Source organism: Lactuca virosa, chromosome 4, assembly GCF_052849685.1.
Source record: "Lactuca virosa cultivar CGN04683 chromosome 4, Lactuca_virosa_CGN04683_v6, whole genome shotgun sequence".
Lineage (NCBI taxonomy): Eukaryota > Viridiplantae > Streptophyta > Magnoliopsida > Asterales > Asteraceae > Lactuca > Lactuca virosa.
In genome coordinates this window covers 449,789,719-449,933,897 of record NC_136429.1, presented here as the reverse complement: position 1 = coordinate 449,933,897, position 144,179 = coordinate 449,789,719, and the positions used below count along the sequence as shown (strand labels likewise).

The 144,179-nt window shown below is 35.4% G+C and overlaps 2 protein-coding genes and 1 pseudogene across 4 annotated transcripts; 1 reads left to right on the top strand and 2 right to left on the bottom strand.

The window, feature by feature from the left end:
* Nucleotides 1–55,971: 55,971 nt before the first annotated feature.
* On the top strand, nucleotides 55,972–57,918 carry LOC145109104 (galactomannan galactosyltransferase 1 pseudogene; annotated as a pseudogene).
* Nucleotides 57,919–60,059: 2,141 nt separating this feature from the next.
* LOC145169243 (uncharacterized) lies at nucleotides 60,060–62,716 on the bottom strand. 2 transcript variants are annotated; one of them, XM_079087809.1, is made up of 8 exons: nucleotides 62,334–62,716; nucleotides 62,139–62,245; nucleotides 61,941–61,980; nucleotides 61,657–61,712; nucleotides 61,442–61,478; nucleotides 60,751–61,067; nucleotides 60,452–60,574; nucleotides 60,060–60,360 (listed from the first exon to the last, which is right to left on the bottom strand). In XM_079087809.1, exons 1-6 carry the CDS (start codon nucleotides 62,338–62,340, stop codon nucleotides 61,006–61,008), a joined length of 309 nt encoding a protein of 102 aa, XP_078943935.1. In that variant the 5' UTR covers nucleotides 62,341–62,716; the 3' UTR covers nucleotides 60,060–60,360; nucleotides 60,452–60,574; nucleotides 60,751–61,005. The 2 variants fall into 2 exon arrangements, with proteins under 2 accessions (XP_078943935.1, XP_078943936.1); XM_079087810.1 differs by lacking the exon at nucleotides 61,941–61,980 and having other exon boundaries at nucleotides 60,062–60,360; nucleotides 62,177–62,245.
* An 18,681-nt stretch (nucleotides 62,717–81,397) lies between these two features.
* On the bottom strand, nucleotides 81,398–83,345 carry LOC145109101 (putative glycosyltransferase 7). Of its 2 annotated transcripts, none has more exons than XM_079046216.1 (2): nucleotides 81,691–83,345; nucleotides 81,398–81,597 (listed from the first exon to the last, which is right to left on the bottom strand). In XM_079046216.1, the coding sequence occupies exon 1, from the start codon at nucleotides 83,100–83,102 to the stop codon at nucleotides 81,726–81,728; it is 1,377 nt and encodes a 458-aa protein (XP_078902342.1). In that variant the 5' UTR covers nucleotides 83,103–83,345; the 3' UTR covers nucleotides 81,398–81,597; nucleotides 81,691–81,725. The 2 variants fall into 2 exon arrangements, with proteins under 2 accessions (XP_078902342.1, XP_078902341.1); XM_079046215.1 differs by having other exon boundaries at nucleotides 81,705–83,344.
* Nucleotides 83,346–144,179: the final 60,834 nt, after the last annotated feature.

Sequence of the window (144,179 nt, the reverse complement as noted above, 5' to 3'; positions counted from 1 at the left end):
GGTTGTCGTTTGGTAGGCCCTTGAGTCGAATTTCCCCCTTTCTCATTCCCAAGCCTTCGTTTCATGTTTTTGGTTTGGGGTTTGGGGTGTCCTTGTAGGTAGACACTCGTTGGTTTACTTGGTTGTTACTATGGTTTGAATTGTCAACATTGTTTCCGTTTTCTTTTGGGTTGTTAGCATTGAGATGTGTCATGACGGCTGTCACGACAGCTGTGACCGCAACTTAAAAGGTAGCAGAGTCTATCTGCAAAATTAGGGTTTCACCGGTTGATCGGTTATTTCCATGTGAAGACATGATTCTGTTGCATGATGTGAAACGATTTTGTAAGTAATTATCGTCGACCTACATCCCTATGATGTATTCATGGTAGTGAGTAGAAATAGATATTGTACAAAGGTTAAGTTCACTCATCCTAGTACTACTCTCGTCCAAGCATGCTTAACTGTGGAGTTTTGATGTGATCCGGTACATTAGTGCTGGTGTGATCGCACCCTATAAGTCTACGGGAAGGCATCTTTCTGCCATAAGGTTTAAAAGAATGAAACGGTAGTAAGTCTTTAGTAGTGGCTATAACTCGTGTGTCGCTTGAACTATGTTATCTTGGTTCTGTACGTATCATGTTCTGACTTTTATAGAGTTTTGTAAACAATTCATAATAGAAGTCTATATAGGATAAACTTATGAATTTTTAATAGTTATCGCCCTTAAACGAAATTCTATGACTTATTGTACTAGTATTTGTTGTTACGAAAGAAGTGATAAACCTAACACATAGTGTGAGTAGTGTAATCACTAACTCACTAAATTATATCATTTTATAAATTACTAGTGTGACGTATAGAGTGCTTTCTAGTTTTCTCTTGATAGGGTAAGGTCCGTTAATGATCTCTCTAGTGCCTTTCCCTTCATTCGACCCTTGCTCGGAATTCTCCTCATGAACCCTCTTTTGGTTCTTCCTTAACTCCTCTATTGGCTATTGTAGTGCAGTGGTTACATCTACCTATGTTGTTTGTGCGAGAATGGGAGTGTCTAAAGGATCTACGAGATTAATAAAACATTTTTATTTTTATGGGGTGATCCTTACCGGGTCCTCCTATAATCACGTAGTGTATACAGATTATATATAACCAAGATCAAATAGACCTTCGAATAAGTGATCCTACTCTAAGACCACAACCAAACATGGAACAGGAAGTAGAGAGAAAATCACAAATTCTATGTCTATAAAATTTCAATTATATATAACTTAACGTATACACACTCAGTAATTATAGACCTACCAGTAAGGGTCCTTTAGTTTTCACATAAGTTAGTTATAGTGTCTAAAATAATCCTATAGTATTTTAATTATATGTTTGATTCTAGAGCTTCTTGGTATACGAAGTTGATAAGTTTTTAGACATGTTGTTATTGTATAGTATCATAAAATACTCTTATAGCATTTTAAACTTTATGTTTGGTTCTAGTATTCCTTTGTATATAGAGTTGGTAAGTTTTAGACTTGTTGCAACACCACTATCACTCCCAAACACATGTTGGTCGTATCTCAAATAAATATAGTTGATCAGGCTATATTTATCCCATATATGATTACATAATTGTCTAGATTTGACTATAGTGTCCAACATCTAAATACTTTTATTTTGTTCTTCTTGTGATACTTGTTCTAGTATGTATATATGCATGTATGTATACTTCCATGAAAATATTAATATATTTTAAAAGTACAATTCTTGGTCAGAGTATTTATATCCCATTGTATTTATAGGTGTATATCTTTTATAGGTTGATATACTTAGTGCACTATAAACCATGCTCTGATACCAATCTGTCACACCCCCAAAACGGAACTACGAAAACATTCGGGGGCGGAGGATGTCATGTACAATATCACCACAATTGAATAGTAGTAATCAAAGCAACAACAACCATTGTATTAATAACATAGTATTTACATTGTGTTCAAAACATTACTTGTTTAACATTAAAACTATTGCAAAAGATAAGACGTAATGCTACTATGCTCCGTCTTCGTAACGCCTGAGAGAGTACCTGTCTACTGACTTTCCTTAGAATACAAGTGGTTTGAAAAAGTTTCAACATTTAAGTTGGTGAGTTAATAAGTATTTTGTTGGAAAATATATATTCTTTGTTATTAAAAATGTCAATGCGTTCATCCAGAAAATCCAATATTTTCTTAGTCAATAAATCGTAGTCTTAGTACTTTGAGAACAAAAAGTATATAAGTTCTTTATGTTTATAATCTGTGATTCAAGGTTCTGATTCGTGTAACTGGTATGACCCGTACTGTTACCTCCTATGATTACTTAGTGTATACAATTATATATAAATAAAATCGAACGGGAAGTCGATTGGGTGATTCTGCCCAAAGTCCACAACCAAACAAGGAAGAGGAAGAAAGGCGGAAATCACACATTCCACTGCATATCGGATCTTTATTATATATAATCCCAACGTATACATTAAGTAATCATAGACTTTAATAAAAAGAATATTCGATATATGTTTTTCTGAAATTCTATCTGTACAATATAATGTTTTGCTTCTCGTAGAACTGTGTATAAATCTAGAACTTTAGTATGGGCAAATAATGTAATATAGTTTTATTATTTAAATAAAACCCTTGAAAGTATATTTGCCCTGAAATCTGAATGTAAGGTTAATTATAAAATAAAGTTATTTGAATATATATTATTTGTAAATATGTTGTTATTTTCTCCTTGTGAGTTCTTATAACCATACTAACCCAGTCGGCCTGATCGCGACGTTTTTCAGGCGTCGGAATGTTAACGATATTTGCCACCCCAGGCCTTCCGGCCTGACTGTAGCTAACAGTCGGGATGTGGGATTATCAGTACCAAATAGATCTATACACAAATATCTCGCTCTCCCTACAAGAGATTCTGGTTATAAGCAGGACTTTTACCCGTACTTAGATAAGTACACGAAAACGTCTCACAAATTGCTTCAACGTTTTTACGAGTAATAACTGAAAACCCTTTTTGTTTATATGTTAACATGTACTTTGTAAAATAGTTCATTTGTTCCATAAACTATACCTATTATATTTTATAAGTTTGTTTTCCGTGTTGTAACCTGAACTTTGTAAAATAGTATCTTTGTTTCATAAACTATACCTATTATATTTTATAAGTTTGTTTCCGTTTTAGTGTGAAAACCGTTGCGTCTTAACATGTTTTATAAATCATTTGTAAATTCAATAGTAATGATATTTTGCGTATTTAGTAAATTTCACGTTTAATTTCTTATTAACGGTAAGAAAACATAATAAGAAATTGATATTTTTAAACACAAGATTTCTTGTGTTTTACTTGTATTCTCCCCCCCCCCCCTATAACAATTTAAAATTTGTGAAAACGTAGGGGTATGAACTCACCGTATGTGTGATAAAGTTTTTTATAACGAAACATATATGGTGAACTTCGATTTAGAACACGTGCCGATAGTCATATCCTAATGATTTTAAACACATAATCATGTGTGATTAAAATGATATAAGTAATATATGTGTTGTATAATACAAGTTTTATGAATAAAACTTACCAAAACTTAGGAGTGGTATGAAGATGTTTGTGAAGAACTTGAAGTGAAAGCAAAAGAAGGTTGATAATTTGAGAGAAAAAAAAGGATGATTTCGGATGAGTTTTTTTTTTGGGAGCAATTGTGATGTTTTCGATGTGATTATGAAAGAATAAGGTTGAGTTTTCGGTCTTAGGTATTTATAGTAGGATGAATTGAGGTGACACATTCATTGGAAAATGTATCTTATCCTCTAAAAATGTGAGCCAAAGGATAGAACCGAGAGATTTCGGTCTATGGTCCACCGAGAACGAGGTGCGAGTTTGCGGTCCGAAGATGATTGTGGTGTGAAGACGTTTGCGGTGGGGATGATTTCGGCCTGGGTAAGTGGCGTATGCAAAGGTTTGCTGCTTTGACCGAAATCTCGTTTTCGGTCCGAAGCTAGTGGCCAATCCGAGGGTTTTCAGTCCTCGCTATTTACTCACATTTTTGCAACGCTTATTTAATAAAGGTTCTATACATATTAAAGTATTAATTTAACTTTAATGAACTAACAATTCAACAACTTAGACTTTTATTTAGCAAGTTTGACTTTTGTTTACCTTGGTTGACTTTTGTTGACTTTTACAGACTTGAAATTAACAGGTTGTCACAAAAGGCATTTGCGAAAAAGATGGCCCAGAAACGCAAAGAATTTATTCAACAAAAAGATAATGTTGTTGAAATTCATTATTGTGATGATAAAATGGAAGTCTTTAAAATAATAAAAGAGGGGAATTTTGTTTTGATAAAAAATATCCTTTTGGGTTGATAAGACTAAGATTTTTCCTGTTCTCAAGAAATCCTCACAAGCATCCAAGATGGTTTGGGTTCCTAAATCTCTCTAAATTTTGTAGGTAATGTGTGATGAATAGTACGATTCAGAATGGTATATCGACAGGGCTGGTCACGTCACATGACTAGAAGGAAGGAAGAACTAAGGGAATTCAGATCGTTAAAGGATGGTGGACGAGTAAAGTTTGGAAACAATGCTACCGGAGAAATAAAAGGCTATGGAATGATCACAAATGGAGAATTCTTCATTTGGAAGGTAGCTTATGTAGAAGGCATGCAACATAATATAATAAGTGTTTCACAATTAGTTGTAGGTACTGGCCTAAAGGTCTCGTTTGATGATGAGGGTTCTGAGATTATAGAGAAGAAATCTAAAGCAGTGCTTCTGAAGTCTAAAAGAAAGGGAGGAATTTATCCTCTAAATTTGAAACCTATCAAAGGGAAGCCATCCATTTGCCTTCTCACGAAAGCATCTTCGGATGATAGTTGGCTATGGCACCGAAGGCTCTCCCATCTGAATTTCATGGATGTCAACAAACTCGTACTGGGTGATCTTGTACGTGGTCTACCTCTTCTGAAGTTCGACGAGGAACATATGTGTGCTGCTTATGAGCTTGGAAAGCAAAGTAGGAAGAGTCACTCAACCATCATCAATACCAAAATAATCGAGCCACTGGAATTAATGCATATTGATTTATGTGGTCCGTCTGCCATCGAAAGTATAGGTGGTAATAAATATATCTTGGTTGTTGTTGATGATTTTTCTGGATTTACCTGGGTGTTCTTTCTTAGATAGAAATCAGATGCCACTCCGAAGCTGAAATATTTTTTCAAGCAGATAGAGCTTCAATTACGAAAGCCTGTTCGGAAACTTCGCAATGACAACGATTCAGAATTCAAAAACCAAGCGTTTGAAGAATTCTTAACTGACAAATGGATAGCTCACAACTTCCCTACTCCTTATACTCCATATCAGAATGGTGTCGTTGAAAGGCGAAACCGCTCTCTTTGCGAAGCTGCAAGGATAATGTTATCATTTGTGAATCTTCCTCTCTACTTCTGGGCTGATGCTATTGCAACTGCTTGTTTCACGTAGAACCGTTAATTCATCAACAAATGATTCTTAATTACACCTTATGAGATTCTGAACAAAAGAAAACCTAACGTTAAATTCTTTCACGTTTTTGGTTCCAGGTGTTTTATATTCAATTCTAAAGAACAAAGGAGCAAATTCGATGCGAAAGCTGATGAGGGCATTTTCTGGGTTATTCGTTAACTTTGAAAGAATATAGGGTTCTAAACAAGAAGTCAAGAAGGATTGTAGAAACCTATTATGTCACCTTTGATGATAGCTATTTAAAGAAGTATCAGAAAGCAGATTGTCAATCAGAGGAAATCTTTCCGTCAAGAATCTGATAACTATTCCTCTCTCGAATCTATATGAAGAATTTCTGAATTTGTTCGACGAACCTAATAAAGCCATCAATTCTGAATCTAAGGCAAAAGACAATCAAGAGGATGAACTGAAGAAGATAGTTGATGAAGCTGCAGAAAATATCGAAACCTCCCATGAGTCACCAATTCTGAATGCTTCGGTATTCCCTAATCCACCACAACCTTCTGATACTCCATTCCATGGGGAGAGCTCATCTTCGAGTCCTAATACCGATACTCATTTCCAGGGGGAGAATCCGATTCTGAATGAAGGGTCATATGCAAACTTCCAGGGGAGAATGAAAATAATGACTCTGACGTACAATCAGAATTTGAGGAAGTAAATGTTGAATCGGATCCCTCCTATGATCCGAACTACCGTCTAATGACAAAATGGACTAAAGATCATCCAATATCTCAAGTAATTGGAGACTCACCTTTAGGCGTTCTGAAAAGGGCACAACAAAAAGCGAAATAAACTGCATTATTTTCAAAAATGGAATTTTGCATGTTTAATTCGTTCATCTCTAAAATTTAGCCTAAAACTGTAAATATTGCTCTTGATCATGCAGATTGGGTTAAAGCTATGCAGGAAGAACTCAATGAATTTGAGAGAAACAATGTTTGGAGACTAGTTCCCACTCTGAAGGATGCGTCAGTTGTCGGAATGAAATGCATGTTTCGAAATAAATTGGATAAGGAAGGAAATATGATTCGCAACAAGGCACGACTGGTTGTGAAAGGATACTGCCAAGAGGAATGTATAGACTACAAAGAGACATTCACAGCGGTTGAAAGACTTGAATCTATTTGGATCTTTCTTGCATATGCCGCTCACAGAAATTTTGAAGTCTTTCAAATGGATGTGAAGTGTGTATTTCTGAACGGTGAACTCGAGGAAACAGTCTATGTTGAACAACCACCAGGTTTCGTTAATGAAAAATATCCAAATCATTGTTATATATTGGATAAGGTTGTGTATGGTCTGAAGCAAGCACCTAGGGCATGGTATGAAACCCTTACTCATTTTCTGAAACAATCAAAAGTTAAACAAGGTTCTGTTGACCCAACCTTCTTTCAAAAAGAAAGATGGTGACCATTTAATGATCGTTCAGATTTATGTTGATGACATCATTTTAGGATCCACTAATCCTATATTAAATGTTGAATCCCGAAAACTGATGGAAACTAAATTTGAAATGAGTTTAATGGGTCCGATTAACTTTTTCCTTGGTTTAAACATTAAACAAAGTTCAGATGGTATATTTATCAACCAAGAAGCCTACACGAAGACCTTGCTAGCGAAATTTGGTATGGTGGGTGATTCAAAGGTCGAGGTTCCAATGGCCTTCGGAACGAAGCTTACTTCTTCCTTCGACAAGCCGACAGCAGATATCACTCTATATCGACAGATCATTCGGTCTTTAATGTATCTAAGATCGAGTCGTCCAGATATTATGTTTGTTGTTTGTTATTGTGCCAAGTTTCAGGTGAATCCCTGTGAACCACATATGATTGCTGTGAAGAACATATTCTGATACCTCAAAAGAACTACCTCTCTCGAAATTTGGTATCCTTCTAACTTCGGTTTCTTTGTGAAAGCATATTCCGATGTTGATCTTGGTGGATGTGGACTTGATCGTAAAAACACTTCTGGGGATGTCAGTTTCTGGATGACAAAGAGAAGCAAACGTGTGTCTCTTTATCCACAACAGAAGTTGCATAAATTGCAGTTGCATCATGCACTTCCCAAGTTGGGCACTCGTCTCCATTTCAACACAACATTCCATTCGCAGACCGGTGGTCAGAGTGAGCGGACTATTCAGACCCTATAGGATATGTTGCGGGCGTGTGTTCTGGATTTTGGTGGGAGTTGGGATATGTATCTTCCGTTAGCAGAATTTTCGTATAACAACAGTTATCATCCCAGCATTGATCGACCTCCTTTTGAGATGCTCTACGGGAGGAAGTGTAGGACCCCGTTTTTTTGGGGTGAGGTTGGTCAACGGGTTATGGGGAGTACTGAAGTTGTCTCAGGACCACTGAGCTGATTCAGCAGGTTCGGAGTAGGCTCCAGATAGCTCAGAGTTGGCAGAAGAGTTATGCCGACAGGCGTTGGACAGATTTGGAGTTCCAGGTTGGAGATATGGTTCTCCTTAAGGTGTCGCCTTGTAAAGGTGTCATCCGGTTTCAGAAGTTGGGCCCCAGGTATATTGGTCCTTTCAGGGTTTTGGCTCAGGTGGTTCGGTTTGCTTATCGCTTGGATCTTTAAGATAAGCTCAGTCATATTCATAACACGTTCCACATCTCTCAGCTGCGGAAGTGCTTAGTGGATGATTCCGCAGTGGTACCATTGGAGGATATTCAGGTGGATGACCGCCTGAGTTATATTGAGAGACCGATGGCGATTATGGATCGGAAGAAGAAATCTTAAGGAACAAGGTTGTCGAGTTAGTGAAGGTGCAATGACAACACCACAAGGGGTCGGAGTGGACTTGGGAGCCCGAAGAGGAGATGAGAGAGAGTTTTTCGAGGCAGCGGACTTCGAGGGCGAACTCTGATTCAAGTGGAGGTGAAATGTAACACTTGGATTTGGGGTATGTTCCTTTTAGCTCTTTTATATTGAATTATTTCGTGTTGGTCCCTGGAGTAGTACGCAGAGCGTACCACATGGTACGCTTAGCGTACTAGCTGAGAAGCCAATACGCGGGGCGTACCACATGGTACGCTTAGCGTACTAAGGTGGAGATAGATCACGGATGTTAGGCCTCGTATGTTGGGCGTGCAAGGGTTACGCTTGGTGTACTTGGAGGTTAATGAAACCCTAAATTATGGGTGTTGCACCCTATATAAAGACCTTAAGTCCCTAGGGCTGGCCTCTTTACCAGCCTCCATTGCCCTAAAACCCTAAAATCAACCTTAAGCCTCAATTATTGTGGTTTTGAGCTCTTGAGAAGAAGTTGGTGTTCGTTTTGCTCATTTTTAAGAGATTAAAGAAGGTGGAAGGTTCATAGCTTGGTGGGAAACTTAGAGATCCGGAATCATCACTCATTTTGCAAGTCTTTTGAGGTATCAAGTTCATACATTGGCTTTTGAATACTTAGATCTCTTTATGTCTTGATTTTATGCTTTTGGTCCCTTTTGGGTTGGTTGATGAGTTAAGACGTTTGTGGGGATTATCCTTTTTTATTTGAGCATGTTATGAGGTTCTTAAGCATAAAAGTGCAAACTTTATGTGGTTTATGGTCATATGCATGCATTAAGTCACCTATTAAGTCCTTCTTAGCTTTAAGAGATTCATTAAGCCACGCATGCACGTAAAGTTAGCAACTTTACGTGATAAATCAGCTCAAGGAATTCAGATCTAGTTTTTGGAGTAAAGTCTTTATGGATTAAGAGCTGGAAATGAGATTTGGCTGAATAGGGGAGTACGTTGGGCGTACAAGCAGGTACGCTTAGCGTACAAAAAACGAGTACGTTGCGCATATGTGCTGAGTACACCTCGTGTACTCAGTCAGTTGGGCTTTGCAAATGGAATCTTTGGTTTAGGCCATTCTTTTGGGCTTAGATGCTCAGGGCTTGTTGGGCCATCTGAGTTCTTATGTTTTGTGGGTTGGGAATATGTTGGGCCTTGTATGATTATATTGGTTGTTGCACCATGTTTGGGCCTTTTGGATTCTGAGTTTGGGCCTTCGTCTTGGACAAAACTAGGTACGGGCTAAAATGGTCTTTTTACCCCAGTTATGGACTGATAGTTATATATTGGAGTCCAATTATTAATTGGATGTTATTTGGTATGATAGCTCAGGGATCTGTCGAACTTGTAGCCAGAGATCTTTTAGTGTGATTTAGCAGTTCGAGGTGAGTTTCCTCACCATGTTTAGCGAGTCGAAGGCACCAATGCCGACCCTTGATCTGTTATGTTAGAATACTCATTGTCTGTGCGACACTTGTATATGTATGTGGTTTTATGCTTACTGGGCGGGGCCCGATGGTTATTCTGTATGCTATTAAATGTTATGCTCATATGAATTATATGTGGGTGGGGCCCATTATGCGAGTTAGGGCGGGGCTCGTTATACTTATTCGGCGGGGCCCGTTATACGAGTTAGGGGGTCCGTTATACTCATTGGGTGGGACTCGTTATGCGAGTTAGGGCGGGGCCTATTATACTCATTTGGGCGGGGTCCGATATGTGTTATGTATGTATGGTATGTGGTATGTCGAGGAACTCACTAAACATTGTGCTTACAGTTTCCAGTTTATGTTTCAGGTACTTCCAGTTCTAATGGGAAGAGCTCAGGACGATTGCAGGGCACACACCACCTCATTCCGCATTTTCTTGATTTACTCTGATATGTTATATTGATCAATACATTTGTTTATCTGGATTTTTATGATGATGTATTTGGGATATCAGTTTTATAAAATTAAAAACAAAATTTTTGGGTCTTATTTTTGGGATGTTACATGTTCCTTGCTTGGTTGTGGCTCTATAGTAGGATCATCTTTTCGGGTGGCTATCTCACCTCTGGTTTCTGGTAAACTCGCTAAGCTTTATGCTTACCAGTTGTTTATATTTTCATATTCTATTGGTGATTGTGTGAAGTTGAAGGCGTGATTGTACGCACTCATTAGCAGAATTGAAGATTTCGCATTTATTATATTACTCTGATTTTTGACAAATGTAATTTGGAATAAATGGTTTTCTTAATATGGATTTATAATTGTGAAGTTTTACCTTAATAAAAATGAAAATTTTTGGTTATGTAATGGAACGTTTCAATAGAGTTGGCGAAATTGATACCCATGGTGTTATCATGGTCATTCCACCATGTCAGGGTTGCGTCATCAGTACAAAAGCTTATCTAGAACACTAACTCTATTTTCTCAATCCAACGAGTCAGTCTGACTACCCTTTTGTTTCCGTAAAATAACTTCGACTTGCAATTCATGAAGTCTTTGTAAATATAGGCTCTAGGGCCTCCTCCGTTGTTGACATTTGAGCTACTTACGCCTCCATTTGCGTTTCCATTTTCTGCAGCACTTACGGCTCCATTGTTCTTGTTGGCTTCGTAGTTAGGGAGAGCGTCAGTGACATGTTGAGCGACCATCGCTTCAATAGTCGTTATGTCCATTACTGGTGTAAGATCCAGGTTAGTTCTTCGTGTTTGTGTTTGTCACACCCCCATACCTAAGATGGCGGAAACATTCGGGGGTAGGATGACTTCATGTATAGTATCATAACAACGAGTATAATAGTGACAAAAGTAAACACAACCATCATAAACATAATCGAAAAAGTTACATGATTTCATGAGTTACATGTTTCAAAATCAATTACAATATAGTGATAAAATGAATTGTTTGACGCCCTAGCGTCCCATCCTCAAAAGCTTGGTAGTAACATGTTCTAATGATTACCTGAGAATACAAGTAATTTTGAAAGAGTATCAACAATTAAGTTGGTGAGTTCATAAACTTTTGTATGTAGAGTTGAAATCCTTTCTTTGTAAAAGTAGTGTTTGTTCCAGAAAAATCCAATATGCTCCTTGTTAAATGAGTTGCAGTCTTAAAAACCAAATGTGACAACCCGATATTTCGAGTCAATGTAAGGTTCAAAAAGTCAAATATTATAAACTATTTTTGAATCGATAAAAATAGCGTAAAAAATAAAGTGTTCTAAAGTCTCAATTGGGTTGCATAAAATGTTAGATATATTGTCAAGGTTTTCAAAAATATAAAGAACACTCAAATCCGAGTTATAACGAAGAAGTTATGACTAATCGAAGATTCACGACAAAACCGGTAAAACACTGCCAAGTGTAAAAAGTGAAATTTCAATAAAATACTTTTTAGCCTTAAGTATCTAAACGAAAGTCGTAGATTATGTAAAACCGTGAGCATGTATAAAAAGAACACCCAAATCTGACATCGTATGAGGAAGTTATGATTTTTCTAAGTTTCAGAACGGCAGTATACAGCTAAAAACTCGAAATAAAGATCGAGCGATTTTTAGCCAACGCAACCTAAACGAGAATTGAAGGTCTCGACAATAGTAGTACAACGGTAAAAAGACAGACGAAAATTGACATCGGATGAAGAAGTTATGGATTTGTGACGGAATTATCCCGTCCCGGCCTATTAAAAAATAATATTAAAAATTAAAGTCAAAATTAGCCGACGGAGTCTAACTGAAAGTTGTAGAGTATATTCTCACCTACGCGTGTATATAAAGAACGTCAAAAACGGAGCTCGTATGCGAAAGTTACGCATTTTTGAAGTTTTGGGCACACACTTCGAGGCTTATCCGTAGGGTTACGCCCAGCGTACTTCGGAGTACGCCCAGCGTACCCAATGCACGGCCTCGGATCGGCCACGTCGCCCCTACACCCTCTACTACCGTCCCATCCGAAGACCAGAGACCGGAGACGTCATCGCTGACGTACGCCCCGCGTACGAGGGTACGCCCCGCGTACTTCGGAGTACGCCCAGCGTACGAAGCCTGGCAGCCCCCCTATAAATAGCATGTGAGGGTTCCGGTTTCATTTGCCATTTCACACCTTTTCTCCCATATTCTCTCCCTCTCGAGCCTCCTGGAACTATCTCGACGCCCCAGTTACGTACCCGAGTCCCGACGAAGATCCGAAGCTCCGAGATTCACGAAATATTCACCACTTTTCGGTCGAGGTGCCGCCCGAGAAAATCTCGTTTTCTTCAAATCACCACACTTTCCAGGTGAGTGCATACCCCTTATTTTCACGTCTTTTTCATGTTTTAGGAGGGGGGAATACAAGTGAAACACGAGATAAACTCACATCTAAACTACGCATCGTTAGATACGTTTTCAAATACTTTATCTATATTTTGTTTATAAATGACAAACAATATTTCTACCAATGTTACTCTTTATATGCAAAGTTGGTATTACACTGAGCTCTTATCATCAAATGAAACACACTTCCGGAAAACTATAATGGGTATAGTTTACGAGTTATTCATAACATCTTTACATAAACACGGAAAAAGGAACTATTTTCATAAAGACTTTTCATTCCGTAAATCTTTTGATACTATGTTTTGTGAGACATTCATCTTCAACGTACTCTCGAGTATGCGTTTCAAGTCCTGTATTATAAACCATAATCTCTTGTAGGGAGAGCGTGATACTTGTGTATAGATCTATACGGGATTGACAATCCCGCACCCAAATTGTTAGCTACAGTTAGACCGGCAGGTCTGGGGTGACAAATGTCATAACACTGCAACGCCTGAAGAACGTTGTTACAGGCAGTTTGGGTCAATAGCATGGTTATAAAACTCACATGGCGTATCAAAATGTACTTGATTTACGAGACCCTTAAATGTATTCAGTAATTACATCATATATGCAAATTATCCACTGTCACCATTTTAGCATGAAAGATACTATTGCATTCCAGTTTATGGGAACTTTTTCAAACTACCACACATACATGGAAAATATTGGATTTTCTGGAAACACGTTCAGCTATTTTTACCAAAAGACATACAACTTTCAAAAATAAAACGCTTATGAACTCACCAACTTAATTGTTGACACTTTTTCAAACTACTTGTATTTCTCAGGGAATCAGTAATACAGGTAACCATCAGCTTTTGGAGAAGAGACGCTAAGGCGTCTGTTATCAAAACATTTTAAATCATCATATTTGTAATAATCTTTTGAAACATGTATTATATGCAACAATGTAACTTTTTATTATATTTATGATGGTTGTGTTTACTTTCTTTACGAATATTCAACTGTTATGATACTACGTGAAGTCATCCGCCCCCGAATGTTTCCGTCATTTTGGTTTGGGGGTGTGACAGATTGGTATCAGAGCATTGTTTATAGTGAACTAAGTATATCGAACCACATAAGATATACAAACTATAAATGCAAAAGGGACTAAAATCCTCTGATAAAACGTTTTCACAAAATATACTTTTAAGAAAATAAAATGTTAGTTTTACAAAAGTATAAATACATGCATGCATCGGTCTAGTATCATAAGCCAAAATTTTGCAAAAGTATTAAGACAAGTTGTGACGCTACGATTAGGCCTTGAGATATGTAATCAAATCAAGGATAAATATAGTCTGATCAACTATATTTATCTGAGATATGACCAACATATGTCAGGGAATGATCGTAGTGAACGACAAGTCAAAAACTTACCAAATAAAATACTAGAATCAAACTTACAAATTCTATTTTGAAAGACTATCAGAACTGTAAAAATCTTGCGAACCTCGATATTTAGTTAGGAATCGTCAAATAAATAAAAATTATCCTTATCAAAAATATACCCTACTTACTCCAAGTTTTATATATAATTCTCTTACATCTATTCTCGACCAGACGAAATGGCAGGATTTCACATCCTCGGCGATCCCTACTACCCTAACTAGGGTAATGGAGGCTGGATTGAGGAGGACCCAGAGGAAGATCCCGAAGAGATTCCCGAGGAAGAGCCAGGAGAGAATTCCGAAGAGGAACCCGAGGAAGAACCAGAAGAGGATTCCGAAGAGGATCCCAAGGAAGACCCAGACGAAGGTTCAGAAGAGGAAGGAGATGGTGAAAGCACTGACTTAGAACCAGAGATCTATAATCCTCCCCGAGGAGCAGCAAATCCCCAACAAAACTTTCAGGGCCCGGCGCCCCGCTGGGCTGTGGATCTGAAGCGATGGATCAGGGAACAAGGACAACGCCCACCCTACGGCATGGCACGAGGCTTTTATAACCTCAGCAACGGAGGTTCGGCTGACAGGGCACTCCCTGTCATGGTTCGTCGCATCGCCAACCAAGGCGAGCAAGCAAGAGTGAATGCCATCCAACTCTTGGACATTAGGGCCACCACTGCTGTCACTGCGGTACGTCTTCGTCGTCTGGACGAAGAACATGAACGAACAATCGAGCACACCTTTTCCCTTCAGAAGGACATTACTGCTGCTAGAGCCGAAGTAAGGGAGTTCCGTAAGAGTCAAGCCGCAATGGAGAGGCGCATCATCGAGGCTGAACGTCGAGTAGCCCGAGCTCAGACTTCCACCACCACATACCATGGTCCGCAACGTGCTACCCACTCGGAGTAGAGCGCGTACTTCTGGCGCTATGTATATATACTTATCGACTAAGTGTTGGCGTTACTCTTTCTTTTTAAATGTAAACCCTTTTGGATAAGGTGTCTAAGTCTATAACTATTTCTGGTATGTACTTGACCCGACCCGGCATGGTCCATTTGGGTTGCATGGCACCATGCAATTGGATAAACTAAAATGAGAGAAATAACACTTATGGTTTATTAATATATTATAAGTTCTAATATATTAATAATATTATTTAATTAGTTTGATCAAGAATTAATTTAGAATTAATTAAGTGATCAAAAGATAACTAATTAAATATATGGGTAGATTATGTAAATCTTCCATATCTTATATAGTGGGCTAAGAGGCTCCATGGATTATCAAGTTGGGTTCCACCCATAGGATGCTCCATGGAGTTAACCCATGGATCATGAAATGAAGAGTCATGTTACATTAGGGTTTACCTAATGCAACACACTATATAAACAAAGGTGTTCTCCCCAAAATCGGTGACACTAAGAAACAAGAGGGCTAGAGCCGATTTTGCAAGTGTAAGATTCTCTCAAAGTTTACTCCTTTGCATTTGGTGTTGTGTGAAGCATTTGAGGCATCACACTTGGGGTGCTAGGCTCACAAGGTTTCAAGGATCATAATCAACAACAAGGTAAGTAATTCTATCTTTCATTCAAGTTAAAAATGTTCCCCATGTATGCTAGATAGGAATATAACCTTGGAATTCAACTTTGCATGATAATTAGACAAACATAGATCCAAGGTTATTAGGGTTGCATGTACACTTAGGAAGTGTTAGAATGCTCAAAACCCATCAAACCCGACGGATTGTGAGTGCCCAATTCGGGGCCCGAATGCTGTCAAATTTTCCCTTTATCATTGATGTACCCTAGACCCATGTAAGGTCAAATTTTCCTGATCGTTGTATCAAATATTAATATCAATGAGAATGACACGCATTTATTATTTCCTTGAGTATTCCATTAAGTTCTTAAAATACTAAGGAAATCATACACCTATTTTTGTGAGTTTCCATTAACTTACAAATTTCAGTAATGTTCAGAACACCAAACATATGATACTAAGACTTTCCATAATCATTTCTGAACACTTATCAAGAATTCATCTCTTAACTTATGGCAGAATCATGCCGCCAAGAAGGAATCCCCGACGCTTCAATACTACAAGAACACCAACACCACCTCCACCACCACCTCCAACGATGGATGCTGCTACTTTCCAGGCTGCTGTAACAGCTGCCGTAACCGCAGCAATGGCACAAATGAGTAACAACGGATCAGGAGGAGGGATAAATAGCTCTACTAATGGCCAAAACCAGGGACGTTCCGGGGAATGTACTTACAAGGACTTCACCAACAGCAAACCCATCCCCTTTAATGGAACCGGGGGAGTAATGGCTCTATCCTAATGGATAGAGAAAACAGAAGCCGTATTCGAGATTTGCTCATGCCCCGAAGAGAGCAAAGTAAAGTTTGTTGCATGTACTTTCTCCGAACGAGCCCTAACGTGGTGGAATGGCCACGTCAAATCACTAACTCTGGTGGTGGCAAACTCCATGGGTTGGGAGAACCTAAAGCAAATGCTACTACGAGAGTACTGCCCAAGAGGCGAAATGCAGAAGCTGGAGCAGGAGCTTTGGGGCCTTACTATGGTGGGCTCGGACATCACAACCTATACGAATAGGTTCAGTGACTTGACGATACTTTGCCCAGGAATGATGGACCTAGAAAGTAAGAAGGTGGAAAGGTACATCTGGGGACTGTCGCCCCAGCTTCGAGGAAGTGTGCTAGCTTCCAAACCTACGACGTTCGACAGTGCCAAAGATCTGGCACAATCCCTCGTTGATCATGGAGTCTGCCAAGATGTCATGACCGTCGTCACAGAACCAACCAGAGGAAGCAACAACAATAACAACAATTCCAACAACAACAACAGGAAGAAGTTTGGGAACAAGAGGAAAGGTCAAACTTCGCAAGAACCTTCAAAGAAACAACAAATGGTGGCGGTCAATGCCGCTACTGCCCCCGCTGCCGTCCCTGTTACCCCTACGCCGGCAAAACAATATGCTGGGAACCTCCCAAAGTGCGAAAAATGCAATTACCATCACCGCGGGAATTGCCAGGTTATGCACTGTAAAAACTGCGACAGGAAAGGGCACACTGCCCGTTTCTGTAGGGCACCGGCGTGGCCAATCACCCAAGTTCCTGGTGCTGGAGTGAGCCAGGCATGTTATGGGTGTGGGGAAACTGGGCACTACAAGAGGGATTGCCCTAAGGCAAAGAGTGCTAGCGGCGTAGGAAGAGTGCTGGCAATAGGGCAGAACAAGGCAATAGCCGATCCCACAGTGGTCACGAGTACGTTTCTCCTCAACAACATTTATGCATGCATACTCTTTAACTGTGGTGCGGAGAGGAGTTTCGTGAGCCATAAGTTCAAACACTTACTTAATCAAAAACCCCAATCACTCAATAAGATATTTATAGTAGAAATGGCAAACGGTAAAAAAGAAAGCACAAACGACTTGTATGTAGGCTGCACACTAGCTCTAAATGAACACTTTTTCCAAATAGATTTAATGTCGATCAGCATAAGAAGCTTTGATGTCATCATCGGTATGGATTGGTTGAGCCTTCACCATACCGATATACTGTGTCACGAAAGGGCCGTTCGCCTTAATCTGCCAAGTGGCAAAACTCTTGTCATCTATGCTGACAAACCCGGTACCAATTTACAAATCATCTCCTGCGTCAAAGCCCAAAAATATATGCGCAAGGAATATCATGCCTTCCTAGCTCACGTGGTAGATAAGAAACGAGAAGCGAAAGACATTAAAGACATTCTGGAGGTCTGCAACTTCCCCGACATCTTCCCTGAGGATCTTCCAGGAGTCCCACCAGAACGTCAAGTCGAGTTCAGGATCGACTTGATTCCCGGAACTACCCCAGTAGCAAAATCGTCGTACCGTCTAGCTCCGGCAGAAATGCAAGAATTGTCCAGCCAACTGAACGAACTTCTCAGCAAATGATTTATCAGCCCGAGCTTCTCACCTTGGGGAGCACCGATTCTGTTCGTAAAGAAGAAGGACGGATGTTTTCGCATGTGCATCGATTACCGGGAACTGAACAAACTCACAATCAAGAACCGATATCCCTTACCGCGCATAGACGATCTGTTCGACCAACTACAAGGAGTGAGCTACTTCTCAAAGATCGATCTAAGATCTGGGTATCACCAACTGCGAGTCCTGGAAGGAGACATTCCCAAGACGGCATTCCAAACTCGCTATGGTCACTACGAGTTTGTAGTGATGCCCTTTGGATTGACAAATGCATCGGCGGTGTTCATGGACTTGATGAACCGAGTATGTCGTCCTTTACTGGACAAATTTGTGATCGTGTTCATAGATTATATACTCATCTATTCAAGGAGTAAGGAGGAACATAGCCAACACCTCCGACAGGTCTTGGAAACATTAAGGACTGAGAAGCTATACGCAAAATTCTCAAAGTGCAAATTTTGGATTGGGAAAGTAGATTTCCTAGGTCACGTGGTCAGCAAGGAAGGGATACGCGTGGACCCTTCCAAAATCAAGGCAATCGAGAACTGGACAACTCCAAGGACTCCAACGGAAATCCGGCAATTCTTGGGCCTTGTCGGGTATTACCGAAGGTTCATACAAACTTTTCGAAGATTACTAAATCACTTACCACCTTGACTCAGAAGGGTGTAGCCTTCAATTGGGGAGAAAAACAAGACACTACGTTCCAAACACTGAAGCGAGCTCTATGCAGCGCACCTATATTATCCTTGCCAGAGGGAACAGAAGACTTTGTGGTCTATTGTGATGCGTCAAACCAGGGACTTGGATGTGTCCTAATGCAGCGAGGGAAGGTCATCGCCTACGCCTCAAGATAACTGAAGGCGCACGAGGTAAACTACACGACGCACGACCTCGAATTGGGAGCAGTAGTGTTCGCCCTAAAAATCTGAAGGCATTACCTTTACGGTACCAAGTGCACCATCTTCACCGATCACAAAAGCCTCCAGCATATCCTCAATCAGAAATAACTCAACATGAGACAAAGACGGTGGGTGGAATTACTAAATGATTACGAATGTGAAATTCGTTATCACCCTGGAAAAGCCAACGTGGTTGCAGACGCATTGAGCAGAAAGGACTACTCGGGCCGCCGAGTAAAAGCATTAAACATGACCATCCACTCACACCTGTCCGCACAAATCAGAGAAGCACAGGAAGAAGCCTTGAGGCCAGAGAACGTGGCAGGTGAAGCATTAAGAGGAATGGACAAAAATCTTGGAGTCAGGGATGACGGAGTTCGTTGTCTCATGAACCGGATCTGGACACCAAAATTTGGTGGATTCAGGGACGTTGTCATGAACGAAGCTCATAAAACTCGCTACTCCGTACATCCTGGCTCAGACAAGATGTACTTAGACCTCAAGAGGTTGTATTGGTGGCCGAACATGAAAGCCGAAATAGCCACCTTTGTGGGCAAGTGCCTGACTTGCGCCAAGGTTAAGGTAGAATATCAAAAGCCCTCGGGACTACTTCAACAGCCAGAGATACCCGAGTGGAAGTGGGAGCGGATAACCATGGATTTCATAACCAAGTTTCCTAAGACTACGGGTGGACTCGACACCATTTGGGTTATCGTTGACAGATTAACCAAATCCGTACACTTCCTACCAATAAAAGAGACAGACAAACTGGAGAAGCTGACAAGGATTTACATTAAAGAGATAGTGTGCCTTCACGGAGTACCGATATCTATTATCTCTGATAGAGATAGCCGATTCACATCACGATTCTGGAAGTCGCTGCATAAAGCTATGGGAACTAAGCTGGACATGAGTACAGCCTACCACCCACAGACAGACGGGCAGAGTGAAAGGACCATTCAAACGTTAGAGGACATGCTAAGAGCTTGTGTGATAGACTTTGGTAAGGCTTGGGATACCCATTTACCATTGATCGAGTTCTCGTACAACAATAACTATCACACTAGCATCAAAGTTGCTCCATTCGAAACCCTCTACGGCCGTAAGTGCAGATCACCTCTATGCTGGGCTGAAGTGGGCGACACGCAACTAGCAAGAGGTCAAGTACCAGACAGCACTCTCACTGGCCCGGAAATCATAAGGGAAACTACAGAGAAGATTGTCCAAATCCGAGAACGACTAAAAGCTTCCAGAGACAGACAAAAGAGTTATGCGGACAAAAGACGGAAACCCTTGGAATTCCAGGTTGGGGGCCGAGTATTATTGAAAGTCTCACCCTGGAAGGGATTAATACGTTTTGGAAAACGTGGGAAACTCAACCATAGGTATATCGGACCATTCGAGATCCATGCCAGGATCGGCCCGGTGGCATACAAACTTCGATTACCGCAGGAACTCAATAACGTACACCCTACCTTTCACGTGTCGAACCTAAAGAAGTGCTTGTCCAATGAGACCCTCGTCATCCCTCTGGACGAAATTGAAATCAACGAGAGTCTCCACTTCGTGGAAGAGCCTGTAGAAATCATGGATCGGGAAGTTAAAAGAACTAAACAAAGTCGCATACCCATTGTGAAGGTCCGTCGGAATGCCAAGCGAGTACCTGAATACACCTAGGAGCGCGAGGATCAGGTGAAACAAAAGTACCCACATCTTTTTCCTAGTCCATAAACTCTGTCTTAGATTAAATTACGGGACGAAATTCCCTCTAACGGAGGGATGATGTGACAACCCGATATTTCGAGTCAATGTAAGGTTCAAAAAGTCAAATATTATAAACTATTTTTGAATCGATAAAAATAGCGTCAAAAATAAAGTGTTCTAAAGTCTCAATTGGGTTGCATAAAATGTTAGATATATTGTCAAGGTTTTCAAAAATATAAAGAACACTCAAATCTGAGTTATAACGAAGAAGTTATGACTAATCGAAGATTCACGACAAAACCGGTAAAACACTGCCAAGTGTAAAAAGTGAAATTTCAATAAAATACTTTTTAGCCTCAAGTATCTAAATGAAAGTCATAGATTATGTAAAACTGTGAGCATGTATGAAAAGAACGCCTAAATCTGACTTCGTATGAGGAAGTTATGATTTTTCTAAGTTTCAGAACAGCAGTAGACAGCTAAAAACTCGAAATAAAGATCGAGCGATTTTTAGCCGACGCAACCTAAACGAGAATTAAAGGTCTCGAAAATAGTAGTACAACGGTAAAAAGACAGACGAAAACGGACATCGGATGAAGAAGTTATGGATTTGTGACGGAATTATCCCGTCCCCGCCTATTAAAAAAATAATATTAAAAGTTAAATTCACAATTAGACGATGGAGTCTAAATAAAAGTTGTAGAGTATATTCTCACCTACGCGTGGATATAAATAACGTTAAAAACGGAGCTCGTATGCGAAAGTTACGCATTTTTGAAGTTTTGGGCACACACTTCGAGGCTTATCCGAAGGGTTACGCCCAGCGTACTTCGGAGTACGCCCAGCGTACCCAATGCACGGCCTCGGATCGGCCACGTCGCCCCTACACCCTCTACTACCGTCCCATCCGAAGACCAGAGACCAGAGACATCATCGCTGACGTACGCCCCGCGTACGAGGGTACGCCCAGCGTACGAGGTATGCCCCACGTACTTCGGGGTACGCCCAGCGTACGAAGCCTGGCAGCCCCCCTATAAATAGCATGCGAGGGTTCCGATTTCATTTGCCATTTCACACCTTTTCTCCCATATTCTCTCCCTCTCGAGCCTCCCGAAACTAAATCGACGCCCCAGTTACATACCCGAGTCCCGACGAAGGTCCGAAGCTCCGAGATTCACGAAAAATTCACCACTTTCCGGTCGAGGTGCCGCTCGAGAAAATCTCATTTTCTTCAAATCACCACACTTTCCAGGTGAGTTCATACCCCTTATTTTCACGTCTTTTCATGTTTTAGGGGGGGGGATATAAGTGAAACACGAGATAAACTCACATCTAAACTACGCATCGTTAGATACGTTTTCAAATACTTTATCTACATTTTGTTTATAAATGATAAACAATATTTCTACCAACGTTACTCTTTACATGCAAAGTTGGTATTACACCGAGCTCTTATCATCAAATGAAACACACTTCCGGAAAACTATAATGGGTATACTTTACGAGTTATTCATAACATCTTTACATAAACACGGAAAAAGGAACTATTTTCATAAAGACTTTTCATTCCGTAAATCTTTTGATACTATGTTTTGTGAGACATTCATCTTCAACGTACTCTCGAGTATGCATTTCAAGTCCTGTATTATAAACCATAATCTCTTGTAGGGAGACTGTGATACTTGTGTATAGATCTATACGGGATTGACAATCCCGCACCCAAATTGTTAGCTACAGTTAGACCGGCAAGTCTGGGGTGACAAATGTCATAACACTGCAACGCCTGAAGAACGTTGTTACAGGCAGTTTGGGTCAATAGCATGGTTATAAAACTCACATGGCGTATCAAAATGTACTTGATTTACGAGACCCTTAAATGTATTCAGTAATTACATCATATATGCAAATTATCCACTGTCACCATTTTAGCATGAAAGATACTATTGCATTCCAGTTTATGGGAACTTTTTCAAACTACCACACATACATGGAAAATATTGGATTTTCTGGAAACACGTTCAGCTATTTTTACCAAAAGACATACAACTTTCAAAAATAAAACGCTTATGAACTCACCAACTTAATTGTTGACACTTTTTCAAACTACTTGTATTTCTCGGGGAATCAGTAATACAGGTAACCATCAGTTTTTGGAGAAGAGACGCTAAGGCGTCTGTTATCAAAACATTTTAAATTATCATATTTGTAATAATCTTTTGAAACATGTATTATATGCAACAATGTAACTTTTTATTATATTTATGATGGTTGTGTTTACTTTCTTTACGAATATTCAACTGTTATGATACTACGTGAAGTCATCCGCCCCCGAATGTTTCCGCCATTCTGGTTTGGGGGTGTGACACCAAAGACCGAATGTACAATTATTTTTTCATACTTATGATAGTATATGTAGTTTTAAAGTGAATAAAACCGTTTGAGTGTAGTAATTCCCCATAAACTATATGTATCGTTCTTTCCCTATGTGAGTTATTATAACCGTGCTAATGGCATAGATGGCCTGTTACGACGTTCTTCAGGCATTGGTAATGTTATGACATTTGTCACCCCAGACCTGCCGGTCTAGCTGTTGCATGCAGCTTAGGTGCGGGATTGTCGATCCCAATATAGATCTATACACAAGTATCACGCTCTCCCTACAAGAGACTCTGGTTATAATACAGGACTTGGTAGGTACACTAATGTGTACGTGAAGACTTAGCTCACAAATTTGATTTAACGAGTTTACGTGTAGTGTGAATGAAAAACCCTTTTTGTAGTGGAAAAGAAACATTCCTTAGTAAGTTTGTAATGTAAGTGAACCATAAACAATACCTATTATAGTTTATGACAAATGTTTTGTAGTGATGAAAATCCGTATGTGTGTGATTATTCCCTTTTCATGGAAGTAAAATAGCATGAAATATAATCAACATGTATTTATATATTGTTACACACATTGCTCAACATGTTAAAAACTGTGAGTAATCTATGGATAATTTTTCCAGTTTTACTTTTCAGTTAGCGTTAATAGAAAAATTATAGAAAAATCATCGTGAGTCGAAAACTGAGTCCATAAACTCTGAGAGTTTAGAAAATGAGTCTATTTTGTTCATAATTTTTATTATGATTTTTAGTGGTCTCAAACCAATGTGAAAATGTTCATCTTCACAGACTGGTCCGAAATCATTTCTGAAATGATAGGCAATTTTGTAAAAATCGCCATAAATTGAAGCAAAATCGTATGAATGTGTGTGAGTAGTCGTTAGAAAGGTATAAACCTGAGCTAGTTGCACCGTGTACATTTTTGAAAAATATTTAGCTTAAGATGGTCAAAACAGTCCGTGAACAGGACACAAGTTTTCTGTTGAAAGCTGTTTAAGTTTAGATTATGTTTTGGAGTTGTAACTTGTATTCCCCCCCCCCCCTTAAAACTGGAAGAAAGCATGAAAATGTAGGGTTATGAACTCACCTTTTCTGATTTCTGGTGGTGGAAGGTTGAAGATGAGGAGTTTCAAGTCAAGAACACTTGAAAGATGCTTAAAGATTTGAAGATCCTAAGAACAAATATGTAGATATTTGTGTAAATGATTTACGATTTGTATGAAGATGTGAAGATTGTGTAGAAGTTGAAAGGAGATACTTACCAAAAATGGAGGAAAACTCAAGAACACTTCTTGGGAAAAAGTATTGTTGCTTAGAGAGAGAGAGAGAGAGAAAAAAAAGTTTGTTTTTGGTGAGTAATGAAATCTTGGGTGAGAAGGAAGAAATATCATGAGATTGATTATATAGATTTGATTAAAGTAATTTGGATGGGTTGTTGGGAGAAGTTATGAGAAGGATAATGATTTAACTAGCTAGAGTGTGAATAGTGACCTAAAGTAGATATAAAGGTGGTTTGTGCCATAACTTTATGGAAAAAGTCAAAAGTGTCTTTATGTCCTTTTGATATTATCCTAAACAAAAAATATAATTTATAATTAATAAATCTTCATGATGTGGATAATATATGAGTTTCAAGGGTCTAACATGTCAAAAATATGAATTGGGTGAAAATCCCACGTCAAAAATAACAAAAACGGACTCAAAATGCGAAACTTGTCAAAAATCGGACTTGAGAAGCTAAACTGCGAAGGTGAGAGGGTTCGACGCGAAAAGGAGGTTCGCTGCAAGAGCCTGTTGAGTGCGAAAGTAGAGTGTGGGAGCGAGAGGCTCGCATGCGAGAGCTCTCGGTGCGAGATCGAGGGGCTACAAGGCGCAGAGTAAGATGTGAAGTCGGTATACGCTGCGAATGTTGCTGGTTAGAAGCAAAGGTCTTCTGTTCGCAGGCAGTGGTCTCGGTCCGAAGGTGAGATGCGAATCTTCTCGGCTAGGTAAGAATGTGTCCGATCAGAAGCGAAATTGAGGTTTCGCATCGAGAGGTTTCGCATCCGAGAGGTTTCGCTTCCCGAGAGGGTTTCGCTTCCTAAGAGGTTTTCGCTTCTTGAGAGGGTTTCGCTTCCAAAGTGTTGTTTTTCATAAAAACTTCCCGTTTCAAGTGGTTTTCGACCAATTCCAGGGTTGGGACGGTAAGGGTGTTTATAAATAGTTGAAATAGAATTTGAGAGATAGAGAGAGAGAGAGAGAGAGAGAGAGAGAGGGAGAGAGAGAGAGAGAGAGAGAGAGAGAGAGAGAGAGATAGTGAGAGAGATATAGAGAGACTTTGTTTGTGGCCTTTGTTAGTGTTTTGCCCTGTAGTGCTTGGATTGTAAACTCCACTACGCCTTGTTATGAGTGTTATACACCCCCGAAAGGTACGTAATAGTGTTTTATCGAGTCGTTACAGCACTCACCTTGTTTAGGGTTTAGATTTTCTGAACATTTGAAACTTCCGAGTGATACTTTGTATTAAGATAGAGAGTTGTACATCAGTAAACATAGAGTAATCCCTAACATACAAGCACTAGTTGAGTTGACCGGTTTGACTCGTTGACTTTGTTTGCCTTTGATGTGACCAGAAATTGACGGTTGTCACATCATCCCCCCGTTAGAAGGAATTTCGTCCCGAAATTAGCATTTTTAGTGGGACTTCATGGGTTGGGGAAAATATGTGGGTATTGTTGTTTCATCTGATCTTCACGTTTCCAGGTGAACTCGAGTCCTCGTTTAGCGTTCCATCAGACCATCACAATGGGTATGTGACTTTGTGCACTTGTATGAAAGACCATATCACAATTGATCCTCTAAGGACACCTTTGTGCACTTGTATGGCTAAGAAGAGGAATCGTGAATTGTTGAAATGGTTAAATCAAAAGGTGAATCATACTTCATTCCAAGAACAAGTCTTAGAGTCATACTCCAAGATTGTAACTTGAGTGACATAATCTTAATAAAGGTTTATAACACTTGTCAAATGTAGAGTAAAATGTTTTCTACTCTTGTACATTTGAAATTGGTAAGTTGTGATGTTTTGGATAAAACAAAGACCAACTAAGACCAATGGTGTGAAGTGTTTGTCTTGATAAGAAACCGCACTAACTCTTGAATATTTGTTTTTCAAGTGATGTCTCTTGACAAAGAGAAACTTATATGTCAAGAGATCAGTGGGAGTCTTAAAGATCTTGAAAATTTTCAAGAACTAATCAAGAGTAAACCTATTGTTAATCACTAGCACACGACTTGAGGTTTGTGACCTGTCGTGTTGACATATTCTTGTTTATGTGGCCATTCCAGTTAAAGTTGACTATGCATGTGAGTTTTATGAGTTCTCAATTGTTTGCATAACAACCTGGAAGCAATGGCAGGCCCTTGTGCTGTCAGGTGGCAAGAAATTATGATTGAACAAGTTCAGTCCATATAAGTTTGGATTTGTCACTAACCTTGTCTTGTGATTATGGTTATGACAAATTCATATGGATATGAACACATACACCATAAAATCTAAGTGTCATAAGGTTTCTCTCCAATTCATTAAAATGATTGTGAGGAAATGCTTTCACTAAGTAGATTTTAAATAGTTAGCAATTGTGATATTTACATTCTCAAATTCGATTATGATTACGGCATCCCTCTTCATAGTTCGAATTATGAGAAATGGCAAAAGGTCTAAATATTTGAGACTTATTGCTGTAATTTCTAAAATTGTTTAGACACACATGTGAGCTAACTAAGGAAAGGTGTATGATTTTGAGAAGCCTAGATAAAGTCTTATCGAAGCATCTTGTATCAGAAATCTGAACTTTGGTAATGAAAGTCAATAAGTATTGATTTCTAGAAGTCCAGCTGAATTCTGGGTACATGTCAAAGCTAGTGGGAGCATAAGTGTTATGCTAGTAAGATAATAATTATTGTGCTAGTGGGAGCATAATTATTACGGTAAGTGTTGCAAGTTAGCAATGTTAATTATAGAAAACAAAAAGTTTCAAATCACAAAGTTGTAGGGTTTGAAAAGTTGTTTTGCTATAATTAAGGGAGAGGAATTCATACTTCATTTCAATTCTAAAAGCTTAGATTGAGATTTTAATCAATTTTAGTCAAAAATATATATGGATGTTATGTTGAAAAGATTCGACATAAGGAAATTCTATATATGGAAATATTATAGCAAGAGACTGGTAAAAGTATCACGTCTTTATGTGAGACATTATGGATCGTATCCCATATGCTTTGGGTATAGGGTCGATTGCATATGCTATAATATTTATGTGTTCTGAATTTTCCAAATGCCTTTGGCATTAAGAGGGAAAATGGACCAGAACTGGATATGACTAAAATGGTTAAGCAATTGTCAAGGACAATCTGAGGTTTACCAAAGATTGGTTGCTTATGGACAGTTGGAAGTATAGTGTAAATTTTGGAAGGACCATGTTGGCATACTCTGAGAAGAGGTAACTCTTGTTCAGAAGTGATAGTCAAAATGGGAATATGGAAATGTTTCCATAAGTGGAAGTTATTCTTTAAATCGGTGTAAGATTAGAAAACTTAATGCAAGAAGGATGTTCAAAGGAATTTACTTTGAATATGAGACTTCGTTTCCATGGAACTACTCTCAATTGGAATACTTTGTAATGTATGTTGCCAAGTCTCAATGACTTTTGTGCATAGTCATTACTGTTGGATAAGGTGTCTAAGTCCATAACTATTTCTGGTATGTACTTGACACGGTTTGGCATGGTCCATTTGGGTTGCATGGCATCATGATAATTGGATAGACAAAATGAGAAAAAGGACACTTATGATTTCTTAATATATTATAAGTTATAATATATTAATATGAAATCATATTATTTAATTAGTATTGATTAAGAATTAATTTGGAATTAATTTTGTGATAAAAAAGGAGACTAATTAAATATATGGGGATTGATTGTGTAAATCATCCATTCTTATATCGTCAGCTTATGATCCATGGTTTACTAGAATGGGCTAAAACCCATAGGGTGCTCCATGGATGCTCCATGGAGGTTAAAACCCATGGATCATGGAGGAAATGAAAATCCATGTCAATTAGGGTTTACATGGTGTAACCCTACTTATGACACACTATATAAAGACCCCATAGGCTAGCAAAATCGGACTAATACAAGAACAAGGAAGGCTAGCTGATTTTGAGTGATAGTGTGCTTCTCTCAAGTTATTCCAAGATTTGTGGTGTTGTGTGAAACATTTGAGGCATCACATTTGGGGTGCTAGGCTCACAAAGCTCTTAAGGTCGGAATTCAAGCAACAAGAAAGGTATGTTATTCTACTAGCTTTTATATTACAAGTACCCCATGTCATGCTAGTTAGGATAAGAACCTTGGAAAAATCAAATTTGCATGTATCTTAGTAAAACATAGTTCCAAGGTTTCTAGGGTTGCATGTACACCATAGGAGTGTTAGAATGCTCAAAACCCATCAGTGGTATCAAAGCCTAGGCTTGTTTTCTTGATATTTGATGCAAACTGCTTGATAAAAATCGATTTTTTTGTTCACTGTGTAGTGGACTCGCCGAGTCCATGGGGGGACTCGACGAGTCCAAGTGAAAATGCATCCTACTCGTCGAGTAGGTTCTTGCACTCTGCGAGTAGGAGCCCATGTGTGCAGAATTTCGAGTTTTGTTGCTGGAAACGGACTAGAATCATTACCCTAAACTGTTTTGGACTTATAAAACCTGTTTTGATGGTGTAATGATTATGCTAATCCATTTACAATGGTTATTATCAAAATTTTAAGTTTTATATGTGTTTATATGATTCTTGAAATTGTTGATATGAATGTTCATACACTTATGAGTTTGGTAGATCATAGGAATTATTTGAAAATTGTATGTTAGTTTAATTCTTGATCTAAATGTTTTTTAATGGAATCCATAATTTGTCCTCAAGTTATGGATTACCAAAAGTCTTTTCTTTTAAAGTCCATTAAAGAACTCATAGGTTACATAAAATGAAGAGTCTTAATTTTAATAAACCATTAATTCATAAGTTATGAAGTTGAAAAGTTTTGAATAGTTACAAAACTTGCCCTCAAGTTTTGGAACATGTAAAGTCACTTTAGAAAACTTTAGTTCCAACACCTAGAATTTTTAAAAGTTAAAATTCAACCCTTATACTTTATAGTATTATAAGTTAACAATATATATATATATATATATATATAAGATCAAGTCGTTTTACCGTTAGTAGGCCTCATTCACGAAGCCGATCTATAAGGGGGGTATAAGGTTGTTGCCTATAAAATGGCAGCTTAATGGGTTTCCACTCTCACCCACCGCTTCCTTGACTGGTGGAGGGTCGTTAGCCGAACGGGTAGGACAATGACTTTAGTTCTCATTAAAAGTATAATGATAAAGTAACTAAATGTTTTATAAATTCCCAATCTTAGTTACTTTAGGAAAATGTGAATTTGGTGCTAACCCATGAAATTACACTTTGCACCTTGCTTAAGTCGTTAGTGGAGCATGTGTGGTTAACCGGCACACTAACTTGGATTTAACAAGGTTGGAAAAGGGTAGCTTAAGGTTTATCATAAATCAGTGGATCGTGTGTGGTTAACCGGCTCATCGATTAGGTAATAAAATTAAGAGTACCAAGTCAATTCGCATGGTTATTCACACCTTGTTTTGTGATCCTCGACATCCCAGTCACAAAACTTGAAGGGCACAATCGAGTTTGAAACATGCCATTGAAAAGTTCAATGAATGTCAAAAGAATCTAGGAGTTTCAAAACCAATTAAGACCTAATAATACATTTCGTTTTCATGGTGGAAATTGGTGAATCGTCATTCACCTACCTTCAAATATTTTATAGCTTGGATTACGGCATCCCTCTTCTAAGTTATAAAATATTGTGTTGGGTCCTAGCCTTAATATTACATTTGGGTGTCTTATTAAGGATTCCATATTTAATCTAAACTTGTCTTTCTTCTTTTTCAGATGTCTTCCAACAATGCTGCTTCTGGCTCAAACCCTATCGGCTCCTTCTCTCTCATGAACCTTTGCGAGAGAGTCATCTTTGATGGGACTAATTTCAATTATTGGATTAGGAACATAAGGATGGTCACTCGCTATGAGGACAAGGAATATGTCCTCGACAAGGAGCTGAAGGAACTTGATGGGTCTTCTGCTACTCCAGAGGAGATCGCTGACTTCAGGACTCATGAGAGAGATGCCACTAAAGTGGAATGTATCATGCTGGCCACGATGACAGCCGAGCTCCAAAAGTCCTATGAGGACTTTTATCCTTTTGAGATGCACCAGGATTTGATGGAAAGATACCATCAGAGTGCTCGTCAAGAGCGATATGAAATAATCTCCTCCATGATAACAATCCGAATGAAGGACGGTGAACCCATCACGGGCCACATGCAGAAAATGCAAAGGTTTGTGGACCGTCTGATGAAGTTGAATGTGAACTTCCCCGAGGAGTTGGATATTGACATCATATTGCACTCCTTACCTACTTGTTATGATCAGTTCTGAATGACCTATCATATGAAGAAGGAGGAGGTCACACTCAGCAAACTTCAAGGACTTTTGAAGATCGCCAAAAGTGGTCTTAAAGGTAAATCAGTTGTTACCACTCCTACTCCTACCACCGCCCCTGTTCTGGCCATCGGGAAAGGTAAAGGGAAGAAGAGGAAGACCCCTTCGAAGGGTACCAAGGGAAAGTCTCTTGATGGCTCCTCTTCAAGTAGAACCAAAGGTGGTTTTGTCACTCCTTCTGCCAACCCTAAAGAGGCTGAATGCTTCTATTGCCATGAAAAGCCGCATTGGAAGCGAAACTGCCCAAAGTACTTGCAAGATGTTAATGATGGGAAAGTGAAACCCAACCATGCAGGTATTTACACTATATTGTCTAATAACTCACCATATTCTAATTCTTGGGTCCTTGATATAGGTTAGGGTATTCACATATGTTCTGATTTGCAGGGATTAAGAAGAAGTAAGAATGTGGAACACGGGAAGATAAACTTGATCATGGGGAATAGGAAAGCTTCGCCTGTCACCAAGATTGGAGTTTATTCTTTGTTGGTAAGTAGTGGGTTAAGATTAGATTTGAATAAATATTGTTACTCATCTGAAATGGCGAGAAATATTATTTCTTTTCACGGTTTGTACAAACAAGGATTTACTTTTTCATTTGATAATGAATGTGGTGGTATTAATGCTTTTTATAATGATGTTCTTTATTTTAAAGCATTACCTTGTGATGGTGTATATGAAACTGTGTCGGTTGTAGATAACCTAGGAAATAATGTGTTGTATATTGATTCTTCCACTAGCTTGGATAAAGCATCATTATGGCATTGTCGTCTTGGACATGTTAGCAAGAAACGCATAGGCCAACTCCAAAAGGATGGAGTCTTGGAGTCATTTGACCTAAAGTCGGAGGATAGTTGTTAATCTTGTTTACTTGGAAAAATGACAAAGTCACCTTTCACTGGTACTTGTGCTAGAGGTGAAGGTTTGTTGGATCTCATACACAGATGTGTATGGACCCTTCAGAATTGCCACAAGGGATGCTAACCGCTTCTATGTGACTTTCACTGATGATTATAGTAGATATGGCTATGTCTACTTAATCAAGCATAAGTCAGAAACCTTTGAAAAGTTCAAAGAGTTTAAACAAGAAGTGGAGAATCAGCTGGGCAGGAACATTAGGATGCTTCGATCCGATCGAGGTGGTGAGTATCTTAGTTCATAGTTCCTTGACTATCTTAAGGAATGTGGGATTGTCTCACAATTGACACCTCCTAGAACACCACAACTTAATGGTGTGGCTGAGAGGCATAATTGAACCTTGTTGGACATGGTTCGTTCCATGATGAGTCGAGCTTCACTACCAATCTCATTTTGGGGGTATGCCTTAGAGACTGCCACCCATATCCTTAATCTAGTCCCTACCAAAAAGGTTGCCAAAACACCTCACGAGATGTGGACTGTGAAAGTTCCCAATTTGGACCACATCAAGGTTTGGGGTTGCGAGGCTTTCGTGAGGCGCGATACTCACGATAAGCTCGAACCTCGAAGTGAGCGGTGTATTTTCATTGGCTACCCACAGAAATCCTTTGGTTACCTCTTCTATAGACCCAGTGAGAATGTGGTCTTTGTGGCAAGGAGAGGAGTCGTTCGCGAGAGAGAGAGTTTATAAGCCAAGGAAACAGTGGGAGGCAAATTGACCTTGAAGAAATTCAAGAGTCAAGTGGTGAAGGAACCTCAAAGCCTAGAAATCAACCTGAGGAGGAAACTCATGTTGATCCCACTGACGATTCTATACCTCTGAGGCGTTCCACTTGAGTTAGGAATGCACCTGAGCATTACTATGGTTTCCATATTACTGCGGAAGGTGATACACTTATCATTGATAGTACACTAGTAAGTTTGGATGAACCTAACAGCTACACGGAAGCCATGGCCGGCCCCGAGTCTGCTAAATGGAAAGAGGCTATGGACAGTGAGATACAGTCCATGTATGACAATCAAGTTTGGAACTTGGTTAACAATGTACCAGGTCGTAAGACAGTCGGGTGCAAATGGATCTTCAAGAAGAAGACCGGCATGGATGGGAATATACACACTTATAAGGCGCGACTGGTTGCAAAGGGCTTCTCTCAAACTCTGGGAGTTGACTATGATGAGACCTTTTCACCAGTAGCGAAGATTAAGTCTATTAGGGTTATGCTAGCCATTGCTGCATTTCATGATTATGAAATATGGCAAATGGATGTCAAAACTTCTTTCCTTAATGGAAAGTTGGCTGAGGATGTTTACATGAGTCAGCCAGAGGGTTTTGTCACTACAGAGTACCCTAATAGAGTGTGTAAGCTTGAGAAATCCATCTATGGATTGAACAAGCACCTCGCAGATGGAATCTTTGTTTCGATGAGAAATTCAAAGAGTTTGGTTTTTCGAGGAGCGAAGATGAGTCCTGTGTATATGTCAAGGCTAGTGGGAGTATAGTTAGTTTTTGGTATTGTATGTGGATGACATACTACTCATAGGAAATGACATCCCAACTTTGCAGGAGGTGAAGTCCTGGCTTGGGAAGTGTTTCGCTATGAAGGACCTTGGAGAAGCTGCCTATATCCTAGGGATAAGGATTTTGAGAGATAGGAGTAAGAGACTAATTGGACTTAGTCAAAGTACCTACTTGGATAAGGTGCTGAATAGGTTCGGCATGCAGGATTCTAAGAAAGGGGAGTTACCGATCCAGAGTAACGCCAGACTGAGTAAGACTCAGAGCCCGAGTACCGAGGCTGAGATAGCTGAGATGAGTCGAGCATCGTATGCTTCCGCTGTAGGCTCGATCATGTATGCTATGACTTGTACTCGCCCTGATGTGGCCTTTGCTTTGAGCATGGTCAACAGATATCAGGGGAACACTGGCAAGGCTCATTGGACTGCGGTAAAGAACATTCTCAAGTACATGCGGAGGACTAAGGACTGGGTCCTTACCCTTGGTGGGAGTGATGACTTGAGAGTAGTAGGGTATAGTGATGCTAGCTTCCAGACTGATAGGGATAATTTCCGCTCTCAGTCAGGTTGGGTCTTTATCCTAAATGGAGGAGCAATTACTTGGAAAAGTTCCAAGCAAGAGACGGTAGCTGATTTAACTTGTGAATCAGAGTATATAGCAGCAAGCGAGGCAGCAAAGGAGGCGATATGGCCTAAGAACTTCATTGGAGACCTTGGAGTAGTACCAGCTATAAAGGAGCCCATGGAGATTTTCTGTGATAGTGAAAGTGCAGTTGCCTTAGCCAAGGAACCAAGGGATCACAGGAGATCCAGACACATCGACAGAAAATTCCATTTTATTAGACATCGAACAGAAGAAGGACTCCTCGTGGCAAAGAGAGTATCATCGGATAAGAACCCAGCAGATCCCCTCACGAAGGGACTGAGTAGGTTTAAGCATCTTCAGCATGTGAGGCGCATTGGGCTAAAGGGTGATATTAGTTTTTTAAATTAGATAGCTTTTGAAATTTGTAAAGTCTAATTGACATTTTATGATTAAATAAAAGTTGTTATTTATTTATAAGTAAAGTGTTACTATCTTCTGTCAATCATTTACTATCATTTCAATTTTGCATGTTTTGACTTCCACAATAATAATGTTATGGTATATCATATTATTCAAACCCTCCACAGTCAATCATACTTTGGAAGTAGGTAATGAGGCAAGACTGCCATGAATGGGTCTGCAGTTTGTTTGGGACAAAGGGGCTACAGTGTTCATGAGTACTCCTAGAATAGTGATTCGAGTATTGGATTCAACCCACGCTCACTTGTATCACTTCATGGAATTTATCTCGAGTGATCGTGAGACGGTAATATCATATAAGTCTTCAAACCTAGAGATATGAGTTGTTGGCTATGAGTTAGTTACACATTGATTGTACGAAAACGCATTGGTAACTCGATGTTATAAAACGTGCTTTTGTGTATGAGTCAACAAGTAGTTTAGTACAAGCATATGAGTCAAATTTTATCTGTTCCTTCTAGTCCTTTGAGGATTAGAAGCGATATCTGGGCCCCTCGATGATTTTGTTTTGACCTATGTACCAGGCCCGGTCAGAACTAAATTGATGTGTTCGATTAAGTTCTATGTCAAACAAATCAGAAATCGGGAAACAAACTGATGGCCAATAAGTACGACATTGTTCCATGTATTTGTATGGATGATATATGAGAGCAGAGGATTATATGATCACTTATCTTAAATGGCAGGTCATCTTAGTTCCGCGATACTTTGAAATAGCTACGATTGCTGATCGGTTCCTGAAGTCATACTTGCAGTTATAGTTATTAGACTTATCCAAGTGGGAGACTGTTGGATAAGGTGTCTAAGTCCATAACTATTTATGGTATGTACTTGACCCGGTTTGGCATGGTCCATTTGGGTTGCATGGCATCATGATAATTGGATAGACAAAATGAGAAAAAGGACACTTATGATTTCTTAATATATTATAAGTTATAATATATTAATATGAAATCATATTATTTAATTAGTATTGATCAATAATTCATTTGGAATTAATTTTGTGATAAAAAAGGAGACTAATTAAATATATGGAGATTGATTGTGTAAATCATCCATTCTTATATAGTGGTCTTATGATCCATGGTTTATTGGAATGAGCTAAAACCCATAGGGTGCTCCATGGATGCTCCATGGAGGTTAAAACCCATGGATCATGGAGGAAATGAAAAGCCATGTCAATTAGGGTTTACATGGTGTAACCCTACTTGTGACACACTATATAAAGACCCCATTGGCTAGAAAACTCGGACTAATACAAGAACAAGGAAGGCTAGCCGATTTTGAGTGATAGTGTGCTTCTCTCAAGTTATTCCAAGATTTGTGGTGTTGTGTGAAACATTTGAGGCATCACATTTGGGGTGCTAGGCTCACAAAGCTCTTAAGGAATTCAAGCAACAAGAAAAGTATGTTATTCTACTAGCTTTTATATTACAAGTACCCCATGCCATGCTAGTTAGGATAAGAACCTTGGAAAAATCAAATTTGCATGTATCTTAGTAAAACATAGTTCCAAGGTTTCTAGGGTTGCATGTACACCATAGGAGTGTTAGAATGATCAAAACCCATCAATTACAAGAGGATCATTGCATATAAGTTTAGAATCTAACAGATTACAATAAATGGCAAGATTTTGGTATTCTTACATTTACGATAAGGATTTGGAATTATGAAATGAGTTTCATTGAAGATGTGTTCAATTGATCTATTTCACAAAGAAAGGACCATAGGCAAACATAGTGTGCATGCTTGGAGAATGGGATAACTATTGTTTTAATTCAAGTATTAAGTTGATTAATCGAAACATTATACAATGAATAATGTGTAATCAATATGGTGATTAAATAAAAAGTGTTTTATTTATATTCATCAGTTCTGAGACCATATTGGATTCGATTATTCTTGTGTTTCACTTTTCATGTTTTGAATTCCCGAATAACTAGGTTATTGAAACTATCCACAGTCGATCATACTTTGGAAGTAGGTATTGAGGCAAGACTGTCATGAATCTGACTGTAGATTGTCTAGGTGTTTTAGGCATAGCACAAGTTTGTTGCAGTGTTCATGAGTACTCCTGGAATAAGATTAGAGTATTGGATTAAACCCGTGCTCATCTGAATCACTTCATGGATTTTATCACGAGTGATTAGTGAGACGATAATATCTTATATTCTTGAAACCAAGACATGTGAGTTGTAATTTCCAAGTCGGTTGCACATTGACATATGTAAACGCAGAAGTAACTTGGTGTTATAAAACATATTGTTGTGTGTTATATGATAAGTAAGTACAAGCAAGCATTTGAGTCGAATTTTATCCATTCCTTTTACCCTTAGAGGGATAAAAGCGATATTTGTGGGCCCCTCGATGATTTAGTGATGACAACCCTAAGTGCTTGGCCAAGCCTGAACTGATTTGATTTGTTCAATTAGTCGGTCGTCATAAATCGGAAATCGGGAAACAACAAATGGATATAGAGAATGATTATAATACATGTCTCATGTCCATACGATATCTAGAATGGAGGAATGTATGATCCCTTATCTAATGGATGCATCATTGACTAGGTCAGAGTTCGACAGCGGCTTTTAAGAGCTACAATTGCTAGTCGGGTTGTGGAGTCGTACTTGAAATAATAATTATTAGACTTATCCAAGTGGGAGACTATTGGATTAGGTGTCTAAGCCCATAACTATAATTGGTATGTATTGTTGGATTAGGTGTCTAAGTTCATAACTATTTCTGGAATGTACTTGACCTGGTTGGCATGGTCCATTAGGGTTGCATGGCATTGCACACTTGGATAGACTAAATGAGAGCAAGGACACTTATGGTTTATTAATATATTATAAGTTCTAATATATTAATAATATTATTTAATTAGTATTGATCAAGAATTAATTTAGAATTAATTTGGTGATCAAAAGGAGACTAATTAAATATATGGGGTTGATTGTGTAAATCATTCATTCTTATATACTGGGCTAATGATCTATGGTTTATTGAGTTGGGCTAAAACCCATAAGGTGCTCCATGGATAGTCCATGGAGGTTATGAACCCATGGATCATGGAATATGAAAAGCCATGCACATTAGGGTTTACATGGAGTAACCCTACATGTGGCACACTATATAAGAAGCTCCATGGCTAGCAAAATCGGTCACTAAGAAAGAACAAGAGGGCTAGCCGATTTTGAGTGTGTGTGGACTTCTCTCAAAGTTATTCTAAGAGTTGTGGTGTTGTGTGAAACATTTGAGGCATCACACTTGAGGTGCTAGGCTCACAAGGTTCTCAAGGAATCCAAGCAACAAGAAAGGTATGTTCTCCTACTAGCTTTTATGTTTCAAAGTTCCCCATGCCATGCTAGTTAGGTTAAGAACCTTGGAAAATCAAATTTGTATGTATCTTAGTAAAACATAGATCCAAGGTTTCTAGGGTTGCATGTACACCTTAGGCGTGTTAGAATGCTCGAAACCCTTCATGTACTTGACCCGAGAGTAGCATGGTCCATTTGGGTTGCATATCACCACGACAATTTGATAGGATGGACTTTTGAGAAGAGGTTAGTTATGATTTATTAATATATTATAAGTTCTAATATATTAATATGAAATCATATGATTTAATTAATATTGATCAAGAATTAATTTAGTGATCAAAAGAGACTAACTAAATTAATAGGGACTAAATATGTAGATTAGTTATATATATATATATATATATATATATATATATATATATATATATATATATATGGTTTGGGCTTATGATACATGATGGACTAAGTTTATAGATGAATCCATAAAGAGTTAGCCCACTTGAATCATGGATCATGGATAATAAGCCCAAGTGTATGGATTAGGGTTTACCCATGACTCTTGGATTCCTACACTATATATATGACACCCTATAACCTAAAATTGGTTGCACAAGTTTTGTTAGAGTGTTCTTGGAGAGCCATAACAGATTTTAGTGTGCATAAACTCTCTCAAAAGTCATCATTTGTCCAAGGTGTGTTGTGAACCATTTGAGGTGCAACATTTGGGGCACAAAGTTCTTAAAGGCCAAATACAACAAGTTCTACAAGCTACATAAAGAGGTAAACTTCTAACTAGTATTTTATGTTGTTTATGTCAATTGCATGCTAGTTGTAGGCTTAATGCTTTGGAAACAATATTGCATGTATAATTAGAGAAACACATAGATCCAAAGCATTTAGGGTTGTATGTGCACCATAGGATGTTGTAGTATACATAACCCAACAACTTGTTCTAATGATTACCTGAGAATACAAGTAATTTTGAAAGAGTGTCAACAATTAAGTTGGTGAGTTCATAAACTTTTGTATGTAGAGTTGAAATCCTTTCTTTGTAAAAGTAGTGTTTGTTCCAGAAAAATCCAATATTTTCCTTTTTAAATGAGTTGTAGTCTTAAAAACCAAAGACCGAATGTACAAGTATTTTTCCGTACTTATGATAGTATATGTACTTTTAAAGTGAACAAAATCGTTTGAGTGTAGTAATTCCCCGTAAACTATATGTATCTTTGTTTCCCTATGTGAGTTATTATAACCGTGCTAATGACATAGATGGCATGTTACGACGTTCTTCAGGCGTCGGTAACGTTATGACATTTGTCACCCCAGACCTTCCGGTCTAGTTGTTTCATGCAGCTTAGGTGCGGGATTGTCAGTCCCAATATAGATCTATACACAAGTATCACGCTCTCCCTACAAGAGAATCTCATTATAATACAGGACTTGGTAGGTACACAAATGTGTATGTGAAGACTTAGCTTACAAATTTGATTTAACGAGTTTACGTGTAGTGTGAATGAAAAACCCTTTTTGTAGTGGAAAAGTAACCTTCCTTCGTAAGTTTGTAATGTAAGTGAACCATAAACTATACATATTATAGTTTATCACAAATGTTTTGTAGTGATGAAAATCCTTATGTGTGTGATTATTCCATTTTCATGGAAGTAAAATAGCATGAAATATAATCAACATGTCTCTTTGTATTGTTACACACTTTGCTCAACATGTTACAAAGTATGAGTAAATCTATGGATAATTTTTCAAGTTTTACTTTTGTGTCAGCGTTAATAGAAAACTTATAGAAAAATCATCTTGAGTCGAAAACTGAGTCCGTAAACTCTGAGAGTTTAGAAAATGAGTCTACTTTGTTCATAATTTTTATTATGATTTTTAGTGGTCTTAAACCAATGTGAAAATGTTCATCTTCACAGACTGGTCTGAAATCATTTCTGAATTGATAGGCAGTTTTGTAAATATCATCATAAATTGTAGAAAAATCCTATGAACGCGTGCGAGTAGTCCTTAGAAAGGTATAACCCTGAACTATTTTCACCTTGTACAGTTTTGAAAAATATTAAGTTTAAGATGGTCAAAACAGTCCGTGAACAGGACACAAGTTTTCTGTTGAAAGCTGATGTTTAAGTTTAGATTATGTTTTGGTGTTGTAACTTGTATCCCCCCCCCCCCTAAAAGTTGAAGAAAACATGAAAATGTAGGGGTATGAACTCACCTTTTGTGATTTCTGGTGGTGGATGGTTGAAGATGAGGAGTTTCAAGTCAAGAACACTTGAAAGATGTTTGAAGATTTGAAGATCCTAAGAACAAATATGTAGATATTTGTCTAAATGATTTACGATTTGTATGAAGATGTGAAGATTGTGTAGAAGTTGAAAGGAGATACTTACCAAAAATGGAGGAAAAATCAAGAACACTTCTTGGGAAAAAGTATCGTGGCTTATAGAGAGAGAGAGAGAGAGAGAGAGAGAGAGAAGTTTGTTTGTGGTGAGGAGTGAAATCTTGGGTGAAAAGGAAGAAATCTCCTAAGATTGATTATATAGATTTGAATAAAGTAATTTGGATGGGTTGTTGGGAGAAGTTATGAGAATGATAATGATTTAACTAGCTAGAGTGTGAATAGTGACATAAAGTAGATATAAAATTAGCTTGTGTCATAACTTTATGGGAAAGTCAAAAGTGCCTTTATGTCCTTTTGATATCACCCTAAACAAAAATATGATTTATAATTAATAAATCTTTATGATGAGGATAATATATGAGTTTTGAGGGTCTAATATGTCAAAAATATAAATTGGGTGAAAATCCCACGTCAAAACATCAAAAACGGACTCAAAATGCGAAACTGGTCAAAAACCGGACTTGAGAAGCGAAACTGCAAAGGTGAGAGGGTTGGACGCGAAGAGGAGGTTCGCTGCGAGAGCCTGCTGAGTGCGAAAGTAGAGTGTGGGAGCGAGAGGCTCGCATGCGATAGCTCTCGGTGCGAGAGCTAGGGTCTGCGAGGCGCGGAGTAAGATATGAATTCAGTATACGTTGTGAATGTTGTCGGTTAGAAGCGAAGGTCTTCTGTTCGCAGGCAGTGGTCTCGGTCCGAAGGAATCTTCTCGGCTAGGTGCGAATGTGTCCGATCCGAATCGAAAGTGAGGTTTCGCATCGAGAGGTTTCACATCTGAGATGTTTCGCTTCCTGAGAGGGTTTCGCTTCCAAAGTGTTGTTTTTCATAAAAACTTCCCGTTTCAAGTGGTTTTCGACCAATTGCAGGGTTGGGACGGTACGGGTGTTTATAAAAAGTTGAAAGAGAATTTGAGAGATATTTTGGGAGACATTTGGGAGAGAGAGAGAGAGAGAGAGAGAGATGTAGTGAGAGAGATATATGGAGACTTTGCTTGTGGCCTTTGTTAGTGTTTTGCCCCGTAATGTTAGGATTGTAAACTCCACTATGCCTTTTTATGAGTGTTATACACCCCCGAAGGGTACACAATAGTGTTTTATCGAGTCGTTACATCACTCACCCTGTTTAGGGTTTAGATTTTCTTAACATTTGAAACTTCCGAGTTATACTTTGTATTAAGATAGAGAGTTGTACATTAGTAAACATAGAGTAAGCCCTAACATACAAGCACTAGTTGAGTTGACCGGTTTGACTCGTTGACTTTGTTTGACTTTGACTTGACCAGAAATTGACGGCTTTCAAAGTGTTCCAGGATTGCGTCTGGCAACTCGTCTTGAAGGCATGTTTCAATCCTATAATTGTTTGGGTAAAGAAAGTGTTAGTCGTTTGAAGCTCTTTGTTACTCATACAAAAATGAGTTATAATGACTAATTTACTTGTAAGAGTTAGTGTAAATTTTTCATCGATCCTCTAAGGATTTATAAGTTTTAATAATCATTACGGAAAACTTACATTACTCTAATTGTTTGTTGTTCACAAATTATTCTAGGTTGTAAAGGAATAAGTCTGTTTGATCATATCACTACCAGAATAAAGGCCTTTAATGACACACAAATAATGACATGTAGTGTATATATGACTCGCATTTTTTTGCGTTTACAAAAAAAAGTCATCCCTTATTAAATTTAAAAGATTCGGGACACATATTTTTGTGTGTCCTAAAAAATGTCGTCCTTTTATATTTTATTTAGGCATGTCTTCAATTTTTTTCACTCCGCCATTAATTAGTTAAGAAGGAAAATGAAATCCTCCAAAATTTTGAACACCCACCTTCCTCTCCCTACCCTCTTGTCTCTCGTTTTGTTAATTCTCTCATCCCACTTTAAACGAATCCTCCCCAAAATCTAGGGTTTTTTTGCTCTAAAAATCTCTGAAGCGAACCAACAAGAAACCCTCCTTACAGCTACTCTTATTCCTATCTCAAAATCGATCAATCACACTCACTTAGTTCCCCGAACTAATTTAACCTGAGATAATGTTCTCTTATATATATATATATATATATATATATATATATATATATATATATATATATATATATATATATATATATATATATATATATATATATATATATATATATATATATATATATATATATATATATATTCTAAATTTAACAAATTAAATTCACCTTCTTACCAAACCAACAAAAATAGCCCTTAAGTTTTTACTTATTATGTGATATACTAGTTTAAAACCCGTGGGAACCATGGTTACAAAATTAATTCAATTATCATAGCAAAAATTCATAATTACTAATGAAATATTTTAAATAAATTATTAATTAAGAGATATACCAAAATTTAAAGTTAGTTATAACTTCAAATTTAACATATAATTAAAAGAGTAATTGTTTCTATAAAAAGTTTAAAATCTATTATCTAAAATTTTAACGTCATTAATTGTGATAGTGATTTGCCTAATATATCTCATTGACACATAACACATTACAAAAAACAAAAAAAAAAAAAAAAAAAAAAAAAAAAAAAAAAAAAACTACATTATTTAATTCGATTTTTTAGGCAAATCAAGGTTTTGAACCTCACTTCAACTAAATCCCCCTTTTTCAATTTGTTTGCAAATTATCTTGTCACACGTGGACAAACTAGACAAGTGGTGCCAACGTGTCAACCATACAATCAAACACATACAATCCGTACTTCGTACGACCATGACAAAGAAGAACCTGCTACAAGCTTTCTACATCCACAACCAGAAAACATTCGATGCACCGACGCCATTAAAATCATCCTCAATTCCTCACTGTATCCAGTCAACCCTCAGCGTAATCAATCCCTAATTTAGAAAACCCATGAAACAGCTTTTGGAATTATCCCCAATTTCCAACCTTTTCTTCCAATTTTTCTTCAAAGCTGATGTAATATTCCCTTTTTGTAGTGGAAAAGAAACCTTCCTTAGTATGTTTGTAACGTAAGTGAACCATAAACTATACATATTATAGTTTATCACAAATGTTTTGTAGTGATGAAAATCCTTATGTGTGTATTATTCCATTTTCATGGAAGTAAAATAGCATGAAATATAATCAACATGTACCTTTGTATTGTTACACAGTTTTCTCAACATGTTACAAAGTGTGAGTGAATCTATGGATAATTTTTCTACTTTTACTTTTGTATCAGCGTTAATAGAAAACTTATAGAAAAATCATCTTGAGTCGAAAACTGAGTCTGTAAACTCTGAGAGTTTAGAAAATGAGTCTACTTTGTTCATAATTTTTATTATGATTTTTAGTGGTCTCAAACCAATATGAAAATGTTCATCTTCACAGACTGGTCTGAAATCATTTCTGAATTGATAGGCAGTTTTGTAAATATCGTCATAAATTGTAGAAAAATCCTATGAACGCGTGCGAGTAGTCCTTAGAAAGGTATAAACCTGAACTATTTTCACCTTGTACAGTTTTGAAAAATATTAAGTTTAAGATGGTCAAAACAGTCCGTGAACAGGACACAAGTTTTCTGTTGAAAGCTGATGTTTAAGTTTAGATTATGTTTTGGTGTTGTAACTTGTATCCCCCCCCCCCCCCCCCTAAAATTTGAAGAAAACATGAAAATGTAGGGGTATGAACTCACCTTTTGTGATTTCTGGTGGTGGATGGTTGAAGATGAGGAGTTTCAAGTCAAGAACACTTGAAAGATGTTTGAAGATTTGAAGATCCTAAGAACAAATATGTAGATATTTGTCTAAATGATTTACGATTTGTATGAAGATGTGAAGATTGTGTAGAAGTTGAAAGGAGATACTTACCAAAAATGGAGGAAAAATCAAGAACACTTCTTGGGAAAAAGTATCGTGGCTTATAGAGAGAGAGAGAGAGAGAGAGAGAGAGAGAGAAGTTTGTTTGTGGTGAGGAGTGAAATCTTGGGTGAAAAGGAAGAAATCTCCTAAGATTGATTATATAGATTTGAATAAAGTAATTTGGATGGGTTGTTGGGAGAAGTTATGAGAATGATAATGATTTAACTAGCTAGAGTGTGAATAATGACATAAAGTAGATATAAAAGTAGCTTGTGTCATAACTTTATGGGAAAGTCAAAAGTGCCTTTATGTCCTTTTGATATCACCCTAAACAAAAATATGATTTATAATTAATAAATCTTTATGATGAGGATAATATATGAGTTTTGAGGGTCTAATATGTCAAAAATATAAATTGGGTGAAAATCCCACGTCAAAACATCAAAAACGGACTCAAAATGCGAAACTGGTCAAAAACCGGACTTGAGAAGCGAAACTGCGAAGGTGAGAGGGTTGGACGCGAAGAGGAGGTTCGCTGCGAGATCTTGCTGAGTGCGAAAGTAGAGTGTGGGAGCGAGAGGCTCGCATGTGAGAGCTCTCGGTGCGAGAGCTAGGGGCTGCGAGGCGTGGAGTAAGATATGAATTCGGTATACGCTGCGAATGTTGTCGGTTAGAAGCGAAGGTCTTCTGTTCGCAGGCAGTGGTCTCGGTCCGAAGGAATCTTCTCGGCTAGGTGCGAATGTGTCCGATCCGAATCGAAAGTGAGGTTTCGCATCGAGAGGTTTCACATCTGATATGTTTCGCTTCCTGAGAGGGTTTCGCTTCCAAAGTGTTGTTTTTCATAAAAACTTCCCGTTTCAAGTGGTTTTCGACCAATTGCAGGGTTGGGACGGTACGGGTGTTTATAAAAAGTTGAAAGAGAATTTGAGAGATATTTTGGGAGACATTTGGGAGAGAGAGAGAGAGAGAGAGAGAGAGAGAGATGTAGTGAGAGAGATATATGGAGACTTTGCTTGTGGCCTTTGTTAGTGTTTTGCCCCGTAATGTTAGGATTGTAAACTCCACTATGCCTTTTTATGAGTGTTATACACCCCCGAAGGGTACACAATAGTGTTTTATCGAGTCGTTACATCACTCACCCTGTTTAGGGTTTAGATTTTCTTAACATTTGAAACTTCCGAGTTATACTTTGTATTAAGATAGAGAGTTGTACATTAGTAAACATAGAGTAAGCCCTAACATACAAGCACTAGTTGAGTTGACCGGTTTGACTCGTTGACTTTGTTTGACTTTGACTTGACCAGAAATTGACGGCTTTCAAAGTGTTCCAGGATTGCGTCTGGCAACTCGTCTTGAAGGCATGTTTCAATCCTATAATTGTTTGGGTAAAGAAAGTGTTAGTCGTTTGAAGCTCTTTGTTACTCATACAAAAATGAGTTATAATGACTAATTTACTTGTAAGAGTTAGTGTAAATTTTTCATCGATCCTCTAAGGATTTATAAGTTTTAATAATCATTACAGAAAACTTACATTACTCTAATTGTTTGTTGTTCACAAATTATTCTAGGTTGTAAAGGAATAAGTCTGTTTGATCATATCACTACCAGAATAAAGGCCTTTAATGACACACAAATAATGACATGTAGTGTATATATGACTCGCATTTTTTTGCGTTTACAAAAAAAAAGTCATCCCTTATTAAATTTAAAAGATTCGGGACACATATTTTTGTGTGTCCTAAAAAATGTCGTCCTTTTATATTTTATTTAGGCATGTCTTCAATTTTTTTCACTCCGCCATTAATTAGTTAAGAAGGAAAATGAAATCCTCCAAAATTTTGAACACCCACCTTCCTCTCCCTACCCTCTTGTCTCTCGTTTTGTTAATTCTCTCATCCCACTTTAAACGAATCCTCCCCAAAATCTAGGGTTTTTTTGCTCTAAAAATCTCTGAAGCGAACCAACAAGAAACCCTCCTTACAGCTACTCTTATTCCTATCTCAAAATCGATCAATCACACTCACTTAGTTCCCCGAACTAATTTAACCTGAGATAATGTTCTCTTTTATATATATATATATATATATATATATATATATATATATATATATATATATATATATATATATATATATATATATATATATTCTAAATTTAACAAATTAAATTCACCTTCTTACCAAACCAACAAAAATAGCCCTTAAGTTTTTACTTATTATGTGATATACTAGTTTAAAACCCGTGGGAACCATGGTTACAAAATTAATTCAATTATCATAGCAAAAATTCATAATTACTAATGAAATATTTTAAATAAATTATTAATTAAGAGATATACCAAAATTTAAAGTTAGTTATAACTTCAAATTTAACATATAATTAAAAGAGTAATTGTTTCTATAAAAAGTTTAAAATCTATTATCTAAAATTTTAACGTCATTAATTGTGATAGTGATTTGCCTAATATATCTCATTGACACATAACACATTACAAAAAACAAAAAAAAAAAACAAAAAAAAAAAAAAAAACTACATTATTTAATTCGATTTTTTAGGCAAATCAAGGTTTTGAACCTCACTTCAACTAAATCCCCCTTTTTCAATTTGTTTGCAAATTATCTTGTCACACGTGGACAAACTAGACAAGTGGTGCCAACGTGTCAACCATACAATCAAACACATACAATCCGTACTTCGTACGACCATGACAAAGAAGAACCTGCTACAAGCTTTCTACATCCACAACCAGAAAACATTCGATGCACCGACGCCATTAAAATCATCCTCAATTCCTCACTGTATCCAGTCAACCCTCAGCGTAATCAATCCCTAATTTAGAAAACCCATGAAACAGCTTTTGGAATTATCCCCAATTTCCAACCTTTTCTTCCAATTTTTCTTCAAAGCTGATGTAATATTCCCTTTTTGTAGTGGAAAAGAAACCTTCCTTAGTATGTTTGTAACGTAAGTGAACCATAAACTATACATATTATAGTTTATCACAAATGTTTTGTAGTGATGAAAATCCTTATGTGTGTATTATTCCATTTTCATGGAAGTAAAATAGCATGAAATATAATCAACATGTACCTTTGTATTGTTACACAGTTTTCTCAACATGTTACAAAGTGTGAGTGAATCTATGGATAATTTTTCTACTTTTACTTTTGTATCAGCGTTAATAGAAAACTTATAGAAAAATCATATTGAGTCGAAAACTGAGTCCGTAAACTCTGAGAGTTTAGAAAATGAGTCTACTTTGTTCATAATTTTTATTATGATTTTTAGTGGTCTCAAACCAATATGAAAATGTTCATCTTCACAGACTGGTCTGAAATCATTTCTGAATTGATAGGCAGTTTTGTAAATATCGTCATAAATTGTAGAAAAATCCTATGAACGCGTGCGAGTAGTCCTTAGAAAGGTATAAACCTGAACTATTTTCACCTTGTACAGTTTTGAAAAATATTAAGTTTAAGATGGTCAAAACAGTCCGTGAACAGGACACAAGTTTTCTGTTGAAAGCTGATGTTTAAGTTTAGATTATGTTTTGGTGTTGTAACTTGTATCCCCCCCCCCACCCCCTAAAATTTGAAGAAAACATGAAAATGTAGGGGTATGAACTCACCTTTTGTGATTTCTGGTGGTGGATGGTTGAAGATGAGGAGTTTCAAGTCAAGAACACTTGAAAGATGTTTGAAGATTTGAAGATCCTAAGAACAAATATGTAGATATTTGTCTAAATGATTTACGATTTGTATGAAGATGTGAAGATTGTGTAGAAGTTGAAAGGAGATACTTACCAAAAATGGAGGAAAAATCAAGAACACTTCTTGGGAAAAAGTATCGTGGCTTATAGAGAGAGAGAGAGAGAGAGAGAGAGAGAGAAGTTTGTTTGTGGTGAGGAGTGAAATCTTGGGTGAAAAGGAAGAAATCTCCTAAGATTGATTATATAGATTTGAATAAAGTAATTTGGATGGGTTGTTGGGAGAAGTTATGAGAATGATAATGATTTAACTAGCTAGAGTGTGAATAATGACATAAAGTAGATATAAAAGTAGCTTGTGTCATAACTTTATGGGAAAGTCAAAAGTGCCTTTATGTCCTTTTGATATCACCCTAAACAAAAATATGATTTATAATTAATAAATCTTTATGATGAGGATAATATATGAGTTTTGAGGGTCTAATATGTCAAAAATATAAATTGGGTGAAAATCCCACGTCAAAACATCAAAAACGGACTCAAAATGCGAAACTGGTCAAAAACCGGACTTGAGAAGCGAAACTGCGAAGGTGAGAGGGTTGGACGCGAAGAGGAGGTTCGCTGCGAGATCTTGCCGAGTGCGAAAGTAGAGTGTGGGAGCGAGAGGCTCGCATGTGAGAGCTCTCGGTGCGAGAGCTAGGGGCTGCGAGGCGTGGAGTAAGATATGAATTCGGTATACGCTGCGAATGTTGTCGGTTAGAAGCGAAGGTCTTCTGTTCGCAGGCAGTGGTCTCGGTCCGAAGGAATCTTCTCGGCTAGGTGCGAATGTGTCCGATCCGAATCGAAAGTGAGGTTTCGCATCGAGAGGTTTCACATCTGATATGTTTCGCTTCCTGAGAGGGTTTCGCTTCCAAAGTGTTGTTTTTCATAAAAACTTCCCGTTTCAAGTGGTTTTCGACCAATTGCAGGGTTGGGACGGTACGGGTGTTTATAAAAAGTTGAAAGAGAATTTGAGAGATATTTTGGGAGACATTTGGGAGAGAGATAGAGAGAGAGAGAGAGAGAGAGAGAGAGATGTAGTGAGAGAGATATATGGAGACTTTGCTTGTGGCCTTTGTTAGTGTTTTGCCCCGTAATGCTAGGATTGTAAACTCCACTATGCCTTTTTATGAGTGTTATACACCCCCGAAGGGTACACAATAGTGTTTTATCGAGTCGTTACATCACTCACCCTGTTTAGGGTTTAGATTTTCTTAACATTTGAAACTTCCGAGTTATACTTTGTATTAAGATAGAGAGTTGTACATTAGTAAACATAGAGTAAGCCCTAACATACAAGCACTAGTTGAGTTGACCGGTTTGACTCGTTGACTTTGTTTGACTTTGACTTGACCAGAAATTGACGGCTTTCAAAGTGTTCCAGGATTGCGTCTGGCAACTCGTCTTGAAGGCATGTTTCAATCCTATAATTGTTTGGGTAAAGAAAGTGTTAGTCGTTTGAAGCTCTTTGTTACTCATACAAAAATGAGTTATAATGACTAATTTACTTGTAAGAGTTAGTGTAAATTTTTCATCGATCCTCTAAGGATTTATAAGTTTTAATAATCATTACGGAAAACTTACATTACTCTAATTGTTTGTTGTTCACAAATTATTCTAGGTTGTAAAGGAATAAGTCTGTTTGATCATATCACTACCAGAATAAAGGCCTTTAATGACACACAAATAATGACATGTAGTGTATATATGACACGCATTTTTTTGCGTTTACAAAAAAAAGTCATCCCTTATTAAATTTAAAAGATTCGGGACACATATTTTTGTGTGTCCTAAAAAATGTCGTCCTTTTATATTTTATTTAGGCATGTCTTCAATTTTTTTCACTCCGCCATTAATTAGCTAAGAAGGAAAATGAAATCCTCCAAAATTTTGAACACCCACCTTCCTCTCCCTACCCTCTTGTCTCTCGTTTTGTTAATTCTCTCATCCCACTTTAAACGAATCCTCCCCAAAATCTAGGGTTTTTTTGCTCTAAAAATCTCTGAAGCGAACCAACAAGAAACCCTCCTTACAGCTACTCTTATTCCTATCTCAAAATCGATCAATCACACTCACTTAGTTCCCCGAACTAATTTAACCTGAGATAATGTTCTCTTATATATATATATATATATATATATATATATATATATATATATATATATATATATATATATATATATATATATATATATTCTAAATTTAACAAATTAAATTCACCTTCTTACCAAACCAACAAAAATAGCCCTTAAGTTTTTACTTATTATGTGATATACTAGTTTATAACCCGTGAGAACCATGGTTACAAAATTAATTCAATTATCATAGCAAAAATTCATAATTACTAATGAAATATTTTAAATAAATTATTAATTAAGAGATATACCAAAATTTAAAGTTAGTTATAACTTCAAATTTAACATATAATTAAAAGAGTAATTGTTTCTATAAAAAGTTTAAAATCCATTATTTAAAATTTTAACGTCATTAATTGTGATAGTGATTTGCCTAATATATCTCATTGACACATAACATAATATTAATGTGGATTTGTATTATAGTGACACCTTACCAAAAAAAAAACAAAAAAAAAAGGTTTTGAACCTCACTTCAACTAAATCCCCCTTTTTCAATTTGTTTGCAAATTATCTTGTCACACGTGGACAAACTAGACAAGTGGTGCCAACGTGTCAACCATACAATCAAACACATACAATCCGTACTTCGTACGACCATGACAAAGAAGAACCTGCTACAAGCTTTCTACATCCACAACCAGAAAACATTCGATGCACCGACGCCATTAAAATCATCCTCAGTTCCTCACTGTATCCAGTCAACCCTCAGCGTAATCAATCCCTAATTTAGAAAACCCATGAAACAGCTTTTGGAATTATCCCCAATTTCCAACCTTTTCTTCCAATTTTTCTTCAAAGCTGATGTAATATTCCCTTTTTGTAGTGGAAAAGAAACCTTCCTTAGTATGTTTGTAACGTAAGCGAACCATAAACTATACATATTATAGTTTATCACAAATGTTTTGTAGTGATGAAAATCCTTATGTGTGTATTATTCCATTTTCATGGAAGTAAAATAGCATGAAATATAATCAACATGTACCTTTGTATTGTTACACAGTTTTCTCAACATGTTACAAAGTGTGAGTGAATCTATGGATAATTTTTCTACTTTTACTTTTGTATCAGCGTTAATAGAAAACTTATAGAAAAATCATCTTGAGTCGAAAACTGAGTCCGTAAACTCTGAGAGTTTAGAAAATGAGTCTACTTTGTTCATAATTTTTATTATGATTTTTAGTGGTCTCAAACCAATGTGAAAATGTTCATCTTCACAGACTGGTCTGAAATCATTTCTGAATTGATAGGCCGTTTTGTAAAAATCGTCATAAATTGTAGAAAAATCCTATGAATGCGTGCGAGTAGTCCTTAGAAAGGTATAAACCTGAAATATTTTCACCTTGTACAATTTTGAAAAATATTAAGCTTAAGATGGTCAAAACAGTCCGTGAACAGGACACAAGTTTTCTGTTGAAAGCTGATGTTTAAGTTTAGATTATGTTTTGGCGTTGTAACTTGTATCCCCCCCCCCCCTAAAACTTGAAGTAAACATGAAAATGTAGGGGTATGAACTCACCTTTTGTGATTTCTGGTGGTGGAAGGTTGAAGATGAGGAGTTTCAAGTCAAGAAAACGTGAAAGATGTTTGAAGATTTGAAGATCCTAAGAACAAATATGTAGATATTTGTCTAAATGATTTACGATTTGTATGAAGATGTGAAGATTGTGTAGAAGTTGAAAGGAGATACTTACCAAAAATGGAGGAAAACTCAAGAATACTTCTTGGGAAAAAGTATTGTGGCTTAGAGAGAGAGAGAGAGAGAGAAGTTTGTTTTTGGTGAGGAGTGAAATATTGGGTGAGAAGGAAGAAATCTCCTAAGATTGATTATATAAATTTGAATAAATTAATTTGGATGGGTTGTTGGGAGAAGTTATGAGAAGGATAATGATTTAACTAGCTAGAGTGTGAATAATGACATAAAGTAGATATAAAAGTGGCTTGTGTCATAACTTTATGGGAAAAGTCAAGTGCCTTTATGTCCTTTTGATATCATCCTAAACAAAAATATGATTTATAATTAATAAATCTTTATGATGAGGATAATATATGAGTTTTGAGGGTCTAATATGTCAAAAATATAAATTGGGTGAAAATCCCACGTCAAAACATCAAAAACAGACTCAAAATGCGTAACTGGTCAAAAACCGGACTTGAGAAGCGAAACTGCGAAGGTGAGAGGGTTGGACGCGAAGAGGAGGTTCGCTGCGAGATCTTGCTGAGTGCGAAAATAGAGTGTGGGAGCGAGAGGCTCGCATGTGAGAGCTCTCGGTGCGAGAGCTAGGGGCTGCGAGGCGTGGAGTAAGATATGAATTCGGTATACGCTGCGAATGTTGTGGGTTAGAAGTGAAGGTCTTCTGTTCGCAGGCAGTGGTCTCGGTCCGAAGGTGAGATGTGAATCTTCTCGGCTAGGTGCGAATGTATCCGATCTGAAGCGAAAGTGAGGTTTCGCATCAAGGGGTTTCGCATCCGAGATGTTTCGCTTCCTCAGAGGGCTTCGCTTCCAAAGTGTTGTTTTTCATAAAAACTTCCCGTTTCAAGTGGTTTTCGACCAATTGCAGGGTTGGGACGGTACGGGTGTTTATAAAAGTTGAAAGAGAATTTGAGAGATATTTTGGGAGAGATTTGGGAGAGAGAGAGAGAGAGAGATGTAGTGAGAGAGATATAGAGAGACTTTGCTTGTGGCCTTTGTTAGTGTTTTGCCCCGTAGTGCTAGGATTGTAAACTCCACTATGCCTTTTTATGAGTGTTATACACCCCCGAAGGGTACACAATAGTGTTTTATCGAGTCGTTACATCACTCACCCTGTTTAGGGTTTAGATTTTCTTAACATTTGAAACTTCCGAGTTATACTTTGTATTAAGATAGAGAGTTGTATATTAGTAAACATAGAGTAAGCCTTAACATACAAGCACTAGTTGAGTTGACCGGTTTGACTCGTTGACTTTGTTTGACTTTGACTTGACCAGAAATTGACGGCTTTCAAAGTGTTCCAGGATTGCGTCTGGCAACTCGTCTTAAAGGCATGTTTCAATCCTATAATTGTTTGGGTAAAGAAAGTGTTAGTCGTTTGAAGCTCTTTGTTACTCATACAAAAATGAGTTATAATGACTAATTTACTTGTAAGAGTTAGTGTAAATTTTTCATCGATCCTCTAAGGATTTATAAGTTTTAATAATCATTACGGAAAACTTACATTACTCTAATTGTTTGTTGTTCACAAATTATTCTAGGTTGTAAAGGAATAAGTCTGTTTGATCATATCACTACCAGAATAAAGGCCTTTAATGACACACAAATAATGACATGTAGTGTATATATGACTCGCATTTTTTTGCGTTTACAAAAAAAAAAAAAAAAAAAAAAAAAAGTCATCCCTTATTAAATTTAAAAGATTTGGGACACATATTTTGTGTGTCCTAAAAAATGTCGTCCTTTTATATTTTATTTAGTCATGTCTTCAATTTTTTTCACTCCGCCATTAATTAGCTAAGAAGGAAAATGAAATCCTCCAAAATTTTGAACACCCACCTTCCTCTACCTCTCCTCTTGTGTCTCGTTTTGTTAATTCTCTCATCCCACTTTAAACGAATCCTCCCCAAAATCTAGGGTTTTTTTGCTCTAAACATCTCTGAAGCGAACCAACAAGAAACCCTCCTTATAGCTTAGTTCCCCGAACTAATTCAACCTGAGATAATGTTCTCTTTTGTATATATATATATATATATATATATATATATATATATATATATATATATATATATATATATATATATATATAGAGAGAGAGAGAGAGAGAGAGAGAGCTAGGTTCATTTGTTTAAACTAATTATTGTGTTATTGCATGCATAAATGTGGGCCAATCAAAATTAAATAAAAAATTAAATAAATAAATAAGGGTAATAAAGTAATTTTATAAATAACTTCCACAAATACTTCCTATAATTATGCTAGTTATTTTGACTTTGACCTAATTTCTTCTCATTCTTATATACACGGCCGTTCCCTATCAAAAACCCTATTGCTGCTTGACCTTTCTTTTGTCCAACGGAATACTTCCACATATCGCCCACTGCCTTATCTTCGTCCTACTTCTGTTTTTTGTTGCCAAGGCTCCACAAAACGCAATTTATTTTTTCAATTCCTCTCGACCCACCGCCATGAAAGAAAACACGATTAATTTCTCTTTGTCACGCCTGAAATGGACTTCCTCATACTCAAATCGATTTTATTGAATCTCAGTTCTTATCAAGGTATTGATTTTTTTCCTTCATGTTGCCATGCCCCGTAACCCCCTATCGAAATCACCAGTTGATTTCATTTCAATGGTAAGAAAATAAATATTTCTCCTTTTCGAGTACAAATTTATTTTTTTGCTTCAATCAAAGTCTCAAAATTGAAATTGTGAATCCCGATTGTTGGTGCGATAAGTTTGGCTGAGGTGCCGAAAGGAAATTGGAATCATATGTGGTTTCGCTGTCATCCTTTTACTTTGGATGCCAAATTGTAATTGTAGCAATGGAGGAAAATATCAATAACAGAGTTGACTATTAGGGCCGACGTTGACTCCCTTATCGATTCTGCTTGTAATGGTAATAATCGACACTCTCTTCTAAACCCTAGGTTTGCGTTTCAACAGAGGAACAACTATAAATCATAAAACTTCTTGCATACTTCTTTTTTCTAGGTACAATCCATTGAAAAACAATATGAAAAACTGAATAAAACTACAAGATGCTCATGAGGAATCCAAGGCTATCACCAAGTTCTGCTATGAAAGGTTGTTCTTATTTATATATGCATCATCACCAGAATGTTCTTGATTATAATATTACTTGGGGAGGTACTAGGGTTTAGTACCACAATCATAGTGTAGAGATCCAAGAACTTGAGGGATATGCTTCTCTACTTTTGCAATACAAGGGCAGCAGGTATCTTTCCAGTTTTGCCCTTTTGTACTGAATACCACAAAACTTGTAAATACGTGTTTGATGTGGATATTAGAGATGGTGAACCTATTCGCAAATTGTCATATTCTGTTGATGCACATAATTCCGATTCTGTTGGAATGGAATCATGAATTCCAATTCTGTTGGAATCAATCTAAACTACAATCTGGTTTTGTTTTGACAAAAGTTGATGCTTGAAGAACGGACAACAAATTTGAAAGTGATTCTAAGCATTCTCAAAAAATATTATTCTTACATGATTTGATTCATGGCAGTTATTTTCGTTAAATGTCAAATTTCATGGATGATCAAGAAAAGAGTTATTCTTTTGATAGAATAATCTACAATAGAATGATAGGAGTATATGTAATAATATATTCTGCTAGAATATTCAGGTCGAATAATATACATATTTTTTATTTGTTATTAGTGAGTATTTCATTGTCATAGACTATTATATAAAGTTTTTACTTTTTTAATAATGTAATGAAAAATTTGAAGTTGTATCCAAAAATGTGTTATTAGTCGGTGTTGGCATTCTCATAGAATATCATTCTAATATAAATATTTATACTGAAATTCGTAGAGAATATGATTCTAACAGAATAAAATCGGGTTTAATTAAAAAAATTACGTTATTATTAAAATTAAAGTAATTAAAAAAATTAGAATTTTAAAATCAAGAGAGTTAATTATCCCAAAAAATATGAAATTTTCATTTTTTAAATTTATCTCAATTGTCTAAAATACCCTTAGAATGAAATTAGATGATATTTTTCAATTATCTTTAATTTAATAATATATATTAATCATTTTCTTACATTAAGTAAAATGATTGGCCCACATTTATGCATACAATAACACAATAATTAGTTTAAATAGAATAACCTAAGCCTATATATATATATATATATATATATATATATATATATATATATATATATATATATATATATATATATATATATATATATATATATATATATATATATATATATATATATATATATTCTTAATTTAACAAATTAAATTCACCTTCTTACCAAACCAACAAAAATAGCCTTTAAGGTTTTACTTATTATGTGATATACTAGTTTATAACCCGTGGGAACCATGGTTACAAAATTAATTCAATTATCATAGCAAAAATTCATAATTACTAATGAAATATTTTAAATAAATTATTAATTAAGAGATATACCAAAATTTAAAGTTAGTTATAACTTCAAATTTAACATATAATTAAAAGAATAATTGTTTCTATAAAAAGTTTAAAATCCATTATTTAAAATTTTAACGTCATTAATTGTGATAGTGATTTGCCTAATATATCTCATTGACACATAACATAATATTAATGTGGATTTGTATTATAGTGACACCTTAAAAAAAAAAAAAAAAAAAAAAAAAAAAAAAAAAAAAAAAAAAAAAGGTTTTGAACCTCACTTCAACTAAATCCCCCTTTTTCAATTTGTTTGCAAATTCTCTTGTCACACGTGGACAAACTAGACAACTGGTGCCAACGTGTCAACCATACAATCAAACACATACAATCCGTACTTCGTACGACCATGACGAAGAAGAACCTGCTACAAGCTTTCTACATCCACAACCAGAAAACATTCGCCGCACCGACGCCATTAAAATCATCCTCAGTTCCTCACTGTATCCAGTCAATCCTCTGCGTAATCAATCCCTAATTTAGAAAACCCATGAAACAGCTTTTGGAATTATCCCCAATTTCCCACCTTTTCTTCCAATTTTTCTTCAAAGCTGATGTAATATTCCCTTTGGCATTTCCAAATTCCATCTCACCAAACGTCATCTCAGAGAGAGAAAATGATCGAAACCCCCTCGATTAAAAGGTGCCGATTGAGTTCTTTTAATTCAAATCGCCACCATGCATAATCGGAGACGATCATCGTTTTTCTCCAACGGAATTCCCATCGTCGCCGGAACTGCAGTAGCTCTGCTACTTCTATGGGCTTTCTGGCCGATAATCAGCTTCACTTTCCCTTGTCCCCGCCACACCATCAATTTCAAAGCCAAAGGTCACAGTTACAAAATATTTCCCGACATAAACCACACCATTGTTACCGGTGTTCTTAACTTCAACCTGACCCACGACCCGCCGGAGCCCACATTCTACGACGACCCGGAACTAACATACACCATTAACAAACCCATCAAAAACTGGGACGAAAAGCGACAAGAATGGCTATCGCTGCACCCAAAATTCATCTCGGGTTTAGAAGAACGGGTCATGTTGATAACCGGGTCACAATCCAAAGCATGTCAGAACCCGATCGGAGATCATTTACTCTTACGTTTCTTCAAGAACAAAGTAGACTACTGTCGGATCCATGGCTACGATATCTTCTACAACAACGTCTTATTCCATCCAGAAATGTTCACATACTGGGCCAAAATCCCAACGGTTCGGGCCGCGATGTTGGCCCACCCGGAAGCTGAGTGGATCTGGTGGGTGGATTCCGACGCCGTTTTCACCGACATGGACTTTAAGTTGCCGTTGAAACGTTACAAAAACCACAACTTCGTCGTCCATGGCTGGCCGGAGATGATCTACAAGAAGAAAAGCTGGACGGGGTTAAACGCCGGCGTTTTCCTGATCCGAAACAGTCAATGGGCTCTTGATTTCATGGATGTGTGGTCGGGTATGGGTCCGCAGACTCCGAATTACGAAAAATGGGGCAAAACCTTGAAGGAAACTTGTAAAGACAAGTTTTTCCCGGAATCCGACGATCAAACGGGTTTGGTTTATTTATTATTAAAAGAAAAGAAAAAATGGGGGAATAAAATATACGTGGAAGATGAGTATTACTTCGAGGGGTATTGGGAGGAAATTGTGGGAAAATTAGAGAAAATAAATGAAAAATATAATACTATTGAAAAAAAAGTGCGTATTTTAAGAAGACGACATGCTGAAAAGATGAGGGAAGGCTATTATGCGCTGTGGGAGTCGTATTTGGGTGGTGTAGGGTATGGGATTGAAGGGTGGAGACGGCCGTTTATGACGCATTTCACCGGGTGTCAACCGTGTAGTGGTACGCATAACGAGTCGTACTCTGTGCAGAAATGTTGGGACGCTATGAAGAAGGTGTTGAATTTTGCTGATAATCAAGTGTTGCGTACCTATGGTTTCGTGCACCCGAGTCTAGGAGATTCTAGCTCGGTAGTTCCTCTACCCTTCGATTATCCTTCTTGAGTAGTTCCCATAGTACGTATGTTGGTTATGAGTTTGCAATTCTAATGAGCTTTTGAGGGTATGATTGGTACATTATTATAACTTTGAGGGTTTGATTGTCAAATTTAATATGTTTAGCAGTAAAAACTAAAAGATAAAGTGTCAATTTTTTTATAAGAGTTCGTGGGTTGCACTTGCCATTATTTTGTCTCCTATCGACTTTACTTAATCGAAACATGTCATATTATTGTGAAGACGTGGCATAAGGTGTATTCAATACTTTAACTTTTGTATAATGAAATAATAATTGAACTTACATTTATATTTTGTATAATAAAATAATAATTGAACTTACATTTATATTTGATACTAGAGTAGCAACAATGTTTTAAAGATGGGTTGGACCTGAAACCGTATAAGTGTGCAGTTTAACTGGCCAGGGCCACGTTATATGTTTATTTTTAGATCGAACGAATTAGCCGGTGGTTGAACATGTAAAATTGAATAACAACAAATGGTAATGTTACGAAGCTTTTTCAGTATACATCTAAATTATATTTTGTTTCGGTATTAATTATATTTTATTTTATTTTTGATGTATATGGATTTATGTAATATTTATGGTTATGTGTTTTTTAATGTACTTATAGTGACGTGTAACTTGTTTTTATGTGTATTTTTTAATGTTTGAACTTGTATGTTTGTATGTACAGAAAAATAAGAAAAACATGAAAATTCTAGAAACTCGGTTAATCCGACAGTGGAACAAGAAACTGGATATCATATCGATTCAAACAAAAACTCGATTTTTAAAACATTGACCATCACACTCCTTGTATTGTAATGGAAAATTTATGTATTTTTAGTGTTCAATATATAATTTAAATAGAATCAGGCATAATTATACAAACTAATGTACTATTATTTTGTATAAATGTCATTGAAAACTTTTGTATTTATAGTATTCAATATATAATTAAATAGAATCAGACATTATTATACAAAATAATGTACTATTAGTTTGTATAAATATATAAAAGTACAGATTTTGAACATTTTTTATAATAATACAATAATAGTATATGTTAAAAATTATAGAAAAACTAATATGTAAAAACGAAAAAATCTTAGAAACACAAAGATAAAAACTATTTATTGTAAATCAGAAAATTTTAAAAATATGCATAAAAACTGAAGATATATATAAATTTTGTTTAAGACTGATTTTATTAAGAACTAGAAAGATGTCCACGCTTTGCATGGTGTGAAAGATTTCTGAGTTTTTTTTTTTTTCGATTTTTGGAAGGTAGTTAATTATAAAAAGTTGATGGTTGATTGCATTATACGTATTGATATTTTTCATACACATCTAGTGGACAAAAGATGGTTACAACGGAAGAGAAATGTCTCAACCAACTAAAAAACCAAGTACGTTACCAGCAATAAGGAAAGAACAAAATCAACACAAGAAAATACAACAATAAAAAGTCTTTAGTTTTTAAGGAGTATATGCTCTAATGCTTCCTGATCTTTGTAAAATCTTCTAGTCTAAAGTTTAGAATTACATAGATCAAGATATTCATCTTCAATAAAAAGATGCATATTGAAGTTACCTAAGAAAATTTGCTACTAAATCACAAAGATTTATTAAAAAGACTTAAAGACGGATTTAAATATATACAGTAAAATATAAGATGTCCCATATTTGAAAATTGTAATATCAAAAAAGAAAGATGAATGATAGTGACAAACCTCGACTATTGGGATCACAAAAGAATAAGAACTTGTGCAGCTATGTAACAATACATTTGGACAAATTATGTAGACATGTTACATAGCTGAGCCAAATTAGGAGTAAGACTTTTAACACAAGCCTTGATATCTTACCAAACAATGTTCATCTAACTTAATAAATGAAAATCATTTTTACCAAATATCATGTTCTTATTGAATTTGACACATGTCATTTTCTAAGATTTTTTGAATTATTTTTTTTATACTTGTCATTTTTTTGTATTTTTCATTTTTCTTAAATTTAAAATCCAAATTTTAGTAAGATTTATATATGTAAGGTAGATCATTATATTAAATATCAGAATAAATGATCTTTAAGTGTTTCTTTCCTTCTTGTTTCAAATCTCTTAGAATATGTATTAAATTACTTACTTTATTTATCTTTTTGTATTTATATAAAACTATTGCTTTAAAAATTACATAATTCTTATAATTTTATATTAAACTTTTATTTTTAATAAACTCGTGTATTACACGGGTCTTACACCTAGTAAAAAATAAAATAAAACTAAAGTTTTAAAAAACGTGATTAATTTCTAGTAAATTAATATATACATGCGCCGTTGGCGCCGGGTTGGATCAAGTTTGCGTAAATGCTCTTCAAAATTTTATATAACATCTTGAAAAAGAAAGTTAAAAAGTACAATGCTATAATAATTATATTTTTTTCAAAGATGCTTTACCCTGAAAAGCAAAAAAATCATGTCACGAAAGAGAGAAATCTCATCCTTCATTTGTTAGCAAGATGATCCTTCTGCAGCATGAAATCTTGTCCCAACATCCAGGGGTCCATATCCAGATGTGAAAAGGGTAAATCAATAATTTGTCATCTCTACAACACCTGCAAGAATTTAAAACAACAAAAAAATGTGTTTTAACATCTTTTCAGTAAAATTAGGTTGCTACTGTATAGTAGGTTTTTTTTAACAAACCTCAGGGCTCTGAAGAGCTACTAGTATTGTATCTCTAGACATAGTGTTCTAGATTCTGTAAGCAATGATAATAAGTTCCAACAATCTTCTTCTCCGGATCCTCAAGTGTACTGCAAAATCCATCTGTTGAAAAAAGTTGTTTAATGCAACAAATAGAATTGTACATTCAAATTAATTTTTATTATGGTCAAAAAATATATTTACTACAACATGTAACCTACGGATTTAAATTTTAATGGTACGACGTTTTTTTTTAATAAACTAATAAAAAAACTTGAGAAAATAGAAGGATAGATCACCTTATGGCAATTGCTTTGAGTTGTAATCATCGATCATGTCCAAATTAAATGTAGGGGATTGCGGATTTTTTAGGGGTTCAAGTTCCTTTGTGCAATACGGTTTTGATAAAATTTGATCTTTGATAGATCAGTTTCCCTGGAGTCATCGGAGTCCAAGAACTTCCGCTGGGTATAACCGGATTCCAATACTGCTCATTTGGTACATTCACCAGTAATCCCGTCCACTTTTTGTCTCTTCCAGTTGACTGTGTGTATTCAAATAAGTAAAACTCCAGTCAAAATCATTCGTTTCCTATAACCATTCCAACTAATTTGACCTGCAAAAAGATAAAAAAAACAGAAAAAGCAAAAACTATTACTAAATCTCAAATCACACTAAAAGGACTATTAGCTCATCCAAAAGGACTATGACGAAAAGGCAGAATCACAAAAATTTTAACACAAGTGGTACTCTTCTTTGATCAAAGAAAATAAAAACAAAATTTGCTTTGTAATTGGATCATATTGCTATAATATAATAGATTTCCCAAAGTAATATCCACAAATGTTGAATTTCACCAAAGTAACACCAGGGGCAAAATAGTCATAAGTTGAATTGGATAGGAGAAAGCCATCTACTGAATAAAAAATTACTATTTATGTGAAGGAGCGACCATTTCACCCTTTTGTTTAGAGTAAATGATTGTTTTACCGTATTCTTTGAAGTGGCAATCCGTATTCTTTGTAGCCTACAAAAAAAGTCAAATAACAAATTTTAAGCCTTATTGATTTAAATCAAAAGAAGCAAAATAAAAGCGACTGAAAGAATGAGGGTTAGGGTTCAATAGCCATATCCGATCAATAAACTTAATATGAACAGAAGGGAAAACAGAAATCAGTCGTAAGTTTGGAAAGTGAGTGAGGTACCAAACACGAAGAGCATTCCCAAGTATACCATGAAACTTTGCTGCATCTATGAAATCCTGAAAATAATGAAGAGCGCCCTTTCAGTTAAAGAAAAAAGTCAAAAACACTTAAAAACATGATCGATACAAAAATTTAGTACCTCATGTTCTCAAGATACCAAGTTATATCTAATAAGGTTAAATGATGAAATTAGAATAGACTGAACAACAAATTTTATGAAATTGGTCATTTAGAAATCATTATTATAGGAAACAACTGCAAAATTTATTTTTACAAACTTCAACCTTTGGCAAAGGAAGTGGTTGGAAATTTCAGAAAAGCAACCTGAAGTAAACATCAAAAAGTTGTAAACATCACACCATTCTTAGGAAAACAACCTAATCCCCAATGATAAGTTGGTATTTTTTTAATTGAAACCGTTGATTTGGGGAATTGAAAAAATGAGGGATAGTAGTTGAAATCATGAAAGATTATGAACAAACCAGAAACACAACGTATGAATCACCCATGAAGAATATACCATACTCTGATTTGGGCAAAAGAAGTAGTTGAAAGTTTTCAATTCTCCAGATTTCGACTCCTGTATGAGCTGTTAAGTAAAAAAATAACAACAGATGCAAATGAGTATGCTAAAAGAAATTGATGTTGGGTATTAACTACAGATACAGAAATAGTACCCTCCATTTGGATCTTCTCTCATAAACTCCAAGAACTCACAGGTCTATTATGTAGCAATATTGTAAGCACCGGATGGATATATTCTTCAAATAAACTTGGTGAATAAGGAATTGTATTCTTAAAAAATCATACGTAAGGAAGGATTACAAGAATATATATAGTAAATACATTTACATTAACACCCCCTGTAGAATATAAACTATATATATTTCTATCCTTTATAACTATCGTCTAATATTCCCCCGCAAGCTAAGGCCGGGGAGCGACCTTTAGCTTGGACCGTAAGAACTGAAAACGCTGCGAGGGTAAAGGTTTGGTAAACACATCCGCTATCTGGTCATCCGTGGAAATAAATTGAACCAAGAGTTGTTTTTGAGCAACCTTTTCTCGAACAAAGTGAAAATCAACCTCAACATGTTTGGTGCGAGCATGAAAGACAGGATTAGCAGATAAGTACGTTGCGCCAAGATTATCACACCACAAAACAGGAACAGAGCGAGACGAGACTCGAAGTTCATGTAGAAGAGCCTGGAGCCATGTGAGTTCAGCAACTGTATTGGCTAAGGCTTTGTACTCAGATTCTGTTGATGACCGCGAGACAGTCTTCTGTTTTTTAGCAGACCAAGAAACAAGGTTAGAGCCAAGATATATCGCATATCCCCCGGTGGATCGGCGGTCATCTGGGCAACCGGCCCAGTCAGAATCAGAGAAGGCAGTCAAGGAGTTAAACGTGGAATCTGTGTAAGCATGGAGAACGGTGTCGGAGTTTTGTTGAAACAGAAGACCACATGTTACGGTGCCGAGTAAATACCTTAAGATTCTTTTAACCGCAGACCAATGGTTTTGAGTTGGAGAGTGCATATACTGACAGACTTTGTTGACTGCAAAAGTAATGTCCGGACGTGAAAGAGTGACATATTGTAAGGCGCCAACGATTTGACGATATTTAACCGGATCTTCAAACGGTGGACTGTCGCCCAGAGCAAGATTGGCAGTGGTAGTAATTGGCGATGGCACAGGTTTGGCGTGAGACAGATTAGCACGTTCAAGAACATCAAGTATATATTTCCTTTGAGACAAAATAATGTCAGATCCACATTTAACAATCTCAACCCCCAAAAAATAAGACAGATCCCCCAAGTCTTGTAGAGAAAATGTTTGACCGAGATTTGCAACAACACGGTCAATAGCGGTGGTGTTGTTCCCTGTTAAGATAATGTCGTCAACATAAACAAGCATATATATAAAAGAACACCGTTAGAAGAGTAGATAAAAAGCGACGGATCTGTTTTAGAGCCTCGAAAGCCGAGAGCATGAAGAGCAGTAGACAACCGTTGGAACCAAGCTCGGGGAGCTTGCTTAAGTCCATACAAAGACTTATGAAGAAGACAAACGTGATTGGGTTTCAATGGATCAACGAAACCCGGTGGTTGTTGTAAATAGACCGTCTCGGTGAGATTTCCATGTAAAAATGCATTCTGAACATCAAGTTGTCGTAAAGGCCAATTATGTGTCACCGCCAAAGAGAGAACAACCCGAATAGTAGTCGATTTTACAACTGGACTGAAAGTCTCATGATAGTCAAGACCCTGTTGTTGACGAAAACCTTTAGCGCACAATAGCCCCGGTATGATCGCGCTTGAGTTTGTAAACCCATTTACATTCAACGACATTCATATTTGAGACACGAGGAACTAACGACCAAGTATTGTTCCGCAGAAGAGCAGAATACTCTTCTGCCATGGCCTGACGCCATTGAGGCAATTTGTTAGCAACAGTAAAGGTGGCGGGTTCAATGTCAGGAGAGGAAGTATGAGTGTGATAGGAGGTGGGATCATATGGTTTGGTAGGCTTAGGATTAGGACGAAGGTTGGAGGGTCGAACGCATGGTTGAGAGTGGGTAGCTTCTGGTTGGGGAATGGCAGTTTGAGGGAGAGAGGTGTCAAGTTGAGATGTGGTGGTTCGCGGGCGTCGGTGATAAGTATGGAGGAGAGGGGGACGTTGTGGAGATTTGGGGGAAGGAGGAGATGTAGAAGATATAGGAGATTTAGGTGGAGTAGTAGGTAATATGGGTGGTGGTGTAGTGGGTATATTTGAAGGATCAGGAGTAGGATAGGACGATGTATATGGGTTAGAAGAAGAAGGTTCGGGTGGAATTGGGGGGTTGATGTTGTATGGAAAGGATTGTTCATGAAACCGAACATGACGAACTATATAAAGTCGTTCAGAGAGAGGATCAAAGCATCGGTAACCATGATGGGATGTGCTATATCCAAGAAACACGCATGGAAGAGAGCGAAAATCCATTTTATGCTTGTTGTACGGACGAAGGTGTGGAAAGCATTGACAACCGAACACCCTAAGAAATGAAAAATCAGGTTTGTGTTTGAAAACATGTTCAAAAGGTGAGATGTTTTTGTTTGTACGAGAAGGCATGCGATTTATAAGATAAACAGCTGTGTCAAAAGCAAAATGCCAGAAACGTTGCGGAACAGAGGATTGGGCAAGAAGAGTAAGACCGGTTTCCACAACATGACGGTGACGACGTTCTACAAGACCATTTTGTTCACTTGTATGAGGACAAGATAGGCGATGGGTGATACCGAGAGATGAGAAAAATTGTGAAAGATTCCGAAATTCACCGCCCCAATCAGTTTGAACTGATTTTAACTTAGTTTGGAATTGTCGTTCAACAGTAAGAATAAATTGTTTGAAAGTATTATAGACATCAGATTTGGCTTTTAAAGGAAAAAAAACCACATAAAGCGGGAAAAATGATCAACACACAATAAGAAATATCGATGCCCATCAAATGAGGTAACAGGAGCAGGTCCCCAAACATCACAGAAAAGTAAGTCTAAAATATGAGAGCTTTTATACGTAGAGGATAACAAATGAAGTTTAGAGGATTTGCCAATAGAACATGAAGTACAAGTTGAAGTAACATGTTTATCTAGTAAAGGTAAACTATATTTAGAAATCATTGACTACTGCTGATGAGGATGTCCAAGGCGTTGATGCCAAGTGATCGAAGAAGCACGAGTGGCGGAGAAAGCAACTTTGGAGGAAGTAGGCTGGAATTGCGGAAGATGGAAGGAGTAAAGGCCGCCACTACTTGGACCCGTGAGGAGGGTAGTGTGAGTAATCTCGTCCTTCACAACAAAAAAAGAAGTGTGAAATTCAAAGTAAACATTATTATCATGGCAAAATTTTTGAACAGAGAGAAGATTTTGTTTGATTTCTGGGACATGAAGCATTTGTGAGAGATGAAAAGTTTTATGTGGAGAGTAAAGCTGTGAGGAACCGATATGAAGAATGGGTAAACCTTTACCGTTGCCAACATGTAGAGTGTCATGACCGTTGTATGTCTCAGAATGATCAAAGCTGGAGAGGTCGGCTGCAACATGATTAGTTGAACCAGTATCGGTGACCCAGGAAGAGGAAACCTGGGAACGGTAATCAGCAAAATTAGCAGAGGGTTGTTGTCTCGTACGAATGGTTGCTGGATCACGATTAGGGCACTGGGATGGAACATGGCCAATACCGCACCTGTTACATGTGCCATAAACAATATTTTGATTAGATGCCCAAGTAAACTGAGTTCGATTACCTCCTCCTTGTTGTCGGTTATTGTAGTTTCCACGGCCTCGGTTGTTTGTTGAGCGATTGTTGCGATTGTTGCCTGATCGGTTTGTGTAGAAGGCTTGGGCTGGTGGTGAACTTGTTGGCTGAAGTTGTAACCCAAGCTGTTGTGCGAGTTGTTGAATAGTCTGTACAGCATCATCTCGTGACAGGGAGTGTCCGACAAGAGAGGGATTAGGTTGTCGGGTGGCAGCAGTGAATGCTTGAGCTGGTGGTACCTCTGTAGAGGTCTTTCTGATCATGTAGTCGTGGTCGGAGAGAAGACCATGAAGTTCAGCAAAGGCAGTGGGAGAGTGTCGGGCTAACAAGGTGGATTTCAACCCATTATATTCGTCTCTTAAACCTGATATAACAAGCATCACGAGGTCCTTTTCTTTCATTGGTTCACCAATGTTGGCTAGAGCATTAGAGTACTCTTGTGCCCGGGTTAAATAGGCAGATGAAGATTCATCTTCCTTCATTGAAATTTTCAAGAGTTGGGTTTTAAGAGTATATTCACGAGAGGAGGTATGAGGAGCATAAGCACGTTCTAAAGACAGCCAAAGGTCACGAGACGAATTACCTTGAACATGTTGAAAAGAGGTTTCTGAGATGGTGGACAGAATGAGCATCCGAACATGCGCATCATTGGATACCCAAGCTTTGTAACAAGGGTTGGCTGTCGATGTGGAGGTCACTGCGTCTCCTTCTTTGCCAGAAGATGTGGTGGATACGATAGTGGCTGGAGGGCACAATATGGTGCCATCGACATAACCAAACAAATTGTTGGTGATCAAGAATGGTTGTAACATGGTTTTCCAGTACCCATAATTGCTTGGAGTCAAAGTAAAAGCAAATTTATGAGAATTGTGGCTTGTTTTCTCGGTAGTAGAAAAAATCGTGATGTCTGCCATTGTAGTAGCTGGTCGACGATGGGTGTAGAGGGGTTGTTATGGCCGCTTTAGGGTTAGAGATAAAAGTGCTCTGATACCAAAATAAACTTGGTGAATAAGGAATTGTATTCTTAAAAAATCATACGTAAGGAAGGATTACAAGAATATATATAGTAAATACATTTACATTAACACCCCCTGTAGAATATAAACTATATATATTTCTATCCTTTATAACTATCGTCTAATATCTTCAAATTAGTTGACTGATCACCAATATTTTTATATTTACCAGTCGTTTGTACACGTGGTTCTACGGACGACTACTTTCTGAACGTAAAGTCTCCATTTCCTGTGATGAAGTGGTAAAAAAAAAAAAAATACATATACTTCAGAAAGGTGAAGGAAGGAAACCATAGGTTCATTTTTTGTGATGTATGTTTCGTTTTAGCAATTCATCGAACACTTGGCATACGTTGTAGCAAAGAAGCAAAGAAGAATATAAACAAAACACAAACGAAGAGAAAAGAAAAACAAAACTTACGTTGATCCTTCCGATATTAGTGAAGATAAGGTTGACAAATTGGGTTGACATTTGTGTTGCTATGAGCCAGTTGACTTCACTGTAGAGACGAACCGAGGAAGCGGTAAAATCGATTTAAAAAAACCTTTGCTATAAAAATGAAGAAAAATAAACAAAATACCTACTTCCTTCCCTTCATGACCGAATGAATCCTCTACATCCTTCAATCTTTAATCTATGGTTGAATGACAACCCATATGTTGAAATCAATCTACTAAAAAAAATCAATACAAAGTTGAAACAATAAAGGGTCGTTATTCACAACTTCTGAACAATCATCAATCATCAGGGCTCTCATTTAACAAAGCCTTTCGTTTAGATCTGTCCATGAATCTATGTATTGCCTGATTTATCGTATCAGAAAGAAGGAACACTTCGATCTTTGTATGTTATAAAAGGGAATAAAAAGAACTGAGTTCTCTGCTGCAACTAACCTCATGTTCAACAGCCGAGTTTTCTGCTGCAACTAACCTCATGTTCAACAGGCTCACTAATATGCAGAGCTAGCTGAACCACCGTAGCGCCACCCTAACATGCACCAGTCATCAAGTCATCAACAGACCCATTAAATTATGCGTTGCAATTATTACCATCATATAATCAGGTAACTGGTCGAAGTATGGAGCATAAACCCCTCGATTCCTACCTTCCCTGCATGAATCGTGCTCTGAATATAAGAATGATAAATACATGACCGACCAGTAGCAGATGCGTTTCTCGTCAAAGCGTCGTCACAATTTTTTTTTTCCAGCAACAACACTCTTCAAGTTTAAAATTGATATTAATCGAACATTACATCGAACACCCGGCGTGCCAAATGAAATACAGTTTGAAGTAACAAAATCCCAACCTACCATCAACCTGTATGTGTAACTGTAAATTTAAACATTATAAGCATATGTAGATTAAAATTTTAAGTATGTAGTTTAATCAAAAAACTATAAAATTTACCTTCTCTATTGAAGTAACAAATTGTACTGACACATTATATATTTGTAAAAAATCTTTTGCCCATATTTTGTTAGCTGCATCGTAAGCTGTTTATATATTTGTAAAACATCTTTTGCCCATATTCTGTGAGCTGCATCGTAAGCTGCACACACCGCCTATGTGTTTACTCCCAATACAGCAGCTCTGTTAATCACAAATTTGCCATTGTTAAAAAAATTGTAACAAAAATTTCCTACAGTCAACATATGTAACAGATCAACAAATTCAATGGCTTTTTAACCTCACCAGATTGAAGTAAGTGTGCCTGCATTCACTAATCGAATAAAAATCAAAGTAACTTATCAAACAAATGATCCCTACATTTGCCCCGCCAATGCACAAACTTTGATCCTTCCTAAATCAAAGTGCATAAAACAATCAAAATCAAATATCATAATACAGGTACCGTTTCTAGATAAGCATAGGACTAAAAAAACAATCAAAGAACGAATATATTCGAATTAAATTGATAAAACATATAGGGATACCTAGTGAACCTCTTTTGTTAGAGACGATGGAAAGAGGAATACACTTTGATGACTTGGATATTATGAACGTCTGTAAATCGAAGTGCATAAAAGAATCAAAATCAAATATAATATAAAACCAATACAACTTTAATAGAACGTATGGGGATACGTAGTGAATTCTTTTTTTAGAGATGATGGAGAGAGGAGAGAGTTTGATGATTCAAGATGAATGAAGTCTGAAAATCAGAAAAATCGGTGGTTCCATGTGGAACAATCGACAATATATTGGATGAAAGAGGCGGTGGGACGGTGAAGAGCGAAGTCGGCTACCAGAATGCTTCAATTTCAGTCCCTTCTCTATTCACCGACTTCAGATATCAATTTGAGAGAAGACTGAGTCACTGAGATACATCGGTATAGAATCGCGAGAAAGTAAGAAGGCGATGGTGATTTCATTGGAAGACAGCTCCGAGTTCGTCATGATTTCGGAGGAATCGTCTTCGTCGATGTTGGTCTGGGAGACGGAAAGCAGCAGAAGCAGACAGAGAAGAACAGAAAACGACGTAAAGAAGAACAGAGAGGTCAAAATGAAATTAAAAGGCAAAATAAGCAAAGAAGATATTAAAGAAAACACAAACGGACCTTATTGGAAGAAAAAGGCGGCAACCAACGCAGAGGAGAAGAAGATAAGCACGAAGGAAAAGAAGCAAATCAGCAAGTAAATCCAAAACACCGACCTCTTACTGGAGGGAAAAACGGGCAACCGACGTTCAGGAGAAGAAGATAAAGGACCAAGGAAATGAAAGTATTGACCAGGTAAAACCCAAATTTCAGTGGCAAAAAGACTTGTGTGGCCAAATAAGAAAGAGAAAGAACTTTACTGTTGCTAAGGCTTTTAGGAATTGATAGTATATATAAGCTCACTCTAAGCTCACTCATATCAATTTCTCGCTTGAGTAGGAGAAACTCATACATTGTAAAATAATATTTTTTTACTGAAGATTTGTATTAATTTACAAATTATTTTATAAAATCTCATCGTGTGCATTACGTACAAATAAAAAGGATGAATGAGAATCATTCATGATTCATCGTTTCCAAATTTTATGAAATTTGAAGGGTTTGAGCAACGATAACACTTTGACCCAATTTGTTTAAGAGTCAAGATCAAATAAGAATGAAATTTTTGGTAGGAAGGTAAGAAGTTTTTTTTCTACATATTTTTTTCGCGAACAAACAAAATAAATCATTAGATGATTCATTTGTAAGATGATTCACAAGAAAAAATTCTCAAAAAAACATATCGATGATTCATTTATACAATGATTTTGTTGTTATTCACTAAAATTGTCATAAAAATGAATTTTTTCTTAATTTACTTAAAAATGAATCATAAAGATGTTTTTTTGGGAATTTTTTCTTGTGAATCATCTTACAAATGAATCCTCTAGTGATTCATTTATTTTGTTCGTCAAAAAAATATGTAGAAAAAAAACTTCTAACCTTCCTACCAAAAAAGATTTCTTACCGGATTTATATCCATTTGTTTAATACATTGGGAAACAATTTGGAAAAAGTATTTATAATTCACCTGTAATTTGTGAATCCTAAGAATAATACGTCGTTCTACAAGAAGCGGAAGTCTTGACTATAAAACAATTATTCCTAATTTAAAGATTATAAGAACACATAGACACATTTATGAACAAAGAAATACACACACCCCCGTGGCCCCTCTATTTCACATATCAATGGTGGAAGAGTCAACATCAAATTGAAATACATAACCTTCTTCTTCTAATTTTAGACTCGATTTTAGTCCCTTTTCATTTTACATTTGACTTTGTGAAGAGGGTGAAGAATATGAAGCAACAATGGCAAGGAGTAGCACAAGGTGTATCATCTTATACAATCATCAGTGACATCAAAATTTTCTGATGATACATTACCGGTGGAGGGAAAACGACGAAAAATCGTAGATATATTTGGTTCACAATCGACATCTAAGAGCAGAGATGTTGGTCTGGGAGACGGAAAGCAGCAGAAGCAGACAGAGAAGAACAGAAAACGACGTAAAGAAGAACAGAGAGGTCAAAATGAAATTAAAAGGCAAAATAAGCAGAGAAGATATTAAAGAAAACACAAACGGACCTTATTGGAAGAAAAATGTGGCAACCAACGCAGAGGAGAAGAAGATAAGCACGAAGGAAAAGAAGCAAATCAGCAAGTAAATCCAAAACACCGACCTCTTACTGGAGGGAAAAACGGGCAACCGACGTTCAGGAGAAGAAGATAAGGACCAAGGAAACGAAAGTATTGACCAGGTAAAACCCAAATTCCAGTGGCAAATTAAGAAAGGAGAAGACTTGTGTGGCCAAATAAGAAAGAGAAAGAACTTTACTGTTGCTAAGGCTTTTAGGAATTGATAGTATATATAAGCTCACTCTAAGCTCACTCATATCAATTTCTCGCTTGAGTAGGAGAAACTCATACATTGTAAAATAATATTTTTTTACTGAAGATTTGTATTAATTTACAAATTATTTTATAAAATCTCATCGTGTGCATTACGTACAAATAAAAAGGATGAATGAGAATCATTCATGATTCATCGTTTCCAAATTTTATGAAATTTGAAGGGTTTGAGCAACGATAACACTTTGACCCAATTTGTTTAAGAGTCAAGATCAAATAAGAATGAAATTTTTGGTAGGAAGGTAAGAAGTTTTTTTTCTACATATTTTTTTCGCGAACAAACAAAATGAATCATTAGATGATTCATTTGTAAGATGATTCACAAGAAAAAATTCTCAAAAAAACATATCGATGATTCATTTATACAATGATTTTGTTGTTATTCACTAAAATTGTCATAAAAATGAATTTTTTCTTAATTTACTTAAAAATGAATCATAAAGATGTTTTTTTGGGAATTTTTTCTTGTGAATCATCTTACAAATGAATCCTCTAGTGATTCATTTATTTTGTTCGTCAAAAAAATACGTAGAAAAAAAACTTCTTACCTTCCTACCAAAAAAAATTTCTTACCGGATTTATATCCATTTGTTTAATACATTGGGAAACAATTTGGAAAAAGTATTTATAATTCACCTGTAATTTGTGAATCCTAAGAATAATACGTCGTTCTACAAGAAGCGGAAGTCTTGACTATAAAACAATTATTCCTAATTTAAAGATTATAAGAACACATAGACACATTTATGAACAAAGAAATACACACACCCCCGTGGCCCCTCTATTTCACATATCAATGGTGGAAGAGTCAACATCAAATTGAAATACATAACCTTCTTCTTCTAATTTTAGACTCGATTTTAGTCCCTTTTCATTTTACATTTGACTTTGTGAAGAGGGTGAAGAATATGAAGCAACAATGGCAAGGAGTAGCACAAGGTGTATCATCTTATACAATCATCAGTGACATCAAAATTTTCTGATGATACATTACCGGTGGAGGGAAAACGACGAAAAATCGTAGATATATTTGGTTCACAATCGACATCTAAGAGCAGAGATGTTGGTCTGGGAGACGGAAAGCAGCAGAAGCAGACAGAGAAGAACAGAAAACGACGTAAAGAAGAACAGAGAGGTCAAAATGAAATTAAAAGGCAAAATAAGCAGAGAAGATATTAAAGAAAACACAAACGGACCTTATTGGAAGAAAAATGTGGCAACCAACGCAGAGGAGAAGAAGATAAGCACGAAGGAAAAGAAGCAAATCAGCAAGTAAATCCAAAACACCGACCTCTTACTGGAGGGAAAAACGGGCAACCGACGTTCAGGAGAAGAAGATAAGGACCAAGGAAACGAAAGTATTGACCAGGTAAAACCCAAATTCCAGTGGCAAATTAAGAAAGGAGAAGACTTGTGTGGCCAAATAAGAAAGAGAAAGAACTTTACTGTTGCTAAGGCTTTTAGGAATTGATAGTATATATAAGCTCACTCTAAGCTCACTCATATCAATTTCTCGCTTGAGTAGGAGAAACTCATACATTGTAAAATAATATTTTTTTACTGAAGATTTGTATTAATTTACAAATTATTTTATAAAATCTCATCGTGTGCATTACGTACAAATAAAAAGGATGAATGAGAATCATTCATGATTCATCGTTTCCAAATTTTATGAAATTTGAAGGGTTTGAGCAACGATAACACTTTGACCCAATTTGTTTAAGAGTCAAGATCAAATAAGAATGAAATTTTTGGTAGGAAGGTAAGAAGTTTTTTTTCTACATATTTTTTTCGCGAACAAACAAAATGAATCATTAGATGATTCATTTGTAAGATGATTCACAAGAAAAAATTCTCAAAAAAACATATCGATGATTCATTTATACAATGATTTTGTTGTTATTCACTAAAATTGTCATAAAAATGAATTTTTTCTTAATTTACTTAAAAATGAATCATAAAGATGTTTTTTTGGGAATTTTTTCTTGTGAATCATCTTACAAATGAATCCTCTAGTGATTCATTTATTTTGTTCGTCAAAAAAATACGTAGAAAAAAAACTTCTTACCTTCCTACCAAAAAAAATTTCTTACCGGATTTATATCCATTTGTTTAATACATTGGGAAACAATTTGGAAAAAGTATTTATAATTCACCTGTAATTTGTGAATCCTAAGAATAATACGTCGTTCTACAAGAAGCGGAAGTCTTGACTATAAAACAATTATTCCTAATTTAAAGATTATAAGAACACATAGACACATTTATGAACAAAGAAATACACACACCCCCGTGGCCCCTCTATTTCACATATCAATGGTGGAAGAGTCAACATCAAATTGAAATACATAACCTTCTTCTTCTAATTTTAGACTCGATTTTAGTCCCTTTTCATTTTACATTTGACTTTGTGAAGAGGGTGAAGAATATGAAGCAACAATGGCAAGGAGTAGCACAAGGTGTATCATCTTATACAATCATCAGTGACATCAAAATTTTCTGATGATACATTACCGGTGGAGGGAAAACGACGAAAAATCGTAGATATATTTGGTTCACAATCGACATCTAAGAGCAGAGATGTTGGTCTGGGAGACGGAAAGCAGCAGAAGCAGACAGAGAAGAACAGAAAACGACGTAAAGAAGAACAGAGAGGTCAAAATGAAATTAAAAGGCAAAATAAGCAGAGAAGATATTAAAGAAAACACAAACGGACCTTATTGGAAGAAAAATGTGGCAACCAACGCAGAGGAGAAGAAGATAAGCACGAAGGAAAAGAAGCAAATCAGCAAGTAAATCCAAAACACCGACCTCTTACTGGAGGGAAAAACGGGCAACCGACGTTCAGGAGAAGAAGATAAGGACCAAGGAAACGAAAGTATTGACCAGGTAAAACCCAAATTCCAGTGGCAAATTAAGAAAGGAGAAGACTTGTGTGGCCAAATAAGAAAGAGAAAGAACTTTACTGTTGCTAAGGCTTTTAGGAATTGATAGTATATATAAGCTCACTCTAAGCTCACTCATATCAATTTCTCGCTTGAGTAGGAGAAACTCATACATTGTAAAATAATATTTTTTTACTGAAGATTTGTATTAATTTACAAATTATTTTATAAAATCTCATCGTGTGCATTACGTACAAATAAAAAGGATGAATGAGAATCATTCATGATTCATCGTTTCCAAATTTTATGAAATTTGAAGGGTTTGAGCAACGATAACACTTTGACCCAATTTGTTTAAGAGTCAAGATCAAATAAGAATGAAATTTTTGGTAGGAAGGTAAGAAGTTTTTTTTCTACATATTTTTTTCGCGAACAAACAAAATGAATCATTAGATGATTCATTTGTAAGATGATTCACAAGAAAAAATTCTCAAAAAAACATATCGATGATTCATTTATACAATGATTTTGTTGTTATTCACTAAAATTGTCATAAAAATGAATTTTTTCTTAATTTACTTAAAAATGAATCATAAAGATGTTTTTTTGGGAATTTTTTCTTGTGAATCATCTTACAAATGAATCCTCTAGTGATTCATTTATTTTGTTCGTCAAAAAAATACGTAGAAAAAAAACTTCTTACCTTCCTACCAAAAAAAATTTCTTACCGGATTTATATCCATTTGTTTAATACATTGGGAAACAATTTGGAAAAAGTATTTATAATTCACCTGTAATTTGTGAATCCTAAGAATAATACGTCGTTCTACAAGAAGCGGAAGTCTTGACTATAAAACAATTATTCCTAATTTAAAGATTATAAGAACACATAGACACATTTATGAACAAAGAAATACACACACCCCCGTGGCCCCTCTATTTCACATATCAATGGTGGAAGAGTCAACATCAAATTGAAATACATAACCTTCTTCTTCTAATTTTAGACTCGATTTTAGTCCCTTTTCATTTTACATTTGACTTTGTGAAGAGGGTGAAGAATATGAAGCAACAATGGCAAGGAGTAGCACAAGGTGTATCATCTTATACAATCATCAGTGACATCAAAATTTTCTGATGATACATTACCGGTGGAGGGAAAACGACGAAAAATCGTAGATATATTTGGTTCACAATCGACATCTAAGAGCAGAGATGTTGGTCTGGGAGACGGAAAGCAGCAGAAGCAGACAGAGAAGAACAGAAAACGACGTAAAGAAGAACAGAGAGGTCAAAATGAAATTAAAAGGCAAAATAAGCAGAGAAGATATTAAAGAAAACACAAACGGACCTTATTGGAAGAAAAATGTGGCAACCAACGCAGAGGAGAAGAAGATAAGCACGAAGGAAAAGAAGCAAATCAGCAAGTAAATCCAAAACACCGACCTCTTACTGGAGGGAAAAACGGGCAACCGACGTTCAGGAGAAGAAGATAAGGACCAAGGAAACGAAAGTATTGACCAGGTAAAACCCAAATTCCAGTGGCAAATTAAGAAAGGAGAAGACTTGTGTGGCCAAATAAGAAAGAGAAAGAACTTTACTGTTGCTAAGGCTTTTAGGAATTGATAGTATATATAAGCTCACTCTAAGCTCACTCATATCAATTTCTCGCTTGAGTAGGAGAAACTCATACATTGTAAAATAATATTTTTTTACTGAAGATTTGTATTAATTTACAAATTATTTTATAAAATCTCATCGTGTGCATTACGTACAAATAAAAAGGATGAATGAGAATCATTCCTGATTCATCGTTTCCAAATTTTATGAAATTTGAAGGGTTTGAGCAACGATAACACTTTGACCCAATTTGTTTAAGAGTCAAGATCAAATAAGAATGAAATTTTTGGTAGGAAGGTAAGAAGTTTTTTTTCTACATATTTTTTTCGCGAACAAACAAAATGAATCATTAGATGATTCATTTGTAAGATGATTCACACCTGAGCTGAATGCAACAGCTAGACCGGCAGGTCTGAGGTGACAAGTGTCATTATCTTTTTCGACGCCTGAGAAACGTTGTGGCAGGTTCATTAGTCATAGTATGGTTATAGCGACTCACATAGGGAGTTAACAACACATAAAGTTTACGGGATTTTTCTCAAATCAAAAAGGGTTTTATGTCGATTTAAAATCACTTTTTATATCAATAGTATGGATAGTACTGTACACTTTCGGTCTTGGGATTTAAGACAACACATCACTTTTATAAAGTACTGTACACTTTCGGTCTTGGGATTTAAGACAACACATCACTTTTATAAAGTACTGTACACTTTCGGTCTTGGGATTTAAGACAACACATCACTTTTATAAAGTACTGTACACTTTCGGTCTTGGGATTTAAGACAACACATCACTTTTATAAAGTATTGTACACTTTCGGTCTTGGGATTTAAGACAACACATCACTTTTATAAGGAAAATATTGGATTTTCTTTGGAAACATATTCTATTAAAACTACATTTCGTCTAGAATTGTTAGACTTCAGCTATAATTGCTAAGTGTATATGCTAGAGTTATATAAGAATCTAGTCACAATCGACTTAGAATTGGTGGGCCTGCCTTATCTCCTGTTCCTTGTTTGGTTGTGGACCTAGGGCAGACCCATTATATTCAACGGTTTATTTAACTTAAATTTTATATAACTTATATACGCTGGGCGACTATAGAAGGAATCTATGGGTCCTTCTAGGGTACATTATCGCATAACATAGGAGCATTCATTTCACACTTAATAAGGAAAATATTGGATTTTTCTGGAAACATACTCTGTCGCTTTTACAAGGAAAACAGTTTCTTTCTCAAACAAAACTCTTATGAACTCACCAACTTAATTGTTGACACTTTTTCAAAACTACTTGTATTCTCAGGAAATCAGTGAAACAGGAAAACATCAGCACTTTGAGGATGGGACGTTAAGTCGTCAAACAGTTCATTTTGTCATCATAATGTAATTGATTTTGAAAAATGTAAACATATATTATGGTGTAACTTTTTCAATTATATTTATGATGGTTGTATTTACTTTGAGCACTATTATACTCTTTGTTGTGATACTTTACATGAAGTCCTCCACCCCCGGACTTTTCCGCCATCCTTGGTTTGGGGGTGTGACAGTTACAATGGAAATTTAGAAGAAATAGAAGTTTCAATCGGAATTTTGAGAGAGAGTGTGTGTTAAGAGTCTAACGTGAAACTCCTCTTTCATAGTTGCACCCACGGAATAGATCAATAACCTAGACACATCCAGATCCAGCGAACACCTTGAACACCGGAATAGTTTTTGACTTCATCATGTTCACGTCACTACATAAGGGTTGTTGTGTCACGACGACAGAGAATCCGAGAGGATTTGAGAAGAAGGACATGATAACTGAAATTAGGGTTTGAAACTCACTTATATTTGTTCTTTGGGCTCTCCTATTCATAGGGGAAGGTTTTGAACCATTATGAGATAATTACTTGGTCACTAAGTAATTATCCGTAAGTTTGGTAATTATCCTAAAGATCTGGCTTTCAAATCTTTACAATTAAATCCCTTAAGTCTACAAGTTTCTAATTAATTATTCTAACCCTTTTATTAATTAATAAACTAGACCATGATAAAACTCTCGAATCATATTTTGCTAATATATATCATTATATGTAACCCAAAATGACGTTATTTTTTATAATAATATTACTGTTATGACTATGGGAACTATCTTCCAACAACTCTTTCCTACATGCTAATTCTTTAACTTCTCTTATTATGCATCCTTTCAAATAATTAGCTTTTTTATGATATAGACAATAGCTCTAACCTCATAGGTTTATTCTTTATATTATTTGGGAGACTATCACTTAGCATATCATCATAAGATCTTTGTTGTTGATGTTGATTAAACTTTGGGGCCCAAGCTTGATGCTTTTTTTTCTTTGATGGAAACATAGGATGCACCATGGGTTTCTTTGTCGACGGTTACATATTCTACTTCATAGGTTTCTTGTTCCCTTCAAACCTCAAAAGATTATCAATCACAACCATATTGATGATTTTCGTTCCACATAACTTTTTGTGAATTCCTCCACATTCTTCACCTTAATGTATCTTACAAAGGCAATATGTGAACCAAATTTGTCATTTTTCTTTTCCAGGTATAAATCCACGATGTGACCACAATCTTCGAATATATTTCCAAAGGTCTTATTCTCTAATGCAACTTAGGATGTTGGAGACGAAGAAAGTTGTTGCCACTCTTTTAATCAATAGATGATTATCCAGTTACTATCAATCTGTGAATTTTCACTTATTTTTTTGAGTTTTTTTAACTTCTTCTATATGTAATCCGTTTTGTTATGAAGTTCGGTGACGTTTCCTCACCCCATAAATTAACTTTCATACCAATATCGATTATTAGGGTGGGAGGAGTGGATCTTTCTCAACCCTCTTTCCACCTTTGCACCACATCAACATTTATCTTTTCTCTCACTTCCATAGAATCAATCTTTCCGAACCCTCTTAAACCATACATTTTTTTTAAATATTAATTTTTTTTTATTAAAACGATAATTAAAATGGTAAAACAATAATTGAAAATGTAATCGAGCCAAGTCGAGTCGAACACTGTCAAACTAAAAACTTGACTTGATTAAAAACTCAACTCAAGCTCGAGCTCGAGCTCGACAAAGTAACTAAAACTTTCGATCTCGACTCGACTTGATTATCTATTAGGAATATTAAATTACATTAAATTACAATATAAATATGACTAAGCTCGTGTGCTTTACTCGGCTCAACTCTATAATATGTAAATATAAATAAAACAAAGGGTAAAAATGTAAATATATCAATAATCGATTAAGCTCACGAGTTTCACGAGCTTAGTCTTCCAGTACTCAAGCTCGGCTCGATAACATACTTGAGTAGCTCAGACTCGACTCGAACTGAACTAAGCTAATTTCATGTATTTTTCGAGTCTATATCAAGTATTTCACGAGTTGTTTTGACTTTACACCCCAATCGAAATTTTAAAACGATAATTAAAATAATAAAACAATAATTAAAATCATAATATATATAAGTAACGAAGCATGCGAAAAATAAAAGGAGTGTGGTTTGGAAATGATCACCACCAGCCTCAACCCTCTCCAATGGCCACTATTCGCCTAATAGAATGGCGGTAACCCGCTACCATAGTATCATACCATGTGAATCGCTAGAAACATGTGAAATGTATGTCGAACTCAATAACAAAACTTTCGTAAGGGGACTGCCAACCAAGGAGCTATCATTCGTGTACTCCGTGCACCCTCAAATAAAAGCTACATTAAAGATTGACTTTCTCTTATGATTTTAAACTTAAGCTATAAGTATTGAATATAGCTTTTAAAATTACGATCTAAGAAAAAAAAAGTAGGTTCCAAACTTCAAATTATTTTATTCGTCTTACAAAAGTTAGTCTTACAAAAGTTAGTTTAAATTAATGAAGAATATACTGTTCATAGATCTAAAAAAAGAGAATGTTCGAAATTTGGTGAATCTTCCCATACTCATATGCACATATCATGTCCCCAATGAATTTAAAAATGTAAAATACATAAAATATAGTGATAGTAAATCTTGTACAAAATCTAACATTCTAACATACCGAACAGAGATTTATTATTGCCAGAAGCAATGTTATATAGGTAGTGACGTGGATGTTTAAATCTTTTTTTAACGACAAATCTAACTTACTCCTAAACTACACATTAATCCTACTTGTCTTGTATATAAATATGCTTAATTATACAATAAAAATAGAAAGAAAAACATTGATCACGATAAAATTTAAATGTACCTAAGCATAGTGATGTTGACTTCGTGTTGGTAGTGTTTTGTTTCGAACGAAGATATCAAATCAATATTAACATGTTAAACTTTGTTATTAATTGATAGTTTGTTATTTACTTGTTTTAATTTATACTAGATACGAGACCTATTTATATAACAAACTAGTATAATTTATAAACATTAAGTATTCTTTTTAAAGAAAACATTAAATATAAAATGTAAACATTAAGTATTTTTTAAAATAAAATTTCAAAATATATACAGACAAAATATGAATAAATAAATAATTCAATTTATACTAATAAACAAACTACAGAAAAATAATTATATTTTAGCCACATAACTTTTTTTTAGTTTGTCAATAAAAAGCAACAAAGTTTGATTATTTTTCCTATATAAAACATTTTGACTAAAATGACAATAAACTTTTGAAAAAAACATGTCAATTTTAAATTATATGTATCGAAGGAAACATATTAAAATTTGAAAATATAAGGAAACAAATTAATGAAACATTAATTACTTTTTATAACCTAAAAAGTAGAATAATTAATTAAGAAAATAAAAACATTCATAAAAATTTATTTTGTTACTTTTTTTAAATAAAATCATTCAAACAGCAAAGTTTGATTAATTACTTTCTACAAACATTCATAAAAATTCTTATAGTTTATTTATATATTAAAAAACTTTATAATTTCAGTTATCTTTAGATATACCAAAATATCCGTTCTTTTTAAAAAAGTTATAGAATGTTTATGACATGATAAAATTTATTTAATTTATTTTGTTAATTTAGGTTGACAATGAAAAAAAATAATCAAAGCCACTTATTTTTGCTTGAACTGATCGTTGAGTAAGTAATTTATTTATCATATTTTACCTTAAGCAAAAGGATACTTATTTTTTCCCCATTTTAACCTAAAAATAAAAATAATAAATCTCATGTCATAAAACAACCCATAATATTTTTAGAAAACTAAATAATTACGTTAGTATGAAAGGTAACTTAAAGATAACTACAAGTGTAAAATTTATCTACATATAAACAAAATATAAAGGTTTTTGTGAAGGATGGTAGATAAAGTTATGTTTTGATACGGTTTACCTTAAAAATGTAAAGATTTATCTATATATAAATCAAATATAAAAGTTTTTATTAAAATAAATAGTTATGTTTTACCTGTGGATAAATAGTTATGTTTTTATACGGTTTATCTTTGTTACATTTAAGCAATCAAACTTTTTTTTCTTTACCCAATCCGAGCAGTTATCAAAAACAAATTCAGAACTCATAACATTAAATTCACTGAAAATGTACAAAAATTAATAATACAAACACCACTCCTATATATATTTATATATAAAGAAATATATATAGAAATGCATAAATAACATTAGCACTAGTTATAAACCGAATATCCTCTCCTTTTACTTTTCTTCACTGGATTAAAGCTTCCACTCATCAATCTGCACAGTGTAAAGCAATATTCACATCATTATTATTCAATTATATATATAAAAAATATATATATCAAACTACTTAAAGGTACACATCAATACCAATATCTCCTTACAAAGTTACAATGCTTTGATAATCATGCAGGGTAATCGAACGGTAGAGATGACACAGAGGCAGAATCCAGTAAATCGCGATGTACAAAACCATAATTACGCAAAACCTGATTATCAGCAAAATTCAAAACCTTCTGCATAGCGTCCCAACAACTCTGCCCGGAATACATTTGATTATGCTGCCCGCTACACGGCTGACAGCCCGTAAAATGAGTAATAAACGGCCGCCGCCAACTGAACTTCCCATACCCGGCGTCTTTCAGATACGTCTCCCACAGCGCAGAATAGCCCTCACTCACCTTTTCAGCGTGTCGTCTTCTTAACCTACGCGCCCCTCTCTCAACGCCGTTATATTTCGCCGTTATGTTCTCCAAAGTTTCAACTATTTCCAACCAATACCCCTCGAAGTAGTATTCCCCTTCAACGTATATTTTATCCCCCCATTTTTCTTTTTCTTTTAATAATAAATAAACCAAACCCGTTTGATCGTCGGATTCTGGAAACGATTTGTCTTTACAAGTTTCTCTCAAGATTTCGCCCCATTTTTCGTAATCCGGAGTCTGAGGACCCATACCCGACCACACATCCATGAAATCAAGAGCCCATTGACTGTTTCGGATCAGGAAAACTCCGGCGTTTAAACTCGTCCAGCTTTTCTTCCGGTAGATCAGCTCCGGCCAGCCGTGGACGACGAAGTTGTGGTCTTTGTAACGGTGTAAGGGTAACTTAAAGTCCATGTCGGTGAACGCCGCGTCTGAGTCGACCCACCATATCCACTCGGATTCCGGGTGGGCTAACATGGCGGCGCGAACCGCCGGAATTTTGGCCCAGAATGTGTGCATTTGGGGGTGGAGGAGGACGTTGTTGTAGAAGATGTCGTAGCCGTGGATCCGACAGTAGTCTACTTTGTTCTTGAAGAATCGTAATAGTAAATGATCGCCGATCGGGTTGCTACACGGCTGGGATTGTGAGCCGGAGACGACGAGGACACGTTCGTCGGAGTTTGGTCCGAATGACGGGTGTAGTTTCAACCATTCTCGTCTCTTTTCGTCCCAATTTTTTATGGGTTTGTCGATGGTGTAGCTTAAAGATGGGTCGTCGTAGAAATTCTGGTCCGGTGGGTCGTAATGGAGGTTTAATCCATTACTGGTTCTTTCGCAATCGACATTATCGACGACGGAGACGGAAGATTTGGGTTCGAGAGTTTGTGTTTCAAAATTTGTAGTGGGTTGATGATTTGAGAAAGTAGAGAAAGTCCAGACGAGTAACAGAGAGGCGACAGCGCCGGAGAAGAAGAGAAAAGCGTCGGAAGCGATTGACAACGATGTCCGTCGTCCACCACCGTAGTTTCTCGTCATCGGAGATGGAAATTGTGACTGATAAATCTCTGGGGACTTCATTTTGAATACGAAATCAGTCGACTTACACTTTTTTTAACTCAATTCTGAAAAAGGTAAACTGTAGTCTGAAACAAATTCGTTGAAGTTATCAAGAAGTTTGAGAAGACCGGTGAGGAAAAAGAGTTTTTTTCGTCGGTGCAGGGAGGGTACTGGTCAGGGGAAGGGTGAAGGTGGTGTAAAGTTTCTGAAGGTGGCTTTAATGGCGGTGGAATGTGGGTCCCACTGTTTTCACCTATGAAGGGTTACTCAAATCGACACGTTTATACTTGTCATGTGACATTGCTTGTTTGGCTGTTTGGTATTTACCTTTAATCTAAAATTTAACTTTTCCAATCGTACTCATGTTTTTCTTGCAAAGGAAAGTACTTGATACATTTTCGAAAGATTATCCTATATAGATTTTTTTCTTTTAACGTCGAGCCAATATATTAGCACAAAAAATAAGAGTGCACAAAAAAAATAAAGAAAAGAAGTTAAGCGAGAAACACAAGTAAATTACAAGAAAAGTACGAAATAGAAGACATATACCTAGCATACCAGTCAAGATTACAAAAAGTGGACCTTATTAATATCTTTTTTAGTTTAATGGTTGAGTTTTTTTAGTTTAATGGTTGAGTTATGGAATCTGGTTTTATTTTTAATTTCATTATAGTAACGCGAGACTAAGGCCTAAACCCTAGGAGATTGGGAATTCCAATCAAAGTGGAGTGGACAGTGGAGTAGTGGAATAAAAACAGAAGTATAACATTTAATTAATAGCATTATAAGAATCTCAATTCAAAAATTCTGAGAATCGTTAAACAACTTATGCGGTGGTAATGATTATGAACAAGAAATTGTAGATGAATCAAGTAGATCTCGGAGGATAATCTCACTTTGGGGTTTGCTTTGCTTTCAAAAAATCAATGTTGACAAAGACAGGAATTTTCTAGCGGTTATAGTTAAATGGGTAAACGTGGGTTCGACTGTATGTTTCGTAAATGTATATTGGTCCTCAACCATTTCTTCAAAACTGAAACTTTGGGAAGATCTATTAGAACTCAAAAACTCGACACATGGAGTGTGGATGTTCCTTGGAGACTTCAATGAGATTAGATGTCTCGAAGAGAGGATGGATTCACAATTGTTTGAAAGAGGTTATGGGACGTTCAACAATTTTATTAGAGTTGCTTGTTGAGAGAATAGGCCGGTGGTTGTCATACCACACATACCATATTTTCGCATTGCCATTTCATTTTTTTTCTCACCTACAAAACAGGTGGGTGTCATACCACACATTACCACATCAACTACAGTACACATTTTTATACACAAAATACCACCTTTGAGGGTTATACCGCACGGTGAAACCATAATGCGCGACAGGCTTACCGTAGTGGAACAAAGTGAGTCAGTGCGGTGTTTCCCGCACGCCGCAGTGCCACGTCACACACCGCGGTGTGCAGTATCATGTGCACTGAGGGGCCTAATTTAGGTGGTGGGAAATCACTTGTATTTATGGGGATGGTGCAAAACTCGGTAAATTATATGAGATTCTTGTGTGTGATAATTTATTGACGTATGGCCTCTTGCTTCAGGTATTGCTCTCCAAAGAGAATATTTTGATCATTTTCTGAGCATCTTTAAAAGTTTTGTTGCTGACTTCGATCCTCCACCCTTTAGATTTATAATTCCTAACTTTCCAATGATACTTTTGTTACGGTGGTCAAAAACTCATGGTTATCATTAACACCCCGTTCTCGAGATTTTTTAAACAAGGAAAGGGGAGAAAATGAAAAGAAATGTGTGTTTTCGAGTTTTTTTTAAGGAGGGGACGAGAGGAAAATGAGAGGAAAGAAGTGTAATTGAGTTTTTAAGAAGTGAAAAGAAGGAATGGAAATGATTGGTGTTCTCGAGTTTCATTTAAGAATGGAAAAGGAAGAAAATGGAGGGATTGGGAGGGGAAGAAAAGACTTATTTTTTAAGATTTCTTTCCTCACACTTTTGTGATGATTGAGAGGAAAAGGAAGAGAAAGGAAAGAGACGGGGATGGGAAGGGAAGGGAAAGGAAGGGAAGGAAGGGAAGGGGAGGGAAAGGTTACTAACCTTTCTTTTCCTTCCCCTTCCTCTCCTTTCCGTTCCTTCCTAAAAAACTTGATAACAGGGTGTCTCCTAGGGAAAGTCGATTTCATTCTTGCTGCAAAAACTCAGGGAAGTTAAATAGGCACTTGATAAAGTAAAACCCTCATATCTTAAGAATTGGCCTATTGGCGTGTATGAAAACAAATACGTATTGAGATAGAAACAACCAGATGAATTAATCTAGGACAAAAGGCTAGGATCAAATGGGCAGTAGAAGGAAATAAAAACATGAGTCTTTTTCATGAAATCCTCAATAACAAAAAGGGATCCATAATTAACTGTTTGACAATTTGAAGGAAAATGGGTTCGAGAGCCCACCATTATCAAACATGGGGTGAAATATTTAGTTTCTAAGTTTTATGAACAAAAACGTCCAAATTCCATAACAAATTTTAAAATTTTGAAGTATAGTATACTGATAATACCCGTTCCCAATAGTAATATAAAAACTCATTTCCCTAACATTGTAAAGTATAAGAATCTCTTTTATTCAATCATTGTCAAAACATAGTATTAACTATTTAAATCCGTGTATAATTAGATTATGCGGAAAACTAAAACGTGACGTTGAAACGCGTGTATAGTCAAGCCTTGCCCTGCTCCTGATTTGAAAAAGTACCTAAAATCATTTGTAATCAACTGGTTAAGCACGAAGCTAAATGAGTTACCAAAAATAACATATATCACAATATATATACATGCATACAGACAATGATAATGCGAGACTAAGACCCAAACTCTAGGAGATTGGGACTTCTAATGAAAATGGAGTGGATTAGTTGAATAAATAAAAATATAAAATTTTAGAAAAAATTAATATTTTTTCATCTTTTATTTACATTTATCTATTTATATCAGTTTTTTTAGAACAACAGATATTATTAAAGAAAAAGCAATGCAACTAACAAGATACTAGAGCAAATTACAAAATATTATTACAATCATTGACAACGTTAATAGGAGAACAACACCATACATTCCAATTGAGACTACTAAGATTGGCACGATGATTGAATCAATTAAAGGATATAAGTTGAATTTCATCTGCCGTTCTCATAGGAGGGTATCTTTTCTTCTTGAAAATAAGGGCATTCCATGTCTTCCAAATTATCCAAATTGTAGGATATATCGGCCCCAGTTTTATCTTTTTGTGATTCATGCAAAGCCCATTGGAGGATAACTTCAATAACATATAAGACACATATATAGGTGGAGATGGTTAGAAACCCAACCAATTGTAGAACCAATTCCAGACTTCTGGGGAGAAATAACAATTGAAAAAAAATGACATGTGTCTTCATTTATATTCAAACAGAAAGGGCAAGAAGAAGATGACAAATTTACCCCTCTCAGTATGAGGTTCATGGCAACTGGAATTATGTTTAGTAACATGTGCCACACGAAGCAATTGGCCTGTATGGGGACCCATGAAATCCAATAAAATTTCAACCAATCATCACCTGTTATCTTGCTATCCATTAAGGCACGCTTCAATCTCAGATTGAAATCACTGTTTTTGTCTAACTTCCATATCCATGAGTCAAAAACTTTTGAAAATTGTACACTAGCCACCAAACTATTTAGGACAATTAACTGTCTTAATTCCTCACCATTTCGTGGTTCCCTCTTCCAGCACCAAGTTCCAGTAGAGCAGGAGGCAATAATTATATCATTAATTTTGCAATTTTTATGAGACTCAATCAAATACACCTTTGGGAAAACATCTTTGAGCACCATATTATTGAACCACACATCCTTCCAAAAGTGAGTTTTATTTCCATCCCCACGTTTTCTTTCAAAAAGTTATTTATGGAAATGCTCCAATCATCTAACTCCAAACTGGTTTTAACAATTGATAACCAAATACCCGAAAGCCCATGTTTTGCCATTGGTTTTCCATCAATTCCAGATAAGCGATGCATAGAGGTAATACACAAAGTCCAAAGACTATTAGATTCACATTTTAAACGCCATAACCATTTAGTAAGACGAGCAAAATTCATCATTTTAAGGCAACCAATGCCAAGTCCGCCTTTACATTTAGGGCAGACTAAGGTACTCCAAGCAACCCAATGAATCTTTCTAATGTTGTCTTTACCGCCCCAAAGAAACCCCATCCGAATGCTCTCCAACTTGTCAATGACCTTCACCGGAGCTCTAAATAACGAGAAATAAAAAAGAGGGAGACTACTAAGTACAAACTTGACAAGAGTGAGTCTTCCACCAAAGGACAAGTTGTTTGCCTTCCAACTCGATAACTTTGAATTGAATTCATCAACAACCCGTTTCCAATTTGCAACAAGCTTCATATTGGCTCCAATGGGGAGCCCCATTTGAGACCCAAACTTTTCATATTTCATTATAATATATCTAGTTTATTAATTTAAATATGTTTTTAAATGTAAAATGTTATCATATTAATAGTAGATTTTTTGAATTATAAATTTAATATGCTTAAAATGTTAATTTAAATATCATGTTAAATCCAAAATATAAATCAAACTATCAAATAAAGTAAAAAATTCCAAAGAGTATTTTTTTTAAATAGTTTAAAATGTTCAAAGTTCTAAATCTAAAACTTAATCGACATGTCAAATTAACTAAAAAAAATCTAAAATCCGTTTTTCATAATAATTGAAAATTTTCCAAATAATGGTTTTGAAATTAATTACAATAAAAAATAGTTAAAAATAACATAAACTTATAAATTACATTATGTTACCTTATAAAAATGTCAAATAAGCAATTTCTAAATTAATTAAGCATAATTTAAAAGTAACATAAAGTCCAGAATTATATTTAGTTTTATTCATACGTCAACTACGACTAGCGACCATTAAATCATATAATTTTAATAGATGTTATAATATGGTTCAAAATCAATTTTATATAACAATTTAGTGTAAGAAACTATTATCTCATAGTTAATATCAATACAAAATTATTTTCAATATGTATATACCAAATTTTGTCTACGTAATTTTATTTTGCACAACGCGTGGATATTCGCATAGTTCATATAAAATATTGACATATAGAGTACATTAATTCTCATTTTTAATTTCTTCTCTTGATTTTGACATTTGTATGATCCAGTAAGTAGGAAGATGAAAGAAAGAAAAAAAAAAGTTTAGGATATTTGATTACTCAAAATTTAATTCATGGCATTATAAGAATCACAATTCAAAAATTCAGGAAATTTACCGTTAAACAACTTATGGGGTGGTAATTATTTTGACCATGAAATTGTAGATGCGTCTGATAGATCTTGGAGGATAATGTCACTTTGGGATCCATTTTGCTTTAAAAAAAATCAATTCAAAGACAAGAATTTTCTATCAGTATAGGTAAACGGGTAAACGTTGGTACAAATGTATGTTTGGTAATTATATATGGTCCTCAACCATTTTCTTCAAAACTGAAACTCCATGGAGATCATTAGAACTTAAAAACTCGACACATGAAGTGTGAATATTCCTTGGACACTTCAATACGGTTAGATGCCCCGAGCAGAAAATGGATTCACAATTATGTGAAAAAGGTGATGCGACATTCAACAATTTTATTACATTTACTCTTTTGACATAATATGATTTATGTTGCAGAAAATTCACTTATATTTATGGAGATGGTGCAAAACTCGGTAAAATAGATGTGATTCTTGCGTGTAATAATTTTATTGACCTTTGACCTCTTGTTTTAGTTATTGTTTTATGAAGAGAATATTTTGATCATTTCCTGATCATCTTTCAAAGTTATCTTGTTGACTTCGGTCCTCCTCCCTTTACATCCTATAATTCTTGGATTTCCAATGATACTCTTGTTGAAGTTTTCAAAAACATGGTTATCACGTTCTCTTCAGGGAAATCCAATTTCATTTTTTCTGCAAAATTCAAGGTAGTTAAAGAGGCAATCAATATTTGGAAAGCAAAATCTATTGCTGATTAATTTCGGGAATCTTACTCCTTGAAACACAAAATCGATGCCTTTAGGATTTTAGCAGAAAGCAAAACCTCACATCCTAAGAATTAGACGATTGGCGCGTATGGAAATAAAGATGTAATGAGATAGAAACAACTTGATAAATTGATCTAGAAGGCGATGTGAATACGAGTTCTTTATCCATGAAATCATCAGTGGCAACAACAAGAGATCCAAAATTAATGATTTGATAATTAAAGGAGAATGGGCTCGTGATCCCAACATTATCAAACATGAGGTGCAAAATAATTTTTCTTCTAAGTTTTATGAACCAATGTAGAATCAACCAAAATTTTGCTTGGACGTATTCATACATCTCTCTTTGGTAGAAGAAGATTTCTAGAAGCTCTCATTCCTTTGTAGGAATCAACGAGGGGTATGGGAGTGTATCGTTAAAAAAGTTCTAGGTCCTGACCGGTTTGCATTAAAATTTCATAAAAATCCTAGGATATTGCTAGTATCGACTTTGTCATTTTTATTAAAGAATTTGAATAGACGGGTTGCATTTCTAAGGGAGGAAACACATCTTTCATTGTTCTCTTCCCCAAAGAATGTGACATATCATCCCTTAGTGACTACAGACTTACCAATCTACTTGAGAGCATTTATAAGGTCCTACAAAAAATACTTGCAGATAGACTTAAAAAAGTAATTGTCTTTATGGTCAACATCGAGCAATCCACATACATTGAAGGTTGTAAAATTATTTTCGGACACTTGATTTTGAATGGAGTTTGCACTTGGGAAAAAAATGCAAGAAGAAACTAATACAATTTAAAGTGTATTTTGAAAAGGAATTTGACTCCTTGAATTGAAAATTTGTTGATTCTATTACGAAGAAAATAGGCATTCGGTTGAAATGGAGAATATGGGTTAATGGTTGTTTGTGGTCGGTGATATCGTCTGTACTTGTTAACGGATTGACCTACATTAGAGTTTATCTTTCGTAGGGGAGTAATTTAGGGGTACATACTCTTACAATTTCTTTTTATTCTCACCATGGAAGGTCTACAGATTATGATGATGACAGTGAGATTAAATCATTCAGTTATTGTTATTAGTCTTCCCCATAACGACATGATCCTCTCTCACTTCCTATATGTCGATGATGTGATGTCTGTGTTGGATCTATAAGCCTAAGAATCATTGTTGAGTGATATTGCTAATGACATATGATCCTATAGGGTTGCACCTTAATCAAGTTGGTACTTATTGAATATTTATTGAGAATTCGATTATTAATAAATAAATTCAACTCTTGTATTTAATTAGAGAATAATTATTATTTTATGAAAATAATAATAATAGAAACAACAAACTAGTCATTATATGATATGGTATGACATAATACGTCATGTACAAAGTTTTGGACACTTTGGTTAACCATGATTGAATTAGTTAGTTACTCTAGCATGGTTTAAAAGCTAGTAAACATTTTTTGTCCTCATTAGGGCCATATGGCCGAAGATAAGATGAGGAGTGGAGGTTTCTTATCATACTTCATTCTCTCTTTTCCCATGCTCCTCTTACTAGCCAATACTTTAGAGTATTATATTCAAAAGGCTTTACCTTGCATGAGATATATAAAGAGGCTCTTATGCTTGAAAAGTTGCTAGTTTTTTGGTCTCCATCTTCTACTCTTTCTCTCCTAAAACCGCAAGCAACATAGAGCCTGTAGCTCTCTTCCTTTTAAAGTTTGGTGCTTTGATTTTGGTGCTTTTGTTTCTTCCTTTTTAGTGTTTATTTGTTAATCACTTAAAGGCTTAAAGAACAACGCTATACAAGATGAAAACTAGAATTTTAGGTACCTTATCTTGTTGGTGGATCACTTGTAGAGAAGATCAAACTTCTTGTTCTTTCCATCTATTTCAACAACCAAATCCAAGAGGCTCCAAAGGCTTCAAAGGTTGTCATTCTAAAACACCATATGGTTGTTTTTATATCATTCTAACCTCTTTAAAAGGATCCTTGATGGTTTGGTTATGTTATAAACTCAAAATTCACTAGAAGTTTTTAAAGCTTCCGTTGCCAGTTTTTGTGAAAAACTATCTTATTTTTGTATCAAAACCCATCAATGGTATCAGATCCATCTTTTAAATGTTAGAATGATTTTTTATGTTATGATTATCTTTGGTTTTTTGAAAACAAGCATGGATTTCGTTTTGGCTAAAAAAATATTCATATTTTTTTCTTTGGCGATTTGTTGTTAAAAGTGTTTATTTTTTATATAACCATTTTTCCATGCATTTTGGTTATATAAAAGTTGCCTTAGAAAAAACAAAGTTGTTTTTGATATGTTTGATATGTTTTTTGTGTACAAATAAGCCATTATGACATTTGTGGTTGTTATTTATTTATTCATATGATGATGTAATAGATAAATAGGTATTATTTCATTTGTTCTTTTTTAGATGTAATAGATTAGTTTTAGACTAGTTGTACTTTATTTTATAAAAATGTAACAAGATGGAGCATGAAGATCTTATGAAGATATGAATACATGGAGCCTTTTTAAAGACCTTGAAGTGTCCTATTAAGTCTTTTAAGAAATGATTTAACATTTGTTGTGATGACTCACAATAAATATGACTAGAAAATGGCTTTGTTTATACACTATAAAATGCATGTTTGTAATGTTTATTTTTTTGTTATTATAAAATGTATTATGTGTGTAAATGTATTTGCCATGTTAAAAATATTTTCACAAAAATAACATCAAACTTGAGGTTTGGAGTTTTAAATAAAGGTTTCCAACATAAGATGTCAAAAATTGAGTTTTTGGTAAAAAGAGTTTTAATTTTTAGAAATCATAAATAGCCAAACTTTTAAAGAAATAAAAAGGTTTAATTTTTTTTAAACTTAATCTAGACTCCATAACTCTATAATAAAATGTTCTTTTATTAAAAAGTTAAAATCAGGTTCCAATTGTTATAACGTCGAATTAAAATTCAATATAAATTTTAACTGGTAAAACTGAATGTGAAATAAATTCAACTATAAATTTTGGAACACTTTAAATGTACCATGAAATATTTTATGCAATAAATATTCATGATAAAAAATATATTAAAATGCTAGATTAATAAAACATTGATAAAAGCTCTTATTTCAAAACGTCAAATCAATGCAATCAACTTAAAAATCACTTAACATTTTTGTGCAATTCTTATGGATTTTATGGTTACCTTATTCATTCGGGTTGTCAAAAATGGCCAAGGTGTTTTATATTTACTTATGGAATAAATATCAGCTAACCATTTGTGAAATATAATTCACAAGTTTTTTAAATAGATGATTTGATCAATTTCTTATGTGATAAAGGTCACCCAAACACAAGAGTTTTGAGGCATAAATGAGATGAACATGCCATTAAAAACAAAGTAATGTTTTTTTTGGATCTCATTAATCTAAGAATTACATAAGAGTTGTAATTGGTTATCGAAACCTACCGATCAACAAAATCACTTCTAGTGTGGGTCACCGCCTCAAGTATTTTGGAGTTTTTGACCATATAGGTGTTTTTGAAAAACTTATTTACCTAATAGGTATACTTTTAAACATATTTACCATACATGGTTATTTAGTATTTTATTTTATTTTTTAAAATATGTGATGCTCTTTTCTTTATTTTATACAACTATGAACCAAAAGTAAAGTCATATTCATAAGCATTCTAAAATCTTCATTGTAACTAATTTTCTATTTATTTAATAAAATCTTTTTGTTTTTTTTTTTGTTTTTTTCTTTGCTTTGCTTTTAATGTTTATTAATTGTTTTTTACAAACATCATTATAACTAACAAATCTTCTTACAAAAACCAAGAAACAACTTTTAAAATTTAAACCAACAAACAACTTTTTATCTAAACCAAAAAACATCACTTTAAATTAAAAAAAATTCATAAATTAAATATTTTAAGTACAAACCAATAATCATTTGTTACAAAAGACAAAAGAAAATAAGAAACATTCCAAATACTATCAATAGTCATATTTGTTTCCTCCATATTAGTAAAAGTTAAAGGAACTTCAAAAGATTCTTCATCATCTTCTTCTCTATTTTCTTCTTCTAACACATCATTTGCAACAACTTCATTATAAATTGTCATTGCATTGCTTGCAACAACAACTTGAGAGATTGAGTGGAAATCCTCATTTTGAACAATGTCTAATATGACATTAGCATCCATCTACAATCAAATACATAAAATAAGAAAAAGAAAAAAGAAACCAGAAATGAATAGATAAATCAACACATGTTACAATCAAATGGATAAATCAGAACATAAACTCAAACTCAAGTACTTTAGTTGTTACAATTAGCACATCTTTGCATATTCAAGAAAATACAAACCATAAATCAAACTCACAAATGTGATTGAAGTAAATACAAATTAGAAATCAAGATCAACAATCAAACATCAGAAATTGATTTCACAAACCTGTGACTGAAGCAAATACAAAATCAAAACAATATCAACTATCAAATAAACAAACCTGTGACTGAAGCAAATACAAAATCAGAAATCAATTTCACAAATGTAGAAACCAAAAAATTGAACTTCAAATGGACCTAAACTAAAGATTACAACCTAAAAATTAAAGTTATAATTAAAATAGCGAATTTATGTCTGAAGCAGGAAAAACATACCTGGATCGTAGTAGCTACCGAATTCGCTGATGGAGTCAGAAGGCGTCGTCGCTGGAGTCGCTGGCGGAGGTGTGTCGGTGATGATGGTCTTGTCGGAAGGTGTGCAGTCCTGTTTTACCTAGGGAAGAATATGTAACGTCCGTGTTTCTAGGCTAAGCATTAGTATGATGAGGTAATAGTTAGGGTCAACAATTATAACCTACTTTGAAGTAATAAAGAGGAATTATTTAAATATTATGTGCATTATGTGATTTAGAAGATATAATAAGTTAAGAATAAAAAATAATCGTCAAAAATAAAATAATAGATAGACCCAACATCTATGAAGAAAGTTGTATTGGTCGGGACAAGGATTCTGGAGATACAAAGAACGCTGAAATCCGAGTTATAACGAAGAAGTTATGACCTGTCGAAGTTTCGCGACAAAACCGGCACGACACCGGAAATTGTAAAAAGTGAGTTTACAATAAAATACTTTTTAGCCTTATTGATCTAGAAGAAAGTTGTAGAGTACGTCTCCACCTACGCGTGGATATAAAGAACATAAAAAACGGAGTTTGTATGCAAAAGTTATGACCTTCCGAAGATGTAGCAGTCTAAGAGCATGACACGTGGCAGAAACCCTAATTAGCCATGCTCCATGAAGTGGACATAAGATTCATGACGTGAATGTGATCTAGGACACTTATCACGGCTAGAATGCAAATGGAAAGTCTACGAGAGTGATGTGTTAAGACTCCACGACGTGGACATAAGATTCACGACGTGAAATCAGTATCGTGACACCTTCCGAAGCTAGGACCCAAATGGCAAGTCTACGAAGTGATGCAACTAAGTTCCATGACGTGAACATTCATTCCACGACGTAAACTTGTTTTGGGCAGCCTATAAATAGCAAGTTCGACCCTTGTTCTTCTTACACCTAAATCTTCTTTCTCTTTCTCATTTGCTGAAGGTATTCCACGTCCCGAGCCCGACAATCACGAACTGATGACCGTTTCTAGTTAGATTCTATCCAATCATGCTACTAATGTGAGTGCATAGTTACTTTCATCTGACACATAGATATGAAGTATTTTATATAAATAACATGCTATGTGTGCATATTATCTGTTTACCTGATATCTATGCTGGATGAACGTTTCATACATGTTGTAAATGATTTAAACTGTATATGTATTTTATATCTACAAATATGTTGGGGGTAAAACATGGGTAGATGAAATAGTTGGTGTGTGATGAAATAATATGATGAGAGGCCTCGATGTTGACGATGATTCAGTCATCTAGCGGAGTATAGATGACGACCATAGAGTATTCTAGACAGTCTAGTGGAACGCTGGCAGGCTCGCAACCTGTAGGTGTTTGGGAACGATGTGTTCACTGGTGTACTCCATACCCCTCATGGTTGCCTTACGGATATATATGGCTGAGGAACCCCCTCAGCAGTAGTGTCCATCCCGATGAAAATCCTTATGATAGGTCCCTTACTTTAGATGCTATAGGGACAGAAAGTGAGGATAACGAGAAAGGGTAATCGGGCTGTTTGATTTGATGACACAAATAAACTTAATTATTGTGGTTGAAAACCCTATGTGCTCACCACGCTCCTAAGCCTGACCCACTCAGTTTTCTAATATACAGGTAGTAGCAAGAGAGCACATGAGTGATGATCTGATGAGAGATTAATGGATTATAGGCCACTAGAATAAATAGATATTATAAGGCCTATGTTATTTATGTTTATGCTTTTGATATGTATTAACAATGATATCCCGAGGTTTTTAATATAATACATTTCTTTGGAAATGCTTTGATAAATTCTTTATCATATTTTTTGGGAACAAATTCTGCAACATATTTCTTTAAAAATATACTCTGATTTTCAAATAAAGGATAAACAAATCGGTCTTTTCTGGCCTTGAAATTGGGGATGTCACAGTTGGTATCAGAACATTAGTTTAAGCGAACTAGGAATGTGTAGGATTTCTAGACTTAAACTTAGAATGCTAAGCGATGATTGTGAGATGAGAGTCTACTACACTTTAGACACGAGCACTAGTTTATTTTAGGAAAGATGCCTAAAATGTTTTTATGTGCTAAATGCTTTATGTTATAGCTATATAGATGCCTTATATGCTATTATTTGCTCAGATCTATGGTTTATTGCCGACTGGATCTGGAAATTTTATGTGCTCAGGATTGTAAACGTTTAATTACGATATTAGAACTGACATGTAAATTTTTGGAGTGATAAGGAGATTTATATGTCTATCGTAAATAAAGTTTTCCTATCTTAATTCTCGTCACTGCACACCGAACGAGGAGTTATTGCCCATTGAGTTGAATGGTTTCGACATCGTGCTGGGAATGGATTGGCTTAATACGAACGATGCTGAGAAACTATGAAAGAAGAAGATGGTGAGAGTAAACCCACTTGGAAGAGAGTCATTTATGGTGTACGAGGACAAACACAGAGTAAATTCTGGAATCATTTCCCTGATGAAAGCCAGAAAATGTTTGTCCAAAGGATGCACATCATACTTGCCATTTGTAATCGATGCAATGAAGGAGAAGAACGAGATACAAAGAATACCAGTGGTGTGTGACTATTTGGAAGTCTTTACCGAAGATCTTCCTGGATTGCCCCTAGATAGATAAGTGGAGTTTCGAATATACTTGTTGCCAGGATCGACACCAATAGCGAAAGCGCCAAACCGATTATCACCGATGGAGATGAAAGAGCTTATGATGCAACTTCAAGATTTGTTGGACAACGGTTTCATTAGACCTAGTTCATCACCCTGGGGAGCTCCAGTGTTATTCGTGAAAAAGAAAGATGGAAGCATGAGGATGTGCATAGACTATAGAGAGCTGAATAAGGCAATGGTAAATAACAAGTATCCATTGCCAAGGATTGATGACCTGTTCGATCAGTTGCAAGGTTTGAGCTATTTCTCAAAGATCGATCTTGGGTCAGGATATCATTAGCTGAAGGTGAGAGAGCAGGATATTGAGAAAATTGCATTCAGAATGAGATACAGACACTATGAGTTCTTGGTTATGTCGTTTGGACTAACCAATGCTCCAACAACATTCATGGATTTAATGAACAATGTTTGTAAACCATTCCTCGATAAATCCGTGATAGTGTTCATAGATAACATTCTAATATACTCAAAGAGCCAGTAGGAGCACAACAAGCATCTGCGAGAAGTATTAAAAGTATTGAAGAAGGATAAGTTGTATGCAAAGTTCTCCAAATGTGATTTTTGGATTCGAGAAGTCCAATTCTTGGGTCATGTGGTTAACCAGGAAGGGATAATGGTTGACCCAGCAAAGATTGAAGCTGTGATGAAGTGGGAACGACCAAAAAGTCCCACGAAGATTCGAAGCTTTCTGGGATTAGCTGGATACTATGGAAGGTTTATCCAAGGCTTATCTTCGATAGCTGCTCCATTGACAGCTTTAACCCATAAAGGAGATACATATACATGGAGTGAGAAACATGACGAGGCATTCGAGAAGCTAAAGAAGAAGTTGTGTGAAGCACCAATTCTTTCTTTACCTGATGGATTTGAAGACTTCGTAGTCTATAGTGATGCATCTGGAGTTGGGTTAGGTTGTGTTCTGACCCAAAGAGATAAGGTGATATCATATGCATCTCAACAACTGAAAGAGCACGAGAAGAACTACCCCACTCATGATTTGGAGTTGGCAGCTGTAGTATTCTCATTAAAGATATAGAGGCATTATCTTTACAGCACGAAGTGCAAACTTTTCACTGATCATAAGAGTCTCCAGTATCTCTTTAATCAGAAGGAGTTGAATATGAGACAACGACGCTGGCTAGAGTTACTCAATGATTTCGACTGTGAGATACTTTACCACCCTGGTAAAGCAAATGTTGTAGTGGACGCTCTAAGTCGAAAAGTAAACCTTGAAAAAAAAGGCCCAGAGCGTTAAGAATAAAAGTTGTCTCAACGATTGTGGAAAGCATCAAGAAAGCTCAGGAAGAAGCTTTAGAGAAAAATGACTTAAAGGAAGAACATTTAGGCAAGACGTTGGTATTCGATATAAATAGTCAAGGATTGAAGGTATTCCAAGATAGAATTTGGGTACCTAAGATGGGAGGAATAAGGGATCTTCTGATGGAAGAAGCTCACAAGACCATGTACTCGATTCATCCCGGTAGCACTAAGATGTATAGGGATCTGAAACCTTACTACTAGTGGCCGAAGATGAAGCTCGATATTACAAAGTATGTGGTCAATTGTTTAACATGTGCGAGAGTTAAAGCACATCAGAAACCGTATGGGAGTTTAGAACCTTTACCTATACCCATGGGTAAATGGGAAGACATCACCATGGATTTTGTGACTAAACTGCCCAGGACGAAGAACGGTCATAACATGATTTGGGTAGTCGTGGATCGTTTCACAAAGAGTGCACACTTCATAGCAACCAATGAGAGATGGTCTATGGATAAGCTTGCAAATGATTACGTGAAGGAAGTATTAAGACTCCACAGTGTTCCTTTAACAATTGTATCAGATCGTGACAGTCGTTTCACATCAAGGTTTTGGAGGAGTCTACAAGAGGAAATGGGTATGAAGTTGTGTTTAAGTACATCCTACCATCCACAAACAGATGGTTAGAGTGAAAGAACAATTCAAAACACTAGAAGATATGCTGAGAACATGTACCCTAGAATTCCAAGGTAACTGGGATGAGCACTTACCCTTGGTAGAGTTTTCCTACAATAATAGTTACCATTTGAGCATCAAGATGGCACCTTATCAAGCTTTGTATGGACCGAAGTATCGTACGCTGTCTTGTTGGCTTGAAACTGGAGAAAAGCAGTTTATGGGCCCCGAAATAGTCCATCAGACTGCTGAAAAGTTAAAGGTGATTAGAGAAAGAATGTTTGCAGCTCAGGATCGTCAAAGGAGCTATGCTGACAAGAAGAGACGACCAATGACATTCGAAGTTGGAGATTCGGTTTTGCTTAAGGTCTCACCATGGAAGGGACTTATAAGATTTGGGAAAAGAGGAAAGTTGAGTCCAAGGTTTATTGGATCATTCAAAGTTCTTTAGAGGATTGGGAACCAAGCTTACAGGCTGGAGTTGCCTGAAGAACTAGATGGTATTCATAACACTTTCTATGTGTGTTACTTGAGGAAGTTTACGGGAGAAGTTCCCGATATAATTCCAATTTCAGAGTTAAGGATTGATGAAAATAAAAGGCTAATCAAGGAGCCTGAGGCAATTGTTGACCGTAAGACTAAGAAGTTGCGACGCAATATGGTCGACTTAGTACTCGTGCGATGGAAACATACGAATGGGCCGAACCTCACATGGGAAACAGAGAGTGACATGATGAGTCGCTGTCCACATCTGTTTACTGATGCATGATTACGGGGCAGAATCATCCTAATGAGGAGAGAATTGTAACGCCCGTGTTTCTAGGATAAGCATTAGTATGATGAGGTAATAGTTAGGGTCAACAATTATAACCTACTTTGAAGTAATAAAGAGGAATTATTTGAATATTATGTGAATTATGTGATTTATAAGATATAATAATTTAAGAATAAAAAATAAGCGTCAAAAATATAATAATAGATAGACCTAAAACCTATGAAGAAAGATGTAGTGGTCGGGACAAGGATTCCGGAGATATAATGAATGCCAAAATCCGAGTTATAACGAAGAAGTTATGACCTGTCGAAGTTTTGCGACAAAACCGACACGACACCGAGAATCGTAAAAAGTGAGTTTATGATAAAGTACTTTTTAGCCTTAGTGATCTAGATGAAAGTTGTAGAGTACATCTCCACCTACGCGTGGATATAAATAACATCAAAAACGAAGTTCATATGCAAAAGTTATGACCTTCCGAAGATGTAGCAGTCTAAGAGCATGACATGTGGCATAAACCCTAATCAACCATGCTCCATGACGTGGACATAAGCTTCACGATGTGAATGTGATCCAGGACACTTCTCAAGGCTATAATGCAGATGGAAAGTGTACGGGAGTGATGTGTTAAGGCATTTAAAATTATAATTTAAGGAAACCAAAAACCCTAGGGAAAATCTAGAATTTTCAAAAACAGGGATGGAGGCTAGGGTTTCAAGAACCCTAGCCTTTTGCGAAAATTTAAGGCCATTGGGGTTTAATTTCCATAAACCCTAATTTTGATCAATTTACTATTATGCACAATAAAATAGAAAATTAAGGCTCTGATAGCACTGATGGGTTTTCTAGGTTATAAAAGTTCGTGTGGCGGAAAAACACTTAAACCCTTAAGTTCACATGTAACCTAGAATGGATCTATAATTTCTATATTGATAGCAATAACCTATGAACATCAAGGAACCCTAGAGAGAGGATATGAAAATCTAAATTAACATAAAGATTAGGGTTACATACCTTTTAATTATTATAGCAAATAATCAAATCAAATCCTCTTGAAGTTCCTTGGAAAGCAAGCACCAAAATGATGATGCCTCTAATGGTTCACACCCAAAACTAGAAACAAAAGAATGAGGATGAGAGAGGAGATATGAAATCGTTTTCATGCCTATGCATTTAGGTAATGTGTTGAACGAAAATTGCAAGCCAATGGGCCCTATTTATAGTGTAGGTAACATGCAGGCAAAGAAAGATTTGAATTAATTAAATAATAGATTTAATTCCAATTCAAATCCTTTCATTTTATGGAACCAGGAGACTTCTGGAAACCCTAAGGAACTCCATAAAACCATCCATGATACGGATGCTTCTAGAATTGCCTCTTTTGTTCAACTATTGAACAATTACAATTCACTCGTTGCACCTTCAATTAATTCCAATTAATCCCAAATTAATTCCGGATTAATTCTGATTAATAATTAATCAGTTCTATTTGATTTCTTATTAACCATATAAATTAATAAATCAATCTTTTAACAATTCATCTCATATTAATTTATTAATCACATAATAAATTAACAAATCACGTGTCTATTTCCAATTAATATATTAATCACATAATATATTAACAAATCATTTTCCCATAATTTCCAATTAGTTTATTAATCATACAATAATATAATAAATTATACTTCTCTCTCCTAATATTATTTTTAGCTATTTCTGGTTATGAGGGCAATCCAAAAAGGACTTTGCTTTTAGTTCAGGAATATACCAATTTAGTTATTGGCTTAGACACCTTAATCCAATACTTTATTGATTGGTGCAAACAACTTGGAATTGTCCTCAAGCTTGAGAAAAAGGACTATGTCCTTGATGAACCTATCCCGAAAGAGCTTCCGGCCAATGCTGCCAAAGCACTAAAAGATGCTCGGACGAAACATGTAAATGATTCGACCGAAGTGGCTTGCATCATGATTGCAACTATGACTCATGAGCTTCAAAAATCATTTGAAATGATTGAGCAACTCAAAATCATGTTTCAAGTTCAGGCTAAGCAAGAGAGGTTTAAGGCCTTGAATTCTTTCATTGGTTTCAAGATAGTCGAGGGATCTTCTCTGAGTGCACATGTACTCAAAATGAAAGCTTATGTTGAGCAGCTTGCCCGCCTCAGATTCCTATTTGGGGATGAGCTAGAGACCGATGTGATCCTAGCCTCATTGCCTAAGTCATTCAACCAATTTTTAATGAACTTCATAATGAATGATCGGGTGATGAGCTTTAATGAGCTTCATAACTTGCTCAAGAATGTCGAGGTAAACATAAAGAAATCTGCAAACAATCAAGTGGTGATGATCCGCGAGGGTCAAATCTTCAAGAAGAAAACCAATAATAATACCGTTAATGGGAAAGGCAAAGCTGCCAAGAAATGTAAGGGAAGGATCAAGGGAAGCCTCCTCCTACCAACCTAACTCCTATGCTCAAATCTACTGCTGACTCTGATTGCTTTCACTGCAATGAAAGGGGACACTGGAAACGTAACAATCCTAAGTACCTAGAGGAAGTTAAGAAAAACAAGGCCAACCAAGTTGGAACCTCTGGTATATATGCGATTGAGTTATATGTATTTCATACTAATTCTTGGGTATTCTATACTGGGAGTGGTACTAACATTTGCAATGACTTGCAGGAAGTAAAGAATGTTAAAGAACTCAGAGATGGTGATTTGGAACTCCATGTGGCCAATGACACTCGAGTAGCTATCAAATCCATAGGACAATATCATCTTTTGCTTCCAAATGGTCTTAATCTTTTTGTTTAAAGATAATGTGTTGTATTTTGAGACTAGTCCTAATAATGGAATATATGAAATTGATTTAAATGTTCATACCAAAAGGACAATTCAATGTACAACTTAAATAAGAAAACAAAGTCAGAATTAAATAAAACTTCTTTATGACATTGTCGACTTGGGCACATAAACAAAACTTGCATTTCTAAGCTTCAATAGGATGGAATCTTAGAATCAATAGGCTCAGAGTCTTTTGATATATGTGAATCATGTCTATGTGGCAAAATGACCAAAGCTCATTTTACCGGTGTTGGTGAAAGAGCTTTAGATCTACTAGGACTCATACATACTGATCTATGTTGACCTTTTAGGACAATAACCAAAGAGCTTTAGATCTACTAGGACTCATACATACTGATCTATGTTGACCTTTTAGGACAATAACCAGAAGCAGTGAAAGATACTTGTATCTCATGAAACACAAACATGAAGCATTCGATGACTTCAAGGTATTCCAAAATGAAGTACAAAATCAACTTAGTAAAAATATTAAAACCATAAGATCAGATCGTGGTGGTGAATATCTAAGCTATGCGTTTGATGAACATCTTAAGAATTATGGCATAGTTTCACAACTCACACCACCGGGAACACCACAACATAATAGTGTTTCAAAAAATAGAAATCAGACTCTAATGGATATGGTACAATCAATGGTGAGTCATAATTCCCTTCCTCATTTGTTTTGGGGTTATTCCCTTGAAACCGCAGCTCGAATTGTAAACATGGTCCGAACTAAAAAGGTTAGTAAGACTCCCTACAAGTTATGACATGGAAAAGTTATATCAATGTCTTACATAAAGATATGGGGTTGTGAAGTATATGTTAAAATAGAGAATTCTAACAAGCTTGACCCCAGATCTGTAAATTGTATCTTTGTGGGATACCCAAAGGAAACCATGGGTTATTACTTCTTCCAGAAAGAAGAGAACCGAGTGTTCATAGCCCAAAAAGCTACGTTTCTTGAAACCGACTCTATCTTGCATAAAGCAAGTGGGAGCCCCAACTGTACGACGTTTCAGTAGACCTCGTCAAAAACCTGACAGATTTGGATTTATCATTCCAGAAGAGGAAGTCTTTTTGATGGATCAATGTAAGCCAATCAGTTACAAGGCAGCTACTATGGACCCAAAGTATGATAAATGGCTTAAAGCCATGAAAGCTGAAATTCAGTCCATGAATGACAATCAAGTATGGGACTTAGTTAACTTACCTACTAACAACAGGGTTGTTGGAAGAAAGTGGATCTTCAAGAAGAAGATTTCATGGACAGAAATGTACAGACTTTTAAAGCGTGGATTATCGCGAAAGGGTATACTCAAATTCAAGGCGTTGGCTATGAAGATACTTTCTCGCCAGTTACTAATATTAAATCTATTAGGATTATCATGACCATAGCTGCATATTACGACTCTAAGATATGGCAAATGGATGTCAAAACGGCTTTCCTTAATGGATATCTTGAGGAAGATGTATATATGGAATAACCTGATGGTTTTGTCAAACCAGGTAACCTAAATAAGGTGTGCGAGCTGAAGAAGTCGATTTACGGATTGAAACAAGCATCTAGGGCCTGGTATCATTGTTTTGATGAGAACATCAAAAAGTTTGGTTTCTCAGAAAGTCCTGATGAACCATGTGTATACATCAAAGCAAGTGGGCGCCAAACTATTTTTTTAATTATTTATGTCGATGATATATTATCGCTCGAGAAATATATCCCAACATTGAAGGAGACTAAGGCCTACCTTAGTAAGTCCTTTCAAATGAAAGGTCTAGGGGATGTTGCATACATACTCGTTATTAATATCTATAAAAGATACACCCAAAGACTCATTGGCTTGAGTAAGAGCACATACATTAAAGAAGTCTTAAAATTCTTTTCAATGGATAACTCAAAAGGAGGAATTGTACCCCTACTACTTGAAACCATTCTTTCTAAGGCTGAAAACCCTAGTATTGAAGATGAGATCAAGAGAATGAGCTGCATACCGTATGCGTCAACAGTAGGTTCAATTATGTATGCTATGACATGTACAATGTCGGATGTAGCTTATACTATTAGTCTAACTAGTAGGTATCAAGCTAATCCTAGCGAGAAACATTAGATGGCGATGAAAAACATATTTAAGTACTTAAGAAGGACCAAAGACATGTTTGTGGTTTATGGAGGAGTTGAAGAAGAGCTTACTGTAAGATGCTACACTAATGTTGGTTTCAACATTGATCGAGATAACTCACAATCATAGTCGGGATACGTGTTCACACTTAATGAAGGACCCATTTCCTAGAAAAGTTCAAAGCAAGAAGTGGTCGCACTTTCTACAACAAAATAAGAGTATATAGTTGCGTGTGAGGCGGCTCAAGAAGTTGATTGGATGAAGAAATTCATTGGTGATCTGGATGTTGTTCCAAGCATCAAAAATGCCATTGTGATGCTTTGTGACAACACTGGTGCTATCACTATCACAAGAGACCCGATGGTTACCAAGAAGACTAGACACATTCAACAAAAAATCAATTTCATTCGTCAAGAGTTGGAATTGGGAAATGTACACATTATGAAGGTTCATACAAATGATAATATAGCAGATCCAGTCACAAAATCTCTTTCTCAAAACAAGTTTGAGAGCCATGCAAAAGGAATCGGTCTTCGATTAGCTAGTGATTGGATTTAAATATGCACTTTACTAATATGTAGATATTCAGAGCTATGTAGCAATGATATGTAATCTCTTTTGATATATGAGATATCTCTTTTGTGTTAAATATTACTGTGTTATTTATTAGCATGTTATTTGATCCTTGAATAATATAATTATTCAAAATTATCCGTAGTCAGTCACTGTTGTGGGAGAAACTGTGAATTAAGACTAATAAGAATTGGCTTAGTTGATTTCAAGTGGTGAAACAGCAAAGTGTTGCATCCAAATTCATATGTACTTGTTAGAGAACAACTATTCGATGTGACCCGCATCAAGAGTCACTTCATGGATCATTATCATAACTGAATCTTGAATACATGTAAATATCTTTATGTCTTTCTTCCTGATATGCATATTGGAGAACTCAAGTAAGGAGACTGTTGTACTTTGACATGTAGTCAAGATGGTATTTGTTCCTCTTATGTGTTGATAATTAGACATCTCAGGTGCCTTACTTAAAGTTGGATGTCAAAATGAGAATGATTACATTCAATGTCAAAATGAGAATGACTACGTTTCATGTCTCATATCCAACATGATGTCTGAAAAAAAGAGAATATTGATACAATTACCTTATACTTCAATTGTAGATTGTGAGCTCCTGGAATTGGATAATGATTGATGGCACCCCTTCGTGTGTTGTTAGGGGTAGTAGCCCATTACTAGACGCCAACTGCTGTCTTTGTCATTCTTTAATGAATCTTGTGAAATGGGAGATTGTTGGATCTATATGCCCAAGAATCATTATTGAGTGTCATTGCTAATGATATATGATCCTATAGGATCACACCTTAATCAAGTTGGTACTTATTGAATATTTATTAAGAATTCGATTATTAATAAATAAATTCAACTCTTGTATTTAATTAGAGAATAATTATTATTTTATGAAAATAATAACAATAGATACAACAAACTAGTCATTATATGATATGGTATGATATAATAAGTCATGTACAAAGCTTTGGACACTTTGGTTAACCATGATTGAATTACTTAGTTACTCTGCCATGGTTTAAAAGCTAGTAAACATTTTTTGTCCTCTTTAGGGCCATATGGCCGAAGATATGATGAGGAGTAGAGGTTGCTTGTCAACCTTCAGAGAGTATAGTGAGTAGTTAATCGTGACATGTTCTGAGGAACTTAATAATTGCTAGTTAAGTATTGGCATGCGACGAGCTGGAAAGCAGAGAATGTCAAGGACTGAAGTTGATGTGTCTGCCAACTAACCAGGTGAGTAACACTACTCTAATATTCGTTGTTTGTGATAACTGTGTGTTACAATATGTGAATTATGTGTAGTGTAAATGATTGAATATCATATTGTTGATGTTCTGGTGTTATAGAGATACACATGTACAATAGGATGGTATGTTTTTCATGTAGGTGAATTATATGAGACAAAGGTGTTATTGATGCGTCACAGGTTGACACTATTGTTATATTTTGATGTGTAATGGGGTGACGCTGTTGTTATTAGTTTATGTGTCATGGGTTGACACTGTTGTTATTCGTTGATGTGTCACGGGTTAACACTATTGTTATTCATTGACGTGTCTGAAAGATCTAGTATGTTGAAGAGTCATATTAAAATGATATTGCAAATTAACATATGATAGTAATGGGTCACACTAACAACAAATTGATACAATTGATTATTCATTAGAAAATTATTTTAATAAATATTCAATAAAATCTTATGATTAATTGGAAATTATTTATTTTTTGGAAAATATAGCAAGTAACATAATATATATATATATATATATATATATATATATATATATATATATATATCATATGGTATGATTTATTAAGTCATGTACATTATTTTGGACTAGAAAGACTTTTTATTCTTTTAGCTAAAAGTTAGATTATAAAATATAAAAGAGTTTGTATATTTTATAAAACTTTGACTTCTTTTTTATAAAAAAGCATGGCTAGTCATGAATCAAAAGAGTGTGGAGATTTGGTTTATTTATTCAAAAATTTATGAGATGTATTAAAAGCATGGGGAACATCTTGGTCTAGAGACATGAATGCTTAAGAGGTCGAGACATTATCGATAAAGAATTTGCTTTAATAAAAGGCTTGACTCTCTATCTTTCTTGGCTAGTCAAAAAACATAAGATGCATGGTGCATTGATAGGTGCGTTTTATGAACCTATTTTGCACGTCTATTTCTATCTTTTCATTTCATTTTACTTCATAATTATTGCATTCTTATTTGGTCACTTGCATATTTTATTCGGAATGCCTGGTATTTCACTATTTTTGATCAATATTGTTCGCATTATGGAGCTTGGAGCATTGGAACTATGGAGGAGAGCTTGGAGCTTGGAGCTTGGAGCATTGGAACTATGGAGGAGAGATTGGAGCTTGGAGCTTGGAGCATTGGAGCATGAAGAGAAGATGGACTGGTCATGTCATGGAAGAAAACATGAATACATAACTCGAGTCGTTGCATATCATCACAACAAATGACTATGTTTGAAACGCACGTCGTGTCACACCGACACGTGGCGTGTGTGTCCTTTTTATCACATATTTGAGCAACATGATTCATGGTGAAGCTAGATAGAAGACAGAGCCAAGTCTGAATACTTATTGGAGTTTTAGCAAAAAGGCATGGCCATGCTAAAAACACATGGTCATGCTAAAAACACATGGGCAAAAAGGCATGGCCATGCTAAGAACACATGGTCTTATGGCAAGCAAGTGAGAAGTTAATAAAATAAAGGAAGTCGCCATTTTTCATGGGAGATGGTTTTTGGAGCAAGTTTTTGGCGATTTTGAGAGATTTTTGAGAGTTCTTGAAGGCTACTAATCATTGCAAAATTTTTTTATTTCCATTTGTAAGAATTAAACACTTCCATTTCCATCTTTTTGTTGTTTGACTTGTTCTTAGCTATGCGTGACTAAGAAACCCTAGTTTCTAATTTTTGTTTAAAACATGTTGATTGCTTTACTTGAAGCATATTATTTGATGTTTGGTTTATGATTCTAATCTAGTGATTATGTTATTGTTTAAACTAGAATCCTTGAATTTGATTGGACACTTATATGAATTGAATTCATGTGTAGTTATTTAACTTTTAGGACAACATAAATTTAATGATTGGTAACAAACAATAGGTTTTCTTATTGTAGAAAATATATCACATGTTTTCACACTTCCGAGTGTATGAGAAGAAATGAACATTGTTGGGAAGCTTATACAAAACTTAATGTAGTTTTTAGTACAATCTAAGAGCATGTTTAGTTTGAGTTAGTAAAGCTAGGTCTAGTTAAAGAGCGTGTTTTGGTTAGATAGTTTGGCAAGCGAGAGGTATTAGAGTGTGTTAATATCTTTCAGTACCAACATAGATTAGTAATCATGGATTGCATCAAGTCATAATCAAGTTAAATGACAACATTGAGAACTTGAACTGGAACTATTTCAACAAGCTGTTTACAAGTTTATTTCATTTTCTGCATGTTATCATAGGAGATTGTTATTTTCATTACTAGACTTTTTCAAACAACCCTCCCCCCTTTTTGTGATCAAAGTACCTTGTGCAAAGAGGTATAGACTTTTATCCCATGTCTCTGTGGTTTGACCCTGCTTGTCTTGTACTACTTTTTAGTGCATTAAAGAAGTGTATTTGGAGTCAACCGTACCCCTATTATTTTTTGGGTTTGACACACCTAACGTGCATACTTACTCTCTCATTTATGTTCATCTTTTAGAAAGAATACTTGCACTTATGATTTATTGAAGTTCATATTGGCTATGAACATCAAACTTAAGAGTTTTAAGAGTTTTACAAGACTAGCATCTTAAATCAAGTTGAGTTCTCATTGACATTCTTCTTCTTCTTCTTGTTCTTCCAATCCTCCCCTTGAGGATTCAAATACTACAAATGTTTCCACATTCTCCATCAACTTCCACGCCTCCCTTAAGGATTAACAGACTACAAATGTTGTTATGTTCTTCTTCTTCTTTGGTGCTTGTTTTCTTTCCAAACTTTGCAAGAAGATCCATGGTTGGTTAAAACTAGTTTATAACTGTTCAAAAAATTCTCAAGTCTTCCATTGCTAAAATATTGTTTTTGAAACTAATTTTTTGAATAAAAACCTAACAATTGGTATCAAGAGCCACCTTGCAAGTTTGGTTCGATTTTATGATTTTTGGAAATATAAGTTTTTTAGAAAATATAGATAAATTGTTTTTGCAAAAAAATGAGTTCATACATATTTTCTATAACAACTTTATAATTGTTATTTTTATGTGACAAAAGTTTTCATGCATATTTTGTCATTTAAAGTTGTCTTAGAAAAACAAAGGTTGTTTTATGTGTATCCTGATATGTATGATGTGCAACTTGGATCCTAGACTTTAATAATTAAAGTTTTTGGAAACTAAAAGGGTATTAATTATTAAAGGTTTAAATATTGAAAATACGAAATGAATTTTGTTAAAATTTTGTAGATATGTACTCCACTCTCATAACTATAAACTGTCATATTCTTTAATGGCCTAATGAAACAATAACATTCAACATATACAACTTCAATGAATAGGTTTATGCCTTAAGAGACAATCTCGTGAGAGATGTGGAATTGTATACACTTAAAGGTTCTAGTCCTAAACAACTTGCATTGAGTAATAGACCTGAACATGATACCTAGTAAAGGCATCACTGTGATGCTCAAGATGCTTTTAACATTACACTAGAAATAGTTATTCTTGACTTCCAGAAAGTCTTGGATAATTTAGATATACATCTGATCATATAACATGTTAAGCAATATTCCAATAAATACAAAGATATTTTTTTTAAACTAGTCCAAACAATGGAATGATACAAGGCTAAAAAGAGTCACTTTATGTGATCTAAGAAGCCCATGTTTTATGGACTGAACACCTTTACGCCCAAGAAATCTAATAAGGCCCAGATAGATGGATCTTGTTTAATTTGTCGGGAAACTGAATAATTGGAAGAGGAAATGCTCTTCTTATCTGTAAGGAAAGCCTGGAAGAGACTAGTACTTCATGTATCTACTAGATAGAACTCTTACTTTTTATATAACACTCAAGTACTTGGTACTTAAATGTTAATCTAATATTTTTAAATTGCTTGCAGATATTTACAGATCAGTAACCAACTGAGCACAATCAAGTTGGAACTACGCTCTCGGATTTTAGTTTATTATTTATGCTTAGAACATAAATTACTTGTAATATGAAACAATGTTTGTTTTGGAACAATGTATGTTTTAATTTAGCTTGTCTAAATATATGTCTCATTTATTTTAATTTATGAATGATTGGCTATTTACTTACATCGTTTTTATAACGATCACCTTCATATTCGGAAATGATTAACTTCTATTTATGAGACTAGATCTCTTAATATAATAATAAATTAAATATCAATGTTTTATAAATAACAAGCTCTATATCCAAAATAACTTTTGACTTAAACTTGTTTTAAATCAAACTTATCTAAGACATTGTTATCTTTATTGTATAAATGAAATACACATATTATAACTTCAAGAAAGGGATATTTGAAGGCAAATAATGTAGTTTATTTGATATATGTGAATCTTACTTATATATAAAATATTCCTAATAATATTTTCACTAAGTAGTAGAGAAAATAATTATTAAGGAACTATACATTGTGATGTATGTCTTCCTTTCTAATTAATGTCTAAGATTTAGTACAATATACAAAATCAACTTTATTAACAATTATAGTAGTTATAAATTATATTTTACGTGTTAAAACATAATTATGAAATCATTTTTGAAGGTTTCAAATATAAAGTTGAGATACAAACTGGTAAGAACTATCTAAAACCTTAATGATAATAAAGGATGGAATAAATCTTACTTGGTATGATTTACTTTATAATGGTAGAAATATCATCCTTTTATTTCCTTTGGAAAACATCTAGAACACTATCAATTGCACTTTGAGAACAAATACCAACTAATAAGTGGATACAACATTTTCTTCATAAGATTCAGCATGGAAAGGCTCCATCCTATCTTATTTAAATGTTTTGTGGATTAGAGGACTATAGTGGACTAAAGCTTCTAAACCCAATATCTACTAAATACATATTTATATAATGATATAAATGTGGATTAGATTATTATATGCAAACCTATCGAGAATAAGTTATCTTATTCTTCTGAAAGCTAAGTTAGTAGAAAGCAAGCTTCTAATAACAAAGCAAGTAGGAGGTAGAATGTTATTTGAAGCAGCTCAAGAACCACTGTCTAATGTAGTAATAGTTGGTACTAGTTTTAACAAGTATTGTTAAATGTTAATAATAGCTATTCACAACTACAAATTGTTTGCATTAGTGGTAGAAATCATCTATGGCTTGAGAAATGTGGAATCTCTCATTGTTGATCTCTTCTTGATGGTTTTTGGCAAATCCATAAACTACCAAAATACTATATCAGATCCCGAATCTGATAAATGACTTAGAGACATGAACATGAGATGGAATACTTGTATAATAATCAAGTATGATCTTGATTAAATTTCCTCCAAATAGCAAGGGTAGAAGGGGTAAGTGATTGTTCTAGAAAGAATACATTATATGGATAACTATGCACATTTAAAGCAAGATTTGTTATAAAAGGATTTTCTCATACTCATGTCCTTGACTATGGTCCTCTTCATACTCATGAAATTGACTATGATCAAACCTTTTTCACAAGCAACTTTGATTAGATCAACAAGGATATTATGTACTATAAATAATATTCTTAATATGAGATATAGCAAATAGATTTCATGAATGACCGCTTTTCTTAATAGACATCTTTTAGAATATATCTTTATAGATTAGCCTGGAGGTTTTTCTTAATCCATGTTATCCTAGTAAAATATGTAAATATTGAGATCCACTTGTGGATATAAATCAAACATCTCAAGGCTGCAATCAACAATTTAATTTAAAACCACAAGGTATGCTTTTATATCAAAATGAATAGAACATGTGTGTTTACTAAGAACTAGTGGGAGCATAGTGACATTCCTAATCCTGTATGAATGAGACATACTTAGTCATGAGAAGTTACATTCTGACCATGCCAGACGTTTTCACCTGGACTCGGAATGTGTTTCTAAAGTCAAAGACCGAGGAAGGACAATATACATTCTTGGAATGTAAAATCTATAGAGATAGATAAAATAAATGTTAAAAGTTTTATATATTTATGCATATATTGACAAGATATTGAAAGAGATCAAGATAAAAGATTCCTTTGGAGGAATCTTGGCATTGTCACATGGCACTAAGTCTGAGCCAGCCTCAAAAGGACCTAACTCATAGGTCTGAACTTGCTAAAATGATTTATATTTGACTTCCTTGGCAAAAGAATCCATCATTTATGCCATATTATGCATAAGACCTAGTATACGATCATGTTATGAACATATCATAAGATACAATTTGAATACATGGTTAAGTCACTGGATGATTATAAGGACATTCTAAGAGTACTTTAAAAGAACTAAGAGAATGTATATGAGATAATAAGTTTAGAAGAAAATCTTCTTGTAAAGAGCTACATAGGATTTTGATTTCTAAACAAAGATAAAAAATTATGAATTATAATTGGATTATGACTTCATTGTGGGATGAAGAGTAAGTTTAGTTGGAATGAGGTCTAAGTAAAACATGATGACACAATCTAATAGAAAATAAGAATGCACTACTTTAGAAGTTGAAATCAAATATGATTGGATGAATGAGTTCATTGAAAAACTGTGTTGATTTCTACCATTCAAGGACCACATAGAAATCTTTGGGACTTCGAGAGTATACTTAATAAAGCTAAGAGACTCTATGTAACAAAAGAACACCAATCATATTCTCCAAGATATTTAACTGTACTTAGAATAAAGTCAAATAAGGAGATGATAGTATTCCCAGAATTCACACAAATTAAATTTAGTTGAACCCACTAATAAAGTACTTTCATTTAAGCTAAATATGAGTGGTCACACTTCAACCATATGACGTCATTATTCTAGAAATGAGATTTTGATTTGAATTTAGTATTTCAATATTGGAACATTATGACAACTATTATATATTGTTTTGATATATTGGGATATGATCATCACACCAATACCTGTTATGTTCTATATTAACATGTTTAATCCATGAATAATCTTATTATTATAAAAGTTCATAGTTGGTTATAATTTTGGGAGAAATTATGAAGTAAGACTAATATGAATTAGATTGATTGACTCTCTCCAGATGAAAGTAGGTAAGTGGTTGTAACCAAGTTTCATAAGTACTTGTCAAAGAAATAGTATTGATTTTACCTGCATCAAGATCACCTCATGGATTGCTATCATGAGTGATACTTGATTAAAATGTACTATCTTTGTATCCTTAACACATTGAGATACATAGTGAGACTTAAGTGTAGGGAATGCTGTGCTTTGATATTATCAAATGCTGGTCCTTAACTGGATAGTTATAAAAGACATTTTCACGTATGGTGTGAACTATGCAAGAGGATTATGTAGTTAATATGAGATTTTTTCATCTTCTATGTTGAGAGTTATACATATAAGGTGCCTTACCAAAAGTTGAACATCAGATGAGATTGATTGTGATCCGTATCTCATGTTAAACATGATGTCCATGAAAAAGGGATAACTGATAACTTACCTTGTACACCAATTGTAGCTTTATGCTTCTGGGAATTAGGTATTGAAAGAATGGAGAAAAAGTCATATATTGGGGCAATGAAATGTTGCTAGACGTTCACCACTGTCTATATCAACCTAATATGAGTGTTGCGCAAGTGGGAGATTGAAAGATATAGTACGGTCAAGGGTCATATTAAAGTGATATTTCTAATTAACATATGATACTAATGGGTCACACTAAAAACAACTTGATACAATTGATTATTTATTAGAAATTGATTTTAATAAATATTCAATAAACTCTTATAATTAATTGGAAATTATTTATTTCTTGAAAATAATAATTTTCATTAGCAAGTAACATAATATATATCCTATGGTATGATTTATTAAGTCATTTACACTATTTATGACTAGAAAGGCTCTTTTGTGTTTCAGCTAAAAGTTAGAGTTTATAAAAGATAAAACAGTTTGTATATTTTATAAAGCTTTGACTTTTTTTATGAAAAAAAGCATGGCTAGTCATGAATCAAAAGAGTATAGACATTTGATTTATTTATTCAAAAAATTATGACATGTCTTAAAAGCATGGGGACCATCTTGGTCTAGAGACATGAATGCTTAAGAGGTTAAGACCTTATGGGTAAATAATTAGCTTTAATAAAAGGCTAGACTATGTTTCTTTCTTGGGTAGTCAAAAAAACATAATATGCATGGTGCATCTGTACTCTCTCCTTTTTTTTCATCTTTTAGAAATAATACTTGCACTTATGCTCTATTGAAGTTCATGTTGGTTATGAACATCAAGCTTAAGAGTTTTAAACGTTTTACAAGACTGCATCTGAAATCAAGTTGAGTTCTTGTTGGTGTCTCAAAGGTTTCCACATTCTTCATCTACTTCCAAGCCCCTTGAGGATTCAAAGACTACAAAGGTTGTTTTGTTGTTCTTCTTCTTTGGTGCTTGTATTCTTTCCAAAATTTGCAAGAAGATCCATGGTTGGTTATAACTAGTTTATAATTGTTCAAAAATACTCAAGTATTTTGTTGCTAAAATATTGTTTTTGAAACTAATTTTTGAATAAAAACCCAACAATGTCATAGGCTGACATTGTTGTTATTCGTTGATGTGTTACAGGATGACACTGTTGTTATTCGTTGGTGTGTCACAGGCTGAAAATTTTGTTATTCGTTGATGTGTCATTGGATGACATAGTGATCTTTGAGGTATTTATAGAGCAACAGTTCAAGGTTGTCTGGGAATTTCAAGAGATATTTGATAGATATTCTATGGGAGATTCTTGAATATAACTGTTGATGAATTGCTTAATAGAGGTGCGATACTTGTATGATTATGTGATTTACATTATTGTACTTGTTATTCACTAAGCCATGTGGCTTACGATGTTCATTTGTGATGTTTTGTAGGCTCGAGGTAGTAGCGCTCGGATCAGATCCTATACTTGTGGCTAGTACGATCCATGGTGATAGCTTTTTGTGCTCCAGAGTACCAGTTTACACCAAAATGTTTAAAAAGTTATTTTTATAAAAAGTTTGTTTTTGGGGTGTACCTGGTGTGAAAACCTGGGTGTTACAAGTTGCTATCAGAGCTGTGGTTTAAGTGAATTAGGTGCTTGTAGTAAATGCTTAAACTTAAACCGTGAGTTGGAAAATGTTATTTGAATTTTTTGGTAGATATAAGTTAGCCAACTGTTGAATAATTAAGGATTTGGGATATATACATATATGTATATGAGTATATATAATCCCCTATAAATAATGTTGTGACTCACATTGGGGAGCGGGTTACGGTGCAAGGCTTGGTACCTGCCCATTGCACACTGTAGTGGGTGTTGCGATATGTGTTGTGGTGCAAGTTTCAATGTATTTTATGGTATATATATATATATATATAGATGATGTCGTGATGGATGTTACATCACACGTGATGGTGAGCAGTATCGCATTGGACATTACCATGTACGTGGTGGTAAACATTATGGTAGTACATGATATAGTGGTGTTATGGTGTATGTTGTGGGACCCATGTGATGTGGAGGAGTTCAAGTATAATTCGAACGTAAATGAGCGGTAGAAATTTTAGCAAAACCACGACGTGACGATTTGAAAGACAATATGTGACGGAGTAAAGAGAGAGAGAGAGAGAGAGAGAGAGAGAGAGAGAGAGAGAGAGAGAGAGAGAGAGAGAGAGAGAGAGAGAGAAATTTACTTTGCTAACCACGACGTGGACATAAAGTATAATGATATAGTTGATTTGTAGAGACCACAACTTGATGAGATTGAGACCACGATGTTATTGAACCATGCTGTGGTGAAAATAATACCATGACGTGTTTACGTGGAGCGAGTAAATGAGATAACATGTTATGAGCCACCACCGTGCGATGTAATTTTCCGCAAAGCAAATTAAAAGAAAAATACTTGATATTAGTTACGACGATTTTTGGTGACAAGATGGGAGTGAACCATGGCACGCTTTAGAAAGTACGACTGCGTGGTACTTAGTAGAAAGCAGATCGGAACGTTATAAAAATTATGATGATGGATTGTCTGCACGTGGAGATGTGAGAAGAGAAGTTTCAGGGAGTGTGTTATCCCTGATATGAGAAATTTGTATACTGGATGTCGATTGTGGATGTAATTAATAATTTCGGTGGATGTAATGGAATATGAATAGTATAATCAACAGAGAGTACCGAATAATTTTTGAAATGTCCCAGGCTAACATTATTCTTGTTGGTGTCACAGGTTGTGTGACAACTGTCAATTCAGGTCATTCTCGGACTCATGCATCTTTATAAAAACCATTCATGCACAACATGCCATGGCCTAGTAGTATAAATTAGGTCAAAATCTTGCATAAACTAGGATCCAACTAAGATCTAGGACTAATATACTTGACTCTTACGATTCTAGTAAGTTGCTTGACTACAATAGGAAATGCCAATACCATAATTAGAATGAAACTTCAAACTTTGTTACAATTGAAAAAGGGTATAAAACCCTAAAAATAAATTAAAATATTCTAATTACATTCCAATATGATAGTGAATATCAAACAATATTCCAAAAACCCTAAAGAGCCAAAAATCCAAATTTATAAACCTTAAAGCTTAAAAACTTTATAAAATTGGCTATAAACTTCCTAATATCAAATTTTTATTAATCAAAATTATGGATTATAATCAATGAAATAGAAATTTAAATTATCATACATTAATCATAATTTATTAGTTAAAAACAAGATTTTTAAATAAATCAAGAATTGCTTTAATAAACACTTTTATAAAAATTAGGGTTTTATAAAAATTAAGGAGGGAGTTTTATAAAGTTTGAATTTAGGAGAGATGGAGCCTCTCTCACTCATAAAATCCATGCATCCTCTCCCCCACGCCCTCTCTCTTCCCAAAACTTCAATCATTAAAACACAATCCCCACTCTTCCACTTCTCTCTTCACTCTCTCTCACACTCCACCCTTTCAACTCTCAAACTCTCCTCCTCTCTCTCTAAACTCACGAAAATTTTCAATCAAGAACACCTCTCCACACTCAAATCTTCATCTTCCAAGGCTATTCTTCAAGGTATACACGAAAATCTTTCACCCTCCCTTACTTTTCCTTCTTGTTTTTAAAGAGTTTTCTTGTATTTCTCTTCATTCTACACCATTCTTTATGAACATTCATGAACATGTTCATGAATGTCGAGTTTGATGATGATGGTGGTAGGGTTTCACCCAAGAACAACATGCATGTTGTTTAATGGTGAAATCCAAGGACCAAAACCTATGTCAAACACTAAAGTTCGGATTTTTACAAGTTTTAAAGGTTCATACACCTTATGCATTCAAGTATTTCCTTTAAAAACATCACTATGACAAACATATGTCCATGCATGGTCTTCAAACCGTGATGCATGTGATGAACACCAAGCTAAAGAGCTTGGTGATCAAAGTACATTGTTAATAGTGCATGTAAATGATTTTGTCTATAAAAATATCTAAAAGTTCTTTTCTGTTCAAATCAAAATTTTTCCAGATTCCCATTAAGGGAACATGAACATCTGGAAAATTTCAAGAGTTTTTACCATTTCCTTGATTTAATAAAATTGTTACAAGAAAACAAGGGCATAAATCACATAAAATACTTCCAGAGGTCTATAAATCCGGAATAAATTCGTGGATGACCCCTATGGTGAATAATGACCTCTCATTAAATTTCATCGATTTATGTTGCTGTTTAGTATGATTTTTGATTTTCTTTTTGTTTGGGTGCAATAAATCACAAAACCACTTTAAAGAGTGTGAAAATTGTATCTAACAATTTTTGCAGCTCTTACCTGTGGTGGGAGACTCAGAAAAATAATTTCAGAATTTTTCATTATGCCTTTCTATTTTTCCCAATTTTTGGTAGTTATAATGGCCTAAAAATAGGAAAAATAGTTCTGATTATCCAAAATTCATGAAAATTTAACAGAACATCATGTTGTCTATTAGGTGGATACATAAAAATTTTGATGATTTTCCTCTACTGTATACTATTTTTCTCCTATTTTCTAAGGTTAAATACTCTTAAATACACTTAAATACACATAAATACCCAAAACCGGATTATACAATATGAAAACCACTTTTGGTATTTTTCCCAGATTACTTACACTGTAAATGATGTTACAAAAATTTTTGGTAATTTATTTTAACTGTTTGTTATTTATTCTTCAATTAATGATTATTTAAGGGGATAAAACAAGGAAAAATAGAAATAACCACTGAAAAATATCTTTTATATTTTTCCCAGCCTAGTTATGTATAATAACAGTTAAATAAAAAGTTTGAGTAATTTTGGAAACAGTTTTCTATTTATTCCAATTTTTATTAGAATAAATGCTCAAAAATCATAAAATATAATTAAACAGCTTGGAAATCCATTTTTATATTTGTCCTAGCTTAGTTATGTATAATAACAGTTAAATAAAAAGTTTGAGTAATTTTGGAAACTGTTTTCTATTTATTCCAATTTTTATTAGAATAAATGCTCAAAAATCATAAAATATAATTAAACAGCTTGGAAATCCATTTTTATATTTTTCCTAGCTTAGTAATGTGTAATAACAGTAAAATAAAAAGTTTGAGAATTTTCATCCTTTGAATGCTATTTTTAGTGAATTTATTTGGTTATGAAGGCTTAAAAACTTGGAAAAATAGTTAACCATATCAAAAATTCAAGGGAAATTTTCTGGAAAACCTCTATTGTATTTAGAATGAAAATACAAGGTTTGACAATTTTTGGAAACTGTTTGATAATAGTTTACATTTTTAGGAATTTAAAACACCTTTAAATGTGTTGAAATACCCTAAATTAATATTACTAAATCTGGAAAATTAATATCCAAAATTGTCTTAATCACATGAGTTATAGAATTTCACCATTTCAGAAAAATTGTAACCAATTAATATAAAACCAATATTAGAACATAAATTTGGCATTTCTCTATATGTAGAGTTTAGTATATTAGCATTAGATTTCGACATGGAAACTCACTAGTGTGTGTTTGATGTCGTAGGATCCCGGTAGTAAGACGTTGGTGTATTCCGAGGCACCACTAGTACCTACTCGAAACATTGTGAGTATTCACGCACTCCCCTATTTTCAGTTTTTATGTTTTGGGGTGGAAAAAATGTCCCGAAAAACTATTATTTGAATGTTGTATTTAAATTGATTTGTATCAAACATGATTGCTATTTTATTGCTATATCTCTCTATGTATGTCTATGCAACACGGAACATGAGAACTTATCCTACTAAGGCCCTTCCCTTATCTCTAACCATTAACTCTTTGAGCCAATGGTCATTATGGATAGCGCTATTAGGAATTGACAACTCCTCACTCGCCCTATTGCTGGAGTGCATGATACCATATTCATCTATGGAACGATAAGCATAGATCTTGATAGGGCTTCAGTCATAGGTTTGGTTGAGACTCATTGTTTGCTCATACACATACAAACTCGTTTCTCGTTATAGCAATAAACTTGTTATCAATCATAGCAATCAACTTTGTTTCTCATTAAAGTAATGTACTTGTATTTATGAAAAGCCTTATTCCAAATCTTGATTTTATAAACTTGTGAACTCACCAACTATTTTCATAGTTGACGCTCGTTTTACATGCTTTTTCAGGAAATAATTAGTAAGTGGATATAAAGATTCATCATCATAGAGCATGCTGCATCGTGTTGAAGTTATTTATGAAGTTATATTTTGAACAATGTTATTTTGGAAAAACTTGTACTTGTTTCTATTAAGCTATGGGTTGTAAACTTTTGAATATTGCTATGGTGATGTATCTTTATCTTTTGCAATGAAACCATTATCGCTGTCATATGTTGCGTTTCTGCTTTAGCGGGGTGTGACAGAAGTGGTATCAGAGCTAAAGTTATAGAGAACATCAGTTTTCCTTTAAGAAAACACAACCTATAACCAAAACTTATAAAAATTCTTTTTACATCAAACATATTACTAATATAATTAGGTCGGGAAGTGTATCGTTGGACCTTAATTAAACATAGCCTGATCACCTATGTTTAATTAAGGAAAGATTTATACAAAGCTTGAGCTAATTATAATGGGAATATGTTCAACAAAATTTTTGAGAAAACTTTATTTCAAAAAAAATTCAAAAAGGTTAATTTTGGTGTGTGTAAGCATTGCATATTATAGGCATGCATTGTCATTTATTTCATATCTCATTGAATCTATGTCTCAGTCCACTATGTCGACATCGTCATCTTCTCACACTACCGCCTCAGCTGATGAGTCCGGCTACGTCACTGTTATCCGTCGACGTGATCCCCCCACCTCGGTGGAGGAAGACCCCTCGGAAGACACAGAAGATACAGGGAACTCGGTGGAGATCAGCAATGACAACGCCCCAAGTCAGCGACGTGAGGCATCGCCTGCATCGGTGTTGCCACAACCACCACTTTATGGGCTTCGTAATCGGAGGACAGCAAGGAAGAGTGTCCCTATCCCGGGAAGGATAGCAACCAGTACAGCAGGACTTGGCACGGCAGGAACCAGTCGGGTAGGACCCAGCATGGCAGGACCGAGAGCACCCCCACCTCAGCGAGTTATAGGGATACCTGTCAGGCGGTCAGGTATGACCCCGGAGGAGTCCCGGAGGATGCATTCGATGGCAGCGGGCCTACATCACAGTCTTGCTGTGATAGTTGAGCATCGGGAAGTTTTGGATGAAGTGTTGACAAGGATGGAAATCCTGTTTCAGCATTCGATGGAGACTGCTGACACTGCTAGTGCTGCTAGACGAGTGGCAGGTCGTGCGATGACCGCATGTTATGTGTTTGGAGGGCTGTTACTGATTGTGGTGTGGATGTTTCTTGTTGGGATAGCGATTCGTACTTGGTTCTGATTTTAGTATTTTATTGTGTCATGAAATGAAAACCCATGTTGGGTATCTTTTGGGGAAAGACATTAAAACTTTATTTTGGGATTGATGTATTGTTTTGGTTTTAAGACTATTTCAAATGGTAATGAAGAAGTTTATTTTATGTTTGAAAACTTTTACTATGAGGTCAAACCCTAGAACTTATTTAGTCAATAGTTGAATAAAAAGATTTTTCTTTTTCTTTCCTTTCTCAAATCTATGTGCATAGTATTAATGCAAACCATTAATTTGACAACACTTATGGTTTTCAAAATAGTAGTGAACAAAAAAAAATTATACATTATTTTATGTATTCATACGTATTTCTTCTCTTGTGTCTTAGAACCATGTCAGGAAGGCCTAATCGCGGGCGCCCACAGAACGAAACACCCGATGTTGCTCAAATTGTAGCACAACAACTCATCGAAGCAATCCCAAACATTGTTACTCAAGTAACTGCGGGACTTAATGCTAACCAAGGAAGTAGTGGAGGAAACCGGGGAAACAATGAAAGAGAATGCAACTACAAGTCCTTTATGGCCTGTAAACCTAAGGAGTTCCATGGAAATGAAGGTGCGGTCGGGTTGCTGAAATGGATTGACAGCATGGAGTCGGTCCTTCACATTAGCAAATGCCTCGAGCGCAACAAAGTTGAGTATGTAACTTGTCTACTCCAAGATAGGGCATTGACCTGGTGGAATACTCTAGTGCAAACCCGAGGTCGTGCAGCGGCATATCACCTAACTTGGGAAGACCTGAAGAAGCTACTGATAGAGGAGTATTGTCCCAAGGATGAAATTCAGAAGCTTGAATCTGAGTTCTGGAACCATTCTATGGTTGGAACACAAATAGAGAAGTACACAGTCCGATTTCATGAACTAACAAAACTGGTACCTCACATGGTTACTCCTGAGGAGAAACGGATAGATCGTTACATCTGGGGTCTGGCACCAGAGATTCGGGGAATGGTTACTTCAGCAAACCCAACTACCATTCAAAGTGCAGTAAGTCTAGCAAATCGACTAACCAATGATGTGATAAGGATGGGAGCATCGACAAAGGAAAACTCTAGTAGCAAGAGGAAGCCAACAGATCAGGGAGAGAAGAAGTATGGAGGCAAGTCAGGGAGGAAGCAGAAAGTCTCAAGAAACTTTATGGTAAGAGCCCAGGAGCAAGAACCAGTGAAAACTCAGGAACCGGAAGTCATGGAAGTGCAGGAGCGAAAGCAGTACTCAGGACCGCTTCCGAAGTGCAATAAGTGTAACTTCCATCACAAGGGAGCTTGCCCAGTGTGCCAAAACTGTAAACAAACAGGCCATTACTCGAAGTATTGTAAGCTGAATAAGGATGGAAAAAGGGCATGTTACGAGTGCGGGAGTGCTGATCATCTCCGTAGAGCATGTCCCAAACTGAACAAGGGGCCTGGTAACAATGGACAAGGCCAAGCCAGGCAAAACTTCCAAGGAAATCAAGGTGGGTGGCCAAGGGGTGTAGCCTTTGTGATTGGTGCAGAAGAAGCTCGTCAGAACCCTAAGGTGATAACAGGTACGTTTCTCCTGAACAACCATTTTGCATCAGTAATATTCGATGCGGGAGCAGAAAGGAGTTTTGTTTCTTTAGCATTTAGACCATTAATTGACTTGAAATCGAGAAAGATGAGGAATACTTATGCTATTGAACTTGCTGATGGGTATGAAATTAGGGCTAATGAAATAATTCCTGGCTGTACTCTGAATTTAGCTGATAAACTCTTTAGCATTGACCTAATTCCTATAGAGCTAGGTAGTTTTGATGTAATAGTAGGAATGGATTGGTTATCCAAGAATAGAGCGGATATTGGTTGTTACGAGAAAGTCATTAGGATACCTCTCCCTAATGGAGAAACCCTTATCATACACGGTGAGAAGCCAGGAAGAAGTTTAAACATTGTATCGAGCATAAAGATTCATAAGTACCTGAAAAAGGATTGTATCGCATTCATGGCCCACGTGATAGAAAGAGAACCCGAAGCTAAGCAACTCAAGGAGATTCCAGTGGTTCAAAACTATCCCGAAGTGTTTCCGGAGGAATTACCCGGTCTACCCCCTCACAGACAGGTCGAATTTCGGATAGACTTAATTCCCAGAGCGGCACCGGTAGCAAAAGCACCATATCGCCTCGCGCCATCCGAGATGCAAGAACTGTCCGGACAACTTCAAGAACTTCTAGACAAAGGGTTTATTCGACCAAGCTCTTCACCTTGGGGAGCCCCAGTGTTATTCGTCAAAAAGAAAGATGGGTCGTTCCGAATGTGCATTGATTACAGAGAATTGAACAAGTTGACAATCAAGAATCGATATCCTCTTCCTCGAATTGATGACTTGTTCGATCAGTTGCAGGGCGCTTCATACTTCTCAAAGATCGACCTCCGATCAGGATACCATCAACTAAGAGTTCACGAAGGAGACATTCACAAAACAGCATTTAGAACCCGTTATGGACATTATGAGTTCTTAGTCATGCCTTTTGGACTAACGAACGCACCCGCTGTTTTCATGGATTTGATGAATAGGGTCTGTAGACCATACCTAGACAAGTTTGTAATTGTATTTATCGATGACATACTTGTTTACTCGCAAACCAAAGAAGATCATGAGAGACATATGAAGCTAGTGTTGGAGCTATTGAAGGAGCATAAATTGTATGCCAAGTTCACTAAGTGTGAATTCTGGATTCGAGAAGTACATTTCCTTGGCCATGTAGTCGGCGAAAAAGGAATCCATGTAGATCCGGTTAAGATTGAGGCAATCAAGAAGTGAGAAAACTCCAATTACCCCAAGATTTAAGCGCCATTCACGACACATTCCACGTCTCCAATCGTAAGAAATGTTTAGTCGACGAAGCATTAATAGTACCTCTGGAGGAAATTAAGATCAATGATAAGCTAAACTTTGTTGAGGAACCGATAGAAATCCTTGACAAGGAGGTGAAACAACTTAAGCGGAGTAAGATTCCGATTGTGAAAGTTCGATGGAACTCAAAACGCGGGTCGGAGTACACCTGGGAGCGTGAGGACTTCATGAAGGAAAAGTATCCACAACTTTTCCCATGCAATGACAAACGATGACATAGAATGAATTTCGGGACGAAATTCTTTCTAAGTGGGGGATACTGTGACAACTGTCAATTCAGGTCATTCTCGGACTCATGCATCTTTATAAAAACCATTCATGCACAACATGCCATGGCCTAGTAGTATAAATTAGGTCAAAATCTTGCATAAACTAGGATCCAACTAAGATCTAGGACTAATATACTTGACTCTTACGATTCTAGTAAGTTGCTTGACTACAATAGGAAATGCCAATACCATAATTAGAATGAAACTTCAAACTTTGTTACAATTGAAAAAGGGTATAAAACCCTAAAAATAAATTAAAATATTCTAATTACATTCCAATATGATAGTGAATATCAAACAATATTCCAAAAACCCTAAAGAGCCAAAAATCCAAATTTATAAACCTTAAAGCTTAAAAACTTTATAAAATTGGCTATAAACTTCCTAATATCAAATTTTTATTAATCAAAATTATGGATTATAATCAATGAAATAGAAAGTTAAATTATCATACATTAATCATAATTTATTAGTTAAAAACAAGATTTTTAAATAAATCAAGAATTGCTTTAATAAACACTTTTATAAAAATTAGGGTTTTATAAAAATTAAGGAGGGAGTTTTATAAAGTTTGAATTTAGGAGAGATGGAGCCTCTCTCACTCATAAAATCCGTGCATCCTCTCCCCTATGCCCTCTCTCTTCCCAAAACTTCAATCATTAAAACACAATCCCCACTCTTCCACTTCTCTCTTCACTCTCTCTCACACTCCACCCTTTCAACTCTCAAACTCTCCTCCTCTCTCTCTAAACTCACGAAAATTTTCAGTCAAGAACACCTCTCCACACTCAAATCTTCATCTTCCAAGGCTATTCTTCAAGGTATACACGAAAATCTTTCACCCTCCCTTATTTTTCCTTCTTGTTTTTAAGCGAGGGTAATTACATCTCCCCCATGCCCTCTCTCTTCCCAAAACTTCAATCATTAAAACACAATCCCCACTCTTCCACTTCTCTCTTCACTCTCTCTCACACTCCACCCTTTCAACTCTCAAACTCTCCTCCTCTCTCTCTAAACTCACGAAAATTTTCAGTCAAGAACACCTCTCCACACTCAAATCTTCATCTTCCAAGGCTATTCTTCAAGGTATACACGAAAATCTTTCACCCTCCCTTACTTTTCCTTCTTGTTTTTAAAGAGTTTTCTTGTATTTCTCTTCCTTCTACACCATTCTTTATGAACATTCATGAACATGTTCATGAATGTCGAGTTTGATGATGATGGTGGTAGGGTTTCACCCAAGAACAACATGCATGTTGTTTAATGGTGAAATCCAAGGACCAAAACCTATGTCAAACACTAAAGTTCGGATTTTTACAAGTTTTAAAGGTTCATACACCTTATGCATTCAAGTATTTCCTTTAAAAACATCACTATGACAAACATATGTCCATGCATGGTCTTCAAACCGTGATGCATGTGATGAACACCAAGCTAAAGAGCTTGGTGATCAAAGTACATTGTTAATAGTGCATGTAAATGATTTTGTCTATAAAAATATCTAAAAGTTCTTTTCTGTTCAAATCAAAATTTTTCCAGATTCCCATTAAGGTAATATGAACATCTGGAAAATTTCAAGAGTTTTTATCATTTCCTTGATTTAATAAAATTGTTACAAGAAAACAAGGGCATAAATCACATAAAATACTTCCAGAGGTCTATAAATCCGGAATAAATTCGTGGATGACCCCTATGGTGAATAATGACCTCTCATTAAATTTCATCGATTTATGTTGCTGTTTAGTATGATTTTCGATTTTCTTTTTGTTTGGGTGCAATAAATCACAAAACCACTTTAAAGAGTGTGAAAATTGTATCTAACAATTTTCGCAGCTCTTACCTGTGGTGGGAGACTCAGAAAAATAATTTCAGAAGTTTTCATCATGCCTTTCTAGTTTTCCCAATTTTTGGTAGTTATAATGGCCTAAAAATAGGAAAAATAGTTCTGATTATCCAAAATTCATGAAAATTTACCAGAACATCATGTTGTATATTAGGAGGATACATAAAACTTTTGATGATTTTCCTCTACTGTATACTATTTTTCTCCTATTTTCTAAGGTTAAATACACTTAAATACACTTAAATACACATAAATACCCAAAACCGGATTATACAATATGAAAACCACTTTTGGTATTTTTCCCAGATAACTTACACTGTAAATGATGTTACAAAAATTTTTGGTAATTTATTTTAACTGTTTGTTATTTATTCTTCAATTAATGATTATTTAAGGGGATAAAACAAGGAAAAATAGAAATAACCACTGAAAAATATCTTTTATATTTTTCCCAGCCTAGTTATGTATAATAACAGTTAAATAAAAAGTTTGAGTAATTTTGGAAACAGTTTTCTATTTATTCCAATTTTTATTAGAATAAATGCTCAAAAATCATAAAATATAATTAAACAGCTTGGAAATCCATTTTTATATTTTTCCTAGCTTAGTTATGTATAATAACAGTTAAATAAAAAGTTTGAGTAATTTTGGAAACTGTTTTCTATTTATTCCAATTTTTATTAGAATAAATGCTCAAAAATCATAAAATATAACTAAACAGCTTGGAAATCCATTTTTATATTTTTCCTAGCTTAGTAATGTGTAATAACAGTAAAATAAAAAGTTTGAGAATTTTCATCCTTTGAATGCTATTTTTAGTGAATTTATTTGGTTATGAAGGCTTAAAAATTTGGAAAAATAGTTAACCATATCAAAAATTCAAGGGAAATTTTATGGAAAACCTCTATTGTATTTAGAATGAAAATATAAGGTTTGACAATTTTTGGAAACTGTTTGATAATAGTTTACATTTTTAGGAATTTAAAACACCTTTAAATGTGTTGAAATACCCTAAATTAATATTACTAAATCTGGAAAATTAATATCCAAAATTGTCTTAATCACATGAGTTATAGAATTTCACCATTTCAGAAAAATTGTAACCAATTAATATAAAACCAATATTAGAACATAAATTTGGCATTTCTCTATATGTAGAGTTTAGTATATTAGCATTAGATTTCGACATGGAAACTCACTAGTGTGTGTTTGATGTCGTAGGATCCCGGTAGTAAGACGTTGGTGTATTCCGAGGCACCACTAGTACCTACTCGAAACATTGTGAGTATTCACGCACTCCCCTATTTTCAGTTTTTATGTTTTGGGGTGGAAAAACATGTCCCGAAAAACTATTATTTGAATGTTGTATTTAAATTGATTTGTATCAAACATGATTGCTATTTTATTGCTATATCTCTCTATGTATGTCTATGCAACACGGAACATGAGAACTTATCCTACTAAGGCCCTTCCCTTATCTCTAACCATTAACTCTTTGAGCCAATGGTCATTATGGATAGCGCTATTAGGAATTGACAACTCCTCACTCGCCCTATTGCTGGAGTGCATGATACCATATTCATCTATGGAACGATAAGCATAGATCTTGATAGGGCTTCAGTCATAGGTTTGGTTGAGACTCATTGTTTGCTCATACACATACAAACTCGTTTCTCGTTATAGCAATAAACTTGTTATCAATCATAGCAATCAACTTTGTTTCTCATTAAAGCAATGTACTTGTATTTATGAAAAGCCTTATTCCAAATCTTGATTTTATAAACTTGTGAACTCACCAACTATTTTCATAGTTGACGCTCGTTTTACATGCTTTTTCAGGAAATAATTAGTAAGTGGATATAAAGATTCATCATCATAGAGCATGCTGCATCGTGTTGAAGTTATTTATGAAGTTATATTTTGAACAATGTTATTTTGGAAAAACTTGTACTTGTTTCTATTAAGCTATGGGTTGTAAACTTTTGAATATTGCTATGGTGATGTATCTTTATCTTTTGCAATGAAACCGTTATCGCTGTCATATCTTGCGTTTCCGCGTTAGCGGAGTGTGACAGGTTGACACGATACCGATTATGGTATCATAGGTTGATATAATATTTGTTGAGACGTCACAAGTTGACACGATATGAGTTGATACTGTCACAAGTTGACACGATATGAGTTGATAGTGTCTTAGGTTGACACGATATGAGTTGATAGTGTCACAGGTTGGCACGATACGTCAGATGTTGACATAATGATTGGATTATGTCACAGGTTGACAGTATAATAACAAGATCGTAGAAATGAGAACAAGATGACATCCTTGTAGTGATTATTGAGTAGGGACTCAAATGTTGTATTTGAGCAGAGTAGGAAAAGTTTATTATAATAAGGTGTAAAGTTGAGGTGATATGAAAGTATTCACAAATGGGTTATTTCTTAGTGTGGAGTTATTCAGAAGCAAGTGTTTGTTTGACGTGTTAAAGGATTAGTTGATACCAATGTGGGGACATATTGAGTATTTGGTCCAAATTTATTAGAGATTAGTGTACGTGATGAAATTCAAGAATTTCAATGTATTGAGTTGATGTATGTGTTAAGATGTGGAAATATAGTATACACCAAAATGATATTTGGTGATAGATAATATAAGTAAATTTGAATGATATACCCAATTAAGTGATTATGAGGATCTGTTTATTGATGTTGGTGATATACTCGTGACCTGAGGATGAGTCTTAAGTCGAGTACCCGGTGATAGCCGCGAAGGTCTAATAGAAATAACCGATTTTAAATAAGTAGTAAGTGAGTACTATCTGTTGTAAAGAGAATAAAAATGATACATGAGCTATGAGTATGTACAGATAACAAAAGATAGTATATGTGTTTCTATCCTCATTGTGTGTGATCTTCTACATTATGAATTTCTCACAAAGTAATGTTCATTCATTATGAGACTCGAGAAAAGTGCTAATGATCAAAATAGAATTGAAGTGAGTGTTGTGGTTAGATAATTCTTCTTGGGAAGACTATAAGTTAGTAAAAGTCTTGAATTGTAGTACAGGATTCTAGGAGATTTCGAGGATGGAATCACTTGATGGAGGGAAGAACTTGTAATAACTATTTTCTTTACAGGCACTACCCTAAGAGATATAGATCGTTGTGTGATGAACATATGAGCTAAACCCTAAGTTGCTTTAATTTTAGAAATGCTATTTAATAAAAGATAGTTGAGGAATGTTGTAGTTCATGTGATAAGGATTCTGTGGATATAAATTTTGTTGAATTTGTTGCCTGTGCATCAAATCGGTACAAAATCGTGGTGAACAACATGACGAAACATGGAGTTGTCTGAACTCCTCTTGTGACATCCCCAAATTTCTCGGCCAGAAAAGACAGATTTAGTTTATGCTTTTAAAATAAAAGCAGAGTAATCTTCCAAAACATGTTGTGGAATTTGTTCCCAAAACAAAATATGATAAAAATTTATCAAAGAATTTCTTAAAGTAAAGTATTTTCATTATACAACAAAACCTCGGGATGTCATGTTCCGATACAGACCAAAAGCATAAACAGTACATTATAAGCCTTACAACAAATATTTACATCTACTGGCCTATAATCCAAAAATCTCTTAGCATCATCCAAATTATGCTCTAGGTCCACTACCTGTAATACAGAAAGCTGAGTGGGTCAGGCTTGGGAGCCTGGTGAGCATATAGGGTTTTCAACCCACAAATAATAATAAATTTATTAATTTCATAAACCAATAATAAATTTATTAATTTCATCAACCAACAATAACCCTAATTACCCGTTCACGTTATCCTCAGTTTACGTCCATAAACACCTATCATAAGGGACCTAGTGTAATGATTTTCATCGGGGTGACAACACTGCTTTAGGGATTCCTCAGCAATTTATGTCAAATAAGGCAACCATGAGGGGGATGGAGTACACCAGCGAACATATAGTTCACCAACAGCTACAGCTTGCGAGCCTGCTAGCGTTCCACTGGACTGTCTAGAAAGGTCCGTGGTCGTCATCTATACTCCGCTAGATGACTACAACAACAACAACAACACCAATAACAACAACAACAACATCGAGGCCTCTCATCATTTTAACACACATAAACTGTTTCATCTACCCATGTTTTACCCAACATATTTGTAGATAAAAATAAATATACAGTTTAAAACTTGTATAAAACATCTATTCAACACCCATCTCAAATAAACTAATAATATAATTACACATAACACGTATTTTATAGAAAATACTTCATATCTATGTCTAAGGTGAAAGTGACTATACACTCACCTGATAAGACGACGATTGAACAACACTTCGTCCCTTAAAACAATCTTTTTCGATGAAACCGATATGTTTTCTCAAAAACCGGGCTTCATGCGGGCATAGTTTCGTCTCGAAAAACTCTTTTCTCGGGATCTTCGGGCTCTCCGGGGCTTGCTTACGATGCTAGGATGATATTATAGGCTTGGGGAGTTTTAGTGTAGCTTGGAAGAGAGTAGGAGGTAAAAAAGAGTGAATTTTGTAAACAAAAGTCGGCTGGCTTCGGATCCTATTTATAGGAGGACGAAGCTCCTTAGTACGCTGGGCGTAATGCTTCGGTACCCGGGGCGTACTGCCTCACACATCTCTTCATTGGGCGTAACTTCGTACGTTGGGCGTACGAAGGGATCAGCTCGGACGCATCAAGGCTACGACACATGTCTCTCATGCGAAGGAGTAGGGAGGGTGACGGACTCCGGAACATTTACACGAGTACGTTGGGCGTACTTCGGTACACTGGACGTACTCCTTCGGACCAACCTCGAAGTTTGTGCCCATAACATCAAAAATTCATAACTTTCTCATACGAACTCCGTTTTTGACGTTCTTTATATCCACGCGTAGGTGAAATTATGTTCTACAACTTTCGTTTATACTCCGTCGGCTAATTTTGAATTTATTTTTAAACTTATATTTTTTATAGGCCGGGACAGGAAAAGTCCGTTAAAAATTCATAACTTCTTCATCCGACGTCCGTTTTCGTCTGTCTTTTTACCGTTGAACTACTATCAACTAGATCTTCGATTCTCATTTAAGTTGTTTCGACTAAAAATCAATTGATCTAAAATTCGAGTTTCGGGCTGCATACTGCTAAGCCGAAACTTAGAAAAATCATAACTTCCTCATACAAAGTCAGATTTGGGCGTTCTTTTTATGCACGCTCTCGATTTTAACGAACACTATGACTTTCGTTTAGATCATTAATGCTAAAAAGCACTTTATTGTAAATTCACTTTTTACGTCACACAACGTCGTGCGGGTTCTGTCGTGAAACTTCGACAGGTCATAACTTCTTCGTTATAACTTGGATTTTGGTATTCTTTATATCTCCGGAATCCTTGTTTCGACCACTACAACTTTCTTCATAGATATCTGGTTCATCTAATATTTATTTTCGACGCTTATTTTTATCCTTAACTGATTAAATTATAATAATTAAGCATAAAACACATAATAATCAAATAATACATCTTATTATTTCAAAACAAGTTACAAAGGTTGGCCTAGACTATTACATCATCATTAATGCCTAGCCTAGAAAACGAGCGTTACACCTCTTGAGTACAATATGAAGTTCATCAAGAGTCTCGGAAACGGATGGGGCAATGTCAGGTGTTGTCTTTAGAGTAATGGATCTATGAAGAAACTAAAGCTCTGTCAGTTGTTTGATGAACTGCAAGGTCACGAGTCTATTGTTGCTCAAACATTAAGAGAACTCTCTGGAGGTCCTCTTGCTCTCGTCTGTTCCATTAATCAACTTCTTCTGAACCCATTTGTCTCTGATCCATTCAAAGTTGTCCAGCACGTTCCTCCTATTCAACCTACTCAAACTGTTCCACATGTTCCAAACTTCCCTTATGAAGAAACTTTGATCCATAAGTTGCAAATGTCGAACTTCGTTTCCAACAAGAGTTTTCTCTTTTATCAATGAAATACAAACGACCATGGAATCCCAATTAAAAAACACATCCAAATAGATTTCAAGGTCCTTTACCAAAACAATCCTCAACCTTACCCCAAACCTACTAAAACTCCACCAACTTATCGACCTAACCTTCCAAATTGCTCCTCGAAACCTCAAAAAATTCTGACCTCAGCCCAACCTAAGATTTTCTGTTACAAGTGTGGTCTTGGAAACCACTATACTAAATACTGCTTGGTTGATGTTCCTCAGAAACCAAAGGTAAAGGACTCTACTTATTATGTTCGTTGTGCACAAGAGATAGCAGAGAGTGAAAAGGCATTTGTCACTACATTTCTCAAAATTTTTATGGGTATTGGTCATCTGGTGATGAGGGTGAAGGAAACTATGGGAGAAATCTATGTCTTATGGCTAGACAAACCATTGAGAGTGATGAAAGTTACTGATCTTTTGGTTCTAAAGATGGAGATGAGGATGCTAAGACAAAGTATTTCTACATGGAAACTAATGATCCATTTGTTGGATAAGGTGTCTAAGTCCATAACTTATTTGGTATATACTTGACCCGACCCGGCATGGTCCATTTGGGTTGCACTTCACCCAAACTATTTATATGGATAACATTATGAGAAGAGTATATTTGCGGCTTATTAATATATTATAAGTTATAATATATTAATATGAAATTGTATTATTTAATTAGTATTGGTCTTAAATTAATTATGAATTAATTTAGTGATCAAATGGTGACTAATTAAACATGGGCTATTATATTTATATAGTGTGGGCTAACACTCATTATGGTAATGGGCTAAGCTTATATGGAAGTCCATGGATGATCCATGGAGCTTTTAACCCATGAATCCTTGGAAAGGAAAAGACATGGGTTATTAGGGTTTACCCTAATCATGTGCACTATATAAACAAGCTTGTGATGCATGAAATGACACCCAAGTGTGTGTGTAATAGTGGTGGCTGAAATCTAAGAGTTAGTATACTCTCTCATACATTTTCCAAGTTTGTGGTGATTTGTGATTTCCATTTGAGGCATTCACATTATTGGTGCTTGGCTCTCAAACTCTAAGGAATCAAAAATCAACAAAAGGTATGTAATTCATCTAGTTCTTTTATGTTTAAAAGTACCCCATGCCATGCTAGATAGGTTATAAACCTTGGAAAATAATATTTTGCATGTACCTTAGACAAACATAGATCCAAGGTTTATTAGGGTTGCATGTACACTTAGGAAGTGTTAGAATGCTCAAAACCCAACAGTTGTATCAGAGCCTAGGCTTGCTTGTTTGATACTTGATGCAAAATAGTGATAAAAAGTCGATTTTTTACTGTCTGACTGATGAACTCGCCGAGTCCATGGGGGGACAAACCGAGTTCATGTGTAAACTCATCCTACTCGCCGAGTAGGTTCGTGCACTCGGCGAGTAGGAGCCTCAGAATGCAGATTTTCGACTTTTGCTGCTGGAAATGGACTAGAAACATTACCCTAAACTGTTTTGGTGTTTTAAAACTTGTTTTAGTTGGTGTAATGGTTGTTCTAATCCATTTACAATAGCTTATATCAAAATTTCATGCTTTGTATGTGTTCATATAATTCTTGAAACTTTGATGATCATGTTCATGTTCTTATGAATTTAGAAGATGATAGGAATTATTTGCTGAATTGTTTAGGATTAATTCTTGATCATTTATGTGTTTTAATGGAGTCCATAATTTGTCCTCAAGTTATGGATATCCAAAGGTCACTTCTTTTAAACACACACTTAAAACACATAAGTTACATGGAAATGAAGAGTCTTCATTTTTATGAACCTTTAATTCATAAGTTATGAAATGAAAAGTTTTGAATAGTTTCAAAACTTGTCCTCAAGTTTTGGAATTTGTAAAGTTACACACACTTTAATAAACTTTAATTCCAACCCATAGAGTTTTAATAGTTAAAATTCAACACTTATACTATTTATAACATTAATGGTTAATTATTATATATATGTATAAGATCAAGTCGTTTTACCGTTAGTAGGCCTCATTCACGAAGCCGGTCTATAAGGGGGTATAAGGTTGTTGCCTATAAAATGACAACTTAATGGGTGTCCATTCTCACCCACCGCTTCCTTGATCGGTGGAGGGTCGTTAGCCGAACGGGTAGGACAATGACTTTAAATCCTCATTAAAATTATAATGATTATTATAAAGTAACTAAATATTTTAATTCCCAATCTTAGTTACTTTAGGAAAAATGTGAACTTGGTGCTAGTCCATGGAATTCACACTTTGTACCTTACCAAGTCGTTGGTGGAGCGTGTGTGGTTAACCGACACACTAACTTGGACTAGTAAGGATCACGAAGGGTGACTTAATGTTTATCATAGATCGGTGGAGCGTGTGTGGTTAACCGACACATCGATTAGGTGATAATATTAAGGGTACCTAGTGAGTTTGCATGGTTATTCACACCTTGTTTTGTGATCCTTGGCATCCCAGTCACAAAACTTGAGAGGGCACAATCGAGATTGAAACATGCCATTGAAAAGTTCAATGAATCTCAAAAGATCTAGGAGTTTCAAATCCAATTAAAACCTAATAGATTATTTCGTTTTTCATGATGGAAATTGGTGCATCGTCATTTGCCTACCTTCAAATATTTTATAGCTTGGATTACGGCATCCCTCTTCTAAGTTATAAAATATTGTGTTGGGTCCTAGCCTTAATATTTCATATTGGGTGTTATATTAAGGACTTGAATCAACTAACTTGATTTTCTCCCATTGTAGATGTCTGGTTCAGACAACTATGATCTTCCCAAATCGCTTGGAACAAGCTTTCCTCTTGAAGATGATGTACCTCAACATCATGCTTCACTCCCTCCACCTCCTCCATTTATTCTCCCTGACCCACAAGCCCGAAGACTTGAAAGGTTCAAGGTCACTCAAGCTCTACTAGAAACGAAACATAAAGATGGAAGACCTGTGTGCACTCATGTCTTAGGAATGAAGTCACACATTGACAGGTTGAGAATGTTGGGTGCTGTTATTTCAAGGAAGTTCGCTGTTGACTGGGTTCTTCAGTCACTTCCTGAGTCGTATGGTGAGTTTATTAAAGACTACCATATGACAGATCCTGACATAACCCTAATAGACCTTTCTTATTTGCTTGTTGCTGTTGAATCAGCAATGATTTGGCACAATGGTCAAGCAAATATTGATGGAAGGTCTAATTCTCAAACTTCCATGGACATGGACAATGGTAACATTGGAAGTCCAGAAAAGCTTTCTCGTCCCAATGGAAAGGGATCGGCCTTGGTCAACCCGGTTGACCAAAAGGTAAAGGGAAAGGCTAAGTCTGTGATTGTCTCATGTACCATTCCCAAAGAGTCTATATGTTTTTATTGTCATGAGAAGGGACATTGGAAGCGAAGCTGCCCTGAATACCTGAAATGTTTGAAAGCAAGTAGAGACAAAATGTTTGAGTCGGCTTCAGGTAAGTCCACTATCTAACTTTGTTAAAATTCCTAATTGTTGATTCTTATTACATGATGTGACTAGGTTGCATCTTGATGTTTAGCAGGAGCGAGCAAAAGGAAGGTTAAAATAGGAGTGTGCTGAATCTGATCACGAAGATGGATCTCTATCGCATGGTTCGAGGATCGGATTTTTGAGCTACTACTTAAAAGTTATGATAGATTGCTAGGAAATATGTAATATCATAGTTTTCATTTGAAGATGCATTGTAAGGAATATTTTTCCGCATTTTATAAAGAAATAAAAGTTTTGTTTAGTTTATTTTATATTATATCCCCTTACAATGGCATTTATGGAAAATTGATGTTTGTATGTTTCTAGCAATATTGGAAATATGAGTTTGATTCTCTCATTTGTGGTAGTGTCTGAATTTACCAAATGAGGAAAGGTTCTCATCACCCAAGCTTCAGTTAGACAGAAACTTGGAATCATACAAGTTGTATTGTATGATGAATGAGAATTCTCATCTTTGTAAAATTGAGACTAATTCATTGATCACATGCATATGTGAGTCAATTGAAGGAATAAGGAATTAGGTACACTGGGTGTGTGCTGGTCAAGGTCCACCACAAAGATCGATTCGTCGTGATTTACTAAAGATTAGTAAATATGGTTATACTTATAAGGTTAAGTATAATTATGTGACATTGGAAAGGTTTCAATGTATGGCAGAACGGATGAGAAGAATCAAATTGGGCAGAAAGATAGAAGTTTCTCAAATCAGAAAAGATGGGAGAGTACTTTAGTATCATGTTTTATGATCATCTTAATGATTATGAAACCATATCACAAATTCATACTCTAAGGACATCTTAGTGCATTGTTATGACTAAGAAGAGGAGTCATGAATTGTTGGATTGGTTAAAATCAAGAAGATGAATCATACTTCGTTCCAAAAACAATTCTTAGAGTAATACTCCAAGATTGTAACATTGAGTGACATAAAGTAAGGTTTAAAACACTTATCAAATGTAGTGTAAAATGTTTTCTACTCCTGTACATTTGAAATTGGTAAGTTGTGATGTCTTGGATAAGACAAAGACCAACTAGGACCAATTGTGTGAAGTGTTTATCTTGATAAGAGTCCGCACTATTCCTTGACTATTTGTTTTGTCAAGGAATGGTCCTTGACTAGGGAAACTTATATGTCAAGAGGACAGTGGGAGTCTTTAAGATCCTGAAAGGATTTCAAGATATCAAGAGTAAAACTTGAGTTTTATCACTAGCACACGACTTAAGGTTTGCAACCTATTAAGTTGACATAATTCTTGTTTCTGTGTCTGTTCCTATTAAGTTGACTATGCATATGAGTTTTGTTAGTTCTAAACTGTGTGCATAACAGCTTGGAAGCATTGGTGGGCCTTGTGCTACCAGGTGACAAGAAATTAAGATTGAACAAGTTCAATCCATGTAAGGCTAATTTGTCACTAACCTTGTCTTGTGATTATGGTTTTGACAAATTCACATGGATAGAAACTCATACACTATAAAATCTAAGTGTCATAAGGTTTCTCTCCGATTCATGAAAATGATGGTGAGGAAATGCTTTCACTAAGAAGATTTTAAGTAGATAGCAATTGTGATGTTTGCATTCTCAAAGTCGTTAGTGGAGCGTGTGTGGTTAACCGGCACACTAACATGGACTTGTGAGAAATGGCAAAGGTCTAAACAATTAAGACTATGATTACGGCATCCCTTTTCATAGTTCTGGAAATTGTTTAGACACACATGTGAGCTATCTAAGAAAGGGTGTACGAATCTAAATTTCAGGAGTCTAGCTGATTTCTGGAAATATGTCAGAGCTAGTGGGAGCATAAGTGTTATGCTGATAATCATTATGTTAGTGGGAGCATGATTATTATGTTTAGTGTTGCAAGTTAGCAATGTTAATTATAGAAAACCAAAAGTTTCAATTCGTAAAGTTGTTGGGGTTGAAAAGTTGTTTTGCTATAATTAAGGGAGAGGAAATTATACTTCATTTCAATTCTAAAAGCTTAGATTGAGTTTTTAATCATCTTTAGTCAAGGATATATATATGTATTTTATGTTGGAATGGTTCAACTTAAAGAAATTCTATATATATTGCGTTATCAAAATTCGATTATGATTACGGCATCCCTCTTCATAGTTAAAATTTGAAAACATGGCAAATAAAAAATATTGTAGCAAAAGACTGGTCTAGTATCATGTTTTTATGTGAGACATCATGAATCGTGTTCCATATACTTCGGATATAGGATCGATTTCATGTGCTATAATATTCATCCTTATTGTAGCAAAAGACTGGTCTAGTATCATGTCTTTATGTGAGACATCATGAATCGTGTCCCATATGCTTCGGATATAGGATCGATTTCATGTGCTATAATATTTATCCTTTCTAAATTTTCCAAATGCTTAGGGCATTAAGAAGGGAAAAGTCTAGAATTGGATATGACTAAAGTGATTAAGCAATTGTCGAGGACAATCTAAGGTTCTCCAAAGATTGGTTGCTCGGGGACAGTTGGAAGTAGGATATAAATTGTTGGAAATGACCATATTGACATATTCTGAAAAGAGGTAACTCTTGTTCGGAAGTGATAGTCAAAATGGGACTATGGAAATTTCTCCATAGGTGGAAGTTATTCAATCTGTGTAAGATTAGAAAACCTTAGTGCAAGAAGGATGTTCAAAGCAATGTACTTTGAATATGAGACTTCGTTTCCATAGAGTTGATCTCCTTTGGAATACTCTGTAATGACTGTTGACAAGTTTTGTGACTTTGTGCATAATCATTACAAGAGGAACATTGCATAAAAGTTTAAAATCTAACAGTTTTTTTGGTAAATGGTAGGAATTAGGAATTCTTACATTTACAATAAGGATTTGGGATTGTGAAATGAGCATCATTGGAATCATGTTCAAATGATCTATTTCACAAAGTAAAGATCATACACAAACATAGTGTGCATACTTGGAGTATGGCATAACTATTGTTTAGAAAAACAAAGTGTACATGCTAGGAGCATGGGACAACTGTTGTTTTTATTCAAGTATTAAGTTGATTATTTGAAACATTATACAATGAATAATGTGTAAACAATATGGTGATAAATAAAAGGTGGTTTTATTTATATTCAAAAGGGTTCTGAGACCATATTGGATTCGATTATTATTGTGTTTGACTTTGCATGTTTTGACTTCCAGAATAGCTAGGTTATTCTTTCCGAATGACTAAGTTATTTAAACACTCCACAGTCGTTCATATGTTGGAAGTAGGTATGAATTAAGACTGTCATGAATCGAGTTTGTAGATGGCTAAATGTGTTTAGTCATAGCAATGGTTGCTACAACATTCATGAGTGCTCATAAGTTATGAGTATTGGAATTAATCCACGCTCACTTGTATCACTTCATGGAATTTATCTCGAGTGATCGTGAGACGATAATATCATATAAGTCTTCAAACCTAGAGATATGAGTTGTTACCTATGAATTGGTTGTGCATTGATTGCACGTAAATGCATCAGTAACTTGATGTTATAAAACGTGCCTTTGTGTACAATTCAACAAGTAGTAGAACAAGCATATGAGTCGAAGTTTATCTGTTCCTTCTAGAAATAGAAGCGATATCTGGGCCCCTCGATGATTTTGTTTTGACCTATGTACCGGGCCCGGTCAGAACCTAATTGATGTGTTCAATTTAGTTCTTTGTCAAACAAATCGGAAATCGGGAAACAAACTGCTGGACAATAAGTACGACGTTGTTCCATGTATTTGTCCGGCTGATATCATGAGAATATAGGATTATATAATCACTTATCTAAAATGGCGCTTCATAGTTCACTAGAGTTTTCAAGAGCTACGATTGCCGGTTGGTTCCTGAAGTCATATAGGCAAATATAGTTATTAGACTTATCCAAGTGGGAGACTGTTGGATAAGGTGTCTAAGTCCATAACTTATTTGGTATATACTTGACCCGACCCGGCATGGTCCATTTGGGTTGCACTTCACCCAAACTATTTATATGGATAACATTATGAGAAGAGTATATTTGCGGCTTATTAATATATTATAAGTTATAATATATTAATATGAAATTGTATTATTTAATTAGTATTGGTCTTAAATTAATTATGAATTAATTTAGTGATCAAATGGTGACTAATTAAACATGGGCTATTATATTTATATAGTGTGGACTAACACTCATTATGGTAATGGGCTAAGCTTATATGGAAGTCCATGGATGATCCACGGAGCTTTTAACCCATGAATCCTTGGAAAGGAAAAGACATGGGTTATTAGGGTTTACCCTAATCATGTGCACTATATAAACAAGCTTGTGATGCATGAAATGACACCCAAGTGTGTGTGTAATAGTGGTGGCTGAAATCTAAGAGTTAGTATACTCTCTCATACATTTTCCAAGTTTGTGGTGATTTGTGATTTCCATTTGAGGCATTCACATTATTGGTGCTTGGCTCTCAAACTCCAAGGAATCAACAATCAACAAAAGGTATGTAATTCATCTAGTTCTTTTATGTTTAAAAGTACCCCATGCCATGCTAGATAGGTTATAAACCTTGGAAAATAATATTTTGCATGTACCTTAGACAAACATAGATCCAAGGTTTATTAGGGTTGCATGTACACTTAGGAAGTGTTAGAATGCTCAAAACCCAACACCATTGGGCAGAAGCATCATCCAGCAGGTAAAATATATGATTACTCAAAATAATTTTGATTTATCTATTTGTGAATCTTATCTAACTCTGATCGAATAAGATATGACAGTTATTCTTAAAGCCTATGAGTCTGCCATAAATGTGAGTGAGAAGTTGGATAGTGAATTGACCAGACTTGGATTACATTTTGAAGATCATAGGCTTAAGATAGACTCCTTAGAACATGAACTTGTAATAGTTAGGGATGCATGTATTATCCTTAATGACAAATGTGCCATTTCAGTTACTGAAAGAAATCTTATTGTCAAAGATAATATGAGTCTTAATGCTAAGATTGATGTCTGCATAATTCCCTTAATATGATTGAATCAAATGGATGAATGACAAGTTACAATTTTCGTCATCCTTGGTCCAAAGCACCTGGTCTCGGAAGCGAGTTTTTGAAACCTATTGCTCGTCCCCCAAAGGAACTTCAAAACTTGACTTATATGGGAGACATTCTGAATCACACCTATTTGGATACTCCTGTCTCAACCACTGATTCCCGAGTCATACCAGTCACTATTACATGTCCTGATACCATGAAATTTCCCCTCTGATATCCCTTTACCTGAATCAATCTTCGAAAATTCAACATAACACTGGGGGTACTGGAGTTTATCTTCCAAACTCTAGTCCTCCAAACAATTGTGTTATGGAGGAAATTATTCCTCATACAAGCAGACATTGAAGAGAGTTTAGAATTGTATTTAAGCCAATCGATTAAGGAAAGTAAGTAAGAAAACATAGATCTAAATAAGATCTGGTTTTCAGCTCAATATATGTCTGGAAGGTACAAAGATAATAAGTGTACAAAATGATCAAGATCTCTGCAAAAGTTCTTCCTTTACCCTCTAAGTGCTTACCCTATTTATAGGGTAGTCACAGACCAAAAAATACAAGGACTAAACTTGACAATACAAAACTTACATATGCCTTGTAAATACTTTAAGATAACGAAAGTCACATCGAAATTCGCTACTTACAGACACTTTCGATTAAAGACTCTATAATTTGACTTCTCACAACAACTTTCGACCTAACATTTTCCCCCTTTTTGAGCAAAGTTGAATTCAAACTTTAGATAGAATCTTTACTATATGCAACAAAACTTCTCGTATATTTATATACTACCATTGAACAATCATCTTAATCTTTGCTCTGTCTTCTTTCTCGTTCCTTTTATAGTTGTTGATGCAAAGAAGAATACTGGTAAGATGGGTATTTGAATACCTTTCCACGTTATCGATACGAAACAAAAACTTTTCCTCCTATCCTTCTTCCCTTTTCGAATGAATACCACACACAGAGGATCATGCACAATCTCTCCATCTTCATAATCCTTCATGCTTATTTTTCCTTTTAACAATGCCTTAGAAAATTTCGATCTTCTATTGAAGTGAGTAGATAGATCGATATCTGTCAGAGCCAGATGTGCAAAATAAGCATCCAGGAACGTCTTGAGATGTCCATATCCAAGAACATAGGTTGGTTTATTTGGCATGTTAGCCTTTTTAAGATTGGCCATTAACAATGCAGTCGGAACTAGATCATTCACATTCATTAGCGGAAAATCTGCAATTGTGAACTCAAAAGTCACATTATTTGCATGAACCACCTTGTAAAGAAAGTTCTGCAACAATCCTTCAAATAACACATCAGGAAGAATGGATATCAACTTTACAATTTTCACCAAGGATCATAGTTCCTCTTCACTCTTCCCTAGTACTGCATGAAATCATATCTTTAACTTTTTAAACTCCTCCTCGTCTTGGTAATTCTCAGCCAATTTAAATTGAGAGAATACAAAAAAGAATAATTAACCGGAAAATTGAGTTGATTAAACTCTATATTCTCAATAGTATAACTCTTCCTTGGCTTGACTATGAAATCATCATCTTGACTAAAAGTTGAACTTTCAATCAATTCATAGTTCCAAACATTGTTTGGATCACCTTTGTTGAGACAAGGTGGATCATCTTTTATCTGCCTCATGATGTTGTTCAACTGTCTCATCTTTTCTATTTCGATATCTTGCATCGTTTTCTTTTGCTGAGCTAAAGGATCGACTTGAACATCCTTCCCTTCATCTTTCAGATTTCCAGTTGACATGGCTTTAACCACAACAATGCCTGAACTTCCTTTTCCAATAGTTATCCCTTTCTTCTGTAGCTTGGACAAATCAACATCAACTTGAGGAGCATTCATTGTAGTTGTAATTGTTGTAGTCGTTACTACATGTTTCATCGGTAACGAAGTGGGAATTTGTGTAGTCATGAATTTTCCCACAACAATGCCTTTATCTTCATTAGTTCCTTTAGACGAACCACCCCATTGCAACATATTTGTATAGCATTGAACACTGGTTGGAATTCGAAGAACCAAATCGAGTATTGGTGCCAATTCAGACTTAAAGCTCGATTCAACAGAGGAAACCATTACAGAAATAGATTCTTGAGAAAACGAAGATCGTCAAGGAAGATTAAATTTCGATAGAGTGTCTTGAAAGCCAGTAAGAGACTTCTCAATTATATTAAACACCTTCCTATTTGCTTTAGTTTTTGTCTTGAAATCATCATAATAATCGTTATTGAAAGCAGTAAGATCTTCGACCAGACAAGTTGTAGGTCCAATCAACACAATAACTCTCTCATGAACTGTTTCACAAAACTTATCTAGCTTTTGAACCTCTTTGGAAATGAATTCACTAAATTCCTTGATCTTCACCTCAATAGAATCCTTGTAATTAGTCACAAGCTTCTTAAATATTACATGACGCTCACGAGTAGAATCTTCTAATTTCGTAAGTTAATAATAAAAAGTACAAGAATGAGTAGCTACCCTTTCGTTAATTCGAGTATCAACATCTTCAATAAGAGTCCTTATGCGAGACTCTTGAGCCTTTAACAAATATTCAACATCAACCCCACTAACACTTGACTTCCTAGCATTATCATTCAAAAATTGTAGAATTGAATTTAGCTTAGAATTGAGAATTTTAAATTGTTTACCAGACATATTGGCATTATCTGGAACGTCATTCTCATTTGGATTGAACTCTAAGTCACCAAATCTAACCATAAAATCATCATCTTCCTCTTCTTCCTCATTAATAGTATGTTCCGGTTCTATGGATTGATATGATAATAAAGTTGTAATTGGCTCTTGCATAACTCATTCAAAGGTTGGAGAAACCCTAACAATGGAAGTAGGAAGAATCGTAGAAGTAGCATGTGGTAATGAATGTAATGGTGGTGGTTGAACAACAGTGATTTCGATAGTTGTAGTACCAATGCTTGAAGTCTCGATAGTTTGTCTCCCATCACCCATGTTAACATTTACATCCTTATTAGATAAGTTCGCATTGATGTTTGAAGTTCCATCCTCCTCCATATTGGACTTGGAATGCGAAACCTTGGGTGGTGTGACATTCGTCTTCTTAGGGAGTGAAGTGCTTGGTTGTTCACCAGATTTGATGTTTGCGTCCATATAAGATTTGTTCGCATTAACATCAGGAGTACTTGTCTCCTCGAAAGTCGATTTGACAGAAACAAAATGAACCATCCATAGAATCTTCAGTTTTGTTCACTATCATCATTTGTTTCAACTGTAACTTTCTCCATCTGTGTGTCATCAAATGAAGGCTTAAATTCTTCAGCTTTTGAACAATCTCTAACGCTTTTCGCTTCTTTGAGGCTAGAGAATCAGGAGTCGAAACTCCTCTGAGCATAACACGTCGCTTTGTTGCCTTCAACTGTATCTTCTTATACTTCTTAGGGATAACCTTTGAGTAGTTGCTTCCCCCTCTTGAGTGGTGTTTTCATCAACTGAAGTAGGAACCTCCTCAGTAACTATCTCAGATTGTTTCTTCGGTTGCTTCTCATATTGTTTTGTAGATTATGGATCTGGTTGCTTCCCGGGAACAAATTTCTTTGTCTTTTTAAGAACCCCTTTTCCTAATTTCGTA

What these genes read in the sequence shown, in the direction of transcription:
- LOC145109101 (XM_079046216.1), bottom strand. Translation starts at nt 83,102, where the DNA reads ATGAAGTCCCCAGAGATTTATCAGTCACAATTTCCATCTCCGATGACG.
- LOC145169243 (XM_079087809.1), bottom strand. An exon ending in ATTCATACGTTGTGTTTCTG is followed by an intron (nt 61,981 to 62,138) that starts GTTTGTTCATAA and finishes TGTTTACTTCAG; the next exon opens with GTTGCTTTTCTGAAATTTCC. An exon ending in TTGCCACTTCAAAGAATACG is followed by an intron (nt 61,068 to 61,441) that starts GTAAAACAATCA and finishes ATCTTTTTGCAG; the next exon opens with GTCAAATTAGTTGGAATGGT.